The following is a 134,838-nucleotide window of genomic DNA, read 5'->3' as shown; positions in this document are numbered from 1 at the left end:
CCCTCTCCTCACTGCACTCCCCACAGTGACAGGGAGCTTGCATGGAGCGGAAGCTAAGGAAGCGTATTGCTGCTCCATTAAACTATGTGGGACTAATGGAGACAGAGTGCTTGTACTTGGCTGTTTTCAGTAGTCTCATTGGAATGAACGAAGCAACATATTTGGTATCACTGTGTCCGTAAAAGGCTTATCTATCAAAGTAATGCATTATTTTTCTCGCCCGGTGACCGTCGTCAAAAAAAAACAAAAACACAATTTCAGAATTGCCCTTTTTTAAACTCCCCAAACGGCAAGAAAAAAATGAGAACAAAGTGAACAAAAAGTCATATTTACTCCAAAACGGTACCAATAGAAACTACGGGACGTGACACAAAAAACAAGCTCTCACACAACTATCTCAATGGAGAAATAAAAAAGTGATTGCCCTTGAACAGGGCGGAAGAAAATTTAATTTTTGTTTCCAAAGATATTTTGCTTTTTAAAAGTAGTACAGCAAAAAAACACAAAAAACTAGATACCCCCCCCCCTCCCCCCAAGATGGCAGAATTGTGTTTTGTTTTTTTGTTTGTGTTTTTTTAATAGAAACCTTTTAAAGATTTTCAGTGCATTAGATGGTATATTAAATAGCAGCATTGAAAAAGACAACTCTTCCCACAGGCCGCGTCCTTAAGGGGTTAAAATGGATGGCCTATGTTCACTTCACTGGGACGGTGCTTCAATACTCAGAATGGCTGCTATTCAAAGCACAGTGTTTTGAGTAATAGCAACTCCCTGACTAGATGAAATGTTGAAGAGGCCGCAGCGCTCATATGTAGACTTCAGCTAGAACGTATGCCAGTTTCTAGTGTAAAATACATAGCAAATCTAATGAGTCTGCTAAGTCCCACCCACTTTAAGAAAAATGCAATGTGGGGCATTAAAGGCCAAAAAGTCACAAATTACGTGATAAATGTGGTGTACACTATTGTTTGTGACTTTTTTAGAAATCTGCTGTACAGGAGTTAATAAATTCCTCCCAATGTGTTTATTGAACACACCCGGAGCGAGAGCTGATAAAATATACAAAGACATCCCTAGGAAGTTTCATTGTTTATTCCTCTCGGACCATTCCTCCATTATTGGCTTTTCTAGGATACTGAATCATGACATGGAAATTCAAGGACCAAAATTCTTAACAGGGCGGATTCAGCATCAAAATCTAATTCTGCAATTTACAGTTTGTCAGTGTGCTGATATGCACGGGCAATGCCCATTCACATGCATTGGTATGCCCTATTTATTGTTCATGATATGGGCAGGGATAGGACATACCATGAATGTTTTCAGGTGCACCATTGCTCTGTGTTTAAAAAACACAAAAGTCTTGTATATAGCCTAATGGGCTAAAATGGGGTCCCGTGTGGTCCGTGTAATTGCTTATTCGTTAAAGGGATGCTACGGACCTAAAGAAACGAAAATGGCCATAACACTTCTTTGATTATCTGATTCACTCTTTGTATTTGTAGGCATCATTAGTATAAAGGCCCTTTACACGCAAAGATGATCGCTCAAAACTCGTCAGAAACTGACATTTTTGATCGATCGTTTTGCATTATATACTAATGGGCTAAGCAGCCCATTAGTAGCTAACTAGCTTCATTTGCATGCATTTAGAGAACAGCGGATGATCTGTTCTCTAAATACATCACATTTGCTCTGGAGAACATGGCATGCCGTCCCGCTTATCAGGGACGATGACTTTTATGTTGAGCTGAACTCAGCGATGGACGAAGAGTGCACGGTAAGTGCATGATGGGCACACGTTTACACGTAACGGCTATTGCGCAAAAGCCGTCATTTGGGCGGATTTTGAGCGAAAATCGTTGTGTGTAAATCAGCTTTAGGACATTACACCTACTTTGGATAGCCATTGATGTACACATGAGCAACATTGGCCAGTCGGATGAGCATGCAATGCCTTAGACTACAGATGCATACTATAGGCAGTGTGCATTAGGTAGTCAGAGAGGCTGTTAGGCCAACTTTGTTTCTCCAGGTTCGGAGGATCGCTTTAAGGCTCAGTACTACTCCTGAGAATTACATTGCCAAGAACAGTTCCCGTTGCACAACAGATGTAATATGTATTAAAAACAGCTTGTCCTGTCAAAAAAACATAATAAACATAACTTTTATAATTATACAGTTGGGCTTGCATGACAATCAAGAAGCTTTCTTCACTCTCTAGTACAAGATATATAATATGCAGGCGCAGATTGGTAAGATATTTCACTTAGCAGGTTATTTGTGGACCAGTTGGACAGAGGATCAACCTCTGGCTCAAACGGAAGTTGCACTGAAAATGCTAGCCCTGTATTATACCAACCATGCATTACCCATTCTGTTGTGAAGGCTAGAAGGAGTGAAGGGCTGGTTATGGGATCATGATCACATGACCAGGAGAGCGCAGGTCCTGCACCCAGGCCAGTAGTTCAGTGCCATTCTCAAGACTTCACATGATAGAAATGCTACGGAATTTCCGCTGCCAGAATCACAGCCAAAGTTCTGCAACATTTGCAGTACAAGCCTTGTGAAGCAGATTTCTATTTTTTTTTTAAAAGCTGCAGATTCTAAATCTGCAGCACATCTTTTTATGCTGTGGGATTCAACTCCTGAAATACTAGAAATCAATATGCTAAATAGAAAAAGTCAGCTCCCCAATTCTTCTTAATTTCATTCAGCTGATTGACTGTTCAGGCGCTGTAGTGTATACACCATTGGAACGGTTTTTGTGGATTGAGAAATAAAGGTTAAATTTTACGGAAGTGCTGGAATTTTATCTATTCATACTTGAAATACTCACATTGCTAAGCAGATCCGCTGCAAAAACCGCAGCGCATTTGTCCACTGTGATTTTTCCACCGTAATTATTGCAGGTTTTCTGTTGTAGAATACCTGCAGTGATTACACTTAGGGCTTATTCACATGATAGTATGACCTGTTTCACACGGGCAACGCAATATTGCCACAAGAAAATCTCAGCAATATTGCATTAGTGGTCTGTACGATGTCTCTTCCTTTTTTTTTCTCACCACTTTGTAATGCTCTTTTGCTGGGATTTTTTGGGGGGGCTTTAAATATAAGCCCTACTCTGAGAATAAGCCCTAGTCACAGGGAAAAAATGCAAATACATCACCTAAGAACTGCTTGTCTTCAGGCATCTCTTCCTGGTCAGGGATTTGAAAATTCCCGCCTCCAGGAAGCGCTGCTTCTGATTGGCTCTCGAGCTGTGGCTCAGCCAATCAAATCCCTGACCAGTAAGAGATGCATGAAGACAAGTGCCAGGGACCTGAGAGAAGACGTTGCAGAGCTGATAGCGCTTCTTAGGTAATGTATTTGTTCTTTTTTTTTTTTTGCAGCTAGGGTTTATTTTAGGACTTTTACAGTAGGATTTCCTACTGTAAAAGTTGCAGCGCACTGTGCGAAATCTGTTTTTGTGTGATGCGATGCAACACGTAGGAAGGGTACATAGGGAATCATGGGTTACAAAACATTGTAAATCGCGGTAATATTTAGCAACCTGCAGTTTTTTTTCTTTCGCAATGTCGCAGACTACAAAACATCGCTAATGAGTAGGAACCCATTGGCAAGCATGGGCTTCCAAACATGCGATTTGTAGCACTGTCGCATCACGAGAAAATTGCGCGATTTTGTCACCCATGTGAAACTGCCTATTTGTCATCAGTATTTTGTGAGCCAGGAGTCGGTCCAAAATATGGCAGAAATGCATTATACTTTCTCTCCACTCCTGGTTTTGGCTCACAAAATACTGATGCCAAATACTGTCATGTTATTAAGCCCTTAGTGCAAAGGAAGCTTAACGGCTCCAGCACACGAGCGGACTGGATCTGCAGTATCCGGGGCCGCAGTTGCCCCCGGATTCCGCAGCAAATACCGCCCATAGCCTCCTATGGAGACCCGCTGATTCCTGCAGCCGAGCTGAAATTTCCAACATGGTGTTTTCTGTTATGGTTTTCAACAGCGATTCAAAAACTCTTTAACCAACTGGATGCTTATTTTAAAAACTGCAAGTACAGTGGTACCTTGTTTAGGAGTGCCTCAGCTTGCCAGCAGGCTCTCTCCCGAACTTTTGCTCTGATTTAAGAGGAAAAACTTGGGTTACGAGCCTGCTCACAAATCAAGAAGCTCGCAAGCCGAGGCTCGGGGGAAGTGTATGTATCTGTCTAATACTCACCTACCGCCGGTGTTCCGGTCCTTGCGATGGTCTGCGGCGCTGCTACATCCTCCTCCACACCGACAGAGCATTTCTTCCTGGAAGCGGGGCTTGATTACACCGCCTCCAGCAAGCTAATGCTCTGGATTAACCAATCAGAGCATTAGCTTGCTGGAGGCCGGGAATTCAAGCCATGCTTCCAGGAAGAAATGCTCTGTCGGCGTGTAGGAGTACACAGCGCCATGACGATGATGTGGCAGCAAGGAGAAAGCAGGAGCAGCAGGCGGTGATGGAGGAGGAAGAGGAGAAAGCAGGAGCAGCCAGAGGAGGGGGTGTACGAGGAGGCAGCAGGACGAGAACAAGGACCCAGCAGCAGCAGAAGGAGGAGGTCGAGGACCACAACACTGGCAGTAGGTGAGTGTTGATGTTTGTTTTTTTACATGTAGTGTAGTTGGGGCTTTTTTGGGGGGAGGTCTGGAACGGACTAATGGGGTTTCAATTCATTTCAATGGGGAAAATTAATTTGAGATAAGTGTTTTGGGTTAAGAGCTCCATCACAGAACGAATTAAACTCTTAAGCCAAGGCACTACTGTAATGTTTTATAAGAAACCTCAGCTGTTTTTTTTTTAACAAATGTGCTTTTTAACTCCCTAAGCTCCAGGGCATAAATTTACGTCATGGAGGCAAAGCAGGGGTCAATCCTGCTCCATACAATGGGGGTGCTGCCTGTTTCTAAGGCTTCATGTTAACGGGCAAAATTGAATTATGGAATCCACATGGGTCACCCGTGCGGATGATCCGCAGTTCAATATGTCCATAGACAGTCATTGGGCATCCACAGGTAATTAAATACCTGCGGATGTCTTTTTTTTCCCGGGGTGCGGATTGCACGTGCGGGAAAAAACCTGCGTCGTGCGGATGGCTGCCATTGAAGTCAATGGAAGCTGTGCAATCCTCAGCGCAGATACAGCTGACAATGCGTACGTGCAGTGGATCCGCGGGAAAGCGGGAGATATAAAAAAAAAAAGCACGGCACGCTGTGCGAAGAAAGATGATCGGGCTGCAACAAAGACCCGCACAGCAGCCAGACAGGTGAGTAAATGTCTTTTTAGGCCTCATGGCTGCGGGCACGGCTGGAATCTGCTGCAGGATTCTGCACTAGAAATCCGTGCGTGCCCGTGGACATGAGGCCTCATGTCCATGGCACACACGGATTTTTCATGTGGATATCCGCATTGGATTCACTGCGAGTAGTCGTTAAAAGGATTTTTTTTTTATTGCTTGCAGGAGATCGCGGATTGCATTTTTTTCCTGCAAAAAAACCACAACCCCACCTCCCAGCCTTTTCCCCACCTCCCTTATTGATTTTAAACTTCAAATGCGCTGCAAATCCGCAAATGTACTTAAATGTATTTGCGGATGCACTGCGAATCCTAAACTCCCATAGAGATGATTGGAGCACATCAGCGCATGATTGACAATAAAATGGAGCGTGCTGCAATTTACTATGTGCACGTAGCATCCGCAAATCATTTAAAATTCAATCCACAAGTGTTATATGAAGTACGGATGCCCCATGCTTCTCCATGTGCGGCTTGAACTGCGGGTCACCCGTGCAGATTTTGCAAATCAAATCCACCCATGGACATTAGGCCTTATCCACAGCCTACACCCACCCGCAAATGCTTCGATCAACACTGCTGCTGATTGCAGCTGTTAGCACTTTAAATGCCATTGTCAAATCTGACAATGTCATTTAAATGCCCCAATAGGAGTTTGGGGGTCCTAAATGGCCTCCACTATGAGATAGCACTTTTAAAAAGTTATATTCATTTTTTTTTTAAAAAAGGTAATAAAAAGGAAAAACAAACCGTTTGCCATATTTATAATAAAAAAAAGAATCTAAATTTAAAAAAACAAACAAAAACTTTACTAGGAAATGATCATAGGACTAGGGCATGTTCTGCAGTGTGTAGGTGTAGAAGCAAGTGGTCCGGGTGGTAGTGGATGATAGTGGGGACAGGGGTATAGCTGAGATCTAGAATTACCAGTGGTCTCCAATAGAGGGGAGAGGCACTAAGGCGGACAGGCCCAGACCACATTCTCCTCACGCAGAGATGACTTGCTCCAAAACTTAATTATTTACAAAAGAAACAGAATGTACCAATTACTTGCAGTGTGTCACCAGCACAGCAGTAAGGCTAGAAGTCTTAACTAGAGATGAGCGAACACCAAAATGTTCGGGTGTTCGTTATTCGTAACGAACTTCCCGTGATGCTCGAGGGTTCGTTTCGAACAACGAACCCCATTGAAGTCAATGGGCGACCAGAACATTTTTGTATTTCGCCGATGCTCGCTAAGGTTTTCATGTGTGAAAATCTGGGCAATTCAGGAAAGTGATGGGAATGACACAGTGACGGATAGGGCAGGCGAGGGGCTACATGTTGGGCTGCATCTCAAGTTCACAGGTCCCACTATTAAGCCACAATACCGGCAAGAGTGGGCCCCCCCCCCTCCCAACAACTTTTACTTCTGAAAAGCCCTCATTAGCATGGCATACCTTTGCTAAGCACCACACTACCTCCAACAAAGCACAATCACTGCCTGCATGACACTCCACTGCCACTTCTCCTGAGTTACATGCTGCCCAACCGCACCCCCTCCCCCCCACAGCGCACACCAAACTGTCCCTGCGCAGCCTTCAGCTGCCCTCATGCCACACCACCCTCATGTCTATTTAGAAGTGCGTCTGCCACGACGAGGGACCGCAGGCACACACTGCACAGGGTTGGCACGGCTAGGTAGCGACCCTCTTTAATAGGGGCGGGGCGATAGCCCACAATGCTGTACAGAAGCAATGAGAAATACAATCCTGTGCCACCGCCATCAGGAGCTGCACACGTGGGCATAGCAATGGGGAACCTATGTGCCACACACTATTCATTCTGTCAAGGTGTCTGCATGCCCCAGTCAGACTGGTTATATGCACCTTAACAGTAACCGCGTTGGTGGTAATGTGGTGGTGACTGCGGACCTAGTACCACGGTTGTATTTTGTTGGTTTTCGGAATGTGGCCAGGATTAAGTGGGCCGTGGCGGGGGGATGGTGGGGGGGCTCTCTTGTAGTGTCGGTAAAGGTGAAATTCTTGGACTGCCACCAGACGAACCAATGCAAAGGCATTTGCCAACAATGTTTTCCCTGTTGGAGGAGGAGGGGGATGTTTTTGAGGCACTACGTGTCCTCTCCACGTGTCCGTGGTTATATGCACCTTAACAGTAACCGCGTTGGTGGTAATGTGGTGGTGACTGCGGACCTAGTACCACGGTTGTATTTTGTTGGTTTTCGGAATGTGGCCAGGATTAAGTGGGCCATGGCGGGGGGATGGTGGGGGGGCTCTCTTGTAGTGTCGGTAAAGGTGAAATTCTTGGACTGCCACCAGACGAACCAATGCAAAGGCATTTGCCAACAATGTTTTCCCTGTTGGAGGAGGAGGGGGATGTTTTTGAGGCACTACGTGTCCTCTCTACGTGTCCGTTCCATGTAAGCAATAGTAGCACTCAAGACAGGCCCCAGTAACAATTCTGAAGCAGCAGTATAGCGGGAGCGCAGTCTTCGTTCCATGTAAGCAATAGTAGCACTCAAGACAGGCCCCAGTAACAATTCTGAAGCAGCAGTATAGCGGGAGCGCAGTCTTCGTTCCATTTCAGTAGCCTTAGTATAGCCAAGGCACAAGTGACATTTATGTAGCTAAACTGTAGGCCAACCCCACACACCTTTCTGTACCATGAGTGCAGGCGAAGAACATAGAAATTACTATGATTACACTGTAGGTGAGGGCCCCAAAAAATTGGTGTACCAACAGTACTAATGTACCTCAGTAAAAATTGGCCATGCCCAACCAAGATGGCAGGTGAATCGCTTTGGTTAATGTGGCTTAAGTGGTAACTAGGCCTGGAGGCAGCCCAGTGTAACGAAAAATTGGTTCAAGTTAAAGTTCCAACGCTTTTAAGCTAATTGAAACTTATAAAAATTGTTCTGAAAAATTATTTGAGTGAGCCTTGTGGCCCTAAGAAAAATTGCCCGTTCAGCGTGATTACGTGAGGTTTCAGGAGGAGGAGCAGGAGGAGGAGGAGGAGGAATATTAGACACAGATTGATGAAGCACAAATGTCCCCGTTTTGGATGGTGAGAGAGAACGTAGCTTCCATCCGCGGGTGCAGCCTACGTATTGCTTACGTATCGCTGCTGTCCGCTGGTGGAGAACAGAAGTCTGGCGAAATCCAGCCTTTGTTCATCTTGATGAGTGTTAGCCTGTCGGCACTGTCGGTTGACAAGCGGCTACGCTTATCGGTGATGATTCCCCCAGCCGCACTAAACACCCTCTCCGACAAGACGCTAGCCGCAGGACAAGCAAGCACCTCAAGGGCATACAGGGCTAGTTCAGGCCACGTGTCCAGCTTCGACACCCAGTAGTTGTAGGGGGCAGAGGCGTCACCAAGGATGGTCGTGCGATCCGCTACGTACTCCCTCACCATCCTTTTACAGTGCTCCCGCCGACTCAGCCGTGACTGGGGAGCGGTGACACAGTCTTGGTGGGGAGCCATAAAGCTGGCCAGGCCCTTAAAGACTGTTGCACTGCCTGGGATGTACATGCTGCTCGATCTACGCACATCCCCTGCTACCTTGCCCTCGGTACTGCGCCTTCTGCCACTAGCGCTGTCGGCTGGGAATTTTACCATCAGCTTGTCCGCAAGGGTCCTGTGGTATAGCAACACTCTCGAACCCCTTTCCTCTTCGGGAATCAGAGTGGGCAGGTTCTCCTTATACCGTGGATCGAGCAGTGTGTACACCCAGTAATCCGTCGTGGCCAGAATGCGTGCAACGCGAGGGTCACGAGAAAGGCATCCTAACATGAAGTCAGCCATGTGTGCCAGGGTACCTGTACGCAACACATGGCTGTCTTCACTAGGAAGATCACTATCAGGATCCTCCTCCTCCTCCTCCTCCTCCTCAGGCCATACACGCTGAAAGGATGACAGGCAATCAGCCGGTGTACCGTCAGCAGCGGGCCAAGCTGTCTCTTCCCCCTCCTCCTCATCCTCCTCATGCTCCTCCTCCTCCTCCTGTACGCGCTGAGAAATAGACAGGAGGGTGCCCTGACTATCCAGCGGCATACTGTCTTCCCCCGCCCCCGTTTCCGAGCGCAAAGCAGCTGCCTTTATGGTTTGCAGGGAATTTCTCAAGATGCATAGCAGAGGAATGGTGACGCTAATGATTGTAGCATCGCCGCTCACCACCTGGGTAGACTCCTCAAAATTACCAAGGACATGGCAGATGTCTGCCAACCAGGCCCACTCTTCTGAAAGGAATTGAGGAGGCTGACTCCCACTGCGCCGCCCATGTTGGAGTTGGTATTCGACTATAGCTCTACGCTGTTCATAGAGCCTGGCCAACATGTGGAGCGTAGAGTTCCACCGTGTGGGCACGTCGCACAGCAGTCGGTGCACTGGCAGCTTAAAGTGATGTTGCAGGGTGCGCAGGGTGGCAGCGTCCGTGTGGGACTTGCGGAAATGTGCGCAGAGCCGGCGCGCCTTTACGAGCAGGTCTGACAAGCGTGGGTAGCTTTTCAGAAACCGCTGAACCACCAAATTAAAGACGTGGGCCAGGCATGGCACGTGCGTGAGGCTGCCGAGCTGCAGAGCCGCCACCAGGTTACGGCCGTTGTCACACACGACCATGCCCGGTTGGAGGCTTAGCGGCGCAAGCCAGCGGTCGGTCTGCTGTGTCAGACCCTGCAGCAGTTCGTGGGCCGTGTGCCTCTTATCGCCTAAGCTGAGTAGTTTCAGCACGGCCTGCTGACGCTTGCCCACCGCTGTGCTGCCACACCGCGCGACACCGACTGCTGGCGACATGCTGCTGCTAACACATCTTGATTGTGAGACAGAGGAGGAGGAGGAGGAGGAGGGTGCTTTAGTGGAGGAAGCATACACCTCCGCAGATACCAGCACCGAGCTGGGGCCCGCAATTCTGGGGGTGGGTAGGACGTGAGCGGTCCCAGGCTCTGACTCTGTCCCAGCCTCCACTAAATTCACCCAATGTGCCGTCAGGGAGATGTAGTGGCCCTGCCCGCCTGTGCTTGTCCACGTGTCCGTAGTTAAGTGGACCGTGGCAGTAACCGCGTTGGTGAGGGCGCGCACAATGTTGCGGGAGACGTGGTCGTGCAGGGCTGGGACGGCACATCGGGAAAAGTAGTGGCGACTGGGAACTGAGTAGCGCGGGGCCGCCGCCTCCATGATACTTTTGAAGGACTCCGTTTCCACAACCCTATACGGCAGCATCTCAAGGCTGATGAATTTTGCGATGCGGACGGTTAACGTTTGAGCGTGCGGGTGCGTGGCGGCGTACTTGCGCTTGCGCTCGAACACTTGCGCAAGCGACGGCTGAACGGTGCGCTGAACTACACTGCTGGATGGGGCCGAGGACAGCGGAGATGAGGGTGTGGGTGCAGGCCATGAGGCGGTAGTGCCTGTGTCCTGAGAGGGGGGTTGCATCTCAGTGGCAGGTTGGGGCACAGGGGGAGAGGCAGGGGTGCAAACCGGAGGCGGTGAACGGCCTTTGTCCCACCTTGCGGGGTGCTTGGCCATCATATGTCTGCGCATGGTGGTGGTGGTGAGGCTGTTGGTGTTGGCTCCCCGGCTGAGCTTTGCGCGACAAAGGTTGCACACCACTGTTCGTCGGTCGTCAGGCGTCTCTGTGAAAAACTGCCAGACCTTAGAGCACCTCGGCCTCCGCAGGGTGGCATGGCGCGAGGGGGCGCTTTGGGAAACACTTGGTGGATTATTCGGTCTGGCCCTGCCTCTACCCCTGGCCACTGCACTGCCTCTTGCAACCTGCCCTGCTGATGCCCTTGACTCCCCCTCTGAAGACCTGTCCTCCTGAGTAAGCGTTGCACACCAGGTGGGGTCAGTCACCTCATCGTCCTGCTGCTCTTCCTCCGAATCCTCTGTGCGCTGCTCCCTGGGACTTACTGCCCTTACTACTACCTCACTGCAAGACAACTGTGTCTGATCGTCATCGTCCTCCTCACCCACAGAAAGTTGTTGAGACAGTTGGCGGAAGTCCCCAGCCTCTTCCCCCGGACCCCGGGAACTTTCGAATGGTTGGGCATCAGTGACGATAAACTCCTCTGGTGGGAGAGGAACCGCTGCTGCCCAATCTAAGCAGGGGCCCGAGAACAGTTCCTGGGAGTGTTGCCGCTCCTGAGCAGGTGTCATTGTAGTGGAGTGAGGAGGCTGGGAGGAAGGAGGAGCAGCAGACAGAGGATTCGGATTGGCAGCAGTGGACGGCGCAGAACTGCGGGTAGACGATAGGTTGCTCGAAGCACTTTCTGCCATCCAGGACAGGACCTGCTCACACTGCTCATTTTCTAATAACCGTCTCCCGCGTGGACCCATTAATTGGGCGATGAATGTGGGGACGCCAGAAACGTGCCTCTCTCCTAATCGCGCAGCAGTCGGCTGCGACACACCTGGATCAGGAGCTTGGCCTGTGCCCACACCCTGACTTGGCCCTCCGCGTCCTCGGCCGCGTCCACGTCCTCTAGGCCTACCCCTACCCCTCAGCATGCTGTATTACCAGTGATTTGATTTCACAGGCAGGAAATAAATTGGCGCAAGACTGCAGGCCAAATATAATTTTTGCCCTTTTTGGAAAACGAAAGGCCCCACTGCCTCTAGTGAATGAATTATCTAAGTTTAATAACTGTGCTGTGTCCCTGCTTATGTGTCACAGAACGTGAGGGTAGCAGAGTTATTAACTGTGGCAGAGCAGGTATTTTTTTTCCCAATTAAGGAAAGCAAATGGCGAACCCAGCAGTAAAGCGTAGCTGGCTGCGTATGATTTAGCAATGTTTTTCACGCAGCTCACACGTCTCCACAGGCGTAAGGACGGACAGAGGCTGGACAAATAGATTTGTTTTCAGTTTTTTCCCACCAACAGGCAGCACTGCGTATATTCAATGAACCTGAGAAGTTTAATAACTGTGCTGTGTCCCTGCTTATGTGTCACAGAACGTGAGGGTAGCAGAGTTATTATAACTCTTGGAGAGCAGGTATTTTTTTTCCCAATTAAGGAAAGCAAATGGCGAACCCAGCAGTAAAGCGTAGCTGGCTGCGTATGATTTAGCAATGTTTTTCACGCAGCTCACACGTCTCCACAGGCGTAAGGACGGACAGAGGCTGGACAAATAGATTTGTTTTCAGTTTTTTCCCACCAACAGGCAGCACTGCGTATATTCAATGAACCTGAGAAGTTTAATAACTGTGCTGTGTCCCTGCTTATGTGTCACAGAACGTGAGGGTAGCAGAGTTATTAACTGTGGCAGAGCAGGTATTTTTTTTCCCAATTAAGGAAAGCAAATGGCGAACCCAGCAGTAAAGCGTAGCTGGCTGCGTATGATTTAGCAATGTTTTTCACGCAGCTCACACGTCTCCACAGGCGTAAGGACGGACACAGGCTGGACAAATAGATTTGTTTTCAGTTTTTTCCCACCAACAGGCAGCACTGCGTATATTCTATGAATAATAACTGTGTTGTGGCCCTGCCTATACAATTCTTTCCCTGCAGTATCAATGGAGGGTGGAATGCTCTGCAGAGGCGATTTTGAGAAGCCCAAAAAAAATGCAGCACAGCCAACAGCAGCCTGGACAGTACTGCACACGGATAAATATGGCCCTAGAAAGGACCGTTGAGGTTCTTGAAGGCTACACTCACTCCTAACACTCTCCCTGCCTATGCAGCACTTCTGTCCCTAATGCCAGGTGCAACGCTCTGCAGAGGCGATTTTGAGAAGAAAAAAAAATGCCACTGCTAACAGCAGCCAACACACAGCTATCAGTGGCCCTAATAAGGACCTTTGGGGGGTCTTGAAGCCTACACTAACTACCAATTCTTTCCCTACAGCAGCTCCGGTATAAACAGCACTGTCCCTCATCTAACTCACACCGCATCTGAGGCGAGCCGCGGGAGGGGCCGACTTTTATATTAGGCGAACACCTGATCTCGCCAGCCACTCACAGCAGGGGGGTGGTATAGGGCTTAAACGTTGCAGGGGGAAGTTGTAATGCCTTCCCTGTCTTTCAATTGGCCAGAAAAGCGCGCTAACGTCTCAGGGAAGGAAGTGAAAGTAACCAGAACACCGCATGGTGTTCGTTACGAATAACGAACATCCCGAACACCCTAATATTCGCACGAATATCAAGCTCGGACGAACGCGTTCGCTCATCTCTAGTCTTAACCCTTTCTAATCCACTGTCTGACGTCTGAAGACATTCTGATTGAAGGCTGTACAGCTCCGATGTCAGAAGACGTCCGGCAGGGTATTCTTACTGTATACTACTGGCCGCTCTGTTGTCGGGGGCCTCTCCAGCATGCCCCATACTGCAGCACTGGCTCTAGCCAGCAGATGGTGCCACTATATAATGACAGAAACAGAAAACTTCCTAGGAAACCCTGAATCCAAAATTGGATTGCAAAGGGTTAAGCTCCATTTAAATGGGACGAGTGTCGGACAAACGATGCCAGACACTCGTCCCCGCACATACTAGCTCTTGTGCTGGTGCACAGGAGCTAGTATTGCTGGCTAACAGCGGGGCGGCAGGAGGAGATTTCTCTCCTATCTCTTCCCCCCATCATATATCTATATTCCACAACACTTCTACCTAATTCACAACCTGATTGGTTGCTTGGGTTGGCTGATTCACAGTGATTGGTTATTTGGGTTGGCAGATTTACAGTGATTGGTTGTTTGGGTTGAATCAAGCAGAAGTATGGTGGAATATAAATATATGCCTCCCGCACCCCTCTCCATTGACATAACATAGCGGCTGTTCAGTACTGAATGTCTGCTATTTACACTGAACGAACAGCTCATCGTCCATAGTTTATGCTGCATAAGGACCAAGACTTTAATCCTGGCTGATAGCAAATATACAGTGTGAGATTGAAGCGCCTAGCAGGGGCAGGTTGGGTCCTTGGCTGTCAGACACAGCCAAGGACCATGAAGGAGAAGACAGAAGCGGTTTTTAACCACTTGTCTTCTTTTTTACAGACTACATAGCACTAGACCCAGCAAAAAAATTGCTCATTATGCCCAACAAACCAGTTTAGCTGCCTTGTTGGAAAGTAGCCCTTGTAGGAGTGATTATAGTCGTGTTTATTGACACCCAACTTTCCTAGAAACATAACATTAAAAACCGATGATGATAAAAGGTTTAATACGGTAAAACCTGTCTAATAGATGACCTCATTATGTCCTTTGACATAAGCAGCAACAAGCATCTTTTTGAATCATGCAGCAAGTCGACTGATGCGTGCTCTTACTTTCATCGAGCAACTATTGGGCGAGATGGGAATTAAAGATTGTTCATTTAATCATTTGTTTTGCCCTCTCATACTGTTAACTGCCCATCACATGTACACAAGTACATGTGCCGCTTACTAATCATCTTTCTTTGGTCCGCATAAAAGATGTGACCAACGACAATGGGGCATTTTCTCGAATGATCGCAGGTCACTAGGCAGTAATCTATAATGAACATTCATTCAGTGTAAATGGTCTTTTCTCTAGACCAGATTACCTGTGACAGATTTTTGGAAATCATGTAGACTGGCCATCTTCTTTTTGACCTACCCCTAACGGATCGCTCTACTATGCAATTTAGAGTCCTAGTCTCAGAGAGATTCCACAGCTTGCCTTTTCCTTCATGTCAGCGACTGTGCAATCTAGTGACTAACTGGCCCTTGCAGACCGCTCCTGTCTGTAATGTTCCTGACAGCTGTGTTATGTAGTATTTCTGTAAACAGCACAGGGCAGGGAATTAAGAGAGATCTGCTCAGCCCGCAGTCCTGGCTGCATCTGCCTCATCTACAAGGATTGAAGGAGCCAGCAGTGTCCTGACCTAATGACGTAACCATATCAGGATTACAAGGTACATAGCAATTTATTGTATATGTTATCCTAGGTCTTAGAAGCTGTAAGCGCAGAAAACAGGAATACTTTGCCTCACTGTTTCCGTTATACTTAGTCATCTCTAGTCACATACAGAGCTGCTTTCAAAATCCTGTACAATTTTGGTCAATGAACAAAATGCAGAGTAAAACAAAAGAGTTACCCAAGACGTTTGGAACAACCTCCCTGCCAAGTTCATTCAAAAATTGTGTGTAAGTGGCATCTTGTCTTAACCGGAACTATGGGTGTTGACATGGGTTGGGTAGGATCACTGACAGGGTGTCACTCTCCCAGATGTTGATTGGCTGTTGCTGCTGTGTTCTGCACGAGCAACATCATCACAACCGTGGAGGGCATGGGTCCGGAGCTGCGGCTTCCCTACAAGCCGCTGCCACACCTTCTTACCACGGAGGAGTGTCCGCGCTCCCCAGCTGAGCGAGGTCAGGAGGAAGCGGTTTTCTCCACTCCCACAGCATGCCAGGAAGGAGGAAACAGGACAGAGAGAGGAGGCAGCGCTGCAGGGTCCGGAGAACTGACAGTGGCGTTAGGAGCAGAGATGGTAGCCCAGCGGGGAGCACACATAGCAGAATGTCGGGTACAGGTGTGAGTGACGAATGTGTGCATCAGTCAATCCGCTGTTGTAGGCGTCACCTCACCCTCCCCTACTACTCAACACGTCCAACCCACGTCTCTACCCATTCTTCTGGTGGAGACAAGATGCACCAGTATCTCGCATGTGTATCTAGAAGAATTCATGCTGTTTTAGATTTCTCTTGTTCATTCACTTTGCAGTTTGTTAGGTTTAATAGTTGTATTTTTACAACTTTTTCTGAAAGCATTCTTACTTTGCAAAAGTTTTATGCAAGTGTGGAAAAAATGTTGCAAAGTACATCAAATATTAGTTCTAAAGTGGCGTTTTCCTTTACAAAGTGTGCCTTGGATGAGAGTGCCCATACACATTACACTAAAGTTGATGAAAATGGACTATTGCAACCAGAATGAGTGTTCATCAGGTAAAATTTAAAGAGCGAATGATCCTTTTATCCAACCGATGACAAACTTCCATAATCTAAAAGATGAAGGTTGGCCAGGTTTTCAGCTAACAGTACGGCAAAAGATCTTTCGCCCATGAACCCATTTTTGTTGAAAAAAATATTCCCAGAAAGATTTTTGTTTGTCGCCTGGTGTTATTGAAGATGTATGACCAGTCTGAATAACTGTGACACGGCCATTATGAACTAAAATGTGTATGGCTGCATCTATGAAATGAACGTTCAGTAGCTGTTCAATTAGCAACCTACAGTACTTCTATCAAGTGTATATAGCAACCTTAATTCCTATGTACCCAGGATGTTCTGTCTACTTCCGTTTTTAAGCCAGCGGGTTTTGCATGGACTGATTCATACTGGAGTCAGATTAGGATTTATTGCGCAGGCCCTCTATGACCATACCATTACTTTGGGTCACAGTAGCATTGAGCTGCACACCTTGTATAAGCCAATGAATCATTACAAGAGGTGTTACTCTGCTCACATCACGTCTTCAGCTTACATTATAGGTGTATGTCAGAAGGATCACAAGTATAGGCTCCAAACATGATGTGAAAAGAGCCTTTCTATCACAGCCAAAAAGTTTGATATCCTTTACCACTGTAATGGGCAAAGCAAATGAACGAAAAAGACAGGGTATCAGAAATCACACATTTATTTCCATATTACAAAAACTGAAGCATTTTCCATACATGAATTATATGGATAGAATCACAAGAACAATCCAGTGATCAGTTGGCGAACAGCATTAACTGACAAACACACGAGAGAGGAGTGTTACATTGTAACAACCCCCCCTGCATTGCTGCTCATGATACAGTATGGCTGTAAGTAGCACCATTATTACACTGAGGTCTGGCTTGTGCTGATGCTGCTGTGCCTCAGGGTCATGTCAGCAAGCAGGAGCCAGCAATTAATTAAATCACAAACATTTATTTACAGACCAAATCTGTATAATACAATCATTTACATCCTATGTACAGATCAAGGCGGCTAATCCTCCTACAAGCCTGAACGAACCGCAGCAGGGTCATGACAAAGTGCACGTGTGTCTACAGCACATTGGGTACAGCCAAAATTGGTGCCACCGACGGGCATTTCAGAAGTCTGTCCCCTCCTTTTTCATTTATGCAATAATCAATTAAAGCAAGGAAACACAATTATGTCTTCAACATTCTCAGCAGCTTTACTACAGCATTTAATAATCCAGAACATCTGTAATCTGGCACCTGTTTATAGAACTGAAACATAGGATGCGAGCCGAAAAACTGAGCAGCATGAATAAGGGAATATTTAAGCATTGTCCTTTTGCAGTCTTCATAAATACAGCATATACTCTGCTATGGCATCTGAATCTAGAATGTCTGATAATCAAGCACTAATGCCAAATTAAAGGAATTTACTGTCATGTAATGTCTGTCACATTTTTATGGACTTTTCAAGGCTTTGAAAGTTTACAAAAGCTTTGGCATCTTGTCCTTGGAGTTGGATAGATATATATTATGTAACCAGCTGCAAGGACAAGATGCCGAAGAACGTGTGGATAATATATTACATAATATTATATAACTTATTTTTTCAGCAAATGTCAAAAATCCAGAAGGGGTTAATGAGCCACTTAACAGCACATAGATTACTTCCTTAGGCTAGATTCCCATAGGCGTTCATGATTTTGCCGCAAGAAAATCACGTCTTTGTACCCGCAGTTTTTGAGCACCAGCAATACTTTTTTTTTTTTTAAGAATCTCGCATCGCATTGCTGCTGCCCGCAATAAGATCACGCGATAAGTTTGTTGCATTGCGATGCGATAAAAAGGACACTTGCGAGATAACAAAAAAATAATAAAAAAGTTGCACATCGCAAAAAGATAGAGTATGCCACGATTTTTTTTTTGTTCTCTCAACATCACATCAGTGAAAGCATCGCAGATGGGAAGGAAACAATTGCTTTTTTACTGAATCTCACATCAGGTTTAAAAAAAAAAAAAAAAAAGACAATTTTCTCTCTCATGTGAAACTACCCTTAAGGGAATTCTGTCCACTTGAACATGCTTGCAGGCATCATGCCGTAGAGCAGGAGGAGCTGAGCAGATTGATATATAGGTTTGTGGGGGAAAAAAAACTCCACAGTATAAGGCTACTTTCACAACGACAATTTTTCTTTCTGTTTTTTGAACCAAAGAAAAAAAACGGTCTGAAAATCAAACTGAGTTCATTTGACATTTATTCACATTTTTTTATTTTTATTTTTTTTAAATCAGACATAGTTAAGAGTTAAAAAAAAGCAGCATGCCGAGTAGAGCACAAGTAAATCTGCGGTGTCCCACACACCGGATAGCACACGGGTGGGATGTCCATGTGCTGTCTGATGCGAGTTGTGCTTAAGACTCTTGGGTGTGATGTTTTAAACATCCGTATGCATATAGCTTAACTTGTATTTTGTTGATTTAAATCCCTACTCATTGTGGGTTTAGAGGTCCAGTGGGAGGTGCTGTCAGTGACTGACAGTCATTTCTGTATGCATAGGAATTCACAGCTGTCAATCACTGATAGCTCCGCCCATTGGACTTCTCAGCTCAGAATGAGCAAAGATTGAAATGAATAAAACAAAAGTTATACTGAGTCTTTTTTCCCATGAAACTACACTATATGGACAAATGTATTTGGACACTGCATGTTTTTCAGAACAAGTGCTTTATTATTGTATTTAGTAACGTGTCGGCCTCCTTTTGCTTGTATTACAGCGGTAACCGTCGGCATACTTTTCACAAGTTCTTCAAGTCTGGGCAGGAATTGCTCGCCATTCCTCTACCAGGCTATGAGAAGAAATTGTTGTGCAGATGAGCGTGGGTGGCGGTGTCGTACCAGTCACTCCAGTTTGTCCCACAAGTACTTGATCGGATAAATGAATAATAATTACAAAACAAGCAGCTTTTTATTTTACCCAGGCGCTTCCCAGCATACCGTTCGGCAAACTCAGTATTTGCATATTTGCTGATTTTTCTGCAGTGTCCAAATAATTTTGTGTATATGTCAGTCGGCTCCGCTCCTCCTGCTCTACAACATGATGCACAGCATAACTGAGCCGACAGATTCCCTTTAAGGGGAGTTTCACAAACAGCTTTTTTTTCTTCTTAAGGACAAGCGCCATGTATCTAGTGGCGTTTTTTTTTGCTTCAGCCAAATGTTAACTGCAAGTTGATAGGGAAATAATAAACCTGCTACAGTTACATAGTTTTGTGCTTTTTTTCACTTGTTATGCATTTTTTGAGTCATTTTTTTCAATCGTAGCAGAGCATAGGTTTGGCATTTTCTTTACTAGCATAACCTTCTGTATTACACATGAAGAATGCCAGAAAAAAAACGCATGTTAAAAATGTGTGAATGAAAAAAGGCCACCCAAAAAGGTTTGCAAAAAGCATGTTTACTGTAAAAAAAATAAAAAACACGCGTTTTTACATACTTTTTTGAAGGTAAGGAAAAAAAAAATACAAAAAAAAATGGAGAGCCTTAAAGGGGTTGTCTCGCGAAAAGACCCTTCTGCGCAAGCGCTTCTAATCGGGCGATTAGATGCTGAAATTAGACGGCGCCATGGAGACGGGGACGCCAGTGCAGGGAAGGTAAGTGAATAACTTCTGTATGGCTCATATTTAATGCACGATGTATATTACAAAGTGCATTAATATGGCCATACAGAAGTGCTGAACCCCACTTGCTTTCGCGAGACAACCCCTTTAAGTACTTCTGCTGCTTAGGTATTTTTCAGGCATGGACCTGCTTTTGACCCCAGCTATGGTCCAGTAATAAAATACATTGGTACAACCCCTTAAAGGAATATGTATTTACATATCAAAACAACATAGAACTGTATGTACACAGTGGTGGTAATAGGCCCAAAAATATTCTCGATACCTACTCAATAATAAACAGACCCCCAATATATATGACTTCCTATGTAATCCAGTGTTACCACCATATTCTTACAACAAGATAACCCTATACAGTATGTATGACACAGCTGCCAGTGAATGAATCTACTATACAGTCCAGCATGTGTCACCATCAAAGGCAATGGGCTTCTAATTGTAAATATTCAGTAGTGAATCAGTTTAATAAATTAATAAATCAGTTTTTTTTTAATTAAAAAACATCTATATGTAATTCTAAGGGATTATCTATTAACCTGTATAATATACCGCAGGCTTTATATACCCTCAAGACATTAGAGAATTCTAAGCAAAAAGACGGAGAAAAGTGCAAGATCAGAACGAAGAGCAGCGGAGCACAGGCACAAGACCATATTTGTGGATTTTCATATACTCAGTGGTGAAGTAGGGAATAAATAAGAGGCCCCTTTAAAAAGTAAGAGTAATCGTACTCTCTGACCAGTGTGCATCCACTTCATCAGCACCCGGTAGTAACTGCAGCATGCAGTTGTACATTGTGTATACTGAGTCCTGTGCAACTTCTAGACACCATTGTAAGTACTAGGTTGGGGTTGGCCTGATTTGGGTTAACAGCAGAATTTACAGAACAATGGTAGTCTACACAATGGTGACTTGAACAGCTACACTGGTCCTTCATTAATACATACTTAGGTTCAGCTGCAGAGGTCATCATTTCAAATTCTGACATCAAGTACAGCACAGACCCAGATGAAACAAAAGTACGTGCAGCACTGGAAGTTCAAGTGTTTTATGCTTAGATATTATTCCTATATCCTAATGTCCTATGCAGAAATCCAGTGTTTATTCTACCAGTCATACACAACCATACTCATACCAAACAGTCTGTGGGTCGGAGTTGGAATCTGGGGAGGCAGGAGTACTTTTGGGGGAGGTTTTGTTAGGATTGTCTTCAGCAGTTGGTGGAGGGTGGCAGTCAGAAGACGTATTTGGCGGTTTAGGATTACCAGTTCCCGTCTGACTTTCCACCTCAGGGATGCTGGATATCGGTCTTACTGGTGAAACCATGGCCACTTCTCCATATCGAGAGATGGGTCTGGGCCTACCTCTACCGGAAACCTGTGTAGAAGTACAAGGCTGTTGTAAGGAGCTGGTGGATAGGGCTGCTTGTAGTGTCTTGTCTTCTCTGGAGACTGCTAGTGATAAGCGTCGTGTATCCAAAGATCGTGTGCGAAAATCATCACCTTTTGGTGGGTTGGATATCCTAGCAGGCTGTAGTCTGTCTCTTGGGGAGCCAGTAGGTGTAGATGTTCTTAAGATTTGACCACTAAAGTCCTTCAGCATAGGGGTTTCAAACTCTGGTTTCTCTATACGGTTCATTTCTGGACCATTGGCCTTGAGAAGATCTGCTGTCGCCAGGCTAAAAGCCCTGCTCAAGGAGCTGCTCCTAGCAGCCAGGGACCCCGGGTGCTGAGGTTCAGGAACTTGCTTAGGGAGGGTGGCAGGCTGTTGCATTTGAGGACGTCTGAGTGGAGCAGATTGGTTAGTTGTAGGATCTATTGGTCGCAAGTTAGGCTTGACATATTGGCCTGGCCTCCCAGGTTTGACATTTCCAGCATCCCCTAATAATTTGGCTGATAGATTAACATAATCTGGCGGTGTGGACTGAAAGTCTCTATAACCGGCTGGAACCATTGAGCCTCCCAAGTCAGAAGAGTCACTTCTTTTCTTGAAATAATCTCCCAACAATTCATCTTGACCACTTGATGTTTCCTGCAAAGAGAATAGAAAGAATAGTCAATTGTATTATCAAGATGACTTCAACACTTCAATCTGTTCCAACTGTAACTCCAAGCTTTGCACATCAATGTTTATACAGTAAAAAGCACCCCTGCAATCAGGTCAATTGCTAATATAAATGACCCTCATGCTGTACATGTACTTTTTTTTTTAACATTGTTTCGTTAAATTGCATTTTGAGATCTCTTACAAATAATAGATCACTTCTAAAGCCATGTTCACATAGTGTGGGTTTGCTGTAAATTGCATGGAAAATCCACATAATTTACAGTAGCAACATCAAAGCAGATGAGATTTTCTAAATCTTATTCATGCGCTGCAGGAAAAAAAAATCAGTCTGAATCTCACTCTTCTCAATGCACAGGGAGAAAAATACACCAAATTTGCTGTGGGAAATTAGCATTATCTGAACATGCTTTCAAGAGGAATTCCAGGACTTTTACCACTTTTAGTATTAATGACCTATCCTCAAGATAGGCCATCAGCAGCTGATCTTTGGGAGTCCGTGGCCCTCAGGAGCGCTAATGATCAGCTGATCTCAGCCCCTGCACTCATTGCAGCAGAGTCGGATGTTGACTTTTCCCTCCTCATTCCGGATGGAACCAGAAGTGTAATAGAAGTATAGCTCCAACTGAAATCAATGGGAGCTCTGCGTTCTATTACACTTCCAGCTCAGACTGCACTGAGGACAGAACTGCTAGCATTTGTCTTGGCTGCAATAAGTGCGAGGACTGAGATCAGCTAATTAAGAGGGATCCCAAGTGGCAGACCCCCAAAGATTAACTGTTGGGTAAAAGTCCCAGAATACCACTTTAAGAGGAAGGTAACAAACATATTGTCAGTTTTGACCAAAGTTAAAGGGGTTATGCCAAAATTATCCACAGGATAGGAGTTATTTGGGACTCCCTTACACTGATCATGGGTCTCAACTACATATATCATAAGATGATACACTGAACTTAGAGTATGCAGTAGATTTTCCGTGTCAACTCTGTAAACTATACTGGCATAGACCTATCATATGGAGGAATCAAATGAGAACTTTGGCTTCGAAGCTGGAGTAGTGAGAGGGTCAAACTCCCTTTTAGGGTGCCCATAGCCATATATATTATGTCCTCCAAAACAGATATAAACCAGATCAGAGTCCAATGTTATACCTTTGGACTCCGTTTATCTCATTAAAGTGAATGGCTATACTCTGGGATACATTTAAATTCCATTTTCAGGGGTTCAACTGAACCACCCTGCTTAGAAAGCTCACTGGAGAGTTTTAAAGCAATCTGCATATGGCCCAAGATTGTACATTGGATCATTCACCTAAACAATGCAGCCATCAAACTGCAGAATGAATGTACAGTACAGAGATATAGTAAAAGAAAAAATGTAAATAAAGTCACAGTGACAAGTGATCAGCCAGTGTACAGTCTCCGTTTCATACCGCCTTCTTCCAATTACACAAATATTCTTGATTTATGAGAACAAAACTTTTCCAACAAAAAAATGTCAGGAATGTTCAAACATAAGTCAGAGTTAACGCAGCCCTGCCTAGTATGAAGATTAGATTATCCACTTTGTACCATAATGTTAATGTGCACATGTAGATAACAGAGAGACTCCCACAGGTTGAATGGCCCAGCCAGTTAATAAATGCTGCTCCAAGATACCAATAGTGTTTGTTAGACATGCACTCGGTGGAGTGAGAATTTGGAGGACAGAAGCTGAGGGGACAGAGAATTGTAGTGGAATACCGTGGGAATATATAGTGAGGATGCTCTCCTGTTGCCCTGGTCTGCACATTGCCTCCATGCGCAGTTGTCAAGAGATGGCGAAAAAGTTCCCAGTGATAATTCTGAAGGTTCCTTGAGGTGAACCATGGGGGAAAGGGAATGAGAGGAAGGGAATCTGCTTCTAACAGAAACTCCTGAAGGGTGATGAGCCCATTGTCAATTATATGGTGCCGTTACTAGAGGAGAGACGGGGACGTAAGAGCAAAGATTATCAGCTTCCCAAATAAAAGCAAAAAACAAAAACCCAAATTCTGCACTCCTCATTTACATTTTATCTACCTATATTATCAAGCAGGTCTGTATTCACACAGGGGAGGGGGGGGGGCAGTTAGAGTGTATAAAAACTGCATCAAAAACCACATTAGCAAAAATGCATGCATTGTTGATGCAGTAAAAACCATATCAAAATTACAACAGCATCAAAAAAAGCGCAGTTCTGCCAGTACGAATCACCGGATGGGTTTTCGAACGGGAGAGGAGTTTAATGTCATTATTAAATATTGGCAACCGAGACATATAAGCAAACTCATTTTCTGAGAATTTAGACATTTAGGAAAAAAAGTCCAATGCAAAGAAAGACTTCGGCAGCATCAGAGGTGCTAATCCACAAAGAAGGTTTTTATTCCTCCATCACATACAAAAAGGCGACGTTTCGGCCATCTTGGCCTTTCTCAAGCTCCTTGAAGTCTTTCTTTGCATTGGACATTTTCCAGGAGTAAGGTTCGGTCTCCTGAACACTTTGGCTGTTGCATTTGTTTGCCCGACCCTGACTGGGACTAGATTGGTGCTGCTTACGCAAATCTTTTGCCACTTAGAGAAAAAAAAAAAAAAGGGTCTCAGGTGGATCCAAGAGGCCTGCTTATTGCAATTCCATTGTTAGTCTAGCCTGTCGCTAATAGCCTATCCCTGATACTTACAGCGGGTGGAGATAGCTGATGACTTTCATTCAAAAATTCCTCCAGTGTCACCATCTCACTGCCTGGAGACCCAGACCGTGGCCGCGGCTTTGGTTGGGATTGGCGTGGCAGCCTTCGCTCAGGATTGTGGTAGGACACCAAACTATTTCGGTTAGAAGGTACTTCAGGTTTAGTGCCAGAGCCCAGCAAGGGGGAGTTGGTACGACCAATGTAGGGATCTCTAGGTAGAGTAGTAGCTTCCTTGGTGTGGATGAAATCATCACTACTCATACTCTCTGGCCTTCCTGGATGGAAACCCGGAGAACCTAGATTTAAAATAAAGATAGAGAAGCGCTAATAATCCTATTAAATCATGTTGTACATTTTTATCAATTTCAGGCTTATAATACAAATATCAACCAGTGAAATTTGTTGCATATTTATACAGGATTTACAAGTGTTTAAAAAGTTCCATAATCTTTATTAAAATCAAGCTGAGCCATTGTATAATGAATGTTGAGCAGCTTTCCAATATACCATTTTATATTTATATCACCCATCTTCACACGGTCAGGGTTCTGTCAGCATTTACTATCATTTAGAGATGAGCGAACCTACTCGTTTAGGGAGTTTTTGCACTCGAGCGCCACTTTTTCCAAGTAACTGACTACTCGGATGAAAAGATTTGGGGGGCAGCGTGGTGGAGCGGTGGGGTAGCAGTGGGGAACAGGGGGGAGCTCTCCCCCCCCCCCCACTCCCCTCTGCAACCCCCTGCCCACCCCTGGCGCCCCCCGAATCTTTTCGTCCGCGTAGTCAGTTACTCAGAAAAAGCGGTGCTCGAGTGCAAAAACACCCTAAACGAGTAGGTTCGCTCATCTCTACTATCATTGAAAACAAACAAGGTGTCTAATAAACTATGTTGTGTAAAAAGTATCCTACGACAAACCTGTAGATCAATAAAATGTAAATTATATTTATGCAATAAAATCAATCTAGACTAAACCAAATTCATAACTAAATAAGCAAAAACTGTGAAGCGATATTCAGCTATAGAACAGACAACAGAGGGGGATACTGCCTCTACTACCGGCCCTTTATACCTTAGCAAAACAAGAGCACCTGCACTGGAAAGGGCGACCTTGCCTTGGAGCTTCTCCCTGGTGCACCCTTGTTTGTTCCTGCTGCATATGTATGAGGTATAAAATACCGTTTTAGAATCCACAACTTGCTCATTAAAAGCTGTCTATTATGTCACTGAATTGCTCACTGGAACATCTGCGGCAGAAAGCAAAGTTGCAACATCGGACTTCTGCCACAAAGTCTTTGAAAAATCCCCGTGTCTTATCTCACCACCTTCAAAATATCTGCTTGCAGCTGTTGAATGGGAAAATGCTTGACTAGACCTAAAACATCTCACAGCTGAGGTTTGATTACAATTGTATCCATTCTAGAAAATCCGCTGTGGTACGAATCTCTTCAGTTTTGATAGCTTGTTATACAGAACACATTGGGGCGCGCTTACCTTTCAGGGTCAGCGGTGAGCTGCTGGTGGATGGGTTTCTGCTGTTCTCTAGACTGTTGGACCGAGGGGCTGAAAAGAGATTTTTCAATAAGTACGAGTTGTAGGAAGAGCCTAAGAACCTTTATCTGTGTCTAGCATGTTCAGCAATAAACCCGAACCCACTGTAAAAGTATGGGACAACATGGTCTTAACTAATGACTAGATTCTTATTTTAATCCCAAAAGGTTTAAAGGTCACCTCAGCATCCTGGGCTGTGGGCAGCAGAGTATAGTGACTGACACACTAATTTCAGTGATCTGCCACTTGTACCAATTAGGACTTGCAAAACCAGTAGACCACCCTTTAAACTTTGCAGGGCTTATGTATTGCATATTCATATATACTCCCCACTTTGCTCCTACCTCCAGATGATAATAGGTTGGTCCTTCTGTGTTACTGTGCATACAGACTGTGTGAATGTGGCGGATCTTTCAGACATTACATAAATTCTTGAGATTAGGTATTTTGCTAAAAAGATCTGTTATTAACCCCTTAAGGACCAAGTGCTGTAAATTTATGGTGCTTGGTCTTGGGCTTTAATCCTGGCCAATAGCAAAAATATGGCGTGGGATTAAAGGGGTTGTGCCGCGAAAGCAAGTGGGGTTATACACTTCTGTATGGCCATATTAATGCACTTTGTAATATACATCGTGCATTAAATATGAGCTATACAGAAGTTATTCACTTACCCACTCCGTTGCTGGCATCCCCGTCTCCATGGCTCCGTCTAATCGCCCGATTAGACGCGCTTGCGCAGAAGGGTCTTCTGCCTTCTGGTCGGTCCGGGCACGAGTGGCGTTCTGGCTCCGCCCCCTTCTACACGTCATCACGTAGCCCCGCCCCGTCACGTGTGCCGATTCCAGCCAATCAGGAGGCTGGAATCGGCAATGGACCGCACAGAGCCCATGGTGCACCATGGGAGAAGACCCGCGGTGCACCGTGGGAGAAAACCATGGTGCACCATGGGAGAAAACCGCGGTGCATCATTGGGAAAGGACCGGCGGCCATCTTTAAAAGAAGAAAAGAAGATGCTGCGCGAACTGGGAAGGAGGTAAGCGGTTTTTTTTTTAAATTACAAACGGTATTGATTTTAACAGGGCAGAATGCGGGGGTAGGCTGAAAAAAAAATTTGCATTTCACCGCGGGACAACCCCTTTAAGCCTCTGCTCCTATAATCAAGCAGAAGCAGGTCGGGTGTTCGGCTGTTAGTCACAGCTGAGAACCCGAAGGAGAAGGGAGAAGCGTTTTTTTTTTCTTTCCTAGGTACATAGCACATACTAAGAAATAAAAGCGGAAGTGTTTTTTTCCACTACGCAAGCCAGCGATCATGTGACCTAGCAGACCATGATTAGCTCTGACAGTGACTAATGTCACTACTGGGGCATTTTTTCCCTGTAACTGAGGCTCCTATGGATGCTCCAGCTACAATGGAAAATTGTATAATAAAAAAATAAAAGATCATGTGAATGTCCCGCAGAGGTCCTATAGGCCATCATGGAGGTCATAGATGGTAAAAAAAAAATATTGTTACATAAATAAGTAAAAAAAAACTACAGAATAAATAAAAGATATGCATGAAAAAAAAAGGGCGACAAACCAAAGCAGACAGCAACTAAAACAGTCGCCGTATGCGCTATGCAATCCAAGACCATACATATTATATATCAGAACATCTGAAACAAAATAAGGGAACACATTCCCATTATACTTTTATTTTTGCGTAAATTTACTAATTTAAAAAAAAAAAAAAAAAAGGCTCTTTAGCAGTTCACCCCCAATAAAATTACAAAATGGAAAAAGTCAGTAAAAATGATATTGAAATAATAGCCCTATATAATCACAGAAACAAAATGCAGCAAAAATAATTTTGGTAGCTGAAGGAAAAAAAAAAATAGGGCAGCAAAACCACCACACGGGTAAAATCCCTAAGATGTGTGGTCCTTAAGGTACAAAACAGCCTGGTTCTTAAGGGGTTAAAACACATTGCCTAAAGAACTCTATGTCAGATACATGGTTAGCATCTTTAGATGTATAACCCCAGGAAGTGGTCCCCATACCTCAAAACGCCTCGCACAAGCTGGTTTTAAAAATAAAAACAGATCTTTTTGGCAAAATACCTAATTTCTAGAATTTATATTATGGCTGAAGGTTGCGCCACATTCACCTGTGCATAAGATAATTTCTATTTTCCCCACTTCTTGTTCTATACATTTACCCAAAGAACGTCATTTGGGGTGGGCAGCACCTTCCATAAACAAGACGACTCTTATCTCACTGCAATAATTAAGCTCCCTACTTCCACTCACATCCTGTTTCTTTTCCAGCTGGGTTGCTCCACCTTTTTTTCTTCCATCATTCTACACTGTGTATACAGAGGAACCTGTCAATCAGCATCTGGAGGGAGGAGGACAATGGTGGGAGTGTGCACTTCATTGGACTGCTCTCCACTCAAGCAAAGAGTCAAAAGTAAGATTTTGCAACACTTACTAAACCAATCAGTATAATAGTCATAGACCACTGAAATCAACGTGTCTGTAACAGCCCAGGATTGTCAACCGTCCCGAAATTCTTGAATAGTCCATAAAAATAAGACACTTTTTTCAGTGCCTGAAAAAAAAAATGGATACGTCCGTGCCTGTTTTTTATTTTTTTTGAGGCTGTTGACTTTTGACTAGGTTATTCTGACCGTGATTATTTTACCACTCACAGTAAATCCTGCCAAGGAGTTCATATCAGTATCTGACATAGACCCCATTTACACTGACAATTTCAGTGACAGATTTGAGCAATCATTTTTGCATAGTCTATAGTAGTTAAGTAGCTGCTTAAGAGCTATGCAGGCGGAGCGGGACACTGCCACTAGCGCTTGGCGAACAATACATCTGTTTTGCATAAGCAAACGGCTGTATTGTTCTCCGCGATTACAGCTCATGTCCCACGTGAACTACCAGCGAGCCGTGAGCTGAAAGAATCTTATCAGCGCTGCCAACTGTGATAAACTTATCAGCGGTGCAGGCTGTTATCGCTCAATTCAAAAAAACTAGAATTGAACAATGAACGACCCGTGCACGAAAACTGCAATTTTGAGTGAGAATCATTGGTTCCAAATGGGACTTTATAAACATGTATAACTTATAATCTTTATCATACATTATGGTTTTTTAATGTGTCTGTAAAAAAATGTTGCCTGTCCATGATTTTTGAATAAAGTTGTCCAGAAAAACGAAAAATGCAGGTTGATAGCCCTGCCACAGCCTGGGCAGTTTAGGGGATCTAACTTTTTCCCCTTAAATAAAGATTTAGTAAAAAAATCAATTTACCACAAAGTCCTCTAGGGCTGGGATGATTATCTGGTAACTGGTCAAACATGTTCTCATCAGAATTGTAACCTATACATAAGAAATTCAGAAGAAGGTCATAGAAAGTCATGAGAAAAGTCAATAACAAAGAAAAACCCAAGTCAAAATGTTTTCTTCCAGGGTTATTTTTGTCCATAAAACTGGCTATAGATATTGGAGAAATGTCAGCTGAACCTGCAGATTTTCCTGTGACTTTTGCATATTAGTGTAGGTACTCACATGAAAACAAGGACCCTTGATGTGGGCTTGTGAGCATCCGTGTTTTAGCCAAAATATTAACCAATACCTCGTATCTACCAGTATTTATCAGTATATTTGTTATTCGGCAGTTTGCCTTACTGTATATGCTGGTGGAGCCTGGGATGTCTAGGCCAGTGTGGTTCACCTCTGTGTTTACAGGGCAGCCTGCTTATTTAAAAAGGGTGTAACTAATAAGCTGTTGTGCACTATACAGGTTTACAGCCATCTGTTGGCCTAAGGAAGCCTTCACATTGGCGTGAAAATCGTGTAAGATTTGTTCGTTGTAAGACGCATAAATCTCGCAAAGATATGAACCCTATTCTTTTGAATGGGTTCATTCACGTTTGCGATGTTCTCCTGCATGGCACTGCATTGCAATGCTATGCAGAAAAAAAAGATAGCAGCATGACCTATCTTTTTGTGATATTGCCCATTGTTTTCGATGGGGCCAGCGCCAGCAATTTTGTGATGCTGTAAAGTCACACGTGGTTCTTCAGAGTAGCACAACTTTGTAGCACCACACGCAACAATTATTTTTTTTTTGGGGGGGGGGGGGTTGAAGGCGGCTTGAATATAAGCCTTACTCCGAAAATAAGCCCTAGCCAAAGAAAAAAAATTGTACAAAAATAAAAGGAATACATCACCTAGGAAGCGCTGTCAGCCTGGCCACATCTTCTTCCTGGTCCCTGGAACTAGTCTTCAGCTTCTCTTCTGGCCGTGGATTGAAAAATGCTCGACTCCAGAAAGCACTGGCTGTGGATTAGCTGAGGGCCTCAGCTCAGCCAATCAGAGCCAGCACTCAACGAACCAATCACAGCCATTCAACGAGCGTTGGCTCTGATTAGCTAAGCGACACAGTACTCAGCTAATCAGAAGCAGCGATTTTTCAATCCCTGGCCAGAAGAGATGATGAAGAACAGTTCTGGGGACCGAGAAGAAGATGCGACGCAGCCGGATAGCGCTTCTAAGGTGCTGTATTTTTTTTTTCCCTCTGCAGCTACGGCTGTATAGAGCATGTACAGTTTTGTAGTTTTGCAATGCCACAGGCTACAAAACATTGTTTGTGTGAAAGAACCCACAGGAAAGCAAGGGCTTCACATGAATTCAATTTGTAGCACTGTCGCATAGCGAGAAAACCACGCGATAAAGTCGCCTGTGTGGATGCAGCTTAAGCGGTTGTGTATCATGCCTCCCAATATGTGTCCTATTTTTGTAAGTGAATTTGGCCATATTTTTCTGTGATTTCGTAGATTTCATTGGGAGCAGCCAATAATATAATGCGTCTCCTAATTGCTCCCTTTGAAATAAGTATACATTCTTGGCCGACCCAAGTATGTATACTTCAGCTGGAAACCAATTAAATGGCCATCAGAAAATGCATGTGCTTTTTCTATGCACACTAGAATACACAGGAGACCAAGGACCATAGCCTTATGAAAGTTCTACACGTAAAACTGTCCCAGCAGTAGACTTCTTGCTAAACCACACATCCAATATATAGAGGAGAAATCCAATAACCATGCCCCTGCTTTTCATACATATCAGACTCTCACCTTTCGGTTTACCTGTCTGCTGTGACCTAAGATTCGCTGATGTGCTCAGATGGATTGCAGAAGTAGAGAATTCCCTAGACCCAGGTTCTAGCCTCCTTGAGCGAGAAGTCCGATCTGAGCCCTCCATCTCCTCACTGCTTACTCCATGATAAGACATCCTATTCTGCTTGTGATTAACATCGACAAGGACTGAAAAACCAAAGAACACACACTCTAGAGATCAGATTGTATGTGGAGCCAATACAAGAAGCCCTGACACAGCACACAGTGGTGGATGCTGACAGATACGTGAATTGTCCGACGAGGAATAGAATTCATTTTTAATAAAACCTGCAATGTAACAAGTGTAATAAGATTCATACTTTAATGTATCTTAAGTGCTCATTGTATGTAAACAGTTATCTGCTCTATATGCTAAAGCTGGACAGTGACCGGTCATTGTAACTCCGTAGAGGTTTTCAGTATTCTGATAGGTTTCAATATCAAAACGCGGGTTGTTGAAGAGAAACACATTGCAAGAGCCAATGCTAGATCTGCTAACAAATGTGTAAAGTCTAGAGACATCTTTAGACTTGACAACCCTGGGAGGAATTTAAGATGTGCTTCCATTAGCCACAGAATACAGTCTCATTTCTTTCCATCTCTGGAATATTCACATATCTTTCTGTAATATTTCTACGACATGTCAGATCCACTATGTACTGCGTCAGAGCTTTGGTATGAATAAAGCAACAAACATTTCAAGCAACGTGTTATTCACTTCACATTACGGAGACAATAAAAGGGCAGGACACGGGTAACAGCTTGTGACAAAAAACGCAGGGCACTCTTGTGGAGTCTCTATGACCCTCCCTACATGAGGTGGCCCCAACCCCATACCATGTATAACAAATTCCTTAAATCCTCCAGAAACCCCCAAACTTGGACAAAACTAAGATATGTAGTTTGACTAATGAATCTGCAAAAGGAAGTTTTCATTGATTCAAATATCATATCATGTAAGTTTCATACAGTCAGACAATATTAGGGTTCTACAGCAGGAAGTATTTTTGCACTACCCAATGTCCCATCTGTGTGTAAATGCAGAGTACGGAAATGACACAAGAATGAATAGAATAGAATATTTATCTGATCAGGGCAGGGTGAGAGTGCAGACCACCAAACGTAAACCCAGACATTAGAAAATAAGCTGAGCCTCTTTATTCTTGAGTGATGGCCCATTTAGACACAACAAGAATTGCTAAAAAAAAAAAAGTTCAAAGACATCTTTCAAGCGATTCTCATTGCGTCTAAATGCACTGACATTGTGCAGTTTTTGTGCACGAGTTGTTGATCTCTCACTTCACGTTTTGTTGAATTGAGCTATAAGCTGTTATCAGCGCAGCCGGCTGTGGCTGCACTGATAAGATTCTCTGTGCCTGTGTCCAGGTATGAATTCACAGCGGGCCAGGGGCTGTAAGCATGCAGAACAATACAGCTGTTTGCTTATGCAAAACAGCTGTAGTGTTCTATTAGCAGCCACGGCTGTGTCCCGCTACAGCTGCATAACTGTATAGTAGCTACTTAGCTACTATAAGGTATGCAAAGATGATCGCCCAAAACGGTCACTCAAAATGTCGTTTGAGCGACTTTTCAGCGATCATCTGTCAGTGTAAATGGGGTCTAAGAGATGACATACTGTATGATCACCTACAAGTGTTGGAGAATGCAAAGTATGCTTGTGCAAAGGGGTAGGTCCTTCAGGTACTCACACAGCGACGAGTGTTAATAGATGGAGCACGCACGGCAGATTAGAGGGAAGAAAGCAGAAACTGGACATGCAGAGCAACTTCTGGACAACATGGATCAATAGTCCTGGCTGGTCAGACATGAGGGGAAGCGATTGAGTGACAAGGGAAGTATTCATTTCTATAGTGAACCCAACCTATAAAGTGTCTCATTACCAAATATCTGGAGATTTAACTTGTGCCAGGCTGCTACATTATAAAAGCACTTACTGCTTAGAGTTCAGTATCATATAACATACTCTTCTGCCAATTCAAATGAGAGGCCATTATCAGATTCTAATTATTCCTGCTTCCATTTCGTAAGATTTGCTCATTATGGTATACTATGCCCCCTATGTTTAGAAATCTTGCACAATTCCTTCTAGGCCGAAGCTACATCATATGATGTGACAAGTGAGGACTGTCAAGAGGAAAGGGACTGTGAAAGCTTTGCAGGGTTATAATGGGATCAGTTCAAATTATCTGTCATTGGTATAAACAGTGCTTTGTATTCTTCAAAGACGTTCTGCAGCAGCTGGAGTGTAATAATGTGCCCTCTATTGCATGATGATAGATGATTTAAAAGCCACTTTCAATGTATAACTGTACAAAATAACTCATTGGCAACATTTAAAAAAATGAAATGATACTTCCCCTTGTCACATAAGATAACGGACAGCAACACAGCAGCGCAACATCTCGCAGGCAAGAATATCATTGCTGCATGGAACAGTGAAACTTACGCTGCCTAAACAGACGCTTTCTGCTCAGTGGTGATTGGGTGAAGCACCAGGTTTAAGAGGGGGAAGAGATGTAATCTTCATGCCTTTACTTCTTGGTAAACATGCAACTTACAGACAATACAGATCTATCTTGGTCGTTGAGGTAAGTGTATATATATGGAGAGAGTAATAAATTAAGGGAGGTACGTTCTAGAAAAAGAGACGAGTGTGTCAGAAGTCCCTGATCTCCGGGAGGGAGACAGAGCTCTTAGTAGTGGGCGAGATGTCTAGAGATGACCAGAATCGCAGGCGCTCCGAGAAACGGCGCTGACTGTTTGACACCTTCTTTTCTTGACTCTTGCTTTTCAAAAATGGAAATTTTTTGCGGGGGGTGGCTAGATAGATAGAGAGGTCACCAGGCAAGGACAGGAGAGAAGTGAGAGTTACATGGATTAAAACAGCGTTAAAAGTGGAATATATGGAGACATATTAAAGTACATCTTCTAAGACATTTTATGGTAAGAAAACTGCAGCATAAAGACACAGACTTCATTTTCTTTATTATAGAGCATCATTTCTCCACTAGTGTACCTGTAAAAAGGCTCTGACTAAACCTCTCCTCCTATCACACAAGCTGTCAATCTCAAGTAAATTTTAAGAGATTAACTACAAGCTCTTGACTAGATGGTACAGAGTGCCTTCACGACTCTCCAAGATGTATCCCCAAACCTTGGATAAGTGCTGGAGGTGCTCACTGGAAAGAGACACTTTCCTACATATGTGGTATTCGTGTTCCTCAGTCTTTGCCCTGTGGCAGGAAGTAATCTCCCTCTGTAATTTGCTATGAGGGGCGACAGTATCCCTTTCACCAGAGGTGGCCCTCCTGTCCATGATTCCAGAGCCTTTAGCCAAAATCAAGAGAGACATCCTCAGGTTTTTCCTTCTGGCCATGCACCAGATCATTCCTACCCTATGGAAATCACCTTCACCCCTCATTAAACTAATGTGGCTGGAGGCCTTGGATAACTTAATGCACATGAAGGAACCGAGTGCCGGTGACAACAGCAGATCCTCCAGTTTCTACCACACATGGGCCCCTTTATGTACCGCTCCTCCCCTAGTTTGCAAACTTGGCTCCTTACTGGTGTTATTCCCCATAAACAACTATTCATGTCATTACTCCTGATACTAAAAAATACTTCAAGCGCTCCCAACCCCGTGCTCCCCCCCGATTTTCGATTCTTGACTCTTCTTCTATTTCTACCTTCTTTCCGTCTCATCCTTCTAGTAGTCCCTTTTTAATTTTTCCCTTTCTTGTAACTTCTATAAGTTGGTTTAATTTAGTTCACCGTCCTGGGTCACAAAGTTCGTGATAGGGACTTGGAGTTTAACACTTAATAGAAGATTTGAAAAACAGTAGATACTGAGCTTCGGGTCATGTCAGGTAATGTTGTATTGGACTAACAATGTAGGTCATGTTAACTGAAAGAAATTCATGTCCTTTTCTTTACTTGTAATTGTAGCTGGACAATAAAATATCTTTTGAATGGGGTCATGCACATAAGCGATGTTTTCCTGCATAGCACCGCAATGCAATGCAATGCAGGAAATAAAGTGTGCTCTCGCATCGCAGCACCCATTGCTTTTTAATGGGACCGGCGGCAACATCGCAAAGTCTCCCATTGAAAGCAATGGAAGAAACCCTGCAATCCTCCTGCTGCGGCTGTTGGATTGCTTTTTCCCCGAAGTGATGCGAGGCTGTTTTCACATGAAAATGCCTCGTATTCTCAGGGAATTCACATGGTGGGGAGCGCGATATGGGGGCGGCATTCACGGCCCCATATCGCACTCGCCAGTATGACGTTAGCCTTAAACAGTATTGGTAAATCTGTCCCACCATCTTGACCCTGAAAATAACCAAGTTAATCGAATCTGTAAATCCACAAACAGCTCATCTGTAAGCCAGGATACTTCTAGAAGCAGATGAGATGCAGAAAGTGTGCACTTACACAACTCACCTTTACTAGTAAAGGTCTTCCCTGCATCTTTCTCATCAGATGCCTGAGAACAGTTATCTGTATTTTCATGCTGTAATCTCAGGGGCCGCGTACAGGATGGCGATGCAGCAGTTTCCAAGTTCTCCACTGTTTGGTTGGCAACATCACCCACTGACTTGGGTCTCTCTCTGGAGCTTTCTTTCCTTGGTTTGATGAGTTTGGCAAGAGCTCGAGCACCAGACCAGTGATTCTTCCTGTGGATACAAAATCCCAATTTCAAAACAGTCATTAAAGGGGTTGTCTCGCAAAAGCAAGTGGGGTTAAGCACTTCTGTATGGCCATATTAATGCACTTTGTAATATACATCGTGCATTAAATATGAGCCATACAGAAGTTATTCACTTACCTTCCCTGCGCTGGCGTCCCCGTCTCCATGGTGCCGTCTAACTTCAGCGTCTAATCGCCCGATTAGACGCGCTTGCGCAGAAGGGTCTTCTGATTGGCTGGAATCGGCAGACGTGATGGGGCGGAGCTACACGATGACGCGTAGAAGGGGGCAGAGCCAGAACGCCGCTGCTGCCGAACCGAGCCGAAGGCAGAAGACCCTTCTGCGCAAGCGCGTCTAATCGGGCGATTAGATGCTGAAGTTAGACGGAGCCATGGAGACGGGGACGCCAGCGCAGGGAAGGTAAGTGAATAACTTCTGTATGGCTCATATTTAATGCACGATGTATATTACAAAGTGCATTAATATGGCCATACAGAAGTGCTGAACCCCACTTCCTTTCGCGAGACAACCCCTTTAAGCTCGGAACTGGAGGCGAATAGCAAAAAATGTCTAAAGATAGGTAAAAATGGGAAAAATATATATTAAAAAGAAGATTGCTTCCTTGTTCTTCTGCAGTAATCCTTTAAACAATTTTTCTAGACCATGTCCACCACTCCACCCTCCCATCTGCACACGGTGCCACTAGCTTTACACTATTAACAGTAAGCACTTATGCACATTGAACATGGAATTTAAGATTATTCAAAAAGAATTTGGGAAACAAGCAGTTGGATCCAGAGACAGACTCAAATATTGCCGCAAAACACTTTGCGCTATCAATCTACCATTTGTTGGACAGAGGAGAATGAAGAGTAATACTTCAGAATACTAATAATTCTGCTGAAGAATGTACACCTAATACTACCATACAGTGCTTACATAGTACTGTAGAACTGCGCAGTGCAAACATAATACTGCCATATCAAATGCACATTAAGGGACTATACAGTGCAAACACAATAAAGGATTTGCACAGTACTACCATATAGCACACACGGAGTACTGTCACATAATACGGACTTATTGCTTCCATATAGTGCTGTGATATTACCAAAGCTAGTACCACAAGGTAAATCTGCAATGAGGCACCAGGGATTATGGCCATAATACAGCCGTATCCATGAAGCTTAGGTGGAGGGGATGCTGAAGGCTTCAGGACTTTTTTTATGCTATGAGAAGACCCTAATTGTCAACAGAGATCTTATATACTTCTTGCTACTCAGGTCTTTATTTCACAGGTTTACAAAACATGAACAGAGCAATGATCAGTAATCTTCACTGTGAGGATTCTTAATCTTTAAAATATAACCTTTATTAAATATAATTAAAAAGTCAATCTAGTCCGACATACATACAGAAAGGTTTTCAAACACCAAGCAGCTGCTACAACATAGGAGTAGTAGGATATACCCTGAGGGATAGTGATGTAACGCCATGGGATGAACTCATAGCAATCCAATTAGTGCCACATATATCTTGGGGGTGCCCCCAGAGTAGCTCAGTCCCCTACAGTACTGCTCCTATAGTATGATATTCTGGTGATTATCTATGGGACAACGTATAGAGATGAGTGAACATTCTCGTTTCTAGTAATTACTCGAACGAGCACCGCGATTTTCGAGTACTTCCGTACTCGGGTGAAAAAATTCGGGGGGAGGCGTGGCAGAGCGGGGGTAGCAGCGGGGAACAAGGGGGAGCCCTCTCTCTCTCCCTCTCTCCCCCCCCCACTCCCCGCTTCCACCCCCACTCACCCACAGCGCCCCCCGAATCTTTTTGCCCGAGTACAGAAGTACTCGGAAATCGCGGCGCTCGGGCAAAAAAGGGGCGTGGCCGAGTAGGTTCGCTCATCTCTAGTCAGGAACCTATTCATCCTATTAGTAGTAGATATTCTTAATGATGGATAATCCACCTTTTGAATGGACAAGCAACTTAATGCAGTCCAAGCTAGATAGAGAGTGAGGAGTTCTATTCAATAGTCAGTGCTATATAGCCAGACCCTATAATCCCGTAGAGCCTTGACCCAACCCCAACCCTATGGGCAGCAAGAATAACAATGTAGCAGCATCACCAGCCTTAATAGTAGGCTGGCGGCTAATCACTTTCTGGGTGTTTGGCCAAGTCTTATAAAGGTCAAAACACCACCCACTAATTGGGGGTGTAAACCCCATGAGCCAATCCACTCACTCCAAAGAGGACACTCCCCTCTAATAGGGTCTGGGCCCACTCATCAAGTGCTGCTTATACCACAGTGCTTGATTATCATGGCATGGCGATGTTTAATAGTGGGTCCTTATTCCTCTGGATATCCATATAGACTCACCTCCATTATTCCTCTGAAGAAAAATCAGTCTGATGAGATCGGACCATCTGAATGACGTGCGCTTAGCGGCACTTCCGTTGCTAGGTAGCGTGCCAGCGTCAGCACGCACCGTGATGTCATCACGCTCAGTCTGAACGTCGCGCAGCTCAGCAGCACTCCTGTTGCTAGGTAGCGTGCCGACGTCAGCATGCCCCGTGACATCACCCCGCTTCTCAATACACTAGCAAGTAGAATAGGTGTCGCGGTTGCTAGTGCATCAGGGCATCCGGATACCCTATTCCTCTCTGGTGATTCAGAACAAGGGATTCCTCATTCCTACATCATTGCCCTATAGAGTCTTATTATATACATTACTTAGCGACAAAGTGTCTACGAAAAGAAATCCCTAGTATTAAACTAGGTAATATAAATGCTATATATTATCATGCTAGATATTTAGGAAGGGCAATGGATCGTCCCACAACTGGAGGAGGAGGGTTGGGACAGGGACATAATTTTATTCTAGAGTCAATCCCCCAAAACAGGTAATGAATCGAGTTGACTTTATGCCACTAATCCCATTACCATGTCTTGATTTATTTTAAACAGCAAGTGCAAGATTACAAATAAATTGCTACGCCATTTTTTCACGCTCCTAGAGGTAGTCTCTAAGTATATATGGAGCTTGTGTTAGAGGTATCAGAGTGGCAAGGGGAATAGAAGGCACCCTAAAAAAGGTATAAAGAGTCTGAACTCAGTACAGAGTGTCTTATTCAGGTGGAGAGGCTTCTGGTGGGGGCCACAACATGGTTTATTCATGTTTTCATAGGGGCACAGGGACATAGGTTGCTAATTTACCTTTATATCACACCGTAACCCTTTGAGTGTCAACCTGACGCAGACCTATAGGAAACTCGCAAAGGATAAAACCTCATTAAGTCCTCTTGGTTGGACGCAGTTAATCCTATAGGTCCACTCTTCTTCCTTCTGCAAAAGCCTTTTGTCAAGGTTGCCCTGGCGCCCGTAACTTCGTATAGACTCAATACCCTGAAATTTAATTAGGTCAGGGTTTCCATTATGTTAATCTCTCATATGATTGGCTACCAGTGTACTGTCACCTCGCCTAATATTGCCAATGTACGCTAAAATGCACCGTCTGAATTGTTGTGTGGTTTTGCCTACATAGTTCTTCTGGCATGGGCAAGTTGTAATATGGACGAGACAGGAAGTACGACAGTTAATGAATTCCCTAATGTTATACGAGATGCCTGTGGATGTGCTTCTAAATGGATATCCAAAGGAATTAGGACCCACTATTAAACATCGCTATGCCACGATGATCAAGCACTGTTGTAGAAGCAGCACTTGATGAGTGGGCCCAGCCCCTATTTGAAGGGAATGTCCTCTGTGGAGTGAGTGGATTGGCTCATGGGGTTTACACCCCCAATTAGTGGGTGGGGTTTTGACCTTATAAGACTTGGCCAAACACCGAGAAAGTCATTAGCCGCCAGCCTACCACTAAGGCTGATGCTGCTACTTTGTTATTTTTGCTGCTGATAGGGTTGGGGTTGGGTCACGGCTCTACGGGATCATAGGGTCTGGCTAATATAGCACTGGCTATTGAATAGAACTCCTCACTCTCTATCTAGCTTGGACTGCATTAAGTTGCTTGTCCATTCAAAAGGTGGATTATCTATCATTAAGAATATCTACTACTAATAGGATGAATAGGTTCCTGACGAAACTACTTTATCATAGCAGAAACACGTTGAACCTGGAACTTTAATTTGAATATTGATATTTGGAACTGGAATTTTTGAAATCCAGAAAATTGACATTCTGAAGTGGAATGTTGTCCCATAGATAATCACCAGAATATCATACTATAGGAGCAGTACTGTAGGGGACTGAGCTACTCTGGGGGCACCCCCAAGATATATGTGGCACTAATTGCTACGAGTGCGCCCCACGGAGTTATCTCACTATCCCCTCAGGGTATATCCTTAGACCCTACTACTCCTATGTTGTAGCAGCTGCTTGGTGTTTGAAAAACTTTGCTGTATGTATGTCGGACTAGATTGAGTTTTTAATTAAATATATTTAATAAAGGTTATATTTTAAAGCTTAAGAATCCTCACAGTGAAGATATTTGAGTTATCTAGTTGATTCTTTTGCCCCAGTGAAAATTATTTCAGCAATGATCAGTAACACCTACTTCTTGGGTGCAGGGTCATAAAATTTATACTGGTCCATTATTTTCTCCTCCAGCTTTTCCTTCTGTCTTCTTAGGTCATTTAATTTATCACTAATGAGGAGAAAGAAAATCATAACATGACTACGTAGCAAGAATCAGTAACGATTCCCTAAATATGCCTAAGAATGCATCATACACTATTCTACCAAAAATATTTGGATCATCATCTTATTAGCATGTCATGTGTCCTAAACCATGCTACATAAGATGCAGACCCTTGGAGGTGTTGGCTACAGTTTGTGACGGGAATTGCACACTTGTGTACTCATACTGCTGCACACAAGCCGTCCATCACAAAGCGCAATACATCAGACAGTCTACAACGGTGCAAGAAGCCTCATTGGACAGCTGAGCAATGAAAGAACGTTCAATGGAGCGATGAATGTTCAAATCAAATAGACCTACCTGGGTGTGGAAGATCTGATGAAGCAGAGTATAGTGAAATGCATGTCAGGGCAAGCATTCTTTCGCAACTAGCATTTCTGGACCCTAATATGAGTCAGGGTACGTATGAGCCATATTGTTCATGTTTAGGAGTAGGGTTGATATGATCTATCTTAGGACTCTTATGATTGCCCTTTGTGCGATTTATAGGTCTACCATTTACTTGCACTGTTTATATCTGGGCTAGTTAGTAGTATTATTGAGCAATCAGTTTTATTGAGAAATTTTTCAGATAATATAAACTTTTCAACAAAGTCACGCAAAACTTTGTGAAAAGAAACAGGATGGTTAATTACCGTATATACCGGCGTATAAGGCGACGGGGCGTATAAGACGACCCCCCAACTTTCACCTTACACGCCGGTATTACAGTGGAGAAAAAAAAATCCTTACTCACCTCCCCCGGCGTTCTGTCGCGCTCCGGCAGGATGTCGCTCACTCCTCGTCCCCGGCGCAGCATTGCTTTCTGAATGCGGGGCTTGAAATCCCCGCCTTCAGAAAGCTAATACACACGCCGTCAGCCAGTTACATCCATTCAATGACATCATTGAATGGCTGTGATTGGCTAAAACACACGTGGCTTCAGCCAATCACACTATTCAATGACATCATTGAATGGGTGTGATTGCTAACACACGTGCGCCTTCAGCCAATCACAGCCATTCAATGATGTCATTGAATAGTGTGATTGGCTGAAGCCACGTGTGTTTTAGCCAATCACAGCCATTCAATGACTGGCTGACGGCGTGTGTATTAGCTTTCTGGAAGCAGGGATTTCAAGCCCCGCATTCAGAAAGCAATGCTGCGCCGGGGACGAGGAGCGAGCGAAATCCTGCCGGAGCGCGACAGAACGCCGGGGGAGGTGAGTAATGATTTTTTTTTTTTTACACTTTTTTTTTTGTATTACCGGCGCATAAGACGACCCCCGACTTCAGAGCAGATTTTTCGGGGTTCAAAAGTCGTCTTATACGCCGGTATATACGGTAATCAAGGTTCTGGGTCCATTATTGCCAGTTTTGCCTGTGTCCTTGTTATATTTTTTTATGATCGGTTATGGTCTGGGGATGTTTTCCATGGCATGGTCTTGGTCCATTGGTTGTAGTTGCAAGAAGCATGAACATAGAGGTGTACCATGACATGCTGCCGACAATGGGACAATACTCTGGGAATGGTCAGCGATACTTCCAACAAGACAACGCTCTTTTGTCACAATTTCAAAGCTGGTTTACATTGCTTTGAAGATAAGGATTGAACTGGCCTGAACTGAACCCTACTGAACATCTTTAAGATGAACACCATCCATCTTTTTTGGATAGTGCCACAAAGAGTATCCGATGTCATTACATCCAAAGGAGGCCCCACTGAGTATTGCTATATGGAAATAACTACAACTTTTGATTCTTGCTTGGGTGTCCAATTACTTTTGATAAGAAAGTGTATCTGTGCAATGGCTATGGGTACAGTATGAACTATTGTTTGTGACTTTTTTCTTTTCTTGGGGTTGGGGAGGGAGGTGACCTGAGACAGATTTGGGGTGCATGGTCTCTAAGCCATGCCTTCATATCATGAGCTGCACCTACATGTACTGTTTCTGTTCCTCGTAGTATTGCTCTTTACTCTCCATACTTGACTCCAGCAACATCTGGTTCTGCTGATTCAACATCTGAATCTGACTGAGAAGGTGATGGTTTTCCTCCTCCAGATTACGCTTCAGACGGCTCATCAGCTGCAAAGACAAAGTGAGAAATGATCCAACTTCTTTCCATTTAACGCACAATAGTTAAACATCTGTATTTACAGCAAATAAAATGCCAAAAGCGCAACAATGCCACCCTGTGGCCAGTTCAGGAAATTTTAAATATGTGCAGTAAACCAGTCACAGATGAATAGAATTGATTTGTGCCGCCCCCTTGTTTAACCCTACAATACTACACCTTCACGGGCAGACAATGATACTACACCAGGGGGAATTTTCACCCAATCTGCCTTTTAACATAGATATTTTCTTTTTTTTTCCAAAGTAGTAGTACAACAATTGGCAAGTATATCACCATACGTATAGGAGCTCAATACAATTTTATTGTAATATAAGAAATGAAATTAATAGCGCTCTGGTAACACCAGATTCTGATGGGATGAATTTTCCTCCATAGTATTCCAGGGTTGAAAGGGATGTCTAGGGTCAGAAAAAAAGATTTTGCTCATTTTACAGAAACAGCTCCACGCCTGTCAACAAGTCTGGTATTCACTTCAATGGGATTAGCTGCATTATCAGTCCATGGACAGACATGGTGCCATTTCTAGTGAAGAAGCAAACCTTTTATTTTGATCTCCAACAACCCCTTTAAGCATTTAGAATTTTTGTTATTAATTTTTTTATAGATCTACATAACTAGAACTATTGTGACACTTGATGGCACCATTTTGAGAGGCCTGATAGTATCCACAGTGTGTTATTAAAAGGGTTTTTCAAAGATACATTTTTTTATTTTTAATATAAGCTGCTCATGGTAAAAAAACAAAAAACAAAACACTAAAAGCTCCTATACGAACCTGTCCTGGGTCCCCTCACCTCCAGCAAATCACCTCCGTTCACAACACTGGGTTTACTTACAGACTGCACAGGCAATTTATGAATTGGACATCACTTACTGCTACAGTGAATCACAGACCTTAGCGGTTGACTGCTGAGCTCTATAATTGGTTGCATTAGTCTATGACATCTCGTTAACAGGTTTACTGCATCATTCATATAGTCATTGTGTTTGCATCATTCATATAGTCATTGTGTTTGTTTACAGGTCAAGCATGTTCCACACACGTATTGCCTCTATCTGCGAGCTTCCAAATATCAAATCCAAAGAGGAAGAGGAACCTGACCAAAACTTACACCGTAAGTACTAGATTTGCCAACTGTGTCGAGTGCCCACCCCTCTTTATCTACAAGAACATTTAAAGGGTATTATTGTATCTTTTTTTTTTTTTTTTTATTTTATTTTTTATTGGCATTTCCAAAATATACAATATTTGAGATTTCAATACAATAGTTTCATAAACAGGTGCTTTCAGCAACATTGCATATTATGACTTATATGGGGAGGGAAGGTGAGGAGGGGGAGGGAGGGGAGGGAAATGGAAAGGGGGGCAATGGGCAAGTTTGTAACTTTAACTTTCTTTTTATTTACCATTTAATTTATTATTGGCGTCATAGAAGAAAGAAGAACATACACTTTACAATATAGTAAATTACTGAATATCTGGAATATTTCTCAACATAACATAGGTTGTTTATTGTTCATAGTTGACGTCTTGTATGTTCACTTTATTAATTTAGAAATATTTTTAAATTTTATTTCAGCAAGTAGTAATAATGGTAGTACTGCGATAAATCAGCAGTCTCTCAACTGCTTAGAGATTATAGTAGAAAGTAAACACTGTGGATGTTTTTAACAGTTTAGTGAGGGAAAAACAAAAAACAAAACGTATAACAGAGAGAAGACATCATGTTGAGTGGTGTTTAAGCCACAGATTCCATACCGCGTCGTATTTTACTATGGAGTTGTTTCTGAGGGCCAGAACTCTTTCGTAAATGCTGTGTTCAGAAACCAGGTGGACTAAGTCTTTAATTGTTGGGATTTCGCTTGACCTCCAACGTCTAGCTATAATCAGTTTTGCAGCTAAGAGAATGTGGGTCACCAATTGCCTAACTGGGGGCCTAAGGTGTGTTAATTTTAAGAGCAAGAGAGCCGTACCCGGGAGTTTTGGTATATTTAATTCTGTAGTATTTTTGAGTAGGGTGAAGACATCTCTCCAGAAAGGGAAGATCCGGGGGCATAGCCAGAATATATGTAGAAGAGAGCCTTCTTCCCCACAGTCCCTCCAGCATAATGCCTCTCTAGATAGGCGTAGGGTTTTAAGCTTAAGTGGCGTAAAGTACCATCTTGTTATCAGCTTAATGTGTGTTTCCAACATGTTTGCCCCCCTGGTCGCCCTATTTGCCCATCTAAAGGCGTCTTTCCAGTCATCAACTGGAATTTCGGTTCCCAAATCTTTCTCCCAACTCAAAAGATGGCATTTCTTTCCTGATTTTAGGTTTCCCACTTGGTGGTCGTAAAAGAATCTAGTTATTGAAGATTTTGTTTGCCAGGTACCTTCGAGGCTTCTGAAAATCACCCAGGGTACAGCTAGGTTATGTATTTGGTATGTTTGGAGGAATGTCTTTATTTGGAGGTATTTGAGTGCATCCTTTTCAGGAATTTTGAATTCTTCCATTAGGGATCTAAAGGATTTTATAGAGTTTCTGGTATATAGATCTGAAACAAATTTTATTCCACTTTTGATTCATGGAAGCATCTGGATGTCTGAGATGAAGTATCCCAGGCAGTCAATAGGAATTTTTTTCAAGCTTAAAGTATTAGTTTTATCTGAGGATATAATTAGTTCTTTCCATGCTTGTAATGTTGCCGACATAGTTAGAGACAAGGGGGGAAGATTCACTCTTGAGCGTATTTGGGGGGAGGAGGTGGCGAGTATGTTTGCATATATCAGGGAATTTAAGGGTTTAGGGCTGATCTCTTCTGCTTCTAAGCTAGGCCAACTGATCATTGTTGGTCTCGTTAGCCAAGCTAATGATTGATTTAGGATGATAGCATTTCTATACGCATTGAGATTTGGCAGGCCCGCTCCTCCTTGTGTGTTGTGAAGGGCTAAAGTTGATAGGGAGACTCTTGGCGGTTTGTTTTCCCAAATGTAGTTGGCCAATTGTTTTTGAAGTTTTTGTATGACTATTTTTGGAGTAGGGATAGGCAAGGTTCTGAAATAGTACATGAGTTTTGGGAGAATCATCATTTTGTACAGTACGATTCGTCCCAGCCAGGAGGTTTGTTGTTTTTTAAAATTATCCAAGTCATTTTGTATGGTTTTTAGAATGGAAAGGTAGTTTAGAGAAGCTAATTCTTTCAAGGGAAAGCATAGCTGTATTCCCAAGTAGGGGATACTTTTGGGCTGCCACTGGAATGGGAATTCTCGCTGTAGTTCCGATTTTAATTTCTCATTTATATAGATGCTTAGGATCTGTGACTTGCTGGTATTTAGTTTATAGAAGGAGACCTTTGAGAATTGAGATAATATAGAATATGTTGCGCGTAGGGAAGTTGAAGGTTTTGTTAAAGTTAGCAGGACATCATCTGCAAATAAATTTATTTTATGCTGTCGAGTTTTTGTGTGTATGCCGTGAATATGTGGGTGTATCCTAATATGCTCTGCTAGGGGTTCCATCATTAGTGTAAAAATTAACGGAGATAGTGGGCACCCTTGACGGGTGCCGTTTGTAATCCTAAAAGAATCGGACAGTGTACCGTCAACTAAAATTCTGGCTTTAGGGGTCGAATATAAGGCTTTAATTGCTTGAGTAATTCGACCTGAAAATCCGAACTTTTCGAGAACTGCGAAAAGATAGCCCCAATGGAGTCTATCAAAAGCCTTTTCGGCATCTAAAGCTAATAATAAAGATGAGGAATGGGAAGAATCTATTGTATTAAGAAGATTTAGTACTCTACGGGTGCCATCAGGGGCCTGCCTTCCTTTGGTGAATCCGACTTGGTCGGAGTGTATTAGCTCGGGGAGGATCGTAAGTAGTCTGCGGGCTATTATTTTAGCGTATATCTCCGTGTCGGAATTTAAAAGTGAGATTGGGCGGAAGTTAGCGGGTGACGTGGGATCTTTGCCCGGTTTAGGTATGGTGACAACTGTGGCTTCCAGCATCTCTTCTGGGAGTTTGCTATGTAATATTGCTGAGTTAAAGGCGGGGACCATGTGAGGTACAAGGTGGGTTGAAAATTGTTTATAATATTCATTTGAATACCCGTCCGGGCCTGGGGATTTTTGGGTTTTTAACATTGTAATTGCTTCAGACGTTTCTGCTATTGTTATAGGTTTGTTTAGCTGGTCTATTTGATTCCCAGAGAGAGTTGGGAGGTTGAGGTCTCGGAGGAAGGACTCAATTTTTTGGGGGGTCGGTTGGGGAGTGGATATGTCGTCCTTAAGATTATAGAGTTTTTCGTAGTATACTCGAAAAATCTCAGTTATCTGTTTTGGATGGGAAATCTTCTCTTTTTTGTCGTCTGAGCTGTATACAAATGGAATTTTGGCCTTTTGGGTTGTCTTTTTAACTAAATTTGCCATAACTTTTGATGGTTTGTTTGTTGAGGCATAATAGTTTATGCGGGAATTTCTGATTACTTTATCGTAATTTTCCATAAGAAGTTTGCGTAGTTTTTGTCTAAGCGAGAAGAGATTTTCATGGGCTTCATTTGTGGGAAGGTCTCGGACAGCCTGCTCAGCTAGTGAGATTTGTGAGAGAGTTTCGGTAACTTGTGTTGCTTTTTCCCTTTTTTGTTTAGCGCTCATTTTAATAAGAATTCCTCTGATAAATGCCTTGTGGGCATTCCAAACGGATATCGGTGACATATCTGGGGTTGCGTTAATTTGAAAAAATTCCTCTAAGGTTTCCGTTATAGCTTTAGAGTTTTGGGGGACTTTCATTAGAAAGACATTGTTCCTCCATGTTCTTGGTTCCGCTCTGCAACCATGCCATTGAAACGTGGCAGTTATTGAGGCATGATCCGACCAAGTTGCTTGGTTAATTTTTGCCTCAGTGATATGAGGTAGAGACCATCTGTCTACAAGAATCAAATCTATTCTTGAGAAGCTTCTGTGACGGGGAGAATAGAATGTGTACTCCCTGGCGGAAGCGTTCAAGCATCGAAATGCATCATATAATGCCTCTTTTTGAATCCAGGGTTGCAGGGAGGGAGTGTTCCTGACTGAGTGTGATGTTGAGTCCATAAGTTTATCTGGTATAATGTTGAAATCCCCGCACAAGATCAGTCTACCCGCCCCATACCTCCTCAGCCTTTTTACGGTTTTGTTTAAGAAACGAGTCTGTGCATTATTGGGAGCATAAACGTTTAGAATTGTGAAGGGAATAGAGTTTAGCTTTCCAGATAGGATTATATATCTCCCTTTAGGATCCAATTCTAGATGAAGGACTTCTAAGGAAACGGTGTCTCTAAAGGCGATCAGTACACCTGCTTTTTTATTGGGTGCACAGGCCATATATATATTAGGGTATTTTTTATGTGAAATTTTTGGAGTAGCCGAGGAGGCGAAGTGGGTCTCTTGGACACAAAGTATGTCCGCGTGGTTGGACAAGGCCTCCTTCCATAAGGATGAACGCTTAAATGGGGAGTTCAGCCCGTTAGCGTTAATGGAAAGGAGTTCAAGCCCCATGCGGAATACTTGGTTTGTTGGGGTATGGCGTGGAATACATTATGTGTCTTCTCTGAACATTGGGGACAGAAATAACATACATCAACTTATGCATTAACTTTAGCATATGTAACACATAGAAAAAGTAAAGAAACAAGTCCTTACAGATTATGGTCTTGTTCATCTGTGGGGGGTGGAAAGTTCACTTAGGTGGAGCCTTCTCCCAGACTTTCATCATTAACATTTGGTGCTTTCGTCGGTTCAGCGGTTTGGATTGCGTGGAGGTCGATTCCTCTCTGTTTCTCTGGTTCTCCTGAAGGGAGGTGAGGTTGCTGGTTCCAGAAGTTGAATGTTCCATGACTTCATGAGATCGGCCGCGTCCTCTGGCTTCAAAAGAGCATGGGTTACGCCTTCTCTTTGGATTATCAATTTCGGGGGGAAGCCCCATTTGTATGGGATTTTTTCATGTCGGAGAGTACTGGTTACAACCGAGAATTTTTTTCTGGCTTGTAGGGTGACTTGCGATAAGTCCATATATAGGTGGATATTAGAGTATGGCGCTGGTAGTTGATTTAGTTTTCGAGCCGCTTGCATAACTGCTTCTTTGATGTGGAAAAAATGGATACGAGCCAATATATCTCTTGGTACTGCATCCGGAATAAATTTGGGCTTAGGCAGTCTATGAGCTCTGTCTATTATCAAATCTACAGGGGAAGCTTCAGGTATCAGCACTTGTATTAGTTGTTGAAGATATTTAGTGATTTCTGCTGGATGTACAGATTCCGGTATGCCTCTGAATTTAATATTGTTTCGGCGGTTTCTGTCCTCTGCGTCCGCCAGTTTAGTTTTGAGTTGTTCTACTTCCTCTGCCAGAGCGTAGTGGGAGTCGATGAGGTCGTTGTGTGAGTGTGTGAGCTCTCCCATTTTGTTTTCTGTGTGAGTAACTCTTTCATCAAACTCTGTCAGGTTTGTTTTCAGTGAAGAGGCTAAACGGTCAAAGTTAGACTGTAGGGAGTCTCTTAGGGCAACTACCATCTCTTTTATAAAGGTTTCTGTTGCTGGTTGTTCTTTTGTAAGCATTGTAGAAATACAGTCATTTACAGAAGGTATTTTTATTCTTTCTTCCTGATCTCCTGTTAGTTTTGGGCGCTGCTTAGGAGGGCTAGCAGAAGGGGAGACATACAGTGGACTCCTGTTCTGTGGAGTCGGCGCCTTTTCTTGGGCTTCGTGTGTCTGTCTGTCGGGGGGACCTTTTCTAGATGTCTGTGGTGTCAAAGAGGTTTCGTGTCCCGGGTGACTATACGTCTTGCTTACCTCATGATCTCTCGGGTGTTCTGGTGAAAGTTCTCGAGGTGACGAGGAGCGGGAGGTCGGAGATTCTCCTTCTTCACTCAGAGAGCGCATCAGCGCCGGCGCTACAGTTGCCGCTTCTCTCGGGCCGCCACTTCGTACAGCAAAGAACTCCTCCAAGCGACCCGCATGGGCTCTGGAGGATTTGCGTCGAGTCATCAGGGCACAGTTGGGGTGGGCTTGTTTTAACCCTTGTAGTCAGCGAGGGGTTAATGGCCGCTATTTTCTCACCCCTGTTCTCCCCCAAGTTGGGAAAAGAAAAGCTTGTCTCTTTAAATTGGTGTTGAACAACTATGTGGTTGTGTCTGATTTGGCTGATTACTTTCTAATCTTGATAGAGCAGAGTGCAGGCTATGTATCTCTAGTGCCTGCTTGGGATATATGCAGGTGGCAGGAACTTCTCTCAGCTCCACTACAGCGACAAGGGCTTCAGGGGCCGCCCGGCAGTGCAGGATTTATATATGAGGTAGTCCTCTTGCTCTCCTCCAGCACCGCCGGACTCCAGGTATAACCTCCGGAGCTCCAGCAGCCTGCAATGCAGGGCGCCCAAGCGAGGCTTCACCGCCTCTCAGCTTTCAATTCAACAGAGGTAGCGGTCGTTCCCTCCGGGGCCGCGTCCGGCGGCAGTGCGGGGCCCCTCGCCGGTCCGACTCCCCCAAACACCCCCGGTGGAAGAGAGAGACTGACGTAAATGACAGGTACGCCGGTGGATCGCAGCAGGAAGCGGGTATGTGCGGTGTTCTCCTCTCCGTTGCTCTCACTCACCGGCACCACCAGCGAGCTCCCCAAGCAGCTGCAGGTCGTCTCTGTGTCTTGGAAGGCTGCAGGGGGGGGGGGGGGGCGGGGGGGGGCTCCGGTTTATTTCCTCGGTGGAACGGAACGTTGGGGGGGGGAGGGGGGAGGTTAAGCCACGGCAGGCAGTCCCCCAACGCGTGGAGGGCAACGTCCTATGGGCTACCCTGGCAATCTTCTTGCAGGTGAGGTACCCCTCTTTCTTGACTGCAGCACATCGGAGAGTATAGCTATTTTTTTTTTTTTTTTTTTTGTCCTGGAGGGCTACGGGAGGGCTACAGTTCGTTTCGGCGGAGCAAATCGCCGGGGGGGGGGGATCCGGGCACGGCAGGGAGCCCGGGAACACGTGGAGGGGCAAAGTCCTCTGTGCTCCTTATCAGCTATTTGGCAGGTGAAGCACAGCAGGGAGTGTGGACGTGCTCTCCGGGGCAGCGTCGGGCAGTAGCGCGGGGCTCAGCGCTGAGATGCTCTCCTCACCTGCTTCTGATGCTGATGGATGAGAGAGATCACCGGGGAAGTCGGGCGCACCGTCAGGTCGCAGCAGCAGCAAGTATGTGCAGCGTCCTCCACTCTGCTGTCTTTATTTGCCCGTTTCAGAGGCAAGCTCTCCAGGCAGCTGTAGGTCGATTTTATATCCTGAAGGGCTACGGGGGAGCTCCGGTTTGCTTAAGCGGAAGGTTCAGGCACTGCAGGGAGCTCGGGAACACGTGGAGAGGCAAGTCCTCTACGTTCTTTAACAGATGTCGGGCAGGTGAAGCGCCCTTCTTCCCTGCTTTCAACACAGCACGGAGTGTGATCGTTCCCTCCGGGGCAGTGTCGGGAGGTAGCGCGGGGCTCGCCGCTGGGATGTTTTCCTCACCTGCCTCCGATGGAGAAGGGAGATCGCCGGGGACGACAGGCGCACCGGCGGATCGCAGCAGCAGCGAGTATGTGCAGCGTCCTTCACTCCGCTGTCTTTATTTGCCCGTTCCAGAGGCAGGCTCTCCAGGCAGCTGCAGTACGATTTTATGTCCTGGAGGGCTACGGGGGAGCTCCGGTTTGCCTCAGCGGAAGGTTCAGGCACGGCAGGGAGCCCGGCAACACGTGGAGCGGCAAAGTCCTCTGCGTTCTTTATCAAGTGTCGGACATGTGAAGCGCCCTTCTCCCCTGCTTTCAGCACAGTAGGGAGTGTGATCGTTCCCTCCGGGGCAGCGTCGGGCGGTAGCACGGAGTTCGCCGCTGGGATGTTTTCCTCACCTGCCTCCGATGGGGAAGAAAGATCGCCGGGGATGTGAGGTATGCCGGCGGATCGTAGCAGGCAGCGGGCGGGTGCAGCGTTCTCCGCTCCGCTATCTTCACTCGCCGGGATCCAAGGTAGGTTCTTCAAGTGGGTGTAAATCACTTTGGTGCCTTTGGAGGGTTACGTGAGGCTCCGGTTAACTCCAACAGAGCGGTCCGTCCGGGAGGAGGGGGACCAGGCGCGGCGGGAAGCCCGGCAGCACGTGGGGGGGGACCAAGTCCTCTAAATACCCCGATTAGCTGTCGGGCAGAGTTGCTTCAGTAGTTCGGTTAGCGAAGAGGAATCTGAGGGTCTCAATAGGTTATATAAATGCTTCTTTTGTAGCTTTAAGTTGCTTTAGTGGAAGAAGGCTCACGGAGCTCCAAGATCAAGCGGCCATCTTGGTGCTCGGTTAGGCCACGCCCCGGTATTATTGTATCTTGACGCCACCGGAAACTAGGGGTTTGACAGGAGGAACACCCCTCTCAAACTCCTAGGTCCTGATTGGCTCAAGAATCAAAAGGTCCTGGAAGGAGGTAGGAGCCGGGGGCCCCAGTAACAGAGCTGAAGGTGGACACAACAGTGCTGCTGCAGGGGGAGTGGGACCCGGGGATGGTAGGCGCCTCGGAAAGGAACAGAGGTGAAGGGCTCCCTGGATTGGAGCTGCAGCATGAGCTTACTGGGCTACCAGGACCTGCAGCCCATCCAGCTCAGCTGCCAATCAGGTACAGGGGGCGTCACCCTCCCCCTGTCAATCTGGACTCCACCATTTTTTCCTGGTAGCGTCAAGATACAATACCCAATTAAAGTCCACTTGTTTTTACCAGAACCTGCCATTTCATAGATTCATTTTGTAGAATGCATTGGTACAGGCTGATAAATGGAAAAAATGACCCTACGGTAGTACATTCCAGAGCCATGCAAAGAAAACACAGCTGCTGGAAGAATAATAGTTCGCAGGCTCTAAAACAGTTTGTGCCAACAGAATACCATGATTACTGTGACAAGTTGCCACAATTGGGCAATGTTCCAGATGATGATTAAGGGAAAGCTGAAAATGTTTTCCTTTTATTACATAACTTTCAGGCATGTTATCAGCTTTAGAAATGTTCCATGTATGTCATGGAAATTTATTTTCCATTTCAACATATACTTTAGGTTTGAAAAGTTATGAAACTTTCGAATTAAAATAATCAATTTTCAGTAAAAGTAGACTTAGATTATTATTTCCCCAAGCACTTTATTTGTATTCACAATGCACCCTATATCTTAAAGGGGTTGTCCCGCGAAAGCAAGTGGGTCTATACACTTCTGTATGGCCATATTAATGCACTTTGTAATGTACATTGTGCATTAATTATGAGCCATACAGAAGTTATCAGAAGTTATTTACTTACCTGTTCCGTTGCTAGCGTCCTCGTCTCCATGGTGCCGTCTAATCGCCAGATTAGACGCGCTTGCGCAGTCCGGGTCTTCTTCTTTGCTGAATGGGGCCGCTCGTGCTGGAGAGCGGCTCCGTGTAGCTCCGCCCCGTCACGTGCCGATTCCAGCCAATCAGGAGGCTGGAATCGGCAATGGACCGCACAGAAGCCCTGCGGTCCACCGAGGGAGAAGATCCCGGCGACCATCTTCAGCAGGTAAGTAAGAAGTCACCGGAGCGCGGGGATTCAGGTAAGCACTGTGCGGTTTTTATTTTTAACCCCTGCATCGGGGTTGTCTCGCGCCGAACGGGGGGGCTGTTGAAAAAAAAAAAAACCCGTTTCGGCGCGGGACAACCCCTTTAAGTTTATAAAGAGACATTTATATTATTAATATTACTATTAATAAATTCTTAAGGAGCTTATTACACCAAAAACATTTACCACCCATCCAGAAGATAGCTGATAAATGTATGACCAGTGGAACTCCCAGCCATCATGAGGACGGTACTTTCAGAGTTCCCCTAGTGCAGTGATGGTGAACCTTTTAGAGACCGAGTGCCTAAACTGCAACCCAAAACCCACTTATTTATCACAAAGTGCCAAACAGTCAAGGGGCGGGGCTTACCACGGCGTATGATTTTACCTCTGTCATTATAAAAAAAAACAAGGCTGTTTCAAAATGGCTAGGGTGCAGATTTTGACTGTTTTTTGGATGCGGATATTGCCACGGAAATCACGTGTAAATATTTCCATCACACGTAAACATACCCCAGTAGTAAAAGTGACCCTCAGAGTGGCCTCAGCAGTAAAAGTATCCCCCAAAGTGGCCTCAATAGTGATAGTGACCCCCTCAGCAGTAATTGTGACCTCCACAGTGGCCTCAGCAGTAATACTGACCCCCTCAGCAGTAATAGTGACCCCCCATAGTAGCCAGAGTAGTAATAGTGACCCGCACTGTGGCCCCAGTAGTAATAGTGTTCTCCACTGTGGTTCTTCATAGTAGTAGTGACCCCTACAGTGGTCTCCATAGTAATAGTGACCCCCCACATTGGCCTCAGCAGTAATAGTGACCCCCTCAGCAGTAATAGTGACCTCCACAGTAGCCCAAGTAGTAATAGTGACCCCCACAGTGGTCTCAGCAGTAACAGTGACTCCTGCAGTGGTAATAGTGACCTCCCACAGTAGCTCCAGTAGTAATAGTGACCCCCACAGTAGCCATTACTACTGGGGCCAATATAGGGGACATTACTACTAATAGTATCCCCTATATCAGTCCCAATAGTAATAGCGCCTTTTTGAGACTCATATACTTACCCCCTCCTCCTCGAAGCGCCGCTGCTCATCTGCTCTGTGCTGCTAGCGGTGCTGATCCCAGGTGCACACTGTGACGTCAGTGTGTGCGTCCGGACGCCTCCTCCCTCCTGCTCTCATGGAACCAAGGAGGCGGCGTCAGGGGAATGGGGAGGAGGATCCTGGGTGCACACTGACGTCACAGTACCCCAGCCGGTATTCACTGCCGTGGTGAGCAGCCGCCGGTGCACGTGCCAGGATATTTGAGTGCTGCTTCTTCTACCCATTGTTGGTATATTATAATGCAGTGGGCTGCTTTCTGCAGCCTTAAAAGCAGCATTGCGAAACTGCAACTCTCAGCATGCTGAGGTTTGCAAACCACTGGCAACCACCTTTAAAAAAATTGTGCATTTGTCTCAAGTTTTGTATGACAGAGACAGCAGCGTTCCCTACACTGTAATCATCTGCCTCGCTCTACCTCACAGCGGTTGTCCAGCTTGGTGAGAGTAATGTCCATGTTCTGGTGCTGCTCCTTCAACTCATCGAATTTGGCCTGCCATCGATTCAGCTCCATCTGGGCGTTGTTCAGTGAGCCCTTCATATCCTTTGTGTGTTTGTGTAAAGTGTTGTATTCTCCTTGGAGTTCATTGTGCAGAAACTTCAGCCTGAAACACACAAAAGATGCAAATATGAGAATTCGTCTGGCCAAATAAAAACATAAAAAAAGGGACAATATTCTGTGGATGTCAAGTGGAAACTGAAAGAAGCTCTGGCAAAATTTGACTCCCGGACAGATATTGGTCTGATCTGAAATCCAAGAAAATGGGAAGAGAAAATGAATGTCTGTCTATGGGGATACACACACAAAAAAAGTTGCAATTGAAACAGAATAGGATCCCAGAAGAGCAGGATAACAGCCTCGTTGTGACTGCAATTTTTGCAGCTAAATTCACAAATTTAGAGTTGGGAACAGACAGACCAAAAAAAAAACAACAAATAAATAAATAAATAAAAAAACAACAACATTTCAAAAAAAAGGAGGTGCAATAAAAGTGTCCCCCTCATAAAAGACAAACCCAACTGCGTCGCTCACCTCTCCAGTTCTTCTCGTTGCTTCTCGTTCTCACTTTGAGCCAGGAGGTTCTTTTTCTTCTCCTGCTGTAATTCTTCATTCTCACTATTTAATGCCTTGTCCCGTTCCTCCAGTTCTGCTTTATAGCGCAACAGGTTGTTGTAGCTGCAACAAAACGACAACCATTTATGAAGAACAAATAGTGAAAGCTCAGTGGAGTTGAGTATATTAATATGGGATTAGCCATACGCCAAATGTTCTTGTGCGTATTTACTTGAATAAAAGGGAGGAATTGAAGGCTATTACAAGGTAGCAGAAGTTTCACTAGGATATCTTATCTTACTCTAATGATGTCACAGATAGTCTTAAAGGGGTTGTCCGGTATTCCAGCACTAATGTTAAAATAGCACCCCCAGCTTTTACAATTAAAGGGCCTTTTTGTGTCCGATCCACCTCACTACATGTTTCAAGGTGGTCACACTTAGTGATGATCGATTACTACGGTAGAATAATTGGGTTGGGAGTGATCAGCCCAAATCTTCTAAAAATTAAAAATCGGGACAGGACACCTCCTTTGTCAACTAAAGTCACCCTCCCTGCAGTGTTGAGTAATGGCGGATTGGCCTGAAACTTGGGAAAATTGTGTCCCTTCCTCCTCCTGCTGTGACGACAAGTCATTGTCCCTGAGGCCTCTGTTCCAGAAAGCAGACAACAGGGATGGTCATACTGATCAATGCGTCATCACAACTGACCATTATGGTCGCTTCCTCAAAGCAGGGTAAAACGGCAAACACAATGCCTGTGGAGTGGCTACAGATCAAAGACAAGTGTCCAACCTCCATAAAACGTCTGCTAACGGTCATACACCATCGGGTACTCAGGTGATTGCACTGAGCTGCTCGCATTGCCTCTGCACCATAGAATCTCACAGTGTAGACATGTCACAGATGAGACGGTTGGGTTGTAGCCCAAACTGTTGCTGCACCCCCACAGGACAAGAGGCGGCTGGGTGGGAGCAGTTTCCTGGCCTTTTCCAGTAGATGTAAACCTGGGTAATTGTTTAGAAAGTGCTGCACTACCAGGTTCACCAATTGGCCAGGCAAGGTGAAGGTCTGCTAGCAGTCACACATGACCATGCCAGACGTCAGTTTGTGTGGAGTCAGCTACGTGTTAGTCTGGGCCAGCAGAGCCGTCAACAGCTCTTTGGGGGTGTGACTGCGCTCTCCTAAACGTGAGTTTTAGGACAGCCTGGTGCAGTTTCCTACATGCAGTGCTGTATGGAAGCTGGGTTTTGGGAGATACCGATATCGGCGTCAATGTAGAGGGTGTTGAAAGGTGGAGGAAGAAAAGGAGGAATGTCCTGCAAGTCATGGGGTGAAATGTGGGCCACCACTTTCAGCTTCATGCCCTACCTCTAGGACACTGACCCAGTGTGCTGTTAAGGATATGTAACACCCCTGCCCATGCTTACTGGTCCACGTGCCTGTGGTCAGGTGCACCCTAAAACCGACAGCGTTCTGCAGCACCAGGGATACATTATCACTCACATGGTAGTGCAGGGCAGGGGTGGCTTTTTGACAAAGAAATGGCATCTCTGTATCTGGTACACCGACCATTACATTGTGGAAGGCATCTGTGTCCATTAACCTGAAGGCAGCATTTCCATTCCCAGCAGTTGCGCAATGCTTGCATTCAGCCTTTGTGCTCGACAATGCTTGGGGTGGTATTTTTTTTGCATTCCATAGCTGGGGGGTAGGGGTGGGAGGTGGGGGGTAGCTCAGAGGCTACCGCATGAACAGCAAGGGCGATGGAGGAAGAGGGAACAGGATGAGGCTAATTCTCTGCCTTCTGGCCCTTGTGGGCTCTGCAAAGCAATGGGTGGTGGGAGTTCACGTGACTGTTCCTACATGTTGTGTTGAGGTTAATTATGTTCCTAATTGTGTTTTAAACCTTAACCGCAGATCTTACAGATGACTGCTCTTCTGTCATCACCTGCGGTTTCAAAGAATGTCCAGGCTGCACAAGTCCTGTGAGCAGACCTAGCTGCAAACTGGATGTTGCTGCTGCTATGACTAGTAGTAGCTGATTTGCCGGTACAGCCCTTATGTTTTCTGAGACATCCTACTCATTTGTCTTGAGACAGTGCTGCCCCATAATGTCTGCCTCTTCCTCTTCCATCTCCTACGAGCTGCTATGATGATGCTCCCTGCCTTCACACCATGTTGGGTCAAGTACCTCCCCATCTTCCACCTCTTCATTGTCCTCCTTCTCCTGAGTAGACTCTAGGCCGCAGTGAGCATCAGGAGCTGGCACCTCCATTTCCGCATCCCCTTGTATAGACATTGCTTGTGGAGGGCTGACTACGTGCAACCTGACCCACCCTCATCTTCTTTCTTGAAGGACATAAAATGGTTGGGCATGAGTGCATTCAAGGTCTTGTTCTTCCCCTATGGTTGTTTGGACTGCCCCATTGACATCCATGACACAAAATGATCAAATAGCTCCTCAGACTGATCCATGTTAAATAACTTGCAGGGTAACTTTATGACTTTTTCTGTGTGCTGCAGATGTAACACATGGGGAGAACCACTTCTAAGGAAAGAAAGGTAGCAGGCTTGCTTCACCTCATGAAGAAGCAAAGTCATTGTTTCTGTGGGAGCTGCTTGAGGTGTCAAATTTGACCCATCTTCCATCACAACTACCGACACATCCCCGTCTCACACGTGCACGTCACAAATACTTCTGCTGCATGCACGTCACACATGTGACTGATCACATGACTGACATCATCACAGGTCCTGTAAGCACATGGCTGCTGTCAGGCTCTGCATGTTTTAGGACCTGTGATCACGTCACAGTCATGTGATCAGGGGCGGAGCTCAGAGCTCTGGTCACTGATCACATGATATTGAAGAAATAGAAGAGATTGGCAGCATTCAGAGCTGATATTAAATAAAACCTTTATTGTTCCATATTTAAAAGGATCTGGCAACATTTCAACCTGAAAAGGTCTTTGTCAAGCATTTTTTCCTCCTCCCTCCACTGGGAGCTTTGCATTTTCTTGTGTAGTGCTCTTGGATTTTTTTTTTCTTTCAAGGTATTTTTATTGCTTTTCCATTAACATACACAATACTTGTAAATTGTCACACATAACAATGAGCTAATACCATTTGGTTGCCCAGATGATGGAGAACTTCAAATTTTCTTGAATGGATTTCAACAATAAATCTCTTTAAACTGAGCATTCTTCATGGTCTTGTTATTTCTATAGTAGATGTTAACATCCTAAGGGGGAGGGGGGGGGGTTTACACGACAAGAGGGGAAGGAAGGGATTAGAGGGAAGGTGGTGGGAAGGGGGGGGGGGGGGGGAGCGGTAATATCCAGGCTATCCTCTTTACTTTTCCTTGTCACGTCTGATCTACGGTCTTACTCACATTTGCCCGTAAGCAACCAGTTTTGAAACATAGGGGTGTTTCGTATATCTATCCATAGTGCCCATGTTTGATAAAACTTATCATAACCTAGCTGGTCCTCCGTTAATCTGATCCTCTCCATTCATTCAATCTCATCCATCACCCCTACCCATGCACTTCTGGGAATTTCCAGACTCTGTTTGCTCTTGGATTTTTTTACTTACAATTTGATCACATGATCGCGAGATCACCACATGTAACTCACACAGTCACTCATCACTCACAGACAGGTGGTCAATTGTATTTTGATGGCTGGGTCACATGATGTAGGCATCCACTGAAAGTGCTGCCTATATGCAACATGAAGGACATATTTAACATCCTTAAAGCGTCCTGCCAGCATGCATTATGGGAAAGCAAATTTTCCCGAAATGTTCACAGAAAATTGGGTCAGGCTGACTTGCACTGATTCTGCAAAAAAAAAATGTCCTTATTTCTCCCATCGGCCACCAATACTTCTCTGCAGTAACACGCTTATCACTTGCTCAGCATCTCTTCTGATACTAGAGACAACACAACAATGTCAGAAGCAGCTGCTCAACACACTAGGAAACCCTCCACATAGCCAGCAGAGGAGAGAAAGAAGCAGGACTGAGCATGTGTGACCAATTACTGAGGTGGACACAATACAAAGAGCAGGTGGCGCTATTCTAATAGTAGTCCTGGAATATCTGGGGATAGAAACCTTTTTTGATTACTGCAAATACAAAAAAAAAAAAAAGAAGATTGGGCTGGATTTAACTATAAACAATATTTTTCATGGGGCAGCCCCTTTAAATGAAGATTTCATAATAAAATTTCTGCTCCTCAATTCATCTCCAAGTTGCTGCAATTATCCACCTACCTGTCCTCCAAGGTGCGGTACATCTGCTCCGTGCTCTTATGCTGGGTCTTAAGGGCACTGTGCTGACTGATGAGCCCCTCGTACTCTGCAGACTGACGTTCATACAGGGAAACCAGGTGATTGTGGTCTTGGAGCAGTGCATCATGGCTGGCTGCGGCCGCCTCTCTCTGGCGCACCACCTTCTCTTTCTCACCCTCTAGGGTGGACAGCTGGTTCTGCAGCTGGGAGATCTGAGATTTTAAGGAAACGCTTTGGGAAGCAGCCGCTGAGCTCTCAACCTGAAACAGATAAATGTGAACAGGTGGTAGCGCTGCATATAAACCTGCCCCCGGCTAATATGATCTCAATGCATGCAGACTGGAAGAAATGCAGGAAGGAGTTGATTTAATGTATGTAGTCTAAAATGGGTTACCTTCGATTTAGCAAATCAGGATTGCTTTTTCAAGAAACAGTACCAGACCTGTCCATGAGTTGTGTCTGGTATTGCAGCTTAATTCCATTTGTCACTGGGGTTGAGCAGCAATGCTACACAGCTGTGGACATGTGTGGTTTTTAGTGGGAAGAAGCCATGTTTTCCTAAATCCTGGACAGTACTGTGAACCATGGAACTTTCCCACATAACTCCTGCACCAAACGAACATAGTATGTAAAGCTGAAAAAATATATATGCCCATCCAGTTCAGCCCATTTACCCCCCAAATATTGATCCAGAGGGGGGCAGATTGAGCAGATCCACACATCTGTATATTCCCCACCCGCACTTTGTCATGTAGACGAGACCCTCACCTGTAGGTTTGCAGTCTGTGTCTGCAGTGTTGTGTTGTTTTCTTGCAGGAACGTGATTTGTTTCTGTAATGCCCCCATCTGGTTATTGAGGGAATGGTTCTGTGTCTCCAGATGCTGCAGCTGGTCTTTCATCAGCTTTTTCTCAGCTTGCAAAGCGGCATTCTAGATGAGGGAAAAGATCAAAATCAGAAACTAGTGTACAATTTGATCTGCATTATGTGAAGAAAAACACGAAACGATGCATCATCATACTTTCCAAAACAGAGTAACATGATAAGTAATGTTCTGTAAGTAAGCGCTATGATTGGATTGAGTGCCAACCAACCACAGCCGGCGCTCGATCATTCACAGTCATTCAGTGAATGACATCACTGAATGGCTGTGATTGGTTTATCGAGCGCCGGCTGTAATTGGCTGGTGCTTGATCCAATTATAGCGCTTACTTACACAGTGCTGGCGGCGGGGGAATTCAAAGCCAAGCAGGGAGAATTCTCAAGCAGCTTGCCGCACCGCTGGGGAGACCATTGCGCCGGGGACACAGACACTGGCTGGGAGGTGATTATAAGCCTCCCACAGCAGCGATATCACCACAGGTCCTTCAGCCCACCGGATCTCTGTGGTGGGGATAGGTCAGTGTGTTCTGTCAGCACTGCTGAGTTGTCTGACATAATAGTGGCTTAGTTGTATTCTCATTTTGTTATTTTTGTCCTCCCCTTTTCAAGAGCCATTACTGTGTTGTTCTTCTGTCGGTCAGACTTTGTGTTTTATATATGTTGTAGGACCTTCAATTACATCATCAGGGTGTGAAGCGATGACATCACCAGGGGTGGAGCATAAGAATCACATACATACTCACTCAAAGACAAGTGGTCATTAATAGTTTGATACAGGGTGTAGTCATAAATACTGATCCAGAGCTATATCTCAATACTGGTGCCCTATATTGAAATAACAGCGTACTTGAATAGGAAGGCATGGGTGCACTACACATGCTACTCTTCAACTTTGCAATTGGGTTTTATGCTCTCTTACAGGGATCATAAAACAAAATTGAAATCCATGTATCGGGGGCCCCAGAAGTCTGTGTGCCATACCATTGTGCATCAATGCCTTAGTATTTAAATACACTACTGTTATTTCAATGTAGGACATCAGTATTGAGATTCAGCCTTGGATCAGTCTTTTTGACTGCACCCTGTATTATGGAACTAATCTGCACAGAATTTTGGTAGACTTTTACTTAATCTTAACATGGAATTGTAAAGGGGCAGACAAATCCAAGCCATTGGTATCCAGAACTTACATCCCGCTCCAATTCAATGTCCTTCACCCTCCACAGCTCCCGGGTGCTGTCCGGCTGCCCATTTGCCATAGTCTCTGTGCTGTGGATGTTATGGCTGTTTCTACTACGGGAACCCTGGATGGTGTGATCTCTGTTCTCATTTTGCATCTCAATGTCTTGTTTCAACTGAAATATTGGACAAAACAAATGTAATAGCTTTGGAAGCAAAGAGCAAGATGATTGGCTACAACAGATGCTACTGCTAATTATTTTTGTTATTTGCTCCCCAAGAGCTGACAACCTCAATCTACAATCTAACATTCCTCTTTTGATGTAGCATTTATGTCATTTTCTCATGCTGTGCTGGCACCGTATACCCATGCTGGTGATGGCTATTCCCTTCCTGGTGCTGATTAGGTTTCCTGTACAGATTGTATATACATAGTGGCGTCTGCATGAATTGCGGTAGAACACTAATCCCGATTGGCCTTTCGTCTGTAGCATTTATGTTCTTACATTTTCAGACTCCTTACAGTTATCGCTGTCCCTAATCTCTTGCTTCTCTTGTCCTGATCTAGCTGATAAGCATTACAATAAAAATAAAAAAAACTCTTAAAACTGCACTAGATGAATTGGCACCCCTTGTGCTCAGACATCTCGATGCAGACCACGGCAACCATTGCTCACACCTCAAATGCGATTCCTTCGGCGGTGCTCTAGATGTGCCCAACGCATGTAGAGAAAATCTCAAACGTCTGCAGATTTACTCCACTATAAATTAATGATCAAAACATATAACTTTGCCCTTCACCATACCAAACAAGCCTATTTCACCTCTCTCATCTCCTCATTATCCGAAAACGCAACAAGGTTTTTTGATACTTTTCACCCTCTCCTCAGCCCTAAAATACAGCCCCCTATGACGGATATCAGTGCCAAAGATCTGGCGGCTTATTTCAAAGAGAAAATTGACAACATCCAGTAAGAAATAACTTTCCTCCCCCTATTACATTTGATCCCCTTCTCACCTGTACTCTTGCTAGTTCACTCTCAGCATTTGACCAAACAGTAGAAGAACTCTCCAGGCTCCTTTCTTCTTCTCAGTCTACTACCTGCTTTAGTAACTTTATTCCTTCTCACCTCCTTAAGTGTCTCTCCTCAGCTGTCATCGGTCACCTCACAACAATATTGTATGTGTCTCTTTCTTCTAGTATCGTTCCAGTCTTTAAACATGCTGTCATATCCCCATTCCTGAAGACACTATCTCTTGACTCGACTTGTGCTGTCAACTACTTGTGCTGTCAACTACCGAACCGTCTCTAATCTCCTCTTCATCTCAAAACACCTGGAATGTCTGGTCTACTCTCGTCTAATAAGCCATCTCTCAGATAACTCTCTCATTGACCCCTTGTGGTCTGGTTTTCATTGTCTACATTCTACAGAAACCACTCTTACTAAAGCGCTAAATGATCTTCAGACAGCCAAATCAAATGGCGACCACTCTCTATGGATTCTCCTGGATCTTTCTGCGATGTTAGATACAGTAGATCACCAAATTCTCCTCAATATGTTGTGCTCCATTAGTCTATGTTCTAATCTCTTCAATCCATTATTTAATTTGTGCTTATTTATGTTTCCACCATCTCCCGACTGACGCAACCCTGATATCTACATCTCAGTCAGTGGTACCACCATAACTCCTCAGCAGTACACCCGCTGTCTTGGGGTCATATTTGATTCTGATCTTTCCTTCACTCTCCATATTCATACTTGCTCACTAAGGTCACCTGCTCCTCAAAAACACCTCCCGAATCTGCCTTTCTTCACTGTGGAAACAGCTAAAACTCTTACGATCACCCTTATCCACTCTCAGCTTAATTACTACAACTTGCTGCTGATTGGTCTTCCCCTCAGTAAGCTCTTCCCTAATCTAAACTCCGCTATCCACGCTGGCTCTACACTCACCAATGTGAACATCTGAATTATGCTACAATTAAATGTATCACAAGTCTGGCCAAAATACAGAACACTGACAGTCTGAGGTCCAAGCCCCGGCTTACCGAATTCAGCTCATTCTGGAGCTGCTGGTTAAGACTCCGAACTTCGTCCACCTGACCCTCAAGTGCAAGAATTTTACTTTCTTTTACGGCCAAAGTTGTCTTTAGTGTTGATTCAATTTTGCTTTCCAGAATCTTGTATTTTCTGTAAAATACAACAAAGTGTGACAAACTAGTCATTTATAAGATGACATTTTTTAATGAGCTCCTTCTCAGGCCACATCCTTTATTGGCACCAACATATTAGATTGCTATGGCACCAGTGAAAACAGGTGAACTTTCGATTTTGTTATAAAGGAATCGCTTACTTTTCAGCATTACTGTTCTCATCTTGCAGCATTAACTCTTTATTCAATCCGATCTTCTCCAATTCTAGGCTCAATTTGTCCAACTCACTTGATATTTGTTGAGTTTTCAACTTTTCCAAGACCAAGTCCTGTAATTGGCAATGGACACAAGTGATAGATATATGAGAAATCTAGGGACAGTGAATCTCTAGAACAATTATCTGGTCTAGAAAACGACATTTTACAGTATAAATCTACTTACAATGCACAGTACATTGTGGCAGCTCAGATAATAGATACACAGCTAAGGGTGTTTTTAGACGGAACGATCATTCAAACAAGTGAAAGTCAACTACTGCACCACAAACGAAAATAGTTTGCTTCTCGTTCGCCATTACTTTTATGCAGGCATAAAAATCATTGTTGGCTCGTGGACTTCTTGGTCTGTTTAAGCAGCGCTCATTCATTCTTTTATATTAGCTAATGTGAAAGACTGAACGATTCTCGTTGAACGAGACAATGACGAATCTGCCTGTCTAAATAGGGTACACAAGACCGGAATCTTCTAAAAGGAGCCTAAACAGTTAGGTTTATCTCCAGTCAAAATATGTAAGCTAAGTTAGAGTGGCTTTACAAGGGACAGCTATCGGTCTAAAAATCACTCAAACTAACAATTTTCACTGATAGTTGCTTAGCAGTTGCTAGTCGATAAGTTTCGGCTCACTAAAACTAATTGATTAGTGAGTAAAGGCTGATTTACACGCAACGATTATCGCTCACAAATTTGTCCAAATGACGGCTTTTAAGTGATAGCCATTGTGTGTAAATGTGTGCCCTTCGTGCACTCTTCATCCATCACAGAGTTCAGCTCAGCATAAAAGCAGTCGTCCCTGATAAGAGGGATGGCATGCTGTGTTCTCCGTGGGCAGCGCTGATAGCATTGTATGCAGCCAGAAGCCCTTGGCAGAAGAAAAGCCATGTATTTAGAGAACAGACCCCTCGCTGTTCTCTAAATACATGCAAATGAAGCTAGTTAGCTACTATTGGGCTGATTAGCCCATTGGTACCTAATGCAAAATGATCGCTCAAAACTTTCAGTTTCTGACAAATTTTAAGCGATCATCTTTGTGTGTAAATGGACCTTATGTTCTCACTCAGTGTAAACAGGTAGTTATTCAACTTTTAACAACTGCCTGTTCACAGTGAATGGAAATGGGCAGCTGGAAGAGATCTGAACATGGTACGCCTCTATTCACTGAATGACATCATTTCTGTGTGAAAGCACAGGAGCGATAAGTCTTGGGAAGATTCCACATAGCAACAAGTGGAAGTTTGCTTTTTGCTTTAGAGGTGACAGAAGTTGAGTTGAAATCTATCACTATGAAAATGCTGTCTAATCAACTGGCATCCTGTTCTACAGCAGAATAATCTGAACAGATTGATATACATATGGTTTTGTTTTAAAAGATTCAGTATACTTTGTGACATACAGATTAAAATTTTTACTCATTCTGGGCTTAGGAGTCCAGTGGGTGGAGTGCCTCAATAATTGACAACCTTCCATGTATCAGCATAAACACAAAGATAGCTGTTAGTCACCTTTAGTACCGCCGACTGGACTCCTAAGACCATAAAGACATGAGATTTAAATGAATAAAATACAAGCTAAACTGAATCTTTGCCCACCACACAATATCAATCTCCTCAATAACATGATAGTAGCACTGACTGCTCGTTCAACATGACAGGTTTGCTTTAAAAGAGCTCTCAACTTTGTACAATCCCTACTCGGTTAGAAGTGTGTTTTGAGAATAAACTGATAAAAATGTGTCCCCCTGTGTGACCCCCCCCCCCCCCCCACCAGCAATCAGCTGTACTTTTTGGGAACACCTGCCAATAAGTGTCCCATTTTACTGTAGCGTCACAACAGGGAAATGAAGAATTGTACCATGCCCATACAAATCAATGGTCTGTCTATGTAATGCAAGACAGGACAGGTCCTTCTGTGCGAGACATGCTCTTTGTGATCACTACGCACTCTGGCCAAGAGATGACTAGTCTGAACAGGGGACACCCTTGCTCTATTAACTCAAAATTTCCTTTACAGGGCATGTGGAAATTTTTTTTTTTTTTAACTGGACAACCCTTCTAGTTCACAACTACTGTAACTATTCAGAATTGTGTACCTCTCTTAGTGTCGCCAGTGTCCTCTTGTCAACAGTCATCTGTTGCACCAACTCTTTGTTCTCCTTTTCTAGTTCTCGGGTTCTAGAAGAAAACTCCGTCAGCTTGGAAACTTCTTTCTCTAGTGTTTTATTCTCCTTCTCCAGGTCAGCCAGCTTGACACTGTTGTCGTCCAAAATGGCATCCTTCAGCTCTACCTGCTGCCAGAACCTCTTTGATTCTTTCTCCAACATCTTCTTGTCTTTCTCCAGCTGCAACATTTGCTGTTCCGTTATCTTCTTTTCTTGTTCCAACCTTTCCAACCTCTTGCTGGAAATCTTCATCTCCTCCAAGGACTTTTGCAGTACTTTATTTTCCATCTCAACCTCCTTGAGCTCTGCTTCCAGTTCAGTCACTTTCTTATTTCCTTTCTCAATCATCTGCTGAAGCCTCCAGTTTTCCTCGCTCAAGCCTTGGTAGCTCACTTCCAGACGCTCTGACTTTTTCCCCAGTGTCTTCAGCATTTCCACATTCTTCTGCAGCTCTTCCTTCTCTTTCTGCAGCTCATTGTTCTCTCTCTCGATCTGGGAGATCTTGGCACAGGAGAACCTCATGGCTTCCACCGCTCTCCTGAGCTCCATGTTCTCCTCATCCAGCTGCTTGTTTTCATTCTCCAGAACCCCCAGCCGGATGGAAACATTCTGCAACGTATCCAGAGACTTCTTAAATATTCTGTTTTCACATTCCAACTTTCCATTCTCCTTTTCCAGAACCTCCACCTTTTCTTCTATGATCCTCGTGGAGGACACCTTCTTGGTCAACACTTCATTCTGCTTCTCCAGCCGTTGAACTTCTTTTTCCATTTTCTCCACTTGTTCCACCCTGTCCTTCACCTGATCATATGCTTTCTGCAGCTGCTTCTTCTCATGTTCCACTTCATTCAGCTTACTGCTGGTGTCTGTGATGGTCTCATGGAGAATCTTATTTTCCATCTCAACTTCTTTTACTCTTGAATCTGTACTTTCTTGGGCCCTTTTTCTTAACGCTGCCATCGCGTGAGACAAGTGTTTATTTTCCTGCTCCAACTGCTTAATCTGCAGAGAATGAAAATGCATCCTGAGTAAATGTCTTATTATATTAATTGATTTTAAAAAAAATTGCTTCATTACTGACCCGCCTTTCCTTTTCAGATTTCACATTGTCCAGAATTAGAGAAATATTTTCCTTTTCCTTCAGTAAATCTTCCCCAAGACTCTCCAAGTCGGTGCTGCTCTGCTTTTCCTTTTCGATTTGAGAGTGCATGTTTTCAATCTTCAAGGAAAAATATTAACATTTTTTAATGCATCACATATTTGTCCCACATTTCACATATACAGAAACCTAATCACTCACTTTGGCTGTACACACAGTTAATCTGTATTGCAAACTTATCTGAAATAATATACAACACTTCAAAGAAATATCTAAATATCATTTGTCCCACATCCAAGCTAATGTACCAGAGTTTCATGCCCAATAGGAGCACTTCTATAAAAGAAACTGTAAATAACTGAAATACAGTATCCTACAAAAGTATTTGGATATGGCTATTAGTAGAATGGATCATTTCTTATTAGCATGTCATGTGTCCTAAACCATGCTATATAAAATGTAGACCCTTGAAACTCTCAGCCATAGTCTCTGACGGGAACTGAACACTATTGGATATACAAGGTTATGCCGCTGCGCACAAGCCATCCATTACAAAGCACAACACATAAGACTTTCTACAATAGTGCAAAAAGACTTGTCATTGGACAGTTAAAGGGGTTGTCCCGCGCCGAAACGTTTTTTTTTTTTTTCAATAGCCCCCCCGTTCGGCGCGAGACAAATCCGATGCAGGGGTTAAAAAAGAAAACGGGATAGTGCTTACCTGAATCCCCGCGCTCCGGTGACTTCTTACTTACCTGGTGAAGATGGCCGCCGGGATCTTCTCCCTCGGTGGACCGCAGGTCTTCTGTGCGGTCCATTGCCAATTCCAGCCTCCTGATTGGCTGGAATCGGCACGTGACGGGGCGGAGATACAAGGAGCCGCTCTCCGGCACGAGCGGCCCCATTCAGAAAAGAAGAAGACCGGACTGCGCAAGCGCGTCTAATCCGGCGATTAGACGCTGAAAATTAGACGGCACCATGGAGACGAGGACGCTAGCAACGGAACAGGTAAGTGAATAACTTCTGATAACTTCTGTATGGCTCATAATTAAAGGGGTTGTCCCGCGCCGAAACGGTTTTTGTTTTTTTTTTAACCCGCCCCCCGTTCGGCGCGAGACAACCCCGATGCAGGGGTTAAAAAAACAAACCGGAGAGTGCTTACCTGAATCCCGGCGGTCCGGCGTCTTCATACTCACCTGCTGAAGATGGCCGCCGGGGTCTGCTCCCTCCGTGGACCGCAGCTCTTCTGTGCGGTCCATTGCCGATTCCAGCCTCCTGATTGGCTGGAATCGGCACGTGACGGGGCGGAGCTACACGGAGCCGGCATTCTGCACGAGCGGCCCCATTGAAGACAGCAGAAGACCCGGACTGCGCAAGCGCGGCTAATTTGGCCATCGGAGGCCGAAAATTAGTCGGCACCATGGAGACGAGGACGCCAGCAACGGAGCAGGTAAGTATAAAACTTTTGATAACTTCTGTATGGCTCATAATTAATGCACAATGTACATTACAAAGTGCATTAATATGGCCATACAGAAGTGTATAGACCCACTTGCTGCCGCGGGACAACCCCTTTAATGCACAATGTATATTACAAAGTGCATTAATATGGCCATACAGAAGTGTATAGACCCACTTGCTTTCGCGGGACAACCCCTTTAAGCAATGGAAGAACGTTCTATGGAGTGATTAATCACGTTACTCCATCTTGAAATGAGATGGAAGTACCTGGGTGTTGAGCACGCCTGGAGAATGCCTTTTGCCGCAGTGTGTTTTGTCAATAGTTTAATTTGGCAGGGGTTCCATTATGGTCTGGGGAGGTTTTATGAGCCATAGTCTTGGCCTGTTATTGTAGTGGCAAGAACTATTAACACAGGGAGTGTACCTTGACATTCTAGATTGTATCATGCTGTCAACAGCCTGGCAGTTCTCTGGGCATATTCAACAATACTTCCAACAACGCACCTTGTCACAAATCCAACACTATTTATGTTGGTTGGATGATATGGATGTTACGCAATATGAATGGTCTGCACAGAGTCTTGACCGAAACCCTACTGAACATCTTCTAGACAAACTGAAACATTGGGTCAGGAAATATGATCATCTCTCTTCCTTGAGAGAACTCGCTATAGTTTTCCAGGATGAATAGAGGGAAATGCCAGCTGAAGTGTATCAGACATTAGCGCAAAGTATGCAATGGAAAGTATCCAATGTCTTTTTGGGCCAAAGGAGGCCCCGCCGAGTATTAACACATGTAAATAAATATTACTTCTGATTCCCACCAAAAGTAATAGGACACCTGAGCAAGAAAGTGCATACCTTATGATAAAAAAGTAACTTTCCTAATACAACTATGTAACAATTTAAAAAAAAATGAAATACTTGATTGAAATAAAAATTATATAAGATTAATGTATATAATTTTTAATGGTAGGGACCTAAAGCATTGGGACAACACATTTGCTAAAGTTTCACAGACCCAGGTGGTTCAACAAGACATCTGCCAGTCTTTAGTCAGACTACTAGGGTCCTTTTCTTTCCTATTTCAGCTTAGAGTATTTCTGTGTAGCATATCTCACTTTTACTTGGTAGATGCCATGAATATATCATCCCTCAGTAATGATTATGTGAAGTCCAGCTTTACAACATATGAGACACTCCAACATCAGTGACATTCTAGTTAGAGACATTTTAATACAGAATATATGACAAGGCTGTCTTCTCAATGGTAAGGTTAGGCTGGGTTCACAAATGGTGTCAGAAAGCTTCTCTACATCATCTATAAACCATCCGGTTTGATATCCAACAATCAGTTCTAGAAACTATTCCTATAACCAATTTCCTTTATAGTGATATCTGTAAGACCACCACTGGCGTTAATGTGGATAAAGTAACTATGGTAGAAGGTCCTCCGAGCTAGCCTCTAATACACCAGGACACCCACCTTCTTGTTAAGCTGCTGATTTTCCTTTTCAAGTTCTTGGCTCTTGAGGCTGCTCTCCTCCAGACTGATCGAGGCTTCTCGAAGCTCCTGAATGATCTGCTGGAGACTCTGGTTGTCCTTTTCTAGCTTCAGTATGCGGCTGGATGCCGACTCATTAAGCTCAAACACAACAGATTTCCTAGCTGTTAATGAGAGGAATAAAGCTGTTTATGAGGAGGGGAGGACAGAGTGATCTGGACCTACTCATGGAACTCCTTATCTACCATGAGAGCCATGCTACATTTCATGTGAGTTAATGAATTGCAATTTAGGAGCACTTACAACTTGCATCTTAGTTTTTTGCTGCCTCATCTCTTAAAAGTGTTGTACCCTCTGACATTTTCCTAATGCCTAAATGCTTAGTCTGCCCCCGAGTCTGACCATCAGACTGGATATCAAAAGGAGAAGCAAACGCACTATGATGGCTATTGTCTAACCTAATGGCCTACAACCTGTAGCTTTCCACTTGCTGCAAAGCTACAACTGCAATCATGCCCCAATGTCACAATAATATTGTGGCCCTACCACTGGTAGTCATGGACTGATGAGGCTGCAAAGACTAGCGCTCTTGACCAAAAGAAAAAGTTAAAATCTGAACTGCATACGAATATAAATTTCTTCCATTTCATCAGTTATGACACATCTTGGCCACTAGAGGGGACTCTACTACATTTGGCAATTGTAGGAAATCCGTTGATGACTTATTGAGTAAACTTCTCATCTCAACGTTCCAAGTAAAACAACAATCAACAGGTGACACGACAGTCCTGGAGCTACCGAACTAATCACATCCTGATATAACCTGAAAGGCCTGCAGATGAAGTATATCTGGTGGTGGGTTTTAATTATTTTTAGTCATTTTTTTAGATACAGTATGGTTATTACAGTAGAGAAGGTTTCATGCAATATCTCATTAGAATAAACCGTGTAGGTCAGGACGTTGCAGTTCTTACCATCAGACAGGTCGCTTGTCTTGGACGCCTGCTCCAGTTCCCACCCCAACTGCACCGACTCGTTCATACTTTGCTTGTGAGCGATTGCCAGCACCATGTTCTCCTCTATCAACTCCTCAATCCGGTTCTTGTCTGAGAATCGGTCCTGATGACACAGAAGAATCATAGAACAGCATAGTAAAAGTGGCGTGATCAGTGCCTACTAGAGATGAGCGAACGTACTCGGTAAGGGCGATTTCGCAATCGAGCACCGCGATTTTCGAGTACTTCACTACTCGGGTGAAAAGTACTCGGGGGCGCTGTGGGTGAGTGGGGGGTTGCAGCGGGGGGGGGGGGGGGGTGGCTAGAGGGAGAGAGACAGGGCTCCCCCTGTTCCCCGGCCTCCCCCTGCCCCCCGGCGCACCCGAGTACTTTTCACCCGAGTAGTGAAGTACTCGAAAATCGTGGTGCTCGATTGCGAAATCGCCCTTACCAAGTACGTTCGCTCATCTCTAGTGCCTACGCCATTACCCAGAGCAGGTAAATTCAAGGGAGATTCTGTCATTGTTGCAAATCCCATAATTATATTGAACTCCTCTGGAGGCATCAATGAGTAGCAGTCGGATTTCAGGTCTATGGAGGGCATTACTCAACTTTTTACAGACCTTAAATGTTATTCACACCTGAACAATGTAAAACTACACCTGTTCACTCCTATTCTTATACTTCACTGTACTTCTATCAGCAGGTTTATGACTCATGGGGATCAGCATGAGCACAGCTATAGTGGGCCCCAGTACAGCAGCGTCCAGACACAGATGAAGGGTTATTCAAATAATAAGATGAACATTTAAAGTGACCTTCCGATTTCAAGACAATAAATTCTGCCCAGAGGCTGGAGGGATATCTTATCTGTACTTTATCTTCTCTTCCTGGCCCTTCATTCTACTGGTTTCTGTTCCATTTTCAGGCAGCCAATATAATTACTGCCATCTTTAGGGCTCATGTCCACGGGCAAAATATGATTTAAGATCCGCAGCGGATCTCCCGCATGCAGATCCGCATCCCATAGAGATGCATTGACCACCCGCGGGTAGATAAATACCCGCGGATCGTCACTAAAAGTGATTTTAAAAAAAATGGAGCATGAAAAAATCTGGACCATGCTCCATTTTCATGCGGGTCTCCCGCGGGCTTCTATTGAAGCCTATGGAAGCCGTCCGGATCCGCGGGAGACCTAAAATAGGAATTTAAAAGAATTTACTCACCCGCAGCGGGCCGGAAAGGTCTTCTCTTCCTCACGGCTGCATCTCCCTTGCTTCGGCTCGGCGGATGTGCCCGGCGCATGCGCGCGGCACGTCGACGACGTGCCGCCGGCGTGAGGAATTCATCCGCCGGCCGAAAAAGAAGATCCGGCCGTGAGGAAGAGCAGAGCTTCCCCGCCCGCTACGGATAGGTAAATTCTTATAAATTCTTATTTTCGGCGCTCATGTCCGCGGGGCAGGAGGGACCCGCTGCAGATTCTCCATGTAGAATCTGCAGCGGATCTGATTTTCCCCGTGGACATGAGGCCTTAGACTACCAGAGCATCCATAGTACATTAGTAATATTTGAACTACCAATGCTAGCAGCTTTGTGACTGGGCAGCGCTGCTCACATGATCAACCCTGGCCAATCACAGTGCAGTTTTATAGTTAGAAGATGGTGGTAGCCATCTGTAAATGAAACACCGATCCGGCAGAATGGAGGGACCAGGAAGAGAAGATAAAGTACAGATAAGATACTCCCCCAGCTTCCGATCCGAGGACAGAATTTTTTCCCAAAACTGAAGGGTCGCTTTAATATATTGATGACTAATGCCGCTTACTGCAACCCTTATTGTAAGTATTTGCCCCCTCACCAGCTCCTGGTCGTGAATCTTTGATTTCAGCTGCAGATTCTCCTTCTCAAGCTCATGCACTTTGTCAGTCCGGGCCCGCGCCGCCTCCAGCTGCTCCTCCAGCAGAGTCTTCGTTTCAATGAGAATCAGATTATCCTCTCTCACCTCCTGCAAAAAATAAGCGTTGATCACACCCTGTACATTATATATCCGAGCAGGACATGAACTATGCAGTAAAATTACTTTATTCAATTTCCACTCTTAGGAAACTCTACAGCCTGTGTGTCAGTCTTCACTGTAGTTCTAGCATTTTATTCATGAAACAGCAAGCTGAAAATGAACAGGACTACAACTTCCCTTCTCCCAGAAAGATTCTGCTAATATTGTATTTTTGACTGTCTTTACTTCCTGGTACATTTTATAAACCATCTGATAATCCAGAATGTATTCATGCTAGATTAAAGGAAGCATATGCTATATAATGATGTACATGTTCAGTAAAGTGCTCTCTGGTAGAGGTAATATGATAATATATGGATTACTCTATATGCAGTAAGGCGGGAGTCGTGCAGGGTCAGTGCTCCTGCAAACAATGCTACTTGGGCTCAGCGTCTCATCTCAGTTTCGCCCCGGCTCGGAACATGCAGTGTTACCAGGATCACATTTCTCCTCCAGAGGGAAGCTGGAAATCTAATCTTTCACAGTAAAGAATATTCCAGCAAATTTCATTCTCCAGGTGTCGCAAAACCTGGCGCAAAGCACCCAGAAAATGGTTCTGCAGTGCCTTTTGCTTGCAAACATGGAGGATGAATCAATGTGCAACTGCGGATATTTTACCATTCAGGAGTATGGAAGAACCGAGTGACAACAACCCCCTGCAGGAGGTCTTCTGGTCTCCTGAATGACAACTGGCACCATAAGCCTGGAGTAAATGCCTCATCTTTTATTTATCTGCTAAACATTACCAGAGCGCTTACGCATTTCAAATCCTTCACAATATCATGTGATGGTATCAGAAGAGAAGGACATGTCATTATAGTAGGGCTATGTATACCCTCAGCGGATCTAGCTAAGAAATGACTGAGGAACAAATGTAGCCTACATCCATCCGTGCTTTGTAGAATTCCACATCATGAAGTTTCTCTTTGCACCGGATGAGTTCGCTCTCCAGACGGTCAACCTTGCCGGCTGCTTCCTTCAGCGAATCCAACTCATCTCTGTACGTGCGAGCAGCGCGAGCTTCAGCTGCCAGTTGGGTATTCTGGAAAATGCAGGGAAAAGTAGGAAAACAATTTGATCCAATATCCAATAATTGAATAGATAGAATACAGCTGGGGCTCCTGGTTTCATTTAGTGGCCCAGTAGTGTCAGTACCATTGTAGCATGGACAGAGCTTAGTTATTAACATGGTCTAAAAGTAACACAGTACAAACAAACTACACAGTCCTAAAATACACCAGATTTATCACAATATCTCTGATGAATGATAAATCTGTCGCATTTTATGATTTTTATACCAAAAATTATGACACAATTTTGACACGATTTAGGCAGCTTTTTTTTTTTTTTTTTTAAATTAACAAAAGGAACGTGCCTTTGTCAGACACAGCAAGAAAAAAAAGCTTACAAAAATTGTCTCAAACACAGTGAATGTGGCAAAAAGTATGTTTGACAGTTTTCTAGCACAATTTGTACCAGAAAACTGTTGACTTTTCAATAGTAAGTCCCATTGTTTCTATAAGAAAGAATGTCACAACCTCCACAACTCACTTATTTCCCAAGCTGCAGTCATGTGCAATTTCATAGAAACTCGTCCCAAGCATATTTAAAGGGGGTTTTCAAGACTTCAATATTAATGACTTGTCCTCAGGATAGGTCATCAATATCCGATTGTGGTGGTCTGCCACTTGGGATCACTGCTGATTAGCTGATTGAAGAAACAGTTGTGCTCTTCTCAAGCCTGTGACATCATGATCAAGGATGAGCGAGTATACTTGCTAAAGCACTACTCGTCCGAGTAACGTGCCTTAGACGAGTATCTCCCTGCTTGTCATTAAAGATTCGGGGACTGCTGCGGCTGACAGGTGAGTCGCGGCGGGGAGCAGGGGAGAGCGGGCGGGAGAGAGAGATCTCCCCTCCGTTCCTCCCCACTCTCCCCCGCAGCTCCCCGCTCCGCGGCAGCCCCCAAATCTTTAAGGACAAGCAGGGAGATACTCGTCTAAAGCACATTACTCGGACGAGTAGTGCTTTAGCGAGTATATTCGCTCATCCTTAATCATGATCATCAATCACATAGCCTGACAGCAGCTGCAATACCAGGTACAGCCACTATACAATGTATGACACTGTGCTTGGTATGCAGTGAAGTGACAATTGTACTCACCCGAGCACCACAAACACTTCAGACAGCTTATTGTTGGGGATCCCTAGTGCCAGACTCCCACTGATCACATATTGAGGACCTATCCAAGAAGGTCCCTGTAAAAAGATTTTCACCCCTTTTACCTCTTGTTTGAGTCTCTGAAGTTCCAAGTTGAGCCTTTCCAATTCATGCTTCGTGTCCAAGAGAATCTCTGACTTTTCTTCCCTGTGAAGATTTACAAATAAAAAAAAATTGTTTTTGTTATAAAACTGCTTGTTCAAGCCATTTCCACCACAGCTATGCCCATTGAACTGCATGCAGATTTAGCCCTTTTCAACTTTCAAATTGGTATGTTAATTTGGAATCTGTGTCAAGAAGTGACAGGTCTTCCCCTCCCTCCATTAAGCTGTTACTGAAGTGTCTGTTGCCATACCTGCTGTTTTCAATATACCAGCAGACTATTGAGTGCAGCTCTGGAGTACAATACATGATGTAACTCAGGATCAGTGCAGGATAAGTAATGTAATGTATGTACACAGTGACTCCACCAGCAGAATAGTGAGTACAGCTCTGGAGTACAATACATGATGTAACTCAGGATCAGTACAGGATAAGTAATGTAATGTATGTACACAGTGACTCCACCAGCAGAATAGTGAGTACAGCTCTGGAGTACAATGCATGATGTAGCTCAGGATCAGTACAGGATATGTAATGCAATTCTGTACACAATGATTACACAATCAAAATATTGGAGTGCAGATCTGGAGTACAATATAGGCTGTATCTCAAGCTCAGCGATGATAATTCTGGTAAAGTTATGATTTCAGCACAATTCTGCTGAGAAGTAACTCACAATTCCTGCCGTAACCGCCGTAATTTGGCTTTGCTGTCTGCAAGCTCAACAGCCAAGTGCTGCTTGTCCTCTGTAGAAAGATGGTTGACAACGCTGGATGAGACATCTGGGTTCGAAAACTTGACTGGACTGGGTGGATTCAGAGACTGAAGATAATCCCTTTCCATTGTGAGATCTACAATCACCTGATCAAGAAAAAAACATCCACAATAATGACCAACCAATTTACAATTTCCTCTCTGTCTTGCATAGGGGTGAAGGACAGATTTCAAATTCTCTTTACCCTGATTGGAGGCTCTCCTGTACTCTGTGTTGCACCCCCATATATTGTGTATGAACTGCCAAGAAAGAATGGGGGAAGGGAAGTGACAACTGCTCTGAACACATTTCTTCTTCAAAACTAAAAAAAAAAAATTCATCTTCATTAGGCTGGTCTCCTTGACAAAATAAAGCTGGCTATACCCATAAGAGAGTTGTCAGGCAATTAGCTAACTGCCCTACCCATAAAGATGCTGAGCCAAACAAAGATGAGCGTCCCCCTGATGCATTTACCACTGCTCATCTCACTGGGAAAAAGGATCAGCACTGGTTCTTATCTGATCTGTCCTACTCTTACGTTTCTTAATAGAAGATCCCCATACCAGAGTTGCTTGACAAAGGCTTAATTGGGGGACGGAATGTTGCTGTACACCTTTTTTGTGCTATAGGAGAATAAAGAATTTCAAGATCTTTTTGCACCCACGGATGCTGCCACATTTCCTTTTTTGATTACCATATTTGGATATGGTTCTTGTCCATGTGGCTGCTGCATCTATTTGGAGTCCTGCCATAGATGTGGTTTTCTGCATGTGCTGCTGGTAAAACATTATTGTGCATTGTTTGATTTTTGTCATTTGGATTTAATAAATACTATGGAATATCAGCGGTGACCTCCACTCCCTGACAAAACGAGCGCAGAGGTTTTTATTCTTGTTTTTTCTTTTTGGACCATTTTAAAATAGGTCATGTTCCCGGCATGCAATCTAAACATTACAACTTTTGGGTGCATCGTACAACACCTGAATCCCCATTTAGAGGGGTCTTCATCGCTTTTCATAAATCCCTGCTATATATGCTAGTAGACACTTTTAAAGCGTATTGGTGGTAGATTCGTTTTGCAAAAGTTCACATTCAGGCAAAATGATACACTATTGGGAATATTTATTTTCTCAATTCCAAATCAGGGGCAAACTCTCAAAAACATTTTGCCTAAACCGGAGTCCTTCATGGAAGATGTGCTGCTGATCAGCGGGGATTTGAATGTAGTCATGGTCCCCCTCTCTGGACTCCTCTTCCAGCAGGCCCACAGTTTCCCGGACGGTTCTGACGAGAGTCATGGCTACTCTCAGAGTGCGATAATTACTTGATGCTTGGAGAATATTGCATTCGAGAGAGAGATTGTATGCATTACTCTCCATCATATAACTCACATAGCAGGTTGGATATGGTTTTCATCTCCCAATTCGCATTGACGTTTTATCGGATATTGGAGTGATGGCCTGATCATGCTCAGACGTTCTTAAATTTAACCCTGCCGGGCTTAAAGTCTAGGGAGTGGACATGGTGGCTGAATGAATCACTCTTGAAAAATGCAGTATGTAAGACAGCGATTGAATAGGTAATCTCCAATTTCGTAAGCGATGATGCAGCTAATCCTACATCTCTGCCACTGAAATGGGAAGCCCTTAAATAGGTTATCCAGAGAATATTGAGCTCTAGAGTTAAAAAGAAACTCTGGAGGATCTATAGCGGGCACAGAGTTCTTTATCTCCTGGGCTACTAGCAGAAATTACTGTAATGCAGAAAAAGATTAGATATAATATTGCCTTAATGATAAATCTACTTCCTGCGCCAAAAGTGGTGCATGGAACGGATTTCCAGAGGGAAGGTCATCAATAGAACAAAAAGGCCCAAGGTTCTGGACAACCCTTTTAAAGGCCGTTGTTCTCATAAAGAGAATCCTCCCCTTCAAAAAAAAAAAAAAGTTGCTCTGGTGGTCCATGTATTGCTTAGGTGGTCTTTCATTTGAATTCCCTGTAATGCTACACTTCTCTTGTAACTGACACAGGGCCAGACGATGCCGTTTTGAAGTCCTTCACCCTAGAGACCCAATGAGACATGATTTACAGCTCAATTGTAAAATCCCTAAAAATGGACTTTAGTCACCTCCCATAGACATTGTCGTAAACAGACCCCTGGTCGGCAGCTGGCATCATGCCAGAATATCCTGTCATGAACCTAATGTCAGATAATGCAGAATGAGTTCAGTCAGTGGAGCAGAGAATGTCGTCCCTCCCCGGCCCTGATTCATATTGGCTGCTGTTCAAAGAGGACGAGTCAGCATCGCGTCCTGCGCCAGAGGTCAGTGCCACCAGCGGGGAAGAGATGGCGGCTGCTCCCTTCCTCTCCAATCACAGAGTCAAAGTAAAGAAATCAAGCCACAGGACAAGTACAGTTTTTTTTCTTTCATCCCACTGCAGCCTAACAGCCGCACTCCAGGAAGATCATTATAGAACACCCAAATATGTATACAGGCAACACCCCCGCCCAGGATGAAAGAAAAGTGAACTTCTGGATTACATATCAGGCCCAACATATAAGTTATGGAAGGGCATTCTTTCCCCTCATCAAGGGTTCCCCACCTTAAACCAGGGCCACTCTGTAGGAAAGGTTCTTACTCTAGGCTGGGAATTACATGGACAGCCACTCAAAACCAGAGCCAACAACTTCTGGCACCCCGTGCAGACATCTTACCTCTTTATAGTCATCCCTCTCATCTAGTAGTCTCTTCAGGTGGAGCGCCATGTTCCGGGACAAAGTCTCCAGCTCTTCGGGGGCCATGTCCGGTACCTCCAGCCATTGTAGATCAAAAACATTCTCCTGATTATGGGTCACCTGCCACACAGTGAAATTAGCTATCAGTTACAGAACACAAAGAGGAGTGCAGCTCTGCAGAGGTGGAACACTATGGCATGTATCAATCACTCATTTATCTGACTTCGGTACAACTGAATGACCAACGATGTAGTCGCCGTTGCAGTTTACACAAGTCATCACCCAGTACTCCTTCACAGTAACTACTATCTAGTCATCTAAAGTAATACTACAGAACTGATTTGCTGGAAGACTTGTCGAAGATACTGCAGAACATCCAGCTTATGAGGGGTGCCCCAACAAGGACTGCCAGAACACATAACTCCCCATGCAATAAGTGTATCCTTGAGCTGCAACCGTCAGTGAAGTAACTGGTGACTAAGCTCCCGTTATGTTGTGCCATGTTATATTGTGTTATCTCATTTGTGATGATTTTTAATATATACTTTATTGCAGGCATTGTGCTAGATTTGTGTATTGCTGATTGTATTCTGTGATGTGCCTTTAAAGAGGTTGCATCAAAACAGACTCATCTAGCACCAGTATATGTGACAAAAGTCCGATTGTGAGGGGGAGGACTCACCACGGAAATCCCCACCGAACGCAAGAACAAGGGTTCCGTTTCCTCATTTGCCTTTTTGCGGGCTCGCTGCACCCACCCGCAGTTACATGGGTGTTGAAAAGAGCTGCAATACTGATCCGTTTATTTCAATAGGGTTGAAAGATGTAGCAGAGTACAAGTGCTCAGCTATCTCCGGCAGTCCCATTGAAGATTAATGGAGAGGCTCCACTGCTTTGTTCTATCTCCACCTCCCTGTGGTGAGTGCAGCAAGGCTACAGTGAGGAGGAGAGGAGGTACAGGACCCCCGTTCTTAGAATTGGTGGGGGTCTCAGCAGTAAGACCACCACTGATCAGACTTTTAGTATCCATCCTATGAATAGGTGATAAATCCTTAAAGGGGCCAGGTTATGAATAGCTCATGGCACCTCATGGTCAGTAAGTCAGTGTAAGGGCAGAGTGCGGCTGGGCTAAGGCACCTTCTATGCATTACTGAGCAGTGAGAAGGATTTTTGATTAGAGTTGGGTCTGAGGGGGAGAGCAGCGAAAAACAAATCTGACAGAACGATTACAGACCGCTGTCTACGCCTGGATCTGCTCAGGACTACAGTTGATAGAGACCGCTGGAATGAGTGCTCCAAACTGAAAGGCGGCTCCAATTCTTGCAAGCGTTTGTGGACCAGTCCCAGTATGTAACCTGTGCTGAACATACTAAGGACAAGAAGAGTTCCAGGTGCCAAACCAGAATCCTACTGCACACTGATGAGGGCCCCCGAACAGCTGTCTATGTATTGGTTATGACTTGGTTTTCAATTTCCAATCATTGTTATAAAGATCTGTATAAAGGGTCAGACATTGATTTGCAGGAAGGCTGCCATCCAATAGGTGGCGCTGCAGAGGTATTGTTCTATCTTCCTTATTTGCATATTTTTCCCCAGAGGAGCATGCATGGACTTACAAGTCTCCTCACACACCTTCTAGGTGCTCTCCCTAAGGTACCCTACCGACCCTTGAATATTTGTGTGATGGAGGAAACCAAGATAGCTCCACTTGCACTGTGACTGGGTCTGTTTGAGAGAGTGATTCATCCAGGACTAGAAATCACCCTGGATATCACAACTGGTTTCATACCACTTTCTGCTAGAGACTGTAACATGGGTAGGCCCAAGCCAGATAGCCTGAGTTTATTTGGTGACTGTGACCCAGCCAGCATGCTAAGCCCTGTAACCGCCCACCGTGAGCTGTATTTTGTACAGGGGGTAGAGAGTGCCCTTTTACTAGTAGCAGTCGCCTGCTGAAGCTACATTGCAAGCTGTATATAGACACTGTTGGGTTACTACTGACAACCGTGCCATTATACTATGTAACTATCAAGTTTGTGCACTCTGTGAGAGACTATAACTGTGTGCCCGTTGCATAAAACGGATTAACCTGCTCTTTAAGTTATGGCTTGCCAATTCCACAAGAGTCACTGCACCATCCTTGAGTGGGGTATCGTTTAAAGGATTATGGGTCACTCCAATGAGTTCCTGACCCTCTTACAGAAGTTTTCCTACAACAAATGTAACCAAGACACAGTCAAATAACATTTATAATAACGTGACCGACCATGACTAAAGGACTTCGATAAGCTGATGAGTGACTGAGTGTGGGCATTATTGGCAGCAAGTTCCACCTAACTGTGCCAGTCTAGTCATATGCCACCAGTGACTGTACCACCACCTTATGTATGTTATGATGATATAATATAGGTGGTGGTAGGGTGAGAGATGTATTATCTGGTACTATCTGTTCCTCCAGGTCAACTCACATCACAGTTCTGTCTCCAGGGCAACTCGTTAACACAATGAATAATTAACGGCCAGCACGAGCATTACCTCCTGGATGTGCGATACAATTCCCTCCTGCGTCTCGATATCCAGCTGCTTGATCTTCTCGATATACTCCTCTTTCCTGTCACACTGGAGAGAACAATAAGACAAGTTACATAAACTGCTTTCAGCTCACCTTTTCCAGTATCCTGACTGGCGAATCTGTCTGGTTATTCTACAATACTTATATGTCCTGTGTAACCAGACGCAGGATACTGGGAAAACTGGGTGCCAACCAGTATGGCCTCCACTACAACTCCCACAGAAGTCGTCATCTGCCTTTCCTATATCCCTGAATAACTTAGTGATGCTTCCCATTCTTATATGACAGACAGCTTTGCCTTTTGGGGAAAAAAAACTAGTAAACTATTTATTATAGCTCCCATAGAGGGGGGGGGGGGGGGTCACCCAACTTTCCTGGACTTTGTCCTGACCATGCAGCATTATGGGAGTAAGGGATAACTAGGTGAGTTTTTGGAGAACTATTTAAGGGTATAGAAATCATAGAAGAGAACCCTTGTGAGAACTATAATAAACGCAATATTGGTTGCCAACTAACTTTACTACAGTAGTACCCAAAGAGGAAAATTTTACCCATTTCCACTGTGATAAGAGAGCAGGGGAAGAATCACTAAGGAGAAATGCTATTCATGGGTATGGGGGAGCTGGATGACAATTCTTAGCATTCTGTAATACTGCTTATAACCCAGCTTTCCTAGTTTCCTGAAAGACACATCTGCCAGTAAAATGAGAGCAGGTAGGAATAACTTTGTAAATGGTATTCAGTGGTACGGGAATGAAAGAGGCCCTCCTGTGTTCGAATTGTAATGGCGGTCATATTGGTTGCAACCCAGCTTTACCAGAAATATATACAATGAAGACATGATGTCATAATCTATAATTTAGCGCTGGAGATGCCACCGCTGGCGGTGGATTTAACAGCGATGACAGGAATGAACATGATGCAGGTGAAGTAAGGCAGCCATACTGATTCTAATCCCCCGCCACATTGTTGGTGATCTCAGCTAATTATTGACCTTGACAGTGCGGATTTTCCCAACGCTAGAGGCTACAGAACCGTTCTGCTGGAACACGTCGATTCTAATCCAGTGATGTCTCATCATCACACGCTACGAACCATTAACACGACAGTAATCCCAGCTCGGCATAGACAACACTGCCTGTATGTAAAGAGGAATGTATGTATATAAAGCGGAACTCACCTGCACGGCACAGCCCAACATCAACAGGAGGATCTTCTTCATCTCCTCCATGCTTCTCCCTGCAGGAAAGACAAACAGAACATTGTCTTCCATGTACAAAATACAAGACGGCAGCACTTCTATAAAGTATTTTGGTTAAAAAAGTTGCAGTCATAGGATCACAAACCTGTCAGAGGGTCTTTACTGATCAGTAGAACATTGGGCAAAGTCATCACAATCAGCTGCTGCAGAACTTCCTGGAAAAAAAAAAACCAAAAACTTCTTTAAAACTTTCTGTATTTTCTTTCATTTAAATATATCAAAATGTATCCGCAATTTTACAACATAATTTTGCTATAGATTTTACCTTTTGCATTGCAAATGTATTACAGAGAGGCCATGCTGCAGCAGTCACCTTGACTGGATTGGTCTCATGCATGCAGCCCTATTAGGGTGTACTTAGAAGACTAATTTTTGATGCATGCTTTTTGCCACAATTTTCTCCATCTCTGCAAAACCATGGCTATTTTACCAAAAATCATGGGGGAGGAAACCAAATTATGTAGAACCACTACCAACTGCTTTTTATGGGCTAAGGGCCTATTGCCTGGTTTATACCCATGGTAGGCATCCTCAGACCATAGCCCAGTGTAGACATATCAGGTTCACAGTGATGAAATAGTGGCTCCAGAACAAATATGGTCTGATCACCATGGGCACAATGACAACCACCCCCCTTCCTCGCTTCCTACACACACGTCATTGGAATTGAGGAGTCCCACATTCCAGTACCCACAACTCCTAAGAAATTAGTCACAGCCAATGGAGACGCCTGAATATAAAAGGAGAAACGGAATAAAAAATAAAAAAAAAAGCAGTGGCAGAGAAAGAGCGTTAAATAAACGCTGAAAGGAACAAAACCAGCATGAGGTCATCCAACCGCCCTGTTAACCCATTCACAGCAAACCCGGCAGCACAGTGGCCCAAACTCCAAACAGCCCCCAGCTACAGCGACCAACTCCACCAGATTCAATGGTGGTTATTAATGGAAAATAAATCCACTTTTTTTTTTCTTCCTTTTTTAGGTTTACAAAATACAGTGAAAAACAAAAGTAAAAAATGCCACTATTGTCTGGGGTTGTTCTCACTCCTTAGACTTGTATTCCTTTTAAAATGTTTTCCCTGAGCCATTAAGCATTTCTATCTGATAGAGGAATATAGCTCTTCTGTTCATCTTGGGCTTCCTGGTTCATAATAAGAATGACAGAACTGCAGTAAAGACTGACACAGTAACAAAGCTGTTGAAAAATGGAAGGTAAAATTGCAGAAAGAAATGCCACTGAGAATTTTGTGGGTGACAACCCCAACTGGTACTGTAAGGCCCCTACCACACAAGTGATGCGTTTTCACGCATCGCGTCCAAAAATTCACACAGTCACATCACGTGAAAAGGACGCTGCAGTGGCGGTCAGCAGAATGGCTCTATTTATCATAAATGGCTAAATAGAGCCAGCTGTCTTCTTTAATGAGCGCCGACGCAGGTAAACTCCCTCTCTCTCCCCCCTTTTTTTTTCAGCTTACATAGGAATTTATGGGAGCTCGATGCAATTTTCATCAAAAGCTAGGTCATCTTTTGACAAGGAAAAATCGTGGCTGAAAATTGTTGGCGATTTTTTGTCGCGATTTTTTTTCGCGGCAAAAATCACCCATGTAAATGAACGCATTGGAATCCAATGCTTTACGTGGTTGCAATTTTCTGGCAACGGTTTCTCGCTGCTAATAGCAGTGAGAAAACACTTGTGTGAAAGTGGTCACCACCCAGCAACCAGAGCCCTATTTTACTACTACCTGAGTGTGTAAACCTGACCTATAAGAAATGTGCAGCCCAACAAACTGTAATAAAGACGTCTGGAGTTCAGCCACCAGTTTTCTAAGAGATTCCACATTATCAAGCAGACTTTTGACAGATTACAAAATTCAGGATTAAAGAAATATATATCATTAACACCCGGCTGTCCAGATGGGAGGCAGCAGGGCTGAAGTCTCGCTATTTCTGTAGTGGAGTTAGGGTCACCGCTTGACGATGTTCTCCTGCTGCAGTCACACAATCACGGCAGCGCCTTTGTCACATTTGGCGCCGCAGGAACCAGTTTTACAACATTGACTTTTTTTTTAAAGCCCATCCCCCTAAAATAAATAGAAGCTATCGCCTGTACCAAAGTCCATCCCCGTAAGGAATCAGTGCAGCAACATCACATTACATTACTTTCACTTAAAGCGCCCCTCTGGTTTCAAGACAAACCTTTGTCCTGGGACCAGAGAAAGTAGTTATACTACCTGCTGTTGGTCTTCTGTGCGGTCTGATCTTCTTTACTAATCTGACTTTGCCTAGACTTTGTTGTAAAATGTGCCTAAGTTTGGCAAATGTACTAAAAAGAATTATCCATTGTGTCCATCTTTTCTGGCATGTAGTAGTAACGTGCGGGAATCCCGATAGTGGAAACGAATCCATTGACATGAATGGTTGTGTGTCATCCCGGTATACAGTACAGCCGTGATTTTCATGGCCGCATAACGGGGCTAAAACACGTCCATCTATTTAAGCTCAAAGAGCAAGTCTCCGACCACATTCTGAGAGCCATAACTTTATTTTCCCATTGGAGTAGCTGTTTGAGGGCATTTTTTAGCCAAATGTATTGAAAATCTTCGGTACATATTTATTCATATTTATGGAAGGGGTGGGGGGGGGGGGGGTTGAATACAAAAAGGTGTCAGCAGTTCTGGAATTGTTCTCTATATTCCTTTTTACCATTCACAGAAAGTAAATGAATTAACTTTACTCTGTGGGACTTTGCGATTGCCACGGTGCCAAATATGTATTTTTTTTACAGAAATCATCATTTTAAAAAAGTTGTTTATTTTAACACACAGAAAGAGCCCCAGCTGTCTATTGGTTGGGTCTGGAATTGCAGGTCATCTTCTTTAGAGCAGATGGGGCTAAACTGTACTATCCCACACCATCTGCGGACAGGTGTAGTGCTGTTTTGGGGAAAAAGCAGCTATGCTTGCTAACCCCGTGCAATCCCATACACTCAGAAGGATTGCAAGGAATATAAACTCCCCCATGCCATCCCTATGAATCGAATGGTAAAATACAGGTGCGGTTAATGGCAGTCTGTATGCATCTTATGGAGCAATAAGCAGACGGTCATAGAAAACTCCACGTTTTGTGACTGAAACAGGCTGTAAATCTTCAATACAGGTGAACATAACCGAACGCACAAAGGGTTAAACAAAGACCTTTTGCACAGGTTAAGTCATGGATTTGATGCCAAGAGAGCACAATGGGGCAGCTCCAGGCGACAAGCTCCGGCCTGAATGACATTTGCTCAATATTACAACATCGTAGAAACCCCAAGTAATGTACACATGGAGACCTCTACATTCTGACGTAGAATGTTCCCAAATGAGTGAACAGTTTCCCACAGCAGCACCGATTATTTCAGGAAAGACGTGAGCTGACCGTGTGGGAGGTGACAGACAGTTACATAGTGGAAGGAGCAGGGTATATGTTGGTCTTGTAGGAGGTCAGAAACATAGATACACAGTGAAAGTCCACACAGCCAGGGGTTGCAATTGCGACCTGGGCCCCTGCGCTGAGGGGGCACAGAGGCCCCTCTGCCATGTACAAAATGCAAATTGAGTGCATTACCCACTGGTTGCACTGCCGGCTGTGTGATTGGTGCAGCGGACTGTGCGATTGTGGAAAGAAGGAGGAGGAGGGGAGAAGAGGCGGCGAGGCTGTACAGTGCAGGCAGCAGAGCCCGCGTGCAGGTACTTGGGGAGCCGGCTGCAGCTTTCCCAAACGCATGCTCCTCCCACTGAGAGACTGCAGTTATGATTGGTCCAGCCGGGAGTGCACTAACAGAGTCAGGGAGTGGAGGGGTAGAGCGAAGGTACAGTACATGCAGTGCAACGAGGCATGTACAGCACGTTATCTTGTATGTATAGCTGGTATAAATTATACAATCTGTACATATATAAATTATATACAGAAGATACCCAGATTATAAAACATGCTCCATATCATTTTATACAGGGCATATACATCCTGTATATAGCGATATGCAGCATTGTGTATAACCTGGGTATCTTCTGTATATAATTATATATGCACTACTGGTATAAGTTATACATCCCTGTATGTAGTGATATCAACCATGCAGGTATACCCTGGTATATCATTATATACAGGGGATGTATAACTTATACCAATTGTACATATATAATTATATACAGGAGATACCCTGGTAAGGACTCATACACACGACTGTTTTCACCGCGTATCACGCATGCGTTGCACTGCCGAGTAATACACAGTCAATGGAGTCAATGAAAGTCAACGGACTTTCATTGTTCCATGCACACAGGTGTGTAGATACGCAAGAGAAATAAATTGCAGCATACTCCATTTCTCTGCGTACGTACGCAGTGGGAGCCTTATACCCTTGTATGGGCTGCGTATGATACAATGTCCATACGCAATAGATTGCGTATATGCGGTGTTTCCATATGCATCTCCGCTCTGAACAGAGTGAGGAATTTAAAAGAAGAAAAAAAAAAAATCTATGGGCACGCGCAGTGCCATATGCGGTCTCTGTTAGAAGCACGCGTGGCTGGAAACGTGTAAAAAGCTGTGGCATTTTACATATGGGTGTGGGCATGAGCCCTTAGCGTGGTTTTACACCTGCATTGGGGATTCCACTTTTCTGCTCCATTCTGGGAGCAGGAAAGAGGAATCCCCGCGGCTAAACAGCTCTGTTTCTGGACAGAACCAAACAGCGTTGGACGGACCCCATTGACTATGATTGGGTCCGTTGGAACCTCCAGCTGGAGGGAAACCTAACACAGATGTGAAAACAGCCTTACACCAGCATGGTCAAGATCACTGTATATAGTGATATGGAGCTTGCTGATATAATCTGGGCATCCCCTGTATACAATTGCACACAATCAAAAAAATGTATCAAAAAACATGCTCTTTTTTATAGTGTATGCAGTTTCTTAAAAACGTCTGTAGTTTTTGAACACCGCCTGCAGCTTTTTAATGTGTTTTTTTTAATTGTGGTTCAAAAATACAAGAAAAAACATGAGCACAGCCTAAGGCTACTCTCACACACGGCACCGGGAAAACACTACGATTTTGATCGCTGCGTTATACCACAATTTTTATCAGCATTTTCGAACACAGGTTACTGCATTCGGCAGCGCTTATAAACACATCTCATCATTGTGATAGAGCAGACAGCACTTGAAAAATCACAGCGTTAGAAAACGCGGTGTTCAAGCACAGGTCTGTGAGGTCCCATTGAAATCAATGGGAGCATTATACTGCAATTACCTTGGCGTTTTTAATCGAAGTAAAAAGCGCATGTGCGAGAGCGGCCAAGTGGGCTACAAACACATTTTTATGCAATTAAAAATGAGCCAATGAGTCATGTTTGGAAAGCTTATGCCAAGGGGATAGCTCATGTATGTAAATTCATTTTGCAGCTTTAGGCTTCCTGCACACGGGCGGAAATCCCGCGGCGGGATTATCCACGGGATTTCCGCCACTGAAAGCCTGCATAGGAGTGCATTACAATACGCACTCCTATGCAGACGGCCGCGGTTTGGCTGCGCGAAATGTCGCGCGGCAAACAAACCGCGTCATGTCCCATTTCTGTGCGGGGCTCGCAGAGCCTCGCACAGAAACGTCACTCACCCGGCTGCCGGCTCCGGTCTGCGCATGCACATGAAAGAGCCGGGGCCGCCAGGCGCGGGTGAGTATGCGCTCCTCCCTGCAATTCTCGCCGCCGGATTAGACCCGCCCCCGTCTGCAGGCGGCCTTATGCAGCGTGATTTAGGTATAGGCACAGGTGGAGGGGGGTGCCCTAAGCTGAACTTTTGCACCTGAGCCCTTGAGCCTTTAGTTACGCCCTTGCACACAGCCATATGGAATATCGCAGTAAGGGCCATTCACATGGCCGTATTTTGGGATGTGTTGTCCATGTATTTCACAGACAGCTCAATGCCCTATGATTGTCTGTTTGCACCGACGAGAGCAAGACATGCAGTGCATGGGGTGCAGGAACATTGCACAGTGCACATTTTATACTACGCAACTTGCACATGGGCATGTGAACACGGCCTAAATGTAGCGGCAGAAGTCAGGATGTGATGGAGTAATAGGGGTATTATAGTGTGTTGAAAAGACACAGTTCATAGACGCCACTTTCACACAGCAGTATTCTGGTTTGTATTTGTCTTCTGCATCCAGCTGTTCCCCACTCCAAGCGCCCGGCTGTTATACAGTCGAGCGCTCATAGCGGAGGATGCAGAAGACACGCGGGGTGTCCCCGCTTGTCTTATGCATCCAGCTGTTTTCTGCCTGGCCAGGACCGATCGTCAGGCATGTCCCCTCCATCGGGCATCTTCTTCTTTTGCTTCTTGAAGCAGAGCTGGAGCGGTCAAAATGACCGCTTCCTGCTCTGCTCCGTCCGTCAGCCACTTCCAAGGTGAACGGACGAGCGTCACGTCACAAGCAGTGCTTGCTGTGGGTGGTCCGTCCGTCCTGGCTGAACTCCGAGGTCTGCGCGTGTGCAGTGGAGAGGCGGCCCGTCCTGACTCCTGTCAGAGGGCACCTGTCTTCTGCGCCTGCGCGCAATCCCGGAGGGGGGCGGCTCGTCGGAGGAAGAAGAGCCTGCTGGGAGATGACCCCGCTGCACAGCAACAACAGGAAAAAAAGGTAAGTATTAGGTTTTTATGCTTTAGCACGTCAAAAATCGTGGGTTCCCTGTGTCCATTAGGCAGACCAGGGAACAATGGCTGTTAAAGGGGTTCTGATACGAATAAGGTTTTTATGCTTTAAGGACTGACACCCCATCCTCAGTGATCCTGCCCAAACCGAAGGGTTTGGTGTTAAATCAGTCTTATGGAATGAAGCTGTAATTAAACCACTTTTCTTCATACAAGGAAATCCTGGCACAATTTCCCATCTCGTCTCATATACAAGAGTCTGTACCCTACAAAATCCAGATCCTGTTCCTTCAATTATAAAACCGGACTATAACACCGTACAGGAAGAATAAAGAACCGGACTCAAGACAATGTAACAATTATATACTATAATCACCGGGTACAATATAACCAAGCACGCCTCCTGAAAAACATCTCTCTAAATACATCCCAAGTAAACAGAACTAAATATTCTAATCAACTGTTCCTTACTTTTTAAAAGGGACGTTCTCCTTAACCCTCTTCAGATTCAGGCTTCTATCACTACATATATCAAACCAATTCTGTACGATATTCATCTAGTTATCAGACCTCCTATTACCTGCAGCCCCCACCCTAAATCAGACCCTGCACCCCTGATGAGGAGTGACACATGACAGCTGCACCCCCAGATCAGCTTGTCTCTTGCACCATCTGTTGCAGGGACAGCTGTGAACTGACGGCTGCTATTACCAGTATTCATGAAAGATTAACCAGCTACCACTGTCCTGGCAATTATCAGCCCTCAATGCAAAGCCGCAGAGGGGCTGACAGGCAGCGGTGCCAGGGGAGATGATGAAACGACAGCTCTGATCAGACCCGCCGTGATGAGACAACATGAATAACAACATATTCATATGAGACTGTTGCTACCAGGAATAAACTGGAACTATGGATGAGGCCAAGATACTCGCTGCATGGAGTTTACATGGAGAGTATCACACATAATAGGCTTAGGTACAGCAGCTCAGCAGACAGTATCTCATGATAAGCTTAGATGTAGCGGTTTAACAGTAGTGGATTTTCACACCGCGGATTTTTACTGCAGAATCCATGCACATTCTGCTCAAATTCCACTGCAAATCCATATCTCATTACTTTCAATGGGAACCCATGCCGTACTCTATATGGTGCAGAGTTTTTCCATGTGCAAAATTTCAAATCTCAGTGTGGGGGGGGGGGGGGGGTTGCCAGGTCACATCTTAGCACACAGTCTGTGACGTCTCCGCATTGGGAATTCCGCAAGCGGATTTGGCCACTGAAAAGGGCACGTCCGCATGTGAATCTGCGCTACACCTGTATAGCAGCTTCAGAAATCCACAGCTCAGCTACAGATTTCTGCTGTGGTTTCTAGAGGTGTAATCCACACAGAAAAATCTACACTGAATTCCGCTGTGTATGTAGTGACCCAGCGTTGTCACTTTTAAGGGTTAATCTTCTTATAACTCACATTTAATTTAAAAAAAGAAAATCATCATGCCAGATTATTTTATGTGGTTTTTTTTTTAGCAATTCCAAGGAATCCACAAGGTGCTTTCCCATCCAAAATAAATAAGAGCTGGGAAGTGTGTGGGTGGGAGGGAAATTGGATTGAAAAGGATTAATATCCTCTTTGTAGGGGCTGAATAGAGGTCTACTGTGTTTCCCCAAAAATAAGACCTATTCCGAATTTTTTTGGGAAAAAGGGGGGCTTGAAATATAATGACGAATATATATGATGAATGACATCACTGAATGGCTGTGATTGGCTCAGGCTGAGGTCCTAAGCCAATCACAGAATTCTCTTACTGGAGGAGAGGTATTCAACCCACGTTACAAGGAAGAGAATGCTCGGTCACCGCTGAGGATGACAAAGAAGAATGCTGATGCGCATGGAGAGCAGTGAGAGGCACGGGGACTGCACCTGCGAGGTGAGTATTAAGACACTCCTCGAAAATAAGACACTGTGCCTGTTTTTGGGGGAAAAATTTATATAAGACAGTGTTTTATTATCAGGGAAACACAATATATTGGAGTTGGTGACTAGAGGATCAGAGAGTTTAATATAGAGAGATAGAACAACCTCAGTTTCTTAGCATTATGTAGTGCCACTTCTTAGCCTCTCAGCTCTTGGGTCCTCTCAGCAGCATAGAGCAACTTTTCCAGAAGCTTGAGAAAGAAGAGCATAAAATGAGGTGCATCAACAAGTACAGAAAAAGTCTGAGGAAGGAGCAAAATCCCAAATACAATGTTATAAGAGTCTTCCCAAGTGGAAAACCTGGATAAATAGTACAAGATTTTTTAAAATTTGTTTTATAAGCAACGGTAGTATTATTGTATTATGTTACCACCGGAAGTTAGGGTTGGCGACATAATACAGCACTGTCAAAAAAAACCAAAAACAACTCACACCCCCAGCTTGTGATTGGCTGGGGGCGTGTTTCATCAGTAAAGTGCGGTCCTCAGGACTGCACGCCCAGGAGCGTCTTCGGCAGCACCAACTATCAGCAGGGTACCGCCCACCAGAGAGGCGGCAGCAGCATTTACAGCTCATAATGTTACCCCAAGTGCCAAAGTGACCTTCATCCTAAGCCTGTAGGGCCGGCAAATATTTATGCACACGCTGGTAGCACCTTCAAGCCTTGACCCAAATTGGGACCTAGGTGTGACAGGGACGTTCCCCCTGTCAAACCCCTAGCTTCCGGTGGCATCAAGATACAAGAATACCAGCAACAGTATCTTCAGTCACCACCTGTAAACTGGGATGATGGAAAATGACTGTAAAGAAAATATCACCCTGAATGCCACCTAAGCTACAATAAACCTAAATTTTGCTGTTAACCCCTTCCCCCTCCACCTCCCTTCCTGACTCCTGGAGCTACTTAGTGTTGGTGGACCTGTGCCACACTACACAACACCATCCCCAGGAGCAGAGACCAGGACATACCACCTAGTCCCCAATCGTTCACTGTAGTCAGGATAGGTTCACACAACAAAATAGCTGAGCAAAAATTCTACAAGAAATCTTAGGGGAATCCAGAGCGGCAAATATGCAACAAATCATGCGGCTTTTGTTGTAGATTTGTTCCTGCTTTGCCTGTGAAACACTGCGAATCACGTTAGCACCCACTTAGATATTGTATTTGCAGTGTGCATTGTTTACCATTTTAGCATTTAGTGGAATGCTATGGAAATCTGTGGTGTAGTTCTTATGGTACCGATTTTTCATGGTTTTTCAAACACGTGTTGCGGGAAGAATAGTTACTTTAGCGATTCTCTGCATTATAATCAATCATTCACACTATTAATCACACTAATATTTTACACAGTTTATACAGTGTTCCCCCCAAAATAAGACCTATCCAGAAAATAAGCCCTAGCATGATTTTTTAGATTTTCGAGAGGCTTGAAATATAAGCCCTACCCCAGGAATGCATTGGGGGTGTGAAAAAGGTCGTAAAAATGCAATTGCTGCATTTTTACAACGCTTTTCCAGATCAGCTGTGCCACTTACCCAACCAGCTCAGTGCAGCTCCTTCCTGCTGCTTTCTAGAAACCCAAAGCGGTTCCCACAGTTCTCAGCTGCCCGCACAGGATGACTGTGTGGGCGGTTCAGCCAATCACAGCCAGTGGCCAAATCATAAATCCCGCCCCCACAACATGATGTCTGTGTTTTGACCTTTAAACACCGAGGTTCAGCCAATCAATGTAGTGTTCGAAGAACCAATCATAGTCATTGCTTTGTGGAATCGGGATTTATCAACACTACCCCAAGAGCGTATAGCAAACCACGTGGTCAACGCTAGGCCAGAACAGTATAGCAAACCACGTGGTCAACGCTAGGCCAGAACAGTATAGCAAACCACGTGGTCAACGCTAGGCCAGAACAGTATAGCAAACCACGTGGTCAACGCTAGGCCAGAACAGTATAGCAAACCACGTGGTCAACGCTAGGCCAGAACAGTGTACCACACCACGTGGTCAACGCTAGGCCAGAACAGTGTACCAAACCACGTGGTCAACGCTAGGCCAGAACAGTGTACCAAACCACGTGGTCAACGCTAGGCCAGAACAGTGTACCAAACCACGTGGTCAACGCTAGGCCAGAACAGTGTACCAAACCACGTGGTCAACGCTAGGCCAGAACAGTGTACCAAACCACGTGGTCAACGCTAGGCCAGAACAGTGTACCAAACCACGTGGTCAACGCTAGGCCAGAACAGTGTACCAAACCACGTGGTCAACGCTAGGCCAGAACAGTGTACCAAACCACGTGGTCAACGCTAGGCCAGAACAGTGTACCAAACCACGTGGTCAACGCTAGGCCAGAACAGTGTACCAAACCACGTGGTCAACGCTAGGCCAGAACAGTGTACCAAACCACGTGGTCAACGCTAGGCCAGAACAGTGTACCAAACCACGTGGTCAACGCTAGGCCAGAACAGTGTACCAAACCACGTGGTCAACGCTAGGCCAGAACAGTGTACCAAACCACGTGGTCAACGCTAGGCCAGAACAGTGTACCAAACCACGTGGTCAACGCTAGCTGAGAACAGTGTACCAAACCACGTGGTCAATGCTAGCCCAGAACAGTATACCAAACCACGTGGTCAACGCTAGGCCAGAACAGTGTACCAAACCACGTGGTCAACGCTAGCCCAGAACAGTATACCATACCACGTGGTCAGCACTACCCCAGGACAATATACCAGCACTCATTGAATTGAAACCATTAACGCTAACATGTTGGCCCCACAGAAGTGGTCACTGAAACTGTCGTTTGAGCAATTTTTGAGCAATCATCGTTCCGTGTAAATGGGCCTTTGCATGTAGTGCAACTACAAGATCAGTCGCCGTTGAAGAGGGATGTTGTGTAATTGACAGCTTAAAGAGACTACTCAGGCATCCACCAGGAATTTATGCTGCAATACTTAACAACATAATAAGACTAATGTGACGGCACTTCACCCAGAGTGTGTACAATACACACCAGTTTCTATAGGGATCTGGGGCCAATAATCTGTGTACATGGCGGCTAATGGGCGAATCCCTCCCACCCCAGCTAATCACATGTAATTATCAGACTGCTATGGAGAGGAACTGCCATTGTCTACAAGATGAGGAACACGGCTGAAGTTACACCTCAGGTACAGGAGTAAGAGCCCTTTAAGTATGTGCAGTCCGGGGGCAACAGGCGATGCTGTGACCACAGGCCAGCACAGTACAGCAAGTATGAGACGCGGTAGGCGTTGCTGTCGCCCAACCTGCTTTGACTTCACATTTCCATTTGTAATCACTTGGACTAATTAATGACTCCAGCATAGAAGCAATCAGTAAATGTGGATCAATATTAATAATAGATGGGCCCCAGGGGCCGCTACCAGACTGAGTCCTCCACAAATACAGTTGGATTTAATATAATGCAGCGTTAACCCTTGTGACCTCAGCTTTCTCAAATTTACATGAAATATTAGTCAGTAAAAAGAAGGAAAGGGTCTTAGAGGGACAAATAAAAAAATAGGTCAATTTCCACCTAATGGGTCCAATCACATTATACACGCATCATCCTGTCCGCCCAGTATGATAAAAAGTATAGACATCAGCAGGGCTGGCCTTAGGATACATGGCATCTTGTGAGAATTTTTCAGCATGCCCCCTCCCCTACATCCTTGCTGTTAAAGGTTAAAATTATTATATATTTATCTATTTTTGTAATGCAGCAAACATGGCAGCGTGCCCACACTACAGCAGCTCAGTGGATACAAACAGCACCAGAACCAAAGCTAATAACATTAAAAAAACAGCATCAACCTCAGTACATAGATTCTGGAGCCCATCTCATAACAAATACAGCATGAACCAACCTCAGTACATAGATTCTGGAGCCCATCTCATAACAAATACAGCATGAACCAACCTCAGTACACACATACAATACCAGAACCATCACCATCATAACAAATACAGCACCAGAACAAAGCTCATACAGTAGCAGAGGTAAGCAATTGTGTTGCAGGGGTACCAAAAGGGCTGACAGCAGCACCTCAGAACATTAGAAATGAGGAGACAGAAACAGGATGGTGATTAATGTAGCTTCGCAAGAGTCGGCAGACAGAAGATCATCATCTGGTCAGGTGGACCTATGGGGGGCGGCTGCCCTCAGTGTACATCCACCTGGTGTCCCCCTACAAGCTGGTGGCCAGTGCCCTGTGTGACCACGTGGGTTGCATGTAGCAAAGTCTGGTCAAGCACATCATAGAGGCCAGACCATTCAGATACCATGGGGCCCCAGTGTCCCTTCTTTAATGAATGGTGAGATCTTAAGCAATCAACCCAAGGCTCTTGGGAGGGACATTGTGTGGAGGGCAGCCACCAAGTCCTCTTTTTACTGTAAGGCTGCCTGTCCGCGGGCATTTTTGCATTGCATTCCCCGCGTCGATAATCTGTCCGCAGGGAACGCAGTGCACGCTTTCCATAGCGTTGCTTTGGAAAGCGCAGCAGCTCCCCTGTCCACTAGCGAAAAAGCATAGCGATTCTCCGCTTGTGGCCGGCAAATCGCAGCATGCTGCGAATTGTCGCGATTCTCCGCTGTGAGCCTGTCAGATTTGTCTGCCGGCTCCTGCTCCTGGGTGGCAGCTTTCCGCCGCGGGATACCGCAATGCCCGTGGACAGGCAGCCTTCATTAAGGTGATGTTACCTGCACCAGAAAAGTATGCACATTTTAACTCTTTCCAATCCAGTGTCGCCCCTTGTCGGACATTAAGTTTTCCCTGCATAGCGCCTATGTCGGGTGACGTCCAGCACATGTTTCTAACAGTATACAGTACAGTGATCCGATGTTGGACACTATTCTGCATACTGTTAGAAACATGTGCTATACACATTGTATGCAGTTATAGGATGCCTCTGTATTACAGGGATATCAATCCAATAGATCATTAGAGAAATTGGAAATGAATATAGTCCTATTATCTACATAGAATTACAGGATTATTACAAATGATCTTCCTGATGTGAAACACTCAGAACTCACATTTAATTTTCAAAAAATGCAAATAAAAACCATAAGGCCGCTCTCATACTGGACACTTTTTAGCGCAGCAGTCCGAAAGCCACAATTAGCGTGGCTTTTCGAATACCTCGCTAACTGTGGTACAAGGCTCCCATTGATTTCAATAGGGCTTCGCAGACCCACGCTTGCTTTGCATCCCCATGGCGTTTTTAATGCCATGATTTTTGATTGCTGTCCGTTCTATTTTATTCACGATTTAGTGCTTTTTAATGCACCTCATCACCTATCACAATGCATTGAAAACCGCCACTCAAAGTCACAGTAAGATGCCTAGATTTCGACCAGCGTTTTCTGAACGCATGTGTGAGAGCAGCCTTACAGGTCATTTTTATGTGTTTCTGTTGAGTAATTCCAAGGCATCCACAATGAGCTTTCCCACCCAAATAAGAGCTGGGGAGTGTGCGGGTGGCAGGAAAAATGGATTGGAAAGGGTTAATAATTGCTATGGATCTCGCTCACATCTCCTAACTTGGACTAAATAATCTAGACACATCTGACCAGCAATCCCCCTCCGGGAGACCAAGGGGGCCTACTTAGGAACCCTTAGGATTATAATGGGTTTAACGATTTCCTTGCCATGAGATGAATGCAGATAATACTTGCAATAATTTGTATCTGGAGATAGAACTGGAGAGGAAATATAAGGGAAGTCGACTCCCTTAGATTTGCTGAATTTTTGTAATACTGTATATCAGAATTCCTTTTTTTCCAGGCAGCAGTTCAGCAAAGGCCAAGAAGTCGCTGATGCCGGAGATCCCAGGAGATCCCAGCCGGAGGGAGCAGCAGGTGTCCCCACCTAACATGCAGACAGCGGCTGACAGTTTTCCCGTTTAAATGCTGCTCGGAATCACGTGATGCGTCTACTTGGCCTAATACTCCTATCACGATCTGCTCGTTAGTAGGACGCATTGGACTTTGTGGTTTGACTCCAACAAAAACTGGCAGTTCATAGCATATATCACTGGCAGCCACTGCTGACACACTGCAGCCTGCACCGCTGGGGCACAATGTGGGCATCAAGAACCTCATCACAAAGATCTGTTGTCTGCTAAAAACTGAACAAAAGAAAAACATCTGCACAGTGCCACCATATGCTGCTCCACCAGTTGAAGAAGCAGACTTCCAGGACTCGCTCATGTGTAAATGTACAGAGGCCAAGCTGCCATTGTCTGCCTGACCTGACAGATAATCCCATTAGAATCAAGACAAACAGGACCCTCCTCTTTTAGCGCAACTATTCTGATAGGGATCCAAGCCAGACATTAAACCATGGAGCACTACCCCGGAGGAAGATTCACCCCATCAACTGGGGCAAACAGAGCGCTATTAATTTCTTTTATTACAATGAAAATGGTATTGAGCTCTTATAAGTATGAATTGTTGTACTGCTTTTGAAAAATAAAGTTATCATTTCCATATATTTTTTAGGTAAAAAAAGCAGACTGGTTAAAAATTCACCCTATCCGGGAGAAGGGGAGGGTGGGGGGGGGGGAATATAAGCTTTCCACCGAAATCACATTGAATGACATCATAGAATGGCTCTGATTGGCCGTCGCAGCGCTTGATGAACCAATCAGAGTAATCGTTTCTTGGAGGCGGGGTATTCAATCCCCGAAACCAGGAAGAAATGCTCTATTGGCGTTCAGGACTACACAGAAGCCTGCAGCAGCGCCAGAGACCAGTGCGAGGGATCTGAATGCCAGCTGCTAGGTCAGTATTATAAGACAAGAATTGATATAAGACAGTGTCTTATTTTTGGGGAGACACGTCAGTAGAAAGAACCAAAATGTCACTCAATAGCAAAGGCAACTGAAATCTATATATAATCGTGGATGTAGCCATCATGGTCAGAAGAAACACCTCCATACTTTACACTGCAATTGGTGAACAAAACAATAGGGTACCACTTTTATACACAAGATCACAGGAGTTCCTTGAAGCAGTGAACAGTAATCAGCACAAAAACTTATTATAAACAAGTGCTGGTAATTAGTAGGCTATTACTACAGATAAAGTAGGCTGCATTCTATCTAACCTGTGAGTTCCAAACTGAGCTTGTATAATCTCCAATTTTTTGGGCAGAGGAGGGTTAATTGCAATAACGAAGCTTTTGCTTCAGCACCCAAGCTCCCTCTTCAGGGACTGTGCAGAGAAAGTGTTTCAAGGGACCCCTGTTGTGTCTTCTTCAATCCAAAGGGGGATTGGGAGGGGAATAGTTTTTCCTTGTGGAGGTGTGCAGAGACTTATAAGGCCATGTGAGCACCTCTGGGAAATTCAGTATGCAAATAGGAGATGGTACAATGCCTCTACAGCACCACCTATTAGAATCTAGAATACTCTGGCTTATATACCCAGTCCTGTTACAAGGCTTGTTAAAAGGAATGTAATCACCAAGTTTTTTGGATTAATTAGAACCAGAAAGAGAAACATTTTTCTAATCTGTTTTTATTTTCTAATTGTAGAATTTTTTTATTCTGTTGACTTTACACGACTATGGGGACATCTTTGCAGAGCTACATTTAACAGCATTGAGAGAGATGCTTTACAGCAGCTTCATGGGCCATTCAAACAATGGACAGGAGGGCACCCATTGCCTTGTATAGGAGACTGTTCTAGACATGTTCTGTGACTTGTGCAGAGAGGGGGGGGGGGGGGGGAGTAGAAAGTCACAGCTGATCACATATTGTGAATGGTGGATCCTGTGTTAACTACATATAGGCATTAGGATCCATTTACACTGAAAGAGGATCGCTCAAAAGTCGCTCAAACGGCAGTTTGAGAGACAGCTTTGAGCGATCACTTTGTTTAAGTAGCTAAATGAAGGCTCCTGCTGAATGCAGATGACAGCTGGGGGTCTGTTATCTGCATTCAGCTCCTTTGTTCTCGGAGCTGTCAGCGGTATCCGAGCAGGATAGCAGCTGAGAGAATACCATCAGCGCTATCCCGCTGAGAACTCAGCACACAGTGCTGATTAAGGCTCATCACTGACTTCAGGCTTGAAGTCAGAGATGAACGAATAGTGCACGATGGGCAGGAGTTTAGACACAGCGATTATCACTCAAAAAATGGCTGTTGAGCGAATTTTGAGTGATAATCGTGTCTAAATGGGCCTTTACCTGCCCGTGACATTAGGCTCCTTTTACACGAATGGATAAATTGTTTGCATATACAGCCTGTATCTAGGGGCAGAAGAATCGTTCGCAATTACGTTTACATATCATTTAGTTGCTCCCATTCACTGTAGCAGTGAATATCTAAACAATCGCTGTTCACACGCAGCAACATGCAAATGAGCAAACTATTTTTATGCATGCATATAATGAACAGATTCTCTTACAAATCGCTGGCCATGTTTACACTGAACGATCATTTAAATTCTCATGATACAACGATTTTTTTGAACAATGATTGTTTTGTATAGAAGGGACCTTAGTAAGAGGACTGCTGCAAAGATTTTTCTACAGATCTGTTATGCCCCTTTTACACAAGCTGCTTCTCATTTGAACGAGCAAGTAGCATCACCACTAACTCGTTTGTAATCGTTCTTGCAGCCTGTTTAAGGCCCATTTACACACACAGATATCTTTCAAAAAAATTGAAAGATCAGCGACCATTTTGCATAAAGTACTAATAGGCACTAATTGCTATTAGTACTTTATTTGCTTCATTTGCATTCAAATGAGCTTCTGGGAGCTGTTACAGAACTCAGCAGGAGGTCTAAGCTCTGAAATTCACTCCATTGTTTAGTCACAGGCACCCTGTGGAGAATTCAGCACCATGGACAGCAGACACAGCATGCTGTCCTGCTTATCAGCTGTTCTGCTGAAGGATGGTTTTCAAGCAGAACTGAAAACTGTCCTTGGGTTAAACAGTGAAAGATGGGCACTAGAGATGAGCGAACACCAAAATGTTCGGGTGTTCGTTATTCGGAACGAACTTCCCGTGATGCTCGAGGGTTCGTTTCGAACAACGAACCCCATTGAAGTCAATGGGCGACCAGAACATTTTTGTATTTCGCCGATGCTCGCTAAGGTTTTCATGTGTGAAAATCTGGGCAATTCAGGAAAGTGATGGGAATGACACAGTGACGGATAGGGCAGGCGAGGGGCTACGTGTTGGACTGCATCTCAAGTTCACAGGTCCCACTATTAAGCCACAATACCGGCAAGAGTGGGCCCCCCCCTCCCAACAACTTTTACTTCTGAAAAGCCCTCATTAGCATGGCATACCTTTGCTAAGCACCACACTACCTCCAACAAAGCACAATCACTGCCTGCATGACACTCCACTGACACTTCTCCTGGGTTACATGCTGCCCAACCGCCCCCCTCCCCCCCCACAGCGCACACCAAAGTGTCCCTGGGCAGCCTTCAGCTGCCCTCATGCCACACCACGCTCATGTCTATTTAGAATTGCGTCTGCCATGACGAGGGACCGCAGGCACACACTGCAGAGGTTGGCACGGCTAGGCAGCGACCCTCTTTAAAAGTGGCGGAGCGATAGCCCACAATGCTGTACAGAAGCAATGAGAAATAGAATCCTGTGCCACCGCCATCAGGAGCTGCACACGTGGGCATAGCAATGGGGAACCTATGTGCCACACACTATTCATTCTGTCAAGGTGTCTGCATGCCCCAGTCAGACCGGGCTTTTTAATTCATAGACACAGGCAGGTACAACTCCCTATTGTGAAGTCCCTGTCGACCCACAGCATGGGTGGCTCCCTGGAACCCACCGGCGGTACACAGAAATATCCCATTGCATTGCCCAACACAGCTGAGGTAGTAATGTTGTGCTTAACCCTTTCCAATCCAATTTGTATATGGTTTTCCTAGGGGGCTTACTCTTTTTCTGCTGTTATACAACGGCGCTATATGCTGGCTAAAGCCAGTACTGCATGAGCTGACACGTAGGATAGGCTCCGACAGCAGAGAGGCTGGCAATATACAGTAAGAGAACCCCGACGGACGTCTACCAACAACGGAGCTGTACAGCCTTAAACCCTAATGTCTTCACAGGTCACACAGTGGACTGGAAAGGGTTAATGCAGGTGGGTTTCGGCCCACACTGCATGCCCCAGTCAGACTGGGGTTCTTTACAAGTGGACACATGTAGGTTAAACTCCCTGTGGACCCACTGCCTGGGTGGGTGCCAGGAAGCCACCGGCGGTACATAGAAATATCCCATTGCATTGCCCAACACAGCTGAGGTAGTAATGTCGTGCGTAATACAGGTGGGCTTCGGCCCACACTGCATGCCCCAGTCAGACTGGGGTTCTTTAGAGGTGTACAGATGTATTAAAAACTCAGTGTGCACCTACAGCATGGGTGGCTCCCTGGAACCCACCGGCGGTACACAGAAATATCCCATTGCATTGCCCAACACAGCTGAGGTAGTAATGTCGTGCTTAATGCAGGTGGGCTTCGGCCCACACTGCATGCCCCAGTCAGACTGGGGTTCTTTACAAGTGGACACATGTAGGTTAAACTCCCTGTGGACCCACTGCCTGGGTGGGTGCCAGGAAGCCACCGGCGGTACATAGAAATATCCCATTGCATTGCCCAACACAGCTGAGGTAGTAATGTCGTGCGTAATACAGGTGGGCTTCGGCCCACACTGCATGCCCCAGTCAGACTGGGGTTCTTTAGAAGTGTACAGATGTATTAAAAACTCAGTGTGCACCTACAGCATGGGTGGCTCCCTGGAACCCACCGGCGGTACACAGAAATATCCCATTGCATTGCCCAACACAGCTGAGGTAACGTCAGCTGTAATGCAGGTGGGCTAAAAATTAATTTGATTACACTGTAGGCGAGGGCCCACAAAAATTGCTGTATCAACAGTACTAATGTACATCCCAAAAATTGGCCATGGCCAGCCAAGAGGGCAGGTGAAACCCATTAATCGCTTTGGTTAATGTGGCTTAAGTGGTAACTAGGCCTGGAGGCAGCCCAGTGTAACGAAAAATTGGTTCAAGTTAAAGTTCCAATGCTTTTAAGCGCATTGAAACTTATAAAAATTGTTCTGAAAAATTATTTGCGTGAGCCTTGTGGCCCTAAGAAAAATTGCCCGTTCAGCGTGATTACGTGAGGTTTCAGGAGGAGGAGCAGGAGGAGGAGGAGGAGGAATATTAGACACAGATTGATGAAGCAGAAATGTCCCCGTTTTGGATGGTGAGAGAGAACGTAGCTTCCATCCGCGGGTGCAGCCTACGTATTGCTTACGTATCGCTGCTGTCCGCTGGTGGAGAACAGAAGTCTGGGGAAATCCAGCCTTTGTTCATCTTGATGAGTGTTAGCCTGTCGGCACTGTCGGTTGACAAGCGGCTACGCTTATCTGTGATGATTCCCCCAGCCGCACTAAACACCCTCTCCGACAACACGCTAGCCGCAGGACAAGCAAGCACCTCCAGGGCATACAGCGCTAGTTCAGGCCACATGTCCAGCTTCGACACCCAGTAGTTGTAGGGGGCAGAGGCGTCACCAAGGATGGTCGTGCGATCCGCTACGTACTCCCTCACCATCCTTTTACAGTGCTCCCGCCGACTCAGCCGTGACTGGGGAGCGGTGACACAGTCTTGGTGGGGAGCCATAAAGCTGGCCAGGCCCTTAAAGACTGTTGCACTGCCTGGGATGTACATGCTGCTCGATCTACGCACATCCCCTGCTACCTTGCCCTCGGTACTGCGCCTTCTGCCACTAGCGCTGTCGGCTGGGAATTTTACCATCAGCTTGTCCGCAAGGGTCCTGTGGTATAGCAACACTCTCGAACCCCTTTCCTCTTCGGGAATCAGAGTGGGCAGGTTCTCCTTATACCGTGGATCGAGCAGTGTGTACACCCAGTAATCCGTAGTGGCCAGAATGCGTGCAACGCGAGGGTCACGAGAAAGGCATCCTAACATGAAGTCAGCCATGTGTGCCAGGGTACCTGTACGCAACACATGGCTGTCTTCACTAGGAAGATCACTTTCAGGATCCTCCTCCTCCTCCTCCTCCTCCTCCTCAGGCCATACACGCTGAAAGGATGACAGGCAATCAGCCGGTGTACCGTCAGCAGCGGCCCAAGCTGTCTCTTCCCCCTCCTCCTCATCCTCCTCATGCTCCTCCTCCTCCTCCTGTACGCGCTGAGAAATAGACAGGAGGGTGCCCTGACTATCCAGCGGCATACTGTCTTCCCCCGCCCCCGTTTCCGAGCGCAAAGCAGCTGCCTTTATGGTTTGCAGGGAATTTCTCAAGATGCATAGCAGAGGAATGGTGACGCTAATGATTGTAGCATCGCCGCTCACCACCTGGGTAGACTCCTCAAAATTACCAAGGACATGGCAGATGTCTGCCAACCAGGCCCACTCTTCTGAAAGGAATTGAGGAGGCTGACTCCCACTGCGCCGCCCATGTTGGAGTTGGTATTCGACTATAGCTCTCCGTTGTTCATAGAGCCTGGCCAACATGTGGAGCGTAGAGTTCCACCGTGTGGGCACGTCGCACAGCAGTCGGTGCACTGGCAGCTTAAAGTGATGTTGCAGGGTGCGCAGGGTGGCAGCGTCCGTGTGGGACTTGCGGAAATGTGCGCAGAGCCGGCGCGCCTTTACGAGCAGGTCTGACAAGCGTGGGTAGCTTTTCAGAAAGCGCTGAACCACCAAATTAAAGACGTGGGCCAGGCATGGCACGTGCGTGAGGCTGCCAAGCTGCAGAGCCGCCACCAGGTTACGCCCGTTGTCACACACGACCATGCCCGGTTGGAGGCTCAGCGGCGCAAGCCAGCGGTCGGTCTGCTGTGTCAGACCCTGCAGCAGTTCGTGGGCCGTGTGCCTCTTATCGCCTAAGCTGAGTAGTTTCAGCACGGCCTGCTGACGCTTGCCCACCGCTGTGCTGCCACACCGCGCGACACCGACTGCTGGCGACATGCTGCTGCTAACACATCTTGATTGCGAGACAGAGGAGGAGGAGGAGGAGGAGGAGGAGGGTGCTTTAGTGGAGGAAGCATACACCTCCGCAGATACCACCACCGAGCTGGGGCCCGCAATTCTGGGGGTGGGTAGGACGTGAGCGGTCCCAGGCTCTGACTCTGTCCCAGCCTCCACTAAATTCACCCAATGTGCCGTCAGGGAGATGTAGTGGCCCTGCCCGCCTGTGCTTGTCCACGTGTCCGTAGTTAAGTGGACCGTGGCAGTAACCGCGTTGGTGAGGGCGCGCACAATGTTGCGGGAGACGTGGTCGTGCAGGGCTGGGACGGCACATCGGGAAAAGTAGTGGCGACTGGGAACTGAGTAGCGCGGGGCCGCCGCCTCCATGATACTTTTGAAGGACTCAGTTTCCACAACCCTATACGGCAGCATCTCAAGGCTGATGAATTTTGCTATGCGGACGGTTAACGTTTGAGCGTGCGGGTGCGTGGCGGCGTACTTGCGCTTGCGCTCGAACACTTGCGCAAGCGACGGCTGAACGGTGCGCTGAACTACACTGCTGGATGGGGCCGAGGACAGCGGAGATGAGGGTGTGGGTGCAGGCCATGAGGCGGTAGTGCCTGTGTCCTGAGAGGGGGGTTGCATCTCAGTGGCAGGTTGGGGCACAGGGGGAGAGGCAGGGGTGCAAACCGGAGGCGGTGAACGGCCTTCGTCCCACCTTGTGGGGTGCTTGGCCATCATATGTCTGCGCATGGTGGTGGTGGTGAGGCTGTTGGTGTTGGCTCCCCGGCTGAGCTTTGCGCAACAAAGGTTGCACACCACTGTTCGTCGGTCGTCAGGCGTCTCTGTGAAAAACTGCCAGACCTTAGAGCACCTCGGCCTCTGCAGGGTGGCATGGCGCGAGGGGGCGCTTTGGGAAACACTTGGTGGATTATTCGGTCTGGCCCTGCCTCTACCCCTGGACACCGCACTGCCTCTTGCAACCTGCCCTGCTGATGCCCTTGACTCCCCCTCTGAAGACCTGTCCTCCTGAGTAAGCGTTGCACACCAGGTGGGGTCAGTCACCTCATCGTCCTGCTGCTCTTCCTCCGAATCCTCTGTGCGCTGCTCCCTCGGACTTACTGCCCTTACTACTACCTCACTGCAAGACAACTGTGTCTGATCGTCATCATCCTCCTCACCCACAGAAAGTTGTTGAGACAGTTGGCGGAAGTCCCCAGCCTCTTCCCTCGGACCCCGGGAACTTTCGAATGGTTGGGCATCAGTGACGATAAACTCCTCTGGTGGGAGAGGAACCGCTGCTGCCCAATCTAAGCAGGGGCCCGAGAACAGTTCCTGGGAGTGTTCCCGCTCCTGAGCAGGTGTCATTGTAGTGGAGTGAGGAGGCTGGGAGGAAGGAGGAGCAGCAGACAGAGGATTCGGATTTGCAGCAGTGGACGGCGCAGAACTGCGTGTTGACGATAGGTTGCTCGAAGCACTTTCTGCCATCCAGGACAGGACCTGCTCACACTGCTCATTTTCTAATAACCGTCTCCCGCGTGGACCCATTAATTGGGCGATGAATGTGGGGATGCCAGAAACGTGCCTCTCTCCTAATCGCGCAGCAGTCGGCTGCGACACACCGGGATCAGGAGCTCGGGCTGTGCCCACACCCTGACTTGGCCCTCCGCGTCCTCGGCCGCGTCCACGTCCTCTAGGCCTACCCCTACCCCTCAGCATGCTGTATTACCAGTGATTTGATTTAACATGCAGGAAATAAATTGGCGCAAGACTGCAGGCCAAATATAATTTTTGCCCTTTTGGGAAAACGAAAGGCCCCACTGCCTCTAGTGAATGAATAATCTAAGTTTAATAACTGTGCTGTGTCCCTGCTAATGTGTCACAGAACGTGAGGGTAGCAGAGTTATTATAACTCTGGCAGAGCAGGTATTTTTTTTCCCAATTAAGGAAAGCAAATGGCGAAGCCAGCAGTAAAGCGTAGCTGGGTGCGTATGATTTAGCAATGTTTTTCACGCAGCTCACACGTGTCCACAGGCGTTAGGACGGACAGAGGCTGGACAAATAGATTTGTTTTCAGTTTTTTCCCACCAAAAGGCAGCACTGCGTATATTCAATGAACATGAGAAGTTTAATAACTGTGCTGTGTCCCTGCTTATGTGTCACAGAACGTGAGGGTAGCAGAGTTATTATAACTCTGGCAGAGCAGGTATTTTTTTTCCCAATTAAGGAAAGCAAATGGCGAAGCCAGCAGTAAAGCGTAGCTGGGTGCGTATGATTTAGCAATGTTTTTCACGCAGCTCACACGTGTCCACAGGCGTTAGGACGGACAGAGGCTGGACAAATAGATTTGTTTTCAGTTTTTTCCCACCAAAAGGCAGCACTGCGTATATTCAATGAACATGAGAAGTGTAATAACTGTGCTGTGTCCCTGCTTATGTGTCACAGAACGTGAGGGTAGCAGAGTTATTATAACTCTGGCAGAGCAGGTATTTTTTTTCCCAATTAAGGAAAGCAAATGGCGAAGCCAGCAGTAAAGCGTAGCTGGGTGCGTATGATTTAGCAATGTTTTTCACGCAGCTCACACGTGTCCACAGGCGTTAGGACGGACAGAGGCTGGACAAATAGATTTGTTTTCAGTTTTTTCCCACCAAAAGGCAGCACTGCGTATATTCAATGAACATGAGAAGTTTAATAACTGTGCTGTGTCCCTGCTTATGTGTCACAGAACGTGAGGGTAGCAGAGTTATTATAACTCTGGCAGAGCAGGTATTTTTTTTCCCAATTAAGGAAAGCAAATGGCGAAGCCAGCAGTAAAGCGTAGCTGGGTGCGTCTGATTTAGCAATGTTTTTCACGCAGCTCACACGTGTCCACCGCCCGTAAGGACGGACACAGGCTGGACAAATAGATTTGTTTCCACTTGTTTTTCCACCAAAAGGCAGCACTGCGTATATTCTATGAATAATAACTGTGTTGTGGCCCTGCCTATACAATTCTTTCCCTGCAGTATCAATGGAGGGTGGAATGCTCTGCAGAGGCGATTTTGAGAAGCCCAAAAAAAATGCAGCACAGCTAACAGCAGCCTGGACAGTACTGCACACGGATAAATATGGCCCTAGAAAGGACCGTTGAGGTTCTTGAAGGCTACACTCACTCCTAACACTCTCCCTGCCTATGCAGCACTTCTGTCCCTAATGCCGGGTGCAACGCTCTGCAGAGCCGATTTTGAGAAAAAAAAAAATGCCACTGCTAACAGCAGCCAACACACAGCTATCAGTGGCCCTAATAAGGACCTTTGGGGGGTCTTGAAGCCTACACTAACTACCAATTCTTTCCCTACAGCAGCTCCGGTATAAACAGCACTGTCCCTCATCTAACTCACACGGCATCTGAGGCGAGCCGCGGGAGGGGCCGACTTTTATATTAGGCGAACACCTGATCTCGCCAGCCACTCACAGCAGGGGGGTGGTATAGGGCTTAAACGTTGCAGGGGGAAGTTGTAATGCCTTCCCTGTCTTTCAATTGGCCAGAAAAGCGCGCTAACGTCTCAGGGAAGGAAGTGAAAATAACCAGAACACCGCATGGTGTTCGTTACGAATAACGAACATCCCGAACACCCTAATATTCGCACGAATATCAAGCTCGGACGAACGCGTTCGCTCATCTCTAATGGGCACAGTTAGACACGATGGTTATCGCTCAAAAGAGGGCTTTTGAGCGATTTAATTGTTGTGTCTAAATGGGCATTTAGACAGGCAGATCATGGTTGACAATTGCTCAGTGCTTCACATTCTACATGTAACACTGTGCAGGGAGTGTTTAAATGTAATGAGAAGTAAACAACCCAATTATGCCGTCTGAAAGTGGACAACGAACAAAAAGCGAACGAGAAGTGCGTGATGGCTCGGATTTAGATGTGACTATTATATTGCGCACTTTCGGTTGTTATAACAATTTTCCAATGATAATTTTTACATCTTAAACGGGCCTTTAGTGACAGATTAGCATCAGGCTCTGTGGTAAGTGTGAAAAATCCAACATTCTTAAAAATCTGTTTAAGTTCAGCCTCACATGGGTGAGCTGGATTCCGCATGCAGGAGGTCTGCAGTATGATTCTGCCTACAAGTCCGGTCAGCGACCCTCCGTACCTGTGATTTCTGTATTGCAGATGACCGCAGCAGCTTGCTTTTGGTCACGCGCAGTACAGTTTATGTTTGTTTTTTGTTTTTTTACTATTTGTATTTCCCGCACCGTCGCTTAGTGATGATGCGGGTATCTGCATCCCATATGCAATGTTAAATTATGTACGAGCTGTGGGTTGGACGGTCTCCATAGATCTCAATGGAGGCTGTCTGCGCGGAGTCCACAGCAAAATAGAGCATGCTATGATTTTTCCTCCACTCGTGCAATACACAATTCGTATCCACAAGTGTAAGCACAAAACACTATTTCACGTGCCTTTTAATACCTGTGATTTGCTACGCATTCTCTGCGCGAACTCCTATTGCGAATTCCGCAATAGGAATCCATCTGTGTAAAGCCAGCCTAACAAACACGTGTTTTATAAAAATTGGTAATTTTCTGATGACACATTCCCTTTAAACAGAGTTAGATGTGGACTTGCAGGAATACTACTTTTGTTTTTTTTAAACTTTGTCTTTATTGAACAGGTCAAGACAAACACTTGGCATTACAGTAAATTTGTTAGGTATCTTCTCTTTACATGGATGTGCTGTCATAGCCTGTCTTTTTTTATATTATTTATGTTAAACATAACAAACAAAACATTAAAATAAGTAAATTACATACATTAATTCAAAAAATATCTATGGTCATAATGGGTCAAGAGTTTGGTCTGCTGACCTGTATCTTGAAGATCTTCAAAATCGTGGAGTCCCCACCTGGCTACGGCACGACCTAGGTGTATCACCCTAGATGGGTATGTCCCCTGTTATCATTTGTTCCTGGAACCAACAAGTGTAATAGAAGCAGTCTCTCAGTTTGTCTTTTACCCTTTGTGGTAGTAATTGAATAAAGCTCCCCCAGGTTTCAAAGAAGGCTTGTACCATCTTTTCCTTAAAAAGTGATGTCTCCGTCCAGTCCATCTGGAACAGGAACGCTAGTTTGTCCAGGAACAGCCTGAATGGGGGCCCTGTTGGTTGGATCCATGTTTGTAAGATGGCTTTCAGACCTGCCGCTGCTATGAAGTGTAATAGTTTCTTAACGCTTCTTGAGCACCGATATGTTTCAGGGTCTAAGTACCCAAATATTGCCCATGTTGGCTCTTGTGGGCAGAAATTCGTCAAGTGTGTTTTTGTATATTCGCTTATTCGTGTCCAGAAAGCCTGTATTACGGTGCATGTCCACAAGCTGTGATATAGGTTTGCATGAGGTGCCTGACATTTGAAGCATTTTGAATTGGCATAAATTCCTATATGAAATCCCCTGCTTGGGGTTATGTATGACCTGTGGGCAATTTGTAGCCTCATCTCCAGAAACCTTGCCGATGGTAGGTATCTGTGTGCTAAGGTCAGTGATTACTACATTTTAGTAGGTGGCACTGTAAAGGGATAGTTCCATCTCTAATTTGCATGCAAAGAAACAGAGGGGATATATCCATAAATGATGGACGGTGAGCCCATTCCTCAGTGTGAATAGCAGCCGCTATGTTAAGTCAATGGATAGGGGCGGGGAAGAGCGAGGAGAGAAATCTCCTGCAGCCTACCTGCCCCACTGCTGGCCGCTCTGTGAGTGAGCCAGAGATACTAGCTACTGTGCAGCAGCACAAGAGTATGTGCAGGGACGAGTTTCGGGCGTCATTTGCCCGATACTCATCCCGTCTAAATGGGCCTTAATGCAGACCTAAGCATGGCTAGAGTGAAATAGATACAAATCTATTCCTATATATATTAGAGCCTAGCCCCTAACATAAGACAAGCGAGAAACCCAAAGACGTTCTTTAAAAAAAAAAAAAAAAAACCCACACACACACTAAAAAACCACAGGGTACAAACACCACCAGATGGGATGAGTCTCCCTTGTTCTATGATTTGATGCCACTGAATACTCGTCGTTTGAGCCATGCAAGTTGTGGATGGCTGGAGGAAGCCTGGAGATTGTGGCAGTCCAGGGGCAATTGCTCTATATGCCCCTCCACAAAGCAATTTAAAAAAAAAGGTTTAAAAAAAGGGGGTTACTCCCCCTTTAAAATAAAGCAAAACTTCCAATTTCTAATATTGCAGCATCATTAGAAGAGGAGCAGCTGACATCAGTCACACATATGATGGACATGTTTCTGAAAGGTCTAAACGCTAGAAATTTGTAACTATGATCATGGGAAAAAAAGAACACTACAATCACAGTCTCACCACCCTGGAATGGCTGATAACAGTGAAACAATAGACTGTATACACCTGTCCTAAAGTCAGCATCTATCTGGCCTCAAATGCCAGATAACAATGAACAATTGATTTCATTCAACTGCACAGCAAATGGAGAGAAGACAGACTTTAGTGTTAGGGTCCATTTACATCAGACGACCTGTTGGGTGCAGATGTCCAACAGGACGTCCCAGCGATCGTTCCTGTACTTTTATACAGGAAAGATCATTAATAGTGAATGGAGGCGGAGCGGGTCGGGGGATTGATCTGGCCAACCGCCTCCATTTACAGTAATTCATAGATAAGAGATGGCCTGTTTACACGGGCTGATTCATTGTTGAGTTTTAGACATGCATAAACTGAATGATGAACTAATTATTGTTCGCCACTCGGTCTGCGCATGCTTTTACACAAAATAACGATGGTTTAGATTCTCGCTGATCGGTGCTCTCTCCGATTTGTTGGCCCATGTAAAAGGGCCTTTAGTGTCTTTTTAATTCATATTCCATCCATTGCAGGTGCTACAGTACGCATACGAGAAGCAAAGAAAAGAATAATAACAATTCACTTAGAATAAGTGTTTCCAGATAGAGCTGCATACATCCTACGGGCAGGAAGACATTGCCACAGGTGGGAACATTCAGGACAAGATAAAACACACAACTTGAGCGTGACAGCGCCAACGCAACTCATTGGGATGTCGCCCTGTGGCTTTGTCCTCTCTGTTTACCTACAAACCACAATGTTACTAAATACTTTCCAACGTTCTACGCTCACGTCCTCTGAATAGAATCATTGATACGGCGTCCAATGGCATCAATTACCAGTGTCAGCAGGTAAACATGGCAAGACGCGTCTGCCATCACCTAGAGACAGAGTAGGTAAGAATACTCTGCAGACACACGGGGCACATTTATCTACAGTCATGACAATGGACAACGGAAACACAAATACATAAAACAAAACGCCACAGGCCATGATACAATTGCTGCAAATAACGACTACCAGAAGCATTTGGCTGCAGTCGTAAATATACACCAACATTTTGCGGTAAAAAGGGAGCCAACAGTAAGGCCGGGCTCACACGAGTGTAAGTTTACTGCATATTATACACGCGGTGTATGCGCGTGTGATACACGGTAATTAGCAGGCAATCAAGTACATCGCCTTACGCTGGTTTGCTTACCCTTGTGTGTAAGAATTGCATAAGTACACAAGCACAAAAAATAATGTGGCATGTTCTATTTTGCCATGTATTCTGCTGCGCAGAATCACCGCTGCCCATACGCAATGTAACTGCATATGGGCGACGTATATGCGCGCAGTTGCGAAGTAACAACGTGAAACATTTAAGCAACAGAAAAAACAAGAACAGGAGGACTGCACATGACGGTATTCGTGAGATACGTGGTCATGCGCAATACAACATCACTGTCATAAGCGACCATAGGCCGGCTCACCGCCAGCTCCACAGCATGCGTCACTCGCACAGCATTTTACGCATACGGCTGTGTCAGCCCAGCCTAATTTGGTGTAACCATCACAAATTCTTTAGCCATGTCTGTTAAGGTGTTTTGTCACAAAACATGAGTAAAAATGTGATTGTTCTCAGCAAGAGAAACTACGTAATCTTGGAGCTATGACACCTTTTAATGGCTAACAAAAATATATGATGTTATAGCGAGCTTTCAGGCCTCTCGGGTTCTTCTTCAGGCTGAAAGCCTGAGGTTGACCGCATACAAGCACATAGGAACCTGCACCCTATCAGCAATAGTATCAGAGACCGCTACCCTATACCTGCCCGAGGCTGAGAAGTAAGCATGTGCCCCCTCTCCTGTGGCACAATCAAGCCCGGGATCACATGGCCATATGCTAATACGCTGCGTAAAAATCGCAATGTTTTCCCAGTGCAGGGCACTGCTTATCCCTCCGTATTGTCACGTTTTTACTCGTCTATGCCTGTGCAGCATATTTTACATTTGCTGTCCGGCACGGGCTTCCTGGTTTCTTATTTTTTTTCAATTTCCTTCTCATGTCTCATGTCTGTAAAAAAAACCCACATATACACAATGTAATAGTGTATGCAGTATGCACCCATAGGGAACAATAGGGGTCTTACACGCAGAATATCGAGTAAACTACAACATGCTGTTTTTTGTTTTATGTGCATAACGTGTGCAATAAATATACGTAGGTGTGAGTGGAATAATGAAAATCAATGTGCTTTCATTGACGCCATTTACCGCACTTTATGCGCACGTACATTGCGTGCATAATACATAATGCCAATACATTTGTGTGAGCCCGGCCAAACAACGAAGATATTGGTTATAAACTAGACTTTATTGGGCCATTTACGCTGGGTGATTATCGCTCACTATTCGTTCACACTTTAAGCCAACTTCTCAATCAGCTTACAAACCATTGCTGGATTGCGGACTTGTCGTTCCATGTAAACGCTCCCCACTCTACATGGAAGGTGAAACGCTGAGCGAGAAGCCCGTGATCCAGCGGTGAAGTCTGTCAGTGTATACGCTCTGCACGAGCGCTAATAACCTTAGCAGTGACGTCAGCGCTCGTGTAGTCGCCTACCGGACTGTCGGTCCATGTAAAAGGGCCTAAGTGCTATTGTGCTGATAAGTGGCCTCCATTGTGTGATATTACAGCCCTGACACAGCACTCCGCAGGGGAAGCCACAGCGTACAATGATCTCTGCACACCGGACCGGAAGCAGCAGCCGCATAATGTTCCTGTTATTGCTTTCTAACAAAATACCTATTAACAATATGGAAATGTCCAATTCTCTAAGTAAACAGTCACATAACTGCTGCGTGGAACAGTACGAAAATAGTTCCTGTCAATACAAAATACATGAATGGAATTAGATCACGTAATGTGGTGCCAAAACTGCATTCAGTTTCACAAAATCTCCTTAAGGCGACATGTTCTTTACAATTTATGACACAGAAATGGTTAACCGCTCACAATGTCGCATCCTTTAATAACTGGCTCACACAAACGATCCAGATTCCGCATACAGGTTCCTGCAGCGGAATCCAGCCTGTGACCCTGCATACCTGCCATTTCTTTACTGCGAATGACTGCAGACACTCGCCGTAGGTGATGTCGTGGGTACCTGCAGCCTACCCGCAATGTCAATTGTGGAGGGGCTGTGGGTTGGACAGCCTCCATTGACTTCAATGGAGGCTGTCCACGCGGAGTTCGCAGCAAAACAGAGCATGCTGCGATTTTTCCTCCGCTCGTATAATACACCATTGTTTCCGCCAGTGTGAAGGAAAAAGTGATTTTTACGCACTTTTCAATGCCTCCTATTTGCTGCGGATCCTCTGTGCGGACGCCGACCACAGATTCCGCAGTAGAAATCCGGTCACGTGAAACCGGCCTGAGAAAAGCATTGGACCAGAGCAAAGTATCAAAGGTCAGAGCCCCTTCACATGAGCATATGCACACAAACACTCACGTAAGCGCAATGCATTTCCTGCTGTGAATGAGGCACTTTAGCATTCATTTTTGTGGATATTACTATACTTTTTGTAGGTCAGTTCACATGGTGCGAGACACCCCCCACTGTGATTATAAAGGCTATTTAGCCTAAGGATTTCTACCCGCAGAATTGCATAGCATATTGCGCTGATGTTGAGTGTACATTTGCGCACCTCCCAACGACTCCTATGGGGACATTTGCTGCGCAAATGCGCACAAATAAAAAGAATGCTGCAATTTTTTTTCACACATACAAAAGAGAATAATAAGAATTAACATATTGAAATCAATGTGCTCTATTCTCGGTGTATTGCTGGTGCAAATGTGTTGGTGTGAAGCTGCCCTCATTGTACAGCATGGGTCAAAGCATTTATGTCACAGAGCTATTATATATACTGCACTCTACCACTATACTGCTTGCTTGTGACTGAATAGGTAAAAGAAATTACAACCACTTTTTGTTGCACTACATGACCCAGCATCAGGGGGCAGCATTGAGCACAAGAGGTGGCTCCTCCTAGGATGACAGAAATTTGAGCTCTGTCTTCGGTCCTGATGGGAGTAAAGAGTATAAAGGGATTTGTCAAAACTTATTCCATAAGAGGTCGACTCGTTACCATATGACTTTATGAGAAGTGTAAAGTGATGGTCATAAATAGTTAATGTATAGTTATTCTTTACGGAAAGTTATGGTTGGCAGACATTGCATGTTGGTAATTAGAACTGAATTCTATTTAGCTTCTCCATGGACTCAAGTCCCTACAAGTGGTCCACAGGGCTTGCAATCAATACAGTAAGATATACAACCCATCTTTGAAAACAAGTCGAATTACAACGAAGCTGAGGTGCAGAATATTTTTAAAAAACGGGGAATGAAGGGTTAAAGGCACAGAAGCCATTACACTGATACCAGCACATGAGAGGTTAACTACACTGAGGATTTCCTGCCTATATCTGTACAGGAAATGATCATTATACCTGATAGTAGGTCTTGATGTGTCGCACCAGTATAGTCAGATTCTGAATCCGCAGGTTGATGTCGTTATTGACATGTTTGTTGATTCGCTGATTGGATGGCCGTGGATCACTGTGCAGAAAGAGAGAGACCGAGATCACCGAATCAGATTTGCATGTTTAGATGACAACACGCAGTGACATAGCTAAAAGGGGGTACAGAAATTACCCTCACCCCCTAGTATCTGTGAGCCCCCTAAACCACAGAAGAGAACAGCAGGACTATAAATGGCTCATTTGCGGAGTGGACTACACATAGCAGCACTATTTTGTACTGATTTATGTTTGTGCTCCAGTCACATCCAGAGCTGCATTCACAATGCTGTTGGTTTCCATCTTTACTTTGGTGGCTGCGCTCAATAGCAAGTGTTGGAAATGTCTGCAGCTCTGCAGGGTTAGATTCAGATTACTTCTACAGTGGAAGGAATCCACAGGTATGATAACAATGTATCATGGAATTGCTAGCTATGCAATTTCCCTATTCTGAAAGAGGATGGCTGGAGGCTTCTAGTAGAGGCTTTCCAGTTTATGAATGGGCGTCTGCTGATTCTTGGGTCACATAGCTGTGAAGGTCTTGGCGACTGACAGTAAATGCTATAACAAGCTGTTTATAGGGCGCAGCTTCTCATGTGTCGCCACATGTCACTATAAAACTCAGCTGTCCACGGATTGTGTCAGACACCTCGACAGCTTCCTCAACTATTTCCCTTCATCAAAGGAGGGCCAAAGAGGACAGCTGCTGAGTCCAGAGACCAGAGGACAAAGGGCATAAAACCTCCATAGAGTGCAATACTGACAATGTAAGCTTCCATGTCCTGATCTCAACTAATGTCAGACCAGAACACTGCTGTTCCCCCCTGGTCTGGAGCATACACAGCTTGAGACACCACTAACTGTCACTTACTTATAGCACCAACAGGGGTATGGCAGGTATCACATAGGAGCATTGCAATTGCACATCTCGCATGCAATGCCAATAGCCCATTGATTTGTATTGGGTCGCTCACACCGGTGTTTTTTTCATGCGCGTATTGCTCACGCAATAAATAGGAAGGGAGAAAAATAAAGCATGTTCTATCTTGGCGCGTATTAGATGCGCATACACACCAAAATAGTGCATGAAGATTGGTGGCACGCAGCAAGTATACATGGAATTATGTATTTACTGTGTACGGCACATTGGCAGACACAGTCATGTGAGCCTAACGTGAAGCTCCTGGGTCCAAATGCAAAGGGTGTAACACAGTGCCCACCTGTCTTTATGTGACAATGATACTTTTCAGTCCTTTGAGGCACAAGGCTAAACTGGTACAATGCCCCTGTATAGCACTGCTGTCCTCTTAGCCGTATTTACACAAGTGAGTGTGATAAGAGTCTGAAAAACTTGACAATATCTTGCTCATAAACATCTGAGTTTTACCGCGATTACGATGCATTTTGTAAGAAACGCATTGCATCACTGTACATGAAAAAAAGAAAAATAATCGCATGTAGTTTCAACAGGAAAAATTAAAAGTTGCATCACGCTTGCATGAAAATAGCATCTGCAGGCGAGGGTGATTTTTTTTTTTTGTGCTCATATAAAATAATGGGCAGTATTAAAAAAATTAATTAATTAATTAAAAAAAAAATTTCGCAGCATGTCCTATTTTTTATCTCGGACTCCTGCTCTGAGAGAAAAATCTCCCATGTGTATATAATAATGGGTCTTGTGCAAGTTCCATCCATATCACAATCAAGACAAAACTTGTGCGAGAAAATCACCCATGTAAATACGGCCTTATGTGACACAGGGACCTTTGGATCTTCACAAGCATTTTGGGTCTGGGTGCAAGCACAAGCTCTGCACCCCTATAATCCCCACTGGGATCGTTACGCAATTATTTGTCAATACATTCTGCATACGCTGATTTTTGCTGCATAAACAGCAGTTCTCTTACATACTCCTGAGGGCCCTTTTACATGCCATGACTATCGTGCAAATAATCAGTGGTTTGCACGATAATAGTTAGGTGTAATCATGTGCAGCGCGAACGATCAGCAATAAACCATTTGATGGATCTTTCACGCGAGTCTAAGAATCATTGTTCGTCTGCTACAAATCCTTTAGTGTACACAGGCGGCACAATGATTTGCTGAATAGAAAGCCCTGGCAGAAGGGTTGACTAGACGCGCGGTTATGGTCACACGAATGATCAAAACTACCTAATTATTGCTCAATGTAAAAGCATGACAATATGCTCAACACTGAAGTTGAAAACTTGAGACTCTTTGCAGTAATCCAGGTACGGCGTTTGCCTCCCTCGCTTCCTTCCATATGTGGATTACATCACGGGAACAAGTAGCTTCATTTGTTCACATCTAACAAGGTTCACAAGGAATGTAGAACTCATCTCTGAGCCTCAGACCAGTGATCCGCAGGCCAAGGGTTAAGCGACAAGACAGTAACCAGCTCCTCATTACTTCTCATCTATCAGAGACATAAGTATTACCATAAATCACCTTCTATCCATATCACAAGGAAAGACTCAGACCTGCCCTAAGCATCAATTCTGAACATCTCCAAATCCATATATCTCAATGATGAACGCTTTTGTCATCTCCGACTTCTTTACCCTCCAGGAAACCATCAACAAGTATGTTAACTGCTGCCTTTGATATTGTATATTTACTACATTTCTGACTCTTTTACCCTAATAGCCCTCATCGCTCAATCTATGAACATCAAAATAGTCGCAATACAAGAATACCTAATAAGATCAATAGATATCATGCAGGAGGACCCGCTATGAGCCAGAGAAGCATGCTGATCTGTAGGAGTGGCTCCTGTTCTGAGGGACCCTTGCCCATCCATGCATTAAATCGACTGTCATTCAATGGGTTTGAGCAAGCTTGCAAGGGATGGGTCACCTTAAAATGAGCTCACACAGGAACCAACTATGGAAGTTAGTTATCACCACCCTCCACACTACTGGCATTTCTGAACACAGGTGTACAATGAAGACTGACAGTTCAGAGAGGGGTGAAAAAGTACAGTTATTATAGCGGGGCAAAACTAGCTGTAAACTCAGAACTGTATCACCTGCATCTGAACATTTATTTTTGTACCAGTGAAGCAGAAATATGAGCATGCTGCCTTCACACATGACTTGTCCTGAGCTGAAAAGGAAGTGGTCGAGAGGCAGATATGCAGCTTTCGTGATGAAAATTCAAATTCATCTATGGACTTTGAATGTATTTTATACTATACGGTATTTAGTCATATGTAAATGACTCATACAACACTGTGCTTGGTGCCTGTGTACGTCTTGGTATGCCTCAGTTAGGTAAATAAAAAAAAAAATTAAAAAATCATCAATACTTAGAGAGAAGAATGATTTAAAAAAAAAAAAAAAGGCAGCTTTCAAAATTCACAGATAAAGCAGCCCCAAAAACCTAGTGGACCGATTTGGCTTTGCTATATATATAAATCAAAAATAAATAGTGTTTTGTACATGAACATCCCCGAATACAGAAACCTCACCCATATACTCACATCTGGAGCATTATCTTGTTGAGGAACACGCCATCTGCAAGGTCCATGTATATCGCCAATTTACTGTCATTACCACACGGTCCAACAGTTTTCACCTATAAAACAGAAAACCAAAAATGAATGTTGTGAGAGGGTTTAGGGGAAATTCAATAGGTAACAGAAGAGATTACTGCCGGACCTTGGGCATTGCACATTCCTCTGTGAGTATGTAATGCCCCAGACTCTGCAGGTTACTTCCAAGATGATTAATTAGATTTATCAGTGAAAGATACAACTGCTTGTATGGACAGTGCATCCTAAAACACTGTCCTGCTGTATTGCATTCTGAAAGATGTAGTGTTTATACTAGTTATTGTAATGTAGTCTAATAGCTAGAAAGCAGCTACATAGTCTAGTATGCAATACAATACATCAGAGTGCTTTTCTGTGTCTGGCAGCTCTGGGTGTGACTGGAGTTATTGAACTGTTATCCAGATTTAACCTTTAGGATTAAAGTAATTTTCCAAAGCCATAATACAACCCATCTATTATCTAAACTGGTATACGTATGCAAGTGAGTAATATATTTGAAATTGGCCCGATGTCTAGTTTTGCCTGCAAGTGCTGATAAAAGGTCCTTTCTTCTTATGTGGACATAACATCCATAGCCATTGGTATCCCTACTGGCACACACAAACTATATACTGTATATAGCTGTGGGATGTAACTCAGGATCAGAGCAGGATAACTAATGTAACGCAGTGACTCCACCAGCAGAACAGTGAGTGCAGCTCTGGAGTATAATACAGGATGTACACCATGTTGATAAAAGTATTGGGAACCCCACCAGCCCTGTGCTATCAGGTACAGGGCTATGCAAATCTGATGTTTGAACATTAGTTATAAAAGAGAGTATTGTACCACCATATCCCAGGACAGAAATCATGAAGTGTAGAGTTGTCAGACTCCCAACAGGGTCTGGTGGTGGGATGTCTCCTGAGCACCCAGTCAGTACGGGACATCGCAGCACTTCTGGACCTTCCAAAGTCCACTGTTGGCAAGGTTGTTCTTAAATGGAAACCATCTGGTGTGTTTTCGGTGCAGCCACGTTCAGGGAGCCCACGTAAACTGATAGAACGTGGACAATGAAGACTTGTATAAGCTGTGAAGGCATCATGTACATCGTCTGTCCTCGCTCAGAAAGTCTCACAGCCCATAGGAACATCCATTAGCACCAGAACCATCCGTAGGGAGCAGCATGCAAAGAGTTACCAAGGATGAGCGGCTGCACAGAAGCCCAACAACGCAGCAGTGAATGTACAGAGGAGTCTTCAATGGTGTTTGGAGAGTCGTTCTTGGACTGAAAATGCGTGGAAGAAAGTGTTGTTCACAGGACACCATCTTCTGATCGGATGGCCGTACTTGAGTGTGGCGGTTGTCTGAAGAGTGGTTTCTATGCGATTTCATCGCCCAAAGATGGAAATTAGAAGGAGGTTCTGTTATGATGTGGGGTGTTTCTGCTGGGGAGGACTAGGGGTACTGGTTATAGTGAAGTTCACCCTCAATACCAATGGGTACAGACACATTCTGGATAATGTGGCATCACCTACCCTGTGGCAATACCAAATGACCGAGCACCATGTCTTACAGCACGCAGTGTTGAGGCTTGGCTTGAGGAGCAGAACGTCTGCAAACTTCATGGGCCAGCCCAAAGTCTGGATCTGAATCTCATTGAGCATCTTTTAGATGAAGTAGAACGTTGTATCCTTGCAAACCCAACATGCCCATCATCCCTCACATCACTATCTGAAGCTCTCCTTGAGGAATGGAGGCAAATCCTCCCACACATCTATTGGAATCATGCCTAGGATGGTTACTGTAGTCATTGAGAGCTAAGGTGGGCCAACACCGTATTGAAAGTAATTTCATTACTTTCAATATGTGTTCCAATACTTTTCTGAACCTAGTGTAGTAACTCAAAATCAGCACAGGATACATAATGTTCTTTATTTACAAAAAAGTAGATTATATTTGTATGCAAACTGTATAATGGTGACAGATACTGGCTCACATACTGAAATAAGCCACAGCATGTCTCTTGCCTGCAAGAATTAGCATTGCCAAATAGATGGGAAGTTCCTAAACGCCTTAGAACAAGTGTCCTGACATTCATAATACAGTATCCCTCGCTCTGCAGTCAGGACACAACACTCATGGGCTCTGCTCTGTAGACAAAAGCCTTGCAACTGAGAAGGATGTTATTGTTAATGTGACCCAGAGCAGAGACAAAAGCAGCAGCCACAGATCCCCCCTCCCCCATGAGACTCCTCAGCGGTCTCTTTCTCTAGAGAACCGTTAACCTCACAGCACCTGTCTCATCATGACAGCGAGGACCTGTCTGATAACACCGGAGAGACATGACCCTTAATAGACACCTACCCCTCGGTACTTGTGACGATAGATTTACACCCTTTGTGGTCGTGATATCAAAACTGCCCAGACATTGGCCTAGTTGGTGAATCCGGCAAGAGACGGACATAACGTTGGTGACAAACGTCCCCAGATCAGAGGAGCCGCATTCTTTAGACTTGCAATCAATTTCCCGGATACCGAAGTTTCGTTCAAACCCAAAACACAACATTTCCAGACTAGATTAGTTTTGTGCCGGATTATCAAACAGTACATCTTTTTTTTTTTTAATTTACTGTTCCAAAACATGTAAGCAGATCTTTATCTCAGGCCTATGAGGGGTTACTCTGTAGACTACTGCTCCTTATAGGCCAATAAGAACATCCCCCCATCCTTGAGACCTAGATCTGAAATAAGATCTGAAAAAGGTGAAAGACAATCCAGTGATTTTGTTGTGTGTAATGAAGTGTTTCATATTACAGATCACACAATCACTGCACCCAGCTGTAGATGCAGAAGGTGGGTAGAGCATTTTAAGTATGGTAATCTACAGAGGGTGAAGGTATCTTTACATGGGGCGATTAGCGCTAGAAACAGTAAATTCAGGCTAAAATCATACCATGTACAAGCAGTTACCAACAGGACACTGAGTAACAAATCACCCACTTGACAGAGTCACTTGGTTTTCGCAGAATCGAAAACCAAGCGACTGCCAGGCCGTGTAAATAGAAGACGCTCAATGTATGTGTGACTCGTGTTCGCTGTGAATGGAGGCGGGCGAGCTGGAACGATCCCCGGCCGCTCCACCTCCACTCACTGGAATGACTATTACTCTTGTGTAACACACAGGGTTGACAGTCGCTGTTATGGCCGTAGGGCGCTAATACGCCCAACAGTCATACTATGTAAAGGTACCTTGGGCCAGAATACATGCAAACTAATTATATAACAGTTCTGATCAATACAAGATGGGTAGAGTCAAAGTAGACCCTTGTTATAGTAGCATCCACTGATTGCTGATCCATTATGGAGGCATAAAAGTCATCGTCGGCTCGTTCACTAATCGTTCGGTTTAAACACTGATCATTCAGTTGTTCTCAGTCACTTATACAGTGAATGTGAATGACTGAAATGATTTCTCATTTTAACGAGCCAACAATGTATCTGCCAGTATAAACAGGCTGCCTGAGTGAACTCAGACATTGTTTGCTTACGATGAAACGAGAAATCGCCAGGTCTAAATGGACCCCAAGGCCGGTCTCACATGACCGGATTTGAATCGCGGATTCTTCAATCCTACGATCCGCTGTTCAGTCAAATGCATTGGATTACAGAATTCGCTCACATTAGCGGGTTGGAATTGCATAATCTGCTTGAGGAAAATAGAATGCAGTATGTTCTATTTGACCACAGAATCCGCAACCATAGAGCCCATTGATCTCTATGGTCACAGATATACCTGCAGCTCATACGCGACGGGGCAGAAAATATAAACAAACATACAAAATAAAAAAGTACTGCACATGACCGCCTGCGCAAGTACATGGTCATTTGATCAGTACATTATGAGGCTGTACGCAGGATCACGGCTGGGCTCACAGCTGGAATCTGCATAGGACCATGTGAGTCTGGCCTGAGGCTCATATTAGATGTCTGATGTTACAGTTTTTATTTCCATTGTGTGGCTCTGCCCTCAAAGCCAAACATTGGAAATTCCAGGAGTGCCAGTTCCTACATATGCTGGGCATGAACAGTGCTGTATGGACCATGTTGACTATAATGGGGTCTGTCTGGCATGCCCAGCATTTTCTGTTAAGAAGTATTGAGCATGCTGCACTAAATTGTGCAAGATGTTAGGCCAGATCTGCATCGGAACTCCAAATGTAGCCTCTAGAGCAGTTATGAACATGACTTAACACTGAAGTGTGTGAAGTTCTAGGAGGAAACAATGCAACAAGTTACAACTCAGCTATATGTACAAGATGCCAAGAATAGATATTAAGTGGAAAAATGTTTCCTGTCACAATCAGCCGCACCCCTAATAAATATTAATCCTAAGGTGATATAAATTCCTCCCCTCAGGCTGTTTAAATGTTGCAGTAGTAACATTCTGTATACACACACTTGACTAGTGTATGGTCTGAGATCCAGAAGTCCAGTGATTGACTGCAGTGGTCACGTTTATGTGAAATGTTACCGCTGCAGCGGCCCTGGAAATGCAGTGGTCTAGAACAAGTGAGTATATCTTATATTATGCCATTCCCTGCAGCCAAAAAAAAAATAATCATAAACTTGGACAACTCCTTAAAGGATATGTACATGTATTGTAGAAATTCTCCATAAGTAGATCTAAACAAAATCCACAATGAAATAAGCACGACTTTGTTGTGGATTGCACTCACTGCATTGCAATAAATGAAATTTGCAGTGAAAAGCTTTATTGCCATTTTCATTTTCAAATCCACAGCACGACTAGAATCCACTGCAGATTTTTTTCAGCTGTGAGTGAATGGGGTTTGTTAAAAGCCCATTCACTAACATTGTACTGTACTTTGTTTTGGACCTTCAGTGTACAATCCTCAGCAAACATTCCGCAATAAATATGCAGTGTGCGAACAAACCCCATGTTGTTTCTATTGAAATGCTTATTAGCTGTATAGGTTTCTGGGACAACCAATATGACCCTTGTAACAGCTCCAAGTGGGGTTGTTACTTTATGTTACGTTTACCCATTTATGAAACAATTCATCCTCATCCTGTAGAGCTGAAATAAGTAGATGAATTTACACCCAGCACCATAGGAAAGTTATGAGACAACCCCTTTGATAGCAAGAGACCTCTTCCTTGATAGGGCTCATTTAAATGGTCAAATTTTACACGTTCCAACATTCTTTGCAAAATACGTAAAAAGGCCTCCTTGCCTAAGAAGTTATCTAATGGGCAAGGAGTTTATTGAACTTGTTAGTGTACATTGGAGCTCATAGGGATAAGAAGTGCCTGAGGCAGTCACTACTTAACAGTTACTGTCTCTCAGTTTTGAGAGTTTACAGTGCTATGAAACTTTATACTAAGTTTGCAGGAAGTGGCCATCTTGTCCTTACAGGGATATTATCACCTGCTTGTGACCCCCAGATCTCCAAGAATGCTGCTATTCACTTATAACAAGGCAGGTGGGGGCAGGGCTAGGGGATAGGGGCTAGTTGGTGTATTCAGCAAAAGACAGTTCAATGCTGAGAATTCAGAGCAGCAAACAGCAAATAAAATGTAGCAGCAGGTGGTCTGGGGGTGGCCTTGTACAGCAGTGGAGTTTTGCATATAGAGAACTTCCCGCTGAAGCAAACACTGATACACCAAAGCAAAAATAAAGAGGATAGAAAGTTATTAAATGTAAACACTAACAACAAACTTGAAAGCAAACACCTAAACTCCAGCAGATCATACGATGGGCAATAGTTACAATGTTTCCATGTAGTCAGAATGTAACTATGTTTAGGAGATCCCCCAGGCATGCAGGACACTCACCCATGTGACCAGTGGACTCTCCAGGAACAGGTCCAGGAGCTGAGAGATTGTAATATCCATTATTTCCTAGGAGTTTGAGCCCTAATTGCAGAGAAGTAGAGGAGAATAGTCCATGCTGTTGTCTGTGCCCCTGGAGGGAGCTGAGTGCTAGCAACTGAACAATGAGAGTCTCATCTCTGCAGGGGGCAGAGGCACAACCCTCACCCTCCTCCTCCTGCTCCTGCTCAGTGCTGCTCTGCTCTTAGGTACTCTATGCAGTCTGTCAGAACCCTCATGCAGGGTACAGGGTGTCTTGTAGCAGGCAACTCACACCCAAAAAGTGTGCAACTAACTACAGATAGCAACTGTACTGGCAGTATGGAGAGGTGGATGGCACTAGGGCTGTCAGTCAATGAGTAAAGTGGGTGGGTATACTTTGCCTTGACAAATAGGAGGATGAATTCAGTTTGAAGGGGTTGGCTAGGGGTTTGAACAATACTGGTTTCTGGGTGAGCTGCACCTGTGCCCTGCCTGAGTGAATCCTAGTGGAAGGAGGTCCCGGGCAATCTGAGCTGCTCCTGCAAAATTGTTTCCTAGCATTCTTGCGATTTCTCAAACCACTTTTATGTGATTAGTGTGGTTCAACTTTTTTCTGCCACTTGCGTCAATGGAGATGATGCATGATGTGACACAACCTGGTCAATCTTTGCAGACTTTTTTACATGCCAGTGTCCTGCGACAATTGTACAATATTTACAGTCGACCGCCACCGTGATGTAGACGAATGGTGGTGGCCATATTGTGCCATACTTGGCATTTTCATGGAGCACACATATTACAGGACATAAGTCTTCGTTTAGACACCAGTAGCTTGGTAGTCACACATGACTCACCATAGGACCTCTGAGTTATAAACATATGCACTTACTAAGCTAGGACATCCACATGTATTACAGACATATCCCATTCTCAGAACAGTGCAAATCTGGGTAATGTAATATCAGTGTGGAGATTTTCAAACTGAGAAATAGCTATGAAAAAATTGAAATTTTATGCTTTATTGGTTGAGTGTGGCTGTTGAATGCATGTGAATGCTGAATGTCACTTACAAGATATAAAAGATTGGGGACCCCTGGACTAGATAATCCACGTGAAGAAAAGGACTGATAGCCGAAGGCTCTCACACATGGCTGTAAGGTTTAGCCATATGGATTCTGTGAGAACAAAACAGCATCACATGCCATATCATAAAATACAGTTTTCCATGGAAGCATTATACAGAGTGCATACAAGTATCTAATAAGGCATTGTATATGATGACAGCCTTTATTCATATGAACATGGAGAAGGGACACCCCCTCTACAGTCCTCTATGATCCAGAGTTGCTATGCAAGAGCAGACAGAATGTCCTTGCAGTACATGTTCTGCCATTTATTTCAATGGTCGTCATGTAATGAATGCTACCTTTCCACTGCATCAGTGTCGCTAGAACTACCTTCCCCAGGGGTATCAACAGTTCACCAACTTCCATTCAGAAAGTGGTGATCTTCATGAGACAACTCATTTAAAAAATTGCCATTCAAGCCATTATGTGAATATAATCCAGCTCTGAATTATCTTTGTCTGAAGTGTTTCATTAAAGTGGACCTCCAGGCCTAGACAACCAAAGATGGCAGCACAAGCTTCTCTTGCTAACTGATACACAACGTGCATTCGGGTACATTCACACAGGGCGGAAATGCTGCGAAATTTCCATAGCAGAAAATTCCACAGCATTCCTGAATCCAAAACAGAGTCAAAATCCAGACGAGCCTGGCGCATATACACCAAGCCCGCAATGCCGTTGGGCAGGGGGAGACAGTATAGTTCTGCTAAACTGTTCTCCCCCTTGCCAGATCTCTCCAAGGGGAAGAGGCAGGACAGGGCGAGAACTAGTGTGCTAAGCTCCCGCCCCCTCTCCACCCCATCGCAGCGAGTAATGTGAGGGGCTGGAGCTTAGCTCCGCCCCCTCCCATTGCAAACAGCCGGCAAGGGGCAGAGAGGAGCAGGGAAGGGGATAGGAGTTCAGCAGTCATGTTGTTAAAATCCCTCCCACCCCCCTTCTCTGACAGCTATCATAGGCTCCCATAGGAGCATCGATGTGTATTTTTGTGGGCGCACAAGAAGTACAGTAAGAAACGCAGTTACAAATGTGTACGTCCATGTGAATCTGGCCCTAGTATGCATCATAAGTGTAAGACACTACAGCTGCTTTCATTTAACTCGGCTTCCCATGTGAGCTGTGCTGCCAGTCTGAGTAGCATGTAGTGTTTTCGACTACCCCTGCATACTAATACACTGTACGCATCAGGTAATCAGAGAAGCAGTGGGGCCAACTTTGTTTGTCCAGGCCCGGTGGGGGGGCCACTTTAACATCGCCTGCTCTACTCACATGAGCTGTCTATTTAATATTCATTCATACTTACAATATTTATTAATAGCTGCTACCTTCTATGCATGAGTAAACATGGCAATATGAATATGTATTGTTATCTACCAGGAATATAACTTGTCTATTTTGCATTGTAAAGATTGACTGATGCATTAATCAGTGGAGTCTGTAGTAGCACATGATACAGGCGTGAGCGGATCTTACATATCTGTGAGCAGTGTGGTGATCATGGATCTGGGTCATTCCTATCATCTGGATCACAGTGACCCCTAGTGGTAATAGTAGTAACTATAATCTTTATTAAATAGCGCCAACATTTTTTGACAGCAATTTATGAATCAGAGGGTACATGTATAGACCAAATCATACATTACATACATTATTTACATGAAGGATCCTTTTGCACAGCTGACAACAGCCATTTAGAAAAATGCCAATCAACGAGATTAGCGCTCTTTTAAATGGTCTTCACACAAGCCGATGCTGGCTTCACGGGGAACTAACAATCGTTATAAAAATCATCATCAGCAGCAGCATATAACCCGTTCACAAGGGGAGATGTGCTGCTGAAAACAATGATTTTCTTCTGCAACATAAACAACCCAATCGGCTGACAAACAAGCATTTTCTCGTTCATCAGCGACTTTTGAGCGATAATTGCTGTGTCATTTACAGCTTTTCTTCTGCATCCAGCTGTTCCCTGCTCCAAGCGCCCGGCTGTTATAAAGCCAAGCGCTTGGAGCAAAGGATGCAGAAGACAAGCAGGATGTTCCCGCTTGTCTTCTGCATCAAGCTGTTTCCTGCTCCAAGCGCCCAGCTGTTATAAAGCCAAGCGCTTGGAGCAAAGGATGCAGAAGACAAGCAGGGTGTCCCAGCTTGCCTTCTGCATCCAGCTGTTCCCTGCTCCGAGCACGCAAATATGGTCGTCTGAAGAAGCCCTAAGAGTTATTTCATATATTATTCTGCAGCAGCTAGATATTGCATGTGAAGCTTGGATGCCTTATGAACTACAGTTCATTCAAGGGGTACGCATTCTGCATTTTGTTCACCTCTCACATTCTATCCCTGGTGGTTTTGAGGAAGTCTGTCCTTATACACACACCAGACATCATAGAGGGTGTAATCTCTGGGTGATCCAGGACTTCGGTGATTACCAGGTATATTGTCTCCTGTTTCCATCTGGAGCAGCTGCAGGAAGTCGGATAGAAACCCGAGGATGTTGTTGTTTGAAGCAGGTGCTTATACTGATGTCTGGTGTCCAGACCTGCGCCAATCATGGCTTCTTCGCCAGCCAAAACTTTACTGTCATGTTTTGGCAGAATCTTCTAAGAATGGAAAGCCTGATGAGCAGATAATTAATATCTGACAGCTTTATAAAAACAGCTCAGACTGTGCTGAACAAGACATAAAAAAATGAGATTTAGGTAGGTTTCACACGAGTGGCAAAATTGTGCAATTTTCTTGCAATGCGATAGTGCTACAAATCGCATGTATGTGAAGCCCATGCTTTCCAATGGGCTCTTTCACATTAGCGATGTTTTGTAGGCTGCTACATTGCGAGAATACGAAATTGTGGCATGCCCTATACAGCCACGATTTGTGATGTTTTGTAGCCTATGTTTCCCTAAGGAGCCGTCCTATGTGTTGCATTGCATTGAATGGTTGTGATTGGTTCATCGAGCGCTGCAGTAATTGGCTGAGCCAAGGCGTTCGAGAACCAATCGGTGGCAGTGCTTCCTGGAGGAGGGGTTTTTGACACCCCGACCAGGAAGCACTGGCTGAAGACTACAAACAAGTGCCGAAGCTGCAGAGGAGAAGTGTGGTGGAGCATACAATGTCTCTTAGGTGATGTATTTCCCCCCCCCCCCCTTGTTTTCCATGCAACTAGGGCTTATATTTCAGGCCCGGGCTTATATTTCAGGCTCCCTCGAAAATTCCAGCAAAAGAGCGCTACAAAATCACGACATTGCACACAACACAGATGCGATATCACTGCCACTCATGTGAAAGAGGCCTTAAGAGTCAAATTATACTTCAAGACAAAATGTGAACTTGTCTGAGCCCTATTCTGCCCTGTGCAGGCGCTTTAGCTCAGCTGTTGGTGCTTGACAATGTCTGACTTTAGTTTTTGGCAGAGAAATGCCAGAATGTCGCTCTGGCATTTACTATTGTCAGACTAATTCCCTTTGGGTTGTTGCTTCGGTCACCTGGTCACCCTGAAGTTCTTGTCCCTGACAATCAACCACAATGAGATAAACCTCCCATTTCCTTTACTGTACATTGCTTATATGACCATGTCTTGTATCATGTAACTGGAATCAACCATCACCAGTTTGTAGAGAGCAGCATTCTCATTCGCCTGTCAGTTTGACCATAGCTTTCAGATGTGTCCCATTTTTTATCAATACACTAGCGCCATTCAATAGACGGGGGAGGTTTCTCAATTCAAGCAGATCACCGGTCAGAAAATGGCCAGGTGCTAGCAGTGGCGCACATCCTACTCAGGTAACCTAAAGGTTTTTGCCAATTATGTCCAAGAGATACCGCTGGCGTCATTATAGTACCTCATTCTGTGATCGCGTCTGCTCAGCACACTGCCTCACCAAGTCCGGACACCAGCCTGCGTCAGGGTGTAGTGTGTATTGGTGCAGTGTGATGCCGCTGGGGCGCCAGGCCCTGTTGTGCATCAGCATACTGAGGGCACAGGATCGTGGAGTAGTGAGAATGAGGATGTGGCAGCAGAGCTCGATGTTCCCCCCCCCCCCCCACTTTGGTCTGGGGTCGGAAATAATTTTAGTCTCGTTATTTATTTAGAGGTTTGATCAGAAGTAAGGTTGTGGTCTGAGGTGGTGCTTTTGCTTCCCCAGCCTACATTTTCTACATACATAGAGTCCTTTTGTACTGAACAATTATAATGATTATAATCGTTGGGATCCTCACTGGAATATGAATAATAATTGTTCAGTGTAAATGCTGGCAGCCACTAAACAACAATATGTGTTCGTTCATCGTTCAGTTTCTACAGGCATAAAATTCAAACAAGGATCTGCCTTTGTAATCAGGCTGTCATTTATCTATGAGCGACTGCCTGTTTACTGCAAAAGGTGTTGGGTGGCCAGAGCGATCTGCGACCCGCTTCGCCTCCATGCACGGAGCGATCACTGCTCCTGTATGAAAGCACAGGAGTGATTATCGCTGGGATGACTGTAGGGCGCTGATTTGCTTGACAGCCATTCCCTGTCAAAGGACCCATTGGTGACAGCATCTGTAATACTGTTATTTCTAGATTTCCCCCCTCTTCCCTTTCAGCAGATGTTATTCCTGGGAGCAGCCAGTCATCAGAGCCCGAGCAGGCGAAGATCCCACCAGCACAGACTGGTAGGACTGACTACAGCTGGTTTTGCTACCATATATCTGTATCTCAACTATTCAGCCTCCACATCCAGACAATAAGAGGAATGAGTGTGGCTACTGGTGGTAGCCAACAAGTTGGACAGAGGGACTGGGAGGCTGCTAGGCATTAGAAAAGAGCAGCACAGGTAGGCAGGCAAACAACCCCAAAGTTAATTTGTATAGACTCTGACAGTTACCATCCTCAAAGTTGTTTTAATGCAACTCCAAACACATTGGGGCAGATGTATCAAAGGGGTTCCTGCCGGTCTGCTCATGGCAACATCCGGCTCGCTGCCCTAGACAATAGGCCGGACAATCAGCTGATGGATGGAGGTTCCGAGCGGCAGACCTCTATCCATCAACTATTGATGACTAAATTATGCAGATAATAGGTAATCAGTGAAGATATTGGCCCACAACCACTTTAACCTGTTTGTAAATCCAGAACGGACCTCAGTACATAACACACAGTGTCAGAATCAAACTCAAAGTAAAAACAAAGCCCCAGAACAAAGTTCACTACAATAAGTACAGCACCAGAACCAACCCCTCATCCATCCCCTTCCCCCTTAAGAGAAATTTTTTTTTTTTAGAAGACCACCTTTATAATGCAGTAGACTTAGAGACAGTGGCTCAGCTTTAGTATACTTCTATAGAATACAGTTACTATATTATGTTCTCAAATACTGGCTCTACACAGTGAGGCTACCTACATGCGGGCAAGCGCGATTGTGTTTTTGGCCCGACATCATACTTGCCCATGTGCATTTTTTGTCAAAACCGCTTCTCATCATTTGAGTAAAGTAGCGATCGCCCACTGTGGCTTTTAATCAGAAACCTCACATTGCGCAATGCGTTTTCCTGTTTTATTTAAAACAATGGGTGATGCGTTCTGAGGAACACGAAAAGATAAGTGATGTACATCGCTGCATGTCTTATGTATAAGACGCCGTTCAAAAGAATGGGGTTCATAGTCGTATGTCTCACAATGCACAAATCTAATTCAAGTTTCTTGGGCATGTGAAACAGACCTGACAGCGATTACAGTGCAGTTGCCTCCTCTCAGCACAGGTCGTGTCATTTCGTTTGGTGTCATCTGCATTCCGTTCTCTACTCTCTGGGCTCACACAGCTATTGAGACTTCAAACAGATATAACTCGCCTCTGCACACTCTCCCCTTCTACTGATGAAACCTCTAATGAATTTTTGGTAAACCCCCCGCAAATAGTCCCTGCTGCGGTCCCATTTAGTAATATTCACCCTCTCTATGGCCCCACTTTGTAGTAGCACCTTAAATGTAGTCTTAGTAACAAGATCTTGTATGGGAGCCCACTTAGTATTAAGAACTCCTATGGGGCAACACTTAGTAATAGGAACCTCTGTGAAGCGCAATTTAGTATTTGGACCGCTCACCCGCACCCACCTGCAGCACTTAATGCACTGCCAGCACTAAAGTTGGGATGAGGCGTGAAGAAGATTGCACACAGGGGCAGAAGGCAGCGCGGTGAGTGCAGTGCATTAATGCATTTAACCTGCCCCATCCCAGCCTTGCTTGTAGTCTGACAGAAAGATAGGACATGCACGGATGTGTTTCCTGCATAATACAACACAAAGCGTCACTGTGTAATATTTGGTGCATGCTCTTCCCCTTTAAGAGACCATTATTGTGGCAGTTTTGCAACCCAGTAAAGAAGTAGTAACAATGAAAGTGAACTTTAGGAGGAAGGCTGTGCCAAGTGTTGTGAAGATGTGGTATGTACATAGTTCACCACTCCCTGCCCGCTCCTAGCAACATACACAAGTGCTAATAAAGCCTCGCATCAACAAGCAGTCCCAGTGCATCCCAGGAGTCCCCGCCTGCCCTGAGCGTGAGCTTATCTACTGCCCTATGATGAGACACCTAGCAGTACGTCCACATGGACCAGAAATGAGGGGAATTACAGATTTCAGCCACATGCTGCAGATTTTTTTCAGTACAGCAGTTGACCTGCGTGTAGATCTTTTAGCCCGGAGGCTGTCAGATTATGCTGCTGATTTTCAATTGACGTTACTTCTTTCAGTATAGATTGTTGAAATCTACAGAAACATAAAGGGGTTGTCCTGCGAAACAAAGTGGGGGTATACACTTCTGTATGGTCATATTAATGCACTTTGTAATGTACATTGTGCATTAATTATGAGCCATACAGAAGTTATTCACTTACCTGTCCCGTTGCTAGCGTCCTCGTCTCCATGGTGCCGTCTAATCTTCAGTGTCTAATCGCCGGATTAGACGCGCTTGCGCAGTCCGGTCTTCTCCCTTCTGAATGGGGCCGCTCGTGCCGGAGAGCGGCTCCTCGTAGCTCCGCCCCGTCACGTGCCGATTCCAGCCAATCAGGAGGCTGGAATCGGCAATGGACCGCACAGAAGACCTGCGGTCCACCGAGGGTGAAGATCCCGGCGGCCATCTTCACAAGGTAAGTCAGAAGTCGCTGGAGCGCGGGGATTCGGGTAAGTACTGGACGGTTTGTTTTTTTTATGCTTGCATCAGGTTTGTCTCGCGCCGAACGGGGGGGCTATTGAAAAAAAAAAAAACAAAACCCTGTTTCGGCGCGGGACAACCCCTTTAAGCTCAATTGCGTGCGTCATATTTTTGCACAGGTATTAGCATATATTACTGCACTTTTTCTGCCCGTAGGGCATGGTCATTTGTCCGCTCTAAACAAATGCACCAATTGAAATGACCAATTAGTTCCAGGTGCATTTTTAGACATAATTACTTAGCATTTCAGGCATCTTTTTGCGTATTGCGTGCGCAGCCTCCATTGACTTCTATGGGGACTTTTGGAGTGCAAATACACAGAAATAGAGAATATTTACCTCTTCTTGCATGGCCGCAATGCACACAAAATACGGGCATGGGAACAAACTCATTTCAATGGGTTCTATTCACTATGTATTATGTGCACAAATATGTTCATGTGAAGCCTGATTAAGGGCTTATTCACACGGCTTCCATCTGAGCAGTACCCCCCTTCCCCTCAACGACTCTCTGCCTCTCAGAGCGGTTTGCAATGGGAGTGTGCAGGACAGGGGCGGAGCTAAGTTCCTGCCTCCTCCCCACCCCTTGTTCATAACCAGCAATGGGAGTGGGCAGGACAGAGCAGAGCTTAGCTCCACCCCACCCCTCCCATTGCAAATGCCAGAGTGGAGGAGAGAGGCTGTGAGGGGGAACTGCTCAGATGGAAGCGTATATCGGCCGGCTGTAAAAACACCGGCCAATAAAGGCTCGTGTAAATAAGCCCTAAGGTACCTTTATATGGAGCAATTATCACCCAAATTTTCAAAGTAAATAGTAAATTTTGGGCGATAATGTAGTGACCAAAAATAGCACAATCCTGGCATTTTGGTTTTTTTTCCCTGACAGACTTAATCATGCGGGATTAAATAATGTGATTTTAAGAAACTGGACAATTTGAGATGTAGCGCTACCAATTTTTTCTTTTTTCTACATTTAAAAAAATTTTTTGGGGGATGCAAAGACCTTGAAAAGCTTTATTTAAAACCTAATAAAAAATTTTTAAATTGTTGTAAAAATATTATTAGCCTCCATAGGAGACTTCAACTTGTGATTTGATCACTTATACAGTGTAATGCAATACTATGGTAT

The 134,838-nt window shown here is 44.8% G+C and overlaps 1 protein-coding gene across 3 annotated transcripts; it reads right to left on the bottom strand.

The window, feature by feature from the left end:
- Positions 1 to 16,906: 16,906 nt before the first annotated feature.
- On the bottom strand, positions 16,907 to 125,701 carry CCDC88C (coiled-coil domain containing 88C). Of its 3 annotated transcripts, none has more exons than XM_066607552.1 (30): positions 125,386 to 125,701; positions 119,476 to 119,570; positions 115,905 to 116,013; positions 83,462 to 83,531; positions 83,296 to 83,354; positions 82,079 to 82,162; positions 79,523 to 79,663; positions 76,730 to 76,914; positions 76,017 to 76,098; positions 74,614 to 74,772; positions 73,533 to 73,679; positions 71,654 to 71,798; positions 70,662 to 70,843; positions 67,697 to 67,834; positions 66,547 to 67,617; positions 64,382 to 64,509; positions 64,077 to 64,218; positions 62,038 to 62,202; positions 60,735 to 60,896; positions 59,949 to 60,226; positions 55,652 to 55,795; positions 55,037 to 55,223; positions 42,759 to 42,904; positions 40,696 to 40,785; positions 35,875 to 36,107; positions 31,369 to 31,557; positions 29,537 to 29,605; positions 26,178 to 26,246; positions 24,677 to 24,981; positions 16,907 to 21,945 (listed from the first exon to the last, which is right to left on the bottom strand). In XM_066607552.1, exons 1-30 carry the CDS (start codon positions 125,443 to 125,445, stop codon positions 21,028 to 21,030), a joined length of 5,952 nt encoding a protein of 1,983 aa, XP_066463649.1. In that variant the 5' UTR covers positions 125,446 to 125,701; the 3' UTR covers positions 16,907 to 21,027. The 3 variants fall into 3 exon arrangements, with proteins under 3 accessions (XP_066463649.1, XP_066463651.1, XP_066463652.1); XM_066607554.1 differs by having other exon boundaries at positions 31,381 to 31,557; XM_066607555.1 differs by lacking the exons at positions 115,905 to 116,013; positions 119,476 to 119,570; positions 125,386 to 125,701 and adding an exon at positions 84,663 to 84,713.
- Between the last annotated feature and the right edge of the window lie 9,137 nt (positions 125,702 to 134,838).

This window comes from Eleutherodactylus coqui, chromosome 6 (assembly GCF_035609145.1).
Source record: "Eleutherodactylus coqui strain aEleCoq1 chromosome 6, aEleCoq1.hap1, whole genome shotgun sequence".
NCBI classification, from domain to species: Eukaryota; Metazoa; Chordata; class Amphibia; order Anura; family Eleutherodactylidae; genus Eleutherodactylus; species Eleutherodactylus coqui.
Note: the sequence above shows the minus strand (reverse complement) of the source record. Positions and strands in the feature narration are given on the sequence as shown.

Excerpts from the sequence above, each read along its gene's own strand:
- CCDC88C (XM_066607552.1), bottom strand. The coding sequence starts at position 125,445 with ATGGATATTACAATCTCTCAGCTCCTGGACCTGTTCCTGGAGAGTCCA. Across the intron at positions 119,571-125,385 it reads AGAGTCCACTGGTCACATGG|GTGAAAACTGTTGGACCGTG; the intron begins GTGAGTGTCCTG and ends TCTGTTTTATAG. Across the intron at positions 21,946-24,676 it reads ATCAGCTATCTCCACCCGCT|GAAACATCAAGTGGTCAAGA; the intron begins GTAAGTATCAGG and ends TTCTCTTTGCAG.